The 115,815-nt window shown below is 43.2% G+C and overlaps 1 protein-coding gene across 2 annotated transcripts; it reads left to right on the top strand.

The window, feature by feature from the left end:
• Window positions 1-17,052: 17,052 nt before the first annotated feature.
• col11a1a (collagen, type XI, alpha 1a) lies at window positions 17,053-90,377 on the top strand. Of its 2 annotated transcripts, XM_084566036.1 has the most exons (67): window positions 17,053-17,553; window positions 22,025-22,189; window positions 22,423-22,636; window positions 25,203-25,365; window positions 33,013-33,135; window positions 34,825-34,917; window positions 36,223-36,306; window positions 37,508-37,789; window positions 38,935-38,997; window positions 39,106-39,147; window positions 39,235-39,297; window positions 40,678-40,752; window positions 40,872-40,955; window positions 42,364-42,420; window positions 43,041-43,094; window positions 43,201-43,254; window positions 44,201-44,254; window positions 44,397-44,450; window positions 45,201-45,254; window positions 45,650-45,694; window positions 45,822-45,875; window positions 45,964-46,008; window positions 46,707-46,760; window positions 47,558-47,602; window positions 48,063-48,116; window positions 49,199-49,243; window positions 49,595-49,648; window positions 49,762-49,806; window positions 51,180-51,233; window positions 51,343-51,450; window positions 51,535-51,588; window positions 52,835-52,888; window positions 53,781-53,825; window positions 53,952-54,005; window positions 54,137-54,181; window positions 57,357-57,410; window positions 58,246-58,299; window positions 62,145-62,198; window positions 62,821-62,928; window positions 65,048-65,137; window positions 66,374-66,427; window positions 68,393-68,500; window positions 68,590-68,697; window positions 69,145-69,198; window positions 69,382-69,435; window positions 69,584-69,691; window positions 72,461-72,514; window positions 72,598-72,651; window positions 72,784-72,837; window positions 73,417-73,470; window positions 75,893-76,000; window positions 76,394-76,447; window positions 76,589-76,642; window positions 77,417-77,470; window positions 80,071-80,124; window positions 81,650-81,757; window positions 82,050-82,103; window positions 82,460-82,513; window positions 83,279-83,386; window positions 84,106-84,159; window positions 84,247-84,282; window positions 84,372-84,425; window positions 84,519-84,765; window positions 85,917-86,029; window positions 86,437-86,505; window positions 88,261-88,494; window positions 88,942-90,377. In XM_084566036.1, exons 1-67 carry the CDS (start codon window positions 17,439-17,441, stop codon window positions 89,086-89,088), a joined length of 5,412 nt encoding a protein of 1,803 aa, XP_084422162.1. In that variant the 5' UTR covers window positions 17,053-17,438; the 3' UTR covers window positions 89,089-90,377. The 2 variants fall into 2 exon arrangements, with proteins under 2 accessions (XP_084422162.1, XP_084422163.1); XM_084566037.1 differs by lacking the exon at window positions 37,508-37,789.
• The last annotated feature ends 25,438 nt before the right edge of the window (window positions 90,378-115,815 follow it).

The raw sequence follows: 115,815 nt of genomic DNA, 5'->3' as shown, positions 1-115,815 counted from the left end.
AATTGAAAAGCTCAGGGTCTGAGTATATCATGCCTCCATTGTGCCCGTACAAATATGTCACACACAAGGCTTGGTTTATTTGGCTGGAAAACTGGTTGGGACGTAGCGGGGGTCACGTCTTTCTTTTTTTAGCAAGTTCATTCATCCATTTTTAACAACTGCATCTAAAAAAAGGGTTTTCTGTTCCAGGAGAAGTAATACAGTGTTATTTAGACAGACAGGTCACATCTTATGTAGTCATAAATTGTGGACTATGGTACAACATTTACATTTCAGCATTGTTTCCTGCATTTATACACTTAGTTTATGGGACATGGAGCATGCAGCTAAGTGGTGTTCTGTATGGTCTTCCAGGACCAGGGGTCATCTTCCAGGCTCTCTCTCTTTGCCACGTTTGCATTGAGCAGCCCATATCTTCACCATGCTGTAACAAGGAGCCCCCTCCCCCAAGAGTTTTTGCCATGTCACCAGCCCTTAAGACCAACGTACAAACTCTGAGGATCCATTTTCAATGTTAAAGTGCCCTAAAACTGAACTTCTACAAAATGTTTAAACTTCACAATTTCAGCAAAATCGCTCGGTCAAATGTTTGTGCAACAAGAGGTGTGTATCTCATCTCCTTCAACCTTCGGACACAAACTTATCCATCACCTCTTGCAGACTTGTGGTAATTGCATTTTGGAGTAATGGTTTCGGAGTCATTTAGGTAGCTAAAACTAGCTTCAACAAAACAGTTAGTTAAAGACGTGCAGCTAGACAGATCTTTTTATCTATATCCAATCCCTCTACTAAGCTCCAGCTTCATGTTCCTCATGCAGCTAATAGAGGGTAATTGAACTAAACATACCTCCCAAAATGTCACGCTGACTCCAGCTAGCTTTCATTTTTTTTTTTAGGAGGAGGCAGCTGTTTCCCTTCCTCTTCCTGTCCGTCTGTTTAAAACCGCACAAGTGTGTGTTTGACAAAGGCCATCTCTCGGACTGGTGTGGAATGCCGGTACGTAGCGACCTGGGATTCAAGCCTGTACTTTTCCTACCTCTTAAAGCCCCGTGATCCTTCAGTCTGGGCATTCATGATTACAGAAGTGTACAAGCCAAGCTAATTGTTTGAACAGACTATGTGTATGTTTGCACTTAGTAAGTTGTGACTTTCACGCCGACTTCAGCAAATTCAGAGAACCTCCTGGAGGACGAACCCTTGGGAGGACTGATTTGTATTTGTATTTGTTGCGTCGATGGTTCTGATGTGTAGACATTAACTGAAGGATTAAATTCAAGGAAGTAGATCAAGCATGGAGCTACAGATGATTGATATTAGTGAGGGGTTTGACTGATGCATCACGAAACGTCGCCACATAACATGTCATGTGGCGGCAGTGAAACATCTTGAGTTGATGGGAATGACACTTGTTTTGCAGATAATAAACCAAAAATCAGTTGTTTTTTATCCACATGTCCATGGCAAGTTCCACCAAAGCCTAGGTTCTGGAGGGTCGCATGCGAAGACATGTGTGTATGCAATCCCTCCAGTCCAGACTAGCAAGATCTGACATAGGGTGGATACGAGGGCGGAATTTGAAAGTATTGTCACTGCGCTGTAGGTCCTTGATGGCTTTAAGGGTTTGCGGATGTTATTGCACAATATGCCAACATGTGCACATCTGCGTGCCCCGTTTCCGGCTTTCTTTTCAAACACTTGCTTGGTTTGCCTTTCTTGACAATGGCTAGGTCAACAGGACTCATAACAAGTCACTGAAATCCATTCAGTAGATGGCAAGATATTGCAATCTGTAATCCAAATATGTTTTCATATCTACAATATGGGGTTAATTTGGTGAGTAAAGGGGTTTGTCTCGTAGTCTGTTCAAATATCAGTGCTTTTAAGCCAATTATCATTAATTATTATCAAGCTAATCATTTTAAAGCAACTACTAAGCAATGTGTCGCTTTCCTCCAGTAGATTAAATCACTTTACGCTCATGTCAGACTATACGTATGAATTACAGTCACGACAGGCGCGGCATGCTGTTTGTATTGTGTTGAATTCATGTCAAGATGAATTACATCCAGCCATCCCGATGACAGACATGCTGCACGAGGCCATCTCAAAACTGAAGGCTCATGTGGCATGCAGATGTGCGCTAAATATCAAGTTATCCATTATAATTTATGCAACAGTCGTCTCGTTTTGTCCCCAAGGAAAAGACTGGTTTACGGGTTTAGCATGTCCTCTTTCACATTTGTCATTTAAAAGGGCACCGGGAAGAATAGAAGATCATTTCTGTTTTTGCCTTTCGAACATAAACAGTGCTTAGAGAATGGAGCCGCGCGTTCAGGATAGCACAGGTAGCTAATCATGGCACAGAGTGGATCCCGGGTCTCGAGCTAACCTCTAATTCTCAGGAGTCCCTGCAGCTGATCAGAGTCCGGGCACAGACAGAAATTATATGAACCGTGACCGCCTTTGTTGAATCAGCATTTTCCAACAAGCATTTGATAGATGGTGATGTGGAGGAAATGGCCTAGTTCAGCCCCTTATGATAAGTAGGTTCAGAACCAACTCAAACATTTAATAGATATCCACAACAATATGATGTAGGTGTCTATTAAAACACCTTGTGCAACTGACCTGACATTTGACTTCCCAAAATGATTCAACCAGCAGCTACAGTCACGAGTCTCAAGCTTCATTCCGGTGCTAGAGGTAACTAGTAATCAATGTAAACTGATCCGAAATAGAGAAATGATTTACGATGGAAATGTGAACACACTTTTGCCCTTAACAGCCTCTCTGTGATTAATGATAATTAGAGCCTTCTGTTACTGCAAGCTGAGCTCCCATTGGACAAGCTCAAACCAGTCCCTCGGGTTTGCTTTTCTCTTCCCGGGCCACGCAGGGGAAAGGCTCGGTGGAGAAAGGTAAGAAGTGTGCTGGGATCAAACGCGGTGTCACCCACTGTGGAAGGAGCCTGCCAAGGGTGAGGGGAGGTCAGGAATCCAGGGTTGTGGCAGAATGTGAGGAATGTTGCCTCCAGACCTGAACACTGAGAACCAGTGACCACGGAGAGAGATACCATCTGAGGATTTGCAGAGTAATGGCTCAGGGTCAAAGTTACAGGATGAGGGCCCAAAAGTAAATTTATGACAAATGCATGAAGCTGTTTGAAGGACGGCCACTTTGCACCGAAAAGACGTTCTGAAGTTTATTGCTATGAAGATGAAATGGAAACAAGCTGTCCAACACCGCATGTGATTTTCATCATTCGAGAGTACACACAGACTACTGCTCAGCTAATTGTTATTCCACATTGTGGATGAGAACGTGCAACTCAAATCACATGTGCAGTAGAATGTCAGTTCAAACATCTCCTTCCTACTAACAACTGGCTTTGACACCACTACATGTCCTTTAAGAAACCATAGTGGGCTCAGGCACGGGCCTTGTGGTCTGCAGCTTTATGCTAGCACCAACCAATTGTTGTCACTGTGACTGATACCCTCACTCACTGCCTCAAATATGACATAACTCATACAACTACAGTAGGAACTTGTGAAAAGTGTCAGTCAGCGTTTACATCTTTCTTCTCTGGCAGCTGTATGTTACAAAAACTTTGACCTGATCAATGTACCGATCCAGAACACAAGCTTAATATGAGCTAAATGCCAACAGCAGCATGCTAACACGATTATGTTTTCACCGAAGCACGGCTGAGGTTGATGGGATTGTCAAATTCTGCGGGTGTTTGGTCATAAACTTAAAATTTAGTGTTCGCTCTTTGTGGCGAACCTGCAGAGAGCTACCACCCAAATCTTCAGCTCTTCTTTTTTGTAATGAACTTATTGTATTGATTTGCGTGTTCTCAGTGCTGTCTTAACATCAAGGTAATGTTACACTGAGCAGCTAACCAGATGCTACTATTCATCTTAAAGTGAAATACACCTTTTCTCCTTTCCCTTTACCCAAGCTGGTTAAGGCAGAATGCCGTCCACCGTGAGCCTGGGTCTGTCTCTAAATGCCAGCTCAAGGGGTAGAAAACTGGGATAAAACCTGCCATTGCTCCCATATTTCATGTGGCATTCTTGTTCCCTTCCGCTGTCTGTGCGCTTCTGTCAAAATCTCCTTGAGTGTATGAAGCGGCAAGAAGCTAACCCCAAGCTAACATTGCTAACATTCAAATGTCAAGTTTTGAAGAAGACCTGGATCATGCAACAAGCCAGGACTGCTTGGTTCACTATGTGACTGGTTGTAAAGATCTACAAGTTTGCAGCATGTTCTTGCATGTTCTATTTTCTGATAGCCTACGACAATTGTCAGTCAGAGTTTACATCTTTTTTTGTTCACAGCCACATGTTCCCATAACCTGACCAATAAACCGATCCACAGCGCAATCGGATAGTAAATTTGTTCAATAGCCACATACAGCTTGCAAATCGTCCAAAGGCGCCAAGTCTAGTCTACTGATGATCAAACATAGAGACATACTGCAGGACTTTTTTTATTAAAAAGCTATTTTAATAGCAGCACTTGCATCCCAGTGTGCAAATGTTTCACAGTCAATAGTTCATGTCTGCACCCACACTTCTAGCTGATCAGGAATCATCTGAGTTTATAACTATTTTCTGAAAAGATGAAGCTATAACATATAAATGACTGTATGTGCTGCGTGTACAGTATACAGTCAGCTGTTACCCAAAAGCAAGACCAAACACAACTGTCATTTAAACTGCAGCAGCATCCAACTTCTAATCGAGAGCTGTAATTTCTTCACGAAAACCAAAATGAATACCGGGGCACAACTGTTCTATTTCAGCCTCAGAGATCCCTTGTTCATAATTTTACTCTCGTACCCTGTATTCTGCTTTGCCATCCTGTTTGATATTCCGTTTCCGGGCATCATCCCGCTCCACCGGTTCAGCTAGACTGCCCTGAACAAACTGCTAATTATCCCTCTGATGCAAGGGCACCTCCCTGAGCATGACTGGACCACACGGTGAATGAAGGGCCCACAGCTGGCTCACAGCAGACATCTTCCAGTTTTTCTTCAGCAGAAATTACACTTGCTGGGGACATTTTAGATCCTTTGAAGGCTGTTTTACCAAGAGAGGACTTAATGGCAGCAGCTGTATGCATGTAACATTTCTAGGGTTTTTTGGGGGTTTTTTTGGCAGTCACAGCTGTTTCTTTGCTCTGTGTGAGAACTTTCTCTGTTAGGTTTGTTTTTATATTTACTGCATTCTGACATTAAAACAAAAGCTTTCCATAAACATGCCAACACCTAAAACTAGCCAACATTCCCATTCCTTCAGTGTTATTTTTCAAACTGAATCTCAAATTGAAGATCTCAGTAAAAACACACCCAAAAATAAAATAAATGATCCACATGCTTATACCAACTGGGAGTGCAATGGCATTGTTAGCAAAAGACTGCACATACGGAGTCCATTCACAGCTCTAATGTGTTCCAGACAAAGCCTTGCATCTCTGCTCGAAACCACTCTTGCAGATCATGCACAAATTCAGCCGTGGTACACTGAGCATATTTTCTTCTAAAGTGATTATGTCAGGCTTTGGGCTTTTAGACTAAATCGAGTTTCGAGCTGTCAGATTAATTAGCTCCTTTCATATGACCTTTTACTGCAGCCACATGTGGCCTAGTGACATCCACGGTCCACCAAGTGTTAATGTAATGTGGAAGAGGTTAACAGATGTTTAAAGTCAAGGGGCTATTTAAGTACAGTCAGCATGTGGGAAGGATGCAAGAATCTTACATTAAGATTCCCACGACTTTTCATGTCTCGACTGCTAGTCTCCACCACCTCCCTTTGGCTGGCTGCAGTTCGTTAATTACAGAAGGCCTGCCTCAGAGGCCACGCAAGGTGGCTTCAGAATTAAATCAGACAACTAATCAGGGACTCATAAATGGCTTCAAGTAGGAGTTCTGATTTGGCATTAGGATAACTTTTTTTTTTACATTTTAGCATTCTGCAAGTCATGCCAGATAAGCTGGCCAATTAGCTTCAATACTCAATTAAGCATCCATTAAGTGCAGCTCTTTGTGAAATAGGTGCTTGACCCAGACAGTATGTAAGAAGTGAATCAAAAAAACAACAACAACAACACAACAGTCTGCAACAGTGTTGCTTGATTGATTTAAATTATGAGAAAGCACTTCTCTAAGCTAATGTTCTCCATTTCTACTTTATTTTGACCAAAAACCTGCTAACTTCCTGTTGGGCCAGGCTAGCTTCTCCAAAATTAGCTAAATGCTAACAGCCAGTGAAGCTAGTCAAACCATGGCGCAGTCAAACCATAGCCTACTGTTCTGTGGCGCAATGGCGTACTAGGCAATACCCTGGATGAAACGTGGAACTAGTTAGAGGGGACCGTGGTTCCAAAAGTAGGCAAAGACAAGGTCCAAAAATAACGAGGGAAAAACGTTACAAGAGCTGAAGAGCTGGCGGTGACACTGGATAATTCTGACGTCAGTGTTAGCATGTGTAAAACTTTGCTGCAGATGCTAAGAAAGAACTCTCAATTAGATTTGCTAGGAATACCAGGAATTCTGTGGAATGGAGCTAGGGATTCTAATGTTGGACATTTTGACCCAGCAGGAAATGCTGTGTTTTTACTAAATTTAACAATGACTCTGTTGCATTTAGTTGGTAAGTGCAACAGGTACGCTAGCATGTACAGGGTGCGTTATCTATGGGAGAGTCTTTTTTTTTTTTTTTTTTTTTACTTGAATGAAGAAACCAGTGTATGCGCACCCACGGCCAATTCAGAATCACTAATTAACCTAACAAGCATGTCTTTGGACGGTGGGAGGAAGCCGGAGTATCCGGAGAGAACCCACGCAGACACAGGGAGAACATGCAAACTCCACACAGAAAGGCCCCAGTCGGGCTGGATTCGAACCCGTAACCTTCTTGTTGTGAGGCATCAGTGCCGCCTCAATAATATTAATTAATAGCTATATTCTATATACTGTATATGCTCCAGGGTTTAGGCCTTGTGCATATTTTCTTTTATATACATTACTGGGATTTAAATATAATCAGCAATAATTACAAATATTTGATATGCCGCTGCTTTTTCTGCATTCACAAGTTAAAGGCCCTATGTGTAACATTTAGTGGCCTCTAGTGGTAAGGTTGCACATTGCAGCCAAGTAAATACCCCTGCGCCTCACAAAGGAAAACAAGGAGAATCTATGTGGCAGTTAAAATTGCAAAAAACTTGCAAGGCCTTGTCTAGAGACTGTTTTGTTTGTCCATTCAAGGCTACTGTATCAACATGGCAGTGCACCACGGTGGATCTGCTCCCCATGTAGAACTGAAGGGTGCTTTTAGGTGCTTATACACTAAACTAAACATATTTATGAAAATGATATTTTTTTGATGCAAATAGATCCCACTAAATCCTACACACAGGACATTTAAAATGTCATACCTCATGAAAGTTTGCAGTCAACTCCCCCCACCCTCGTAATTCTTCCAACTTGTTTTCCGCAGCATACCTGAACACCAAGGGGCTGTACTGGCAGCTCGCCTGGGGGGGGCTTGTGTTGGATAACTTTCTACAGCCTGATGCGGTAAAATAATGAAGGCACTGGCAGCTCTGACTCGAGATGAGGTCTACATGACCTGTCTTGAGCTAAGTTGTGAGCTCTTCACCAAACTCCCCCAGGGGTCAAAGGTTAAAAAGGGCAGCTGCAGACAAAAGCGGCACGAAACCTTATCCTTTTTCATTCACTTTCCTGACAGTGAGTTAATGAGTTTGCTGGCCCAGCTCCGAACCGATCACGCAACGGGGATTTTATAATGAAATTTTCTTTCAGTTGATGAATCAAGGTGATAAAAAGCACAATAGCAACTCATGACCGTTAAATTGGCTTGTGAGATTTGATGTAATTAAACACACTCAGCTGGGCAAAGACATTAAGTTCTCCGGGGGAATGAATTTCTGCCAAATACTGTAAAGAGACACAGGATTATTGGAGCCTTGTAAATTCTTCTTACATGGCTTCTTGCAGGTTTGGTGTTACTTGTCCAAATCTCATGGTTTCACACCCAACTGGGCGGTTTTGGAGTTTATTTTGCAGGGAAAATTAGAGTTCGAGCTGGTTTGTGAGCATATTGGTGCTTTTTCTAATAGCTTTTTATTGCTGATTTGAGTTGAGTGCATTTACTCCTTCCAAGACTGAAACATCTTGCTGTCCTGAATCATGCAGACTGCTGCAGATAGCATAGCCTGTCCTGCAAATGTAGGATCTCACAAATTCTGCTATGCTAGTAGCAGTAGTTTGCAGCTGGCTGCTCCAGTATGATTTTGTTTCCTTCAGCTGCACTGCTTTTTTATCATACTCTACACTAGAGTAACCAATCTGCATGGAAACCATTATTTTTATCTGGCAACACTCTCCTTGTGTCACTTTAGAAAATCCAGGGAAGATTTATTTTCACTTTCTGGTGACACAAGAAGAAATGTAGAAGGGGTTAGAGGTTGGTTTTAAGGTTAAAATAGAAGAAGAAACCCATTAAATGCACAAGTAAATGTTTGAATCGCTCAGATAGCTTGTTTAAAAAGGATTCCCGCACACTCTTCATATATTTAAGCGCAGTTAATATTTATCGTTCAATATAAGTCAAGGTTATTTTGCAGCCACCATTTCTGAATGTCACCGTATTTATATCCTAAATATGCTCCTTTTCTAAACTTTAGTTAGACCGACTGATCCCATTCAGCCAGTAGATGGTTCCAGTGAATGACGGCGTGGTATGAGCACCAACTTGCAGAAACATGTGAGGTGCATGACCTACAGTAGGTAATCCACCACAGTGAAATACTCACTCACTCTCATATTTACGTTTTTTTTTCTGTGCGTGTGTCATCCCAGAAATGCTTGATGCCTTCAAGGGCTTCTGGTAATTTGAACATTTTCAGACTCTAGAGTCAGTAAATAAACCACAGCCATTTAATTTCTTCCGTTTAAGTCCTTGCCAAATCAATACAATCCTCTTTGTGATTTTTTTATTATTATTATTCATTGTCTTTTATGTTTTTCAAAAGCATGAAGAAGAGGTGAGTCAGATTTGTGAAGTTAAAATGAGTTAATCAATCCCAAGAGAGGTTCAGTCTGTCAGAACATTTTCAGGCATGTCTAATATACAGTACACAGTCTATATTCTTTTCCTTTCGGTTGTTCACACCAACTACCTCTTCATGTCCTCCTTCACTACATCCATGAACGTCCTCTTTGGTCTTCCTCTAGGCCTCCTGCCTGGCAGCTCTAACCTCGGCATCCTTCCACCAGTACGTCAACTATCCCTCCTCTGAACGTGTCCAAACCATCTCAACCTGGCCTCTCTAACTTTATCACTGAAACCTCTATCATGAGCCGTCCTTCTAGTAATGGACTCATTCCCGGTCCTATCCATCCTGGTCATGCCCAGAGAAAACCTCAACATCTTCAGGTCACAGTATCCAGTGCACATATACTGTTTATTCACTTGCCATTAAATTAGGCATACTAGTGAACATGAATGACCATACAATTGAATTACAAGCTTTCTGAGGCTGTGCAGGAGTGGTATCTCAAAATACCAGCATGTCAGTGCATATCAGTGGGTACACCAGTCTTCTTGTACTGCATTTCAAGATAGTCCAGTCAGCAAAAAAAAAAAAAAAAGACTTTGCACCACCAAACATATTCAAAGAGTACAGTAGTAGGAGTATTTTGCATCCTGCTGCTTTGCACGTATACACATCTGCATTTGGAAGCATTATATGTAATGATGGTTTGAGTTATAAATGTCGTATATAAACACAGGGTTTTGGGCTCTTTTTAGTCCAGACTGCTTCATAAATAACTCTATGATTCAGGTGCTGTTGAATATGATACGGCACAAATCGGTTAGCCATGTAGAATAAAAGATATTAACTGAACTGGACAGGGCATGTAAGGGCACAGGGACAAGGACCTTAATAAGAAAAAAAAAAGAAGTTTGGTAAGGTTAATACAGTCCCTTAAAATCGTAAACCACTGCCACAGACACTCTGACTGAAACAACTCCGCCGCACCAAATGCAGCAACACACACACACGCACACACACCCTGTCATTTTCTTATATGAAGCATGAAACACAGTTCACCTCTTACAGTGCATCACTCAGCGAGTCTCCCCGCTCTACGGGCTTCCATTTAGAGGTATTTCAGTGCCGCCCCTGTGGGTGCACACTGCGTGCCGTTACAGGACGGTTCTCAACAACCCGGTCGCGGGGTGGGAGGAGAGAGGCGCATGAAAAGAAGCTCTATGAATGATACTCCATTCTGACTGCCCACAGAGCAAACCAGGAAATGTGAGAGAAAATATTTTAGCCGGTGCCTGTTAAGAAGAGCAAACCTCTGCTCTATATTGGTAACACATGTGTTGCTCGGGCACTGGGTAGATATAAGATATGATAAGTCGTCTCACGTATGGAAAGTTTTTTGAGGAAATGAATGAAACAAGTGTGAAAGTTGTTCTAATGCTACCAAGTTCCTCGACGCTTATGGTGACACATTGTCTTTACAATTATGCTAATCTGCACACATCCCAGCCATTTCCCTTCTTAATTACGTGTCTTTTTAAAGGTTTAATGATTTCAGTGTGTGTTTGGGATTCTTTTCTAATTCGTGTTTCAGACTGTGTTGAGCAGATGTGCTTGTGTTGAGTACCCCAGCTAGTCCGTGGAAGGCCACCCACCCTCTCTTCACAGCAGCCCCTTCATCTTCCCATTCGGACACGGTGATTCCCTGTTTCGTCACCCCTGCCGCAGTGACCAGCAAAGCTAATGTTTGCCATGACCTTCACTAAACCTGTCCAACGATGCCAAATCAAGGTCACAACAGACTTGGACCTTTATCTTTCACTTTGCTACTTGTAGGAATCATGGTGTGGAGTCTGTTTGCTGCGGGATATGCATCTGTCTCACATATACCAAGTTCATGCACCTCTTTAAACTCTACATTTTCTCCTGAGGGCTGAAAGGAAAGCTGCACAGCAGGTGATAAAACGTTTGATTAAGAAATGGAAATTGGTGGCGCACTTGACCTGTCCATGAAACTCATTAACTTACTGTTACGGTTAAAACATTGTCACACTGAAACAGGATTTAATTAACAAACAAGAAAGTATTAAACCAGACGGCACAACCAAAAAGTGAAGACTGCAGTTTGCCTCAGAGATCTGGATGTTATTATTCCACAACGCGGCACTCTGGAGGGATCACCCAGCTCAGATCATCATCAGGAACGTCGGAGGAGCCTTGAAAGTTTCACTTTCATCAGCTGGAGCCATCACTTTAGATGCCTCTCAGCTACAGTGTGCTCAGACAGAGGGACATTCCTGACTCTCTGAGACATATAAAAGGCTCGTTGCATGTCTGCCTGCATGATTGCTGCTCTCTTTCTCTTGTGTTCTGTAGCATCAGGCTGCTTCCCATTACGGACACCTGTAGTCCAGACCATGCTGACTTCAGATCATTTTTGAGACAGACTTGCACCGATCAGGAATAACAATATGACCACCTTCCTAATATTGCGTAGGTCTCCCTTGTGCCTCCAAAACTGTTGTGACTGATCAGGGAATGAACATGGGCCTCCTGTGGTGTCTGGCAACAGAATGTTGTTAGTGGGGGGCTTTGAGGGGACGGGCCTCTGTGGATCATCCCACAGATACTTGATCAGTTTAGGATCTAGTGAATTTGGAGGCCAGGTCAACACCTTGTGCTGTTCTTCATGTTTTTTTGTGTTGTTTTTAAAGCGTTTTTGTGTGTGTGAATCCCGCTGGGGATGGCTGCTGCCACCAAGGAGTGTCATTGCTATGGGGTGGGGGTGCCTGGTCTGGTCTAGGTGGGTGCTACATGTCTAAGTAACATCCACATGAATGAATGCCAGGTCCGAAAGTTTCCCAACAGAACAATGAATTATCACAAGATAGTCAATGTTATTTACTTCTCCTATCAGTGGTTTTAATGTTCTGGCTCTTATGTTATGGCAATTACACATAGATTTAGATTTGAGGGATGACTCATTGTGTCAAAATTGTGCACCTTTTGTTGTGTTTAAGCACAAATATAAACAAGAAACTGATGCAAAGAGCATTGATGTCAAATGTTTTCTGTGCCTCAGTCTTGCAAATAGAATAAGCATCAAATCCCATATCAGTAGATAGCTTAAATCCTCTGAAAATATGGAAAACCTTTAGCCAGATGCTAACTATGGTACGCTACATAGCGGAAATTTATCAACCCAGAAAAACATAAATCTTTATATAAATAAAGCCCTGGCTTTCCACGGATTAGCCTTCTAATAAAAGCTTTTCAATCCCGTGCTAACTAAACCCACCGACTGATACAAGATTATTGGGTGTATTTATTCCTATGAACTACGGTGGCAGCCAAAGCTAATGTTAGTGAAGTGAGGGAAAATTTTCTTGCTGGTATTTGACTAGAGTGAGTGTGGAGAAAGAGCTCTTTATACTCTGCTCTGCACGGAGTGTAAACAGTGACAGACAGCGGCCGGTGGCTGGCTCAAGTTTGCCTGTGAAAAGTGCTTGTGTTTCAGTTCCATGTCAGGTTTTAGGTGCTCATCGCCGCTAAAAGAACTGTTGTCATTTTAACATTTCTGCTTAAAAGCTGTGCTTCATTGTCCCTTTTTCTGAAACAAATGCCTTGTGTGCCGTTTCTTTTTACCAACTAGCAACCATGGCTTCATCAGTAAAATCTGACTACTTTCAGGTCTTTAAACTAGAGTATCAGTGATTTTTATTCCACTTCCACCAACGATAACACTGTGTGTAGTCTCTCTAATGTTTGTTCAGTCCTCTACTCATCCTTGTACCAGATCTATTTCGGTTCTTGGTTCTTTAAATAAAGTATCCAGTCTAAACCTACATGCATTTGAACTGCTGTCCATCTTATTTACCTGGTCTCATTCTTGATCTTGCCATATATTCTGCATAATCAGTGCCCTAGTAACTGTCAAAACATTGAGGCATTAAACCCCTTCTAATCTGTTTGAGGGTTTGCATTCCTCTGTAAAAGCTGCTTTCCCTGAGTTTTCATTCATAAAGAAAGCACCTCCAAATAGGACTAATAAATAACCCCGACCGACATAGGCTGTGGTCCAGTACAAGGTGATTGCAGACAAGAAGAGATATGTCGCAAAAAAGGGTCAACATGCAAATTTTTCAGCTGAACAGAATATTAATCGTTAGCTGTAATATCGGTGTTAGCGTCTACAATTACCTAATGTGCTAGCAGCTTAATGTAGAAAATGCAATGTCCTAAGATTAATGCTCTAAACGATATAAGATTTAATTACATTATCTTCTCACACAGTTTTTGGAAATGTCAGAAAACGTCCTCTTACAAGGTTGTGAGTGCCATAAGAGGGCGCTGCTCATATGGACTTTTCTCATGAGAATGATTCTGAAGGCAGTAATTGTCTGGTCTGGTCATTTTTATGAAGTGTCTAAGGTAACGGTGCCTTTCAGTGCTAGTCAAAGCTCCAGCTAACAGCTAGTAAATGGGAACTAACTGTAGCTAGTATAGGAGAAGCAGTGGGATAAATTTTAAGATTTCCATATTGTATCATTCCGTATCGTATCGTATCGTATCGTATCGTATCGTGTTGTATCGTATTGTATCATATCGTATTGTTCTGTCTCGTACCGTATTGTATCGCATCACATCGTGTTGTATCGTATCATATTATTCCGTATCGTATCGTATCGTATCGTTTCGTATCTTATCATATCGTATCTTATCGTATTGTATCGTATCACACTGTATTGTGTTTTATTGTATTGCATTGTACTGTATGGTAGCGTATCGCATCACATCACATCACATCACATCACATCACATCATGTTGTATCGTATTGTATCATATCACATAGTGTTATATTGTATCGTATTGTATCGTATTGTATCATATTGCATCATGTTGTATCGTAGTTTATTGTATTCTATCATGTCATATTGCATCACATCATGTTGTAGTGTATTGTATCGTATTGTTCCGTATCGTATCGTATCGTATCGTATCGTATCGTATCGTATCGTATCGTATGGCACACATTGTTACTTGCCTAAGAAAGTGCTAAAGATGGCTGCACCATATTGGGACATTGGGGACTTAGGGGACTTTGAGGAAGCCCTGTATTTGTGCGCACTAATTAATTTAAATTTTTGCCTTTTGTGCCTCACACCAGTGGGTTGTGGTTCATGCCTCCCATCCCATTTTTCTGCGGGACAATACCAAGCATCTAGAGCAACCTAAAGTCTTCATACACGGCTCAGAGCGACAGGTTTAAACTATGCAAATCATTTACTTGACACTGTGAAAAATCACTTATCATACCTTCTACAACAACGAGCGAGCAGACCACGCTGTCAGACTGATTACCCTTCACTTCTCTGGCAGCAGCTAGCTGGCTTGGTTATTTGTTAATTTTAGAGCCGTCTCATTAGTGGAGACAGTAACAAGTTCGAACAAAGGCCGATTGTCATTAGAATCACAGCTGATAACAATTTATACGCATCCCGGCAGTAATCATGGGAGAATCTCTGAGGGAGACTACCTGTATGTGTTTGACTCACTTTTACTTTTGTTCATGGAATAGTTTACAACTCTGAGGTTGGCAACTACTGTGAACTACATATAAGAATATCCAACTGTATATGTCTTATATCCTATCAGTTTGCATCCTACTACTGAGGCAAAAAGTGTTGCAAAGTCTGCAAGTACTACACCTATAACTGCCATTGTTACTAGTAGTAAAAATATTGCACTTACATTAGGCTAACTCAGCAAAATTGGTCTGCAACATAGCACATATCTCACACCAGAAAGCTTTGTGAGGAATCATGGTTTATTTGTGTGCGAGTCCTGCCAATTTTTCTCGAACAAAGGAAGAATGGAGCTTTACTCATCCTCCAAATTTTCCCAGTCCGACGGGAAATCAAATGTCCAGGCATAGGCGAGCCTGTCCGTCCCCGAGGCTACCATCTGCTGCTGTCACCCTAGCCTCTTTCAGTTTCATCACTTGCTGCTGACTGACTCGCCACAGATAATATCTCCCTTGAAGTCTGCTGCCAAAGCAAAGTTGGGAATCATTTTGTGAATCATGCACAGGAGATAACAATAAAAAGAGACGAAGTAGAAGCCGACTGATAAAAAAAATAACCGATATAGGCTGTGGTCCAGCATTGGGTGGTTGCTGACAAGACATTACATGTTGTGAGTGACGTGTTTATTTCTCAGCTGTAAAATGTCCTGCTTGTTTCTTGGCTGCAAAGGGTGCAAATAAAAATCAAGCCAGCAAACGTCCAGGCATAGGCGAGCCTCCGTCCCCGAGGTTATGTCTGATGCTGTCAGCCTAGCTTCTTTCAGTTGCATCAGTTTTTGCTGACTGACTCGCCACAGATAATGTCTACCTTGAAGTGTGCTCCTAAAGCAAAGTCAGGAACCAATTTATGAATCAAACACAGGAGAAAACAATAAAAGAGATGAAGTTCAGAGAGATTCAAAGAAGAAGCCCTTGTTATTTCTAAGTTCGGAAGATTTATTTGCAAACTGCACTTTATTTGCGACATCTTTTATAAATTTTACTCTGAACTATTTGGACTTCCCCCATAACTTTGTGAATGACTGCCCCTGATTTATGAACCATGCTCGGATGAGATGTAGCATGAAACCTTCTTTGCCCAGGCATCCATTCTTCCCAGAGAAATGGCTCTGCTTTCTGCCACCGGGCATCCAGGAGCAGCATCTGACACCGTTTGGCTGGAAAAACGGACTGAGTCTGGCTGGCTGGGAAAGGATGAGCTGGCTGACAGACGGAGCCTGGTCAGGGTCCATGTCTTCACAAGAGTGCGCCGAGAGATGTAAGAATCTGACCCCTGCTTCTAGAATAAAACCCATTAGATGAGGAACTCTGGAATCATTCGACTCCCTGCAATCACGTTTTGGGGTTTATCCAAAAAGTACCCAGCCTGCCTTATTGTGTCCTGTTTCGGGACATTCGTGAAGTCAATGGGAACAGGTTCTGTTATCTCACACTGTTGGCACATGATTGCAGTTGTTAGTGCAGGTAGCTTTTAAAAGCATAATGGCCTATTCACTATATATAAAGACACAGTAATATGCTGTATTAAAGGCATTTAAATGAGGAATTACCTCTTAAAATAAATGTTTTCAGGGATTCGAGGAGGATATTTATGATGTATTTGATTATACAGGGTAAAAATATGTGTGCATAGTATAGATTTACAACACTCCATGCAATAAAAATTGAAATATAGTCCCACAGTTGGTGTTCTTTAGTGATAGTCTAAAATCTTTTGTAGGTTTATTAAAAGTGATGGCCATGAGTTACTAATTTACTCACGGTTTCAGACCGGATTATGTAAAGTGTCTTGAGACAATTTGTATTGTTATTGATGCTATAAAAAATAAATAAAACTGAATTATATTGACATAGTGTTCATAACTCAAAACATGCCCTGAAAAGAGGCGTCCGCATTCAGTATTATTTTCTCCAGTGGTTCAGTCCGGTGCTTTCTTTAATTCCTCACCCATGAGACCTTGCAAGATCAGAAGACTATTTAATTCCTAGCAGATGTCAACCAACTAAAAACCCTTTTCCAGTGTCCGGTACACCACTGAACTATGGGCTTAACCAGTTTACTTCACAGTAATTTCATTTTAATTCAGCTCAACATTATGCTTTTTATTTTATATGATTGCTGCATGCTCATTTATGTGTGACTAGTTTGTGAATTCAATTACTGGCCACTATAGATTTTAATGCTTTATATTGTTACAGTGTGTGTATGTTGTTGTTTTTTTTAAGATTCTAGGCTAGATGTCATCAGTGCAAAAGGAACATCGTGCATTCACAGTTGTGTCACTTCTTCATCATTCCCATGTCTTAATCAACTCTGTCAGGCTTTTATTTATTTATTTCCTCTCTCCTTTCCTCAGATGCACTCCGAGGAGACCTGGGGCCGCATTACAAAGCTAATGGGTGGACCCTGTGGAGAATTTCCAGCCCCGTGATTTGCTAATCGGGGGCTGGTTCCCTTGTCAGTTCCCTGTAATCGTGGCTCTGGTTTGTGGAGCTTGCCCAGCCCTCCTGTCCGCGGACGCACCAAGTGTACCGACTGCACCCTGTGCGTTTTGGTTAAAGCCCGACTACCTTCACTGTGAAGGCTGGGCGCTGGGAAGGAGGATCGGGGCCTCGTTGCGGCTGAGAGAAGAGCCTTTTAACTCCTCACATATGGCTTTTTTGTAGGACAGTTTCCATCATTATTCGGGATTGTGGAAGGGACGTCATTTACAAATCACCTGCAGTCGCCCAGAAGTTTTACTCACTTGTGGGCGCCCGATCATGGAGATGCAAAGGTGGTCCACAAGGTGGAAAACGAAAAGGTGGCTTATGGATTCCACTGTAACCGCATTCATCACTTTAACCCTGGTTCTACAGGCTGCTAATGTCAGAGCAGGTAAGAATATTAGGGACCAAATGTCTCCAATGAACTTTGTTTGGCCAAAAAGGGGACGGAGCGGCGACCGGATGGGAAAACTCTGTAACTGATGATGGAGATTGCTGCGTAACATACTTACCTGGACACGGCAGTTTTAATCAGATGTTTTATACCCGTTCCACAACCAGAATAGTCACATAAGGCGAAATATACCCGTGTGATCGAGCTGATCACTTCTGGAAGCCACCAAACACGAATCTTGTGCAAAACCGTTCCCTGCGCGATTTAAAAACCTTAAAAACTTACGACAGTCCGTGCGCTCAGAACATTAATTAAAGCGCAGTTTACCGCGGGCTACTTTTACGCATGAATGGAAGTCATCTGCCCCGAAGATGAAACACCTCGCCTAATTAAATTCATCCTAATCCGCTGGTATGTGCTTAGAAAGATCAGGAAACGGGGCAGAATTCCCCTTTTGCTTTTTTGAGATTCACTTGCTGAAAGAAACCTCTTTGTTTGCTGTGTGGTCCGCTAGGTGGATGAGAACACGGTTAGCAGGGTGGATTTCCTCAGCCAGTGGACACTGGACAAATGTCGGACACAATTTACTTGTACCTGGCACTGAAACAACCATTGCCACTCTTAAACGCGCAGCCTAATCTGATATTGCGTGACAGGCTGAAGTGTTAAATAGTGGAGTGGTGGAGTTGTATACTGTATTCGGTGATCAGGTTGTCAGTGCGCATATCCAAATGGCATGTCTTCACGAATTAATGCAGTGGACCTAATCCTATCATGTGAAGGAGGGCATGGAGACAACAGGATAGGTGATTAATTGATGGCCATCAATGTGTCAGTAAATATGAAGTGGTGACCCCTTGCAAAACTCTCAGTTGATCCCAGACCTGTCAGTGCAGAGCGCAAAGCCCCCCTGTCTGCCCGGGGTCTAAAAGTGGTCAGGCAGGTTCACCCTATCTCCACACTGCCCTGGTCCACACCAAAGCCCAAAAGCTGGCTTGTGCAAACCCCCTCCCTCCCTCCCTACCTCACCCCACCACCACCTACCTCGCTTGCCACCCCCCAAACTTTGCACTTCCAACTTTGCACTTAGATGTTTGGTCGGCTGCGGGACAAGGCTGTGCTGTGTGAGCGGTGGGAATGCTTCCCCTCTAAGTACTGAGCAGTTATTTGATAATGGTCCTTGTTGCACTTCCCTATGATTTCAGAGCCTTCAAAGAGCAGGCCTGCGTATGGGCCTAGCCTGCAGCCATAATGGTCACAAGTCACAGGGTTCAGGATTACATGGGCCTTACATATTGGCGTATACACAACTCTGTAAGGACTTATGGAGATTTCGCATGTTTATGATCTGTGATGACATTTTTCCGGCAGCCGTTCTTTCAGATACGCTGGAATAATGGTTACCTATGCAGCTGGTTTTGGAAAGCTGTTGTAATACTTAGCTAAAGTCATTATAAAGAGTTGCAGATTTAATTCATGCCACACAAAACAGTTGATTTTTGATTCACTTTTTAATGATTTATCCCCTTAACACGGCTGTCATTTGTTGCCTCCCAGTGTTGCAGCCTTCTGGTTTTCGAAGACAGGAATTGTGGTTCAGATTTAGCGTTTCCACCAACCTCCTTATGTAAATGTGAAGCATTCAGCTCCGGGGTCTGTGTTCTTGAGCTCTTTATGGCAGCCGGAGCAGTTTCTGCAGGGTGCCCTCTTCATCTAGCACTGTACAGACACGTTTTCTCAGCCCCCGGGGCGCAGGCTCAGATGTGCATTCCAGCAGACAAAGCTAGCATTTTCAGAGTCCTCTGCCTGATACGCTCAACCGGGAACATCAGCTAATCAGCTCCTTGATGGACCTTTGTTTGCTGGAGCCGTCGCAAAATTCACAGACGCTGCCAAATTCTTCTTCTTATTGTTATTTTTTTTTTGGCTCTGCAGAAAAACAGAACTTGAAAGTTTTGCTGTTACAACCTTCAAGAGACGTCCCCTGTTATAACATGACCTGTCTGGAAAAGGTTTAAACGCTGCTTGTTGACGTGCTCTGATTTTCATATGGAAGCATACAGTAAAAATAGTTACAGAGAGGAAAAGCAAACAGGGGAAGGGAAGTGGGGAAAAAATGCATTGAAAAAAAAACGTGGTAGATCTCAGTAAAGTTTCCTTAGTATGACACCAGCATAAAGCCGTCTTGTTTTCGCCGGCAGCGTGGTGGAAGTGGGTGGAAGGGGGGGTGGGTGGAGGTGGGGGGGTATATAGAGAGAGACACTTTGACTGAAGATGTTATTAGAGTCTCAGGGAGCTGCAGGTGAAAAGGTCCTCCTGGGTTTGCCAGCCAGTTTTACCTCCCTGTGAAGACACGAGGGCCGAAAATGACAAAGGAGTGAGCGGGATTCACGATATTGGAACGGCTCGAGTCTGTTGTGGGATAACGGATGAGCCGAGGCAGACGTTTTGGCCTCGGTCCTGCAAATGCTTTCATGTCATCCCTTGGAACTCGACGCTTTACACCTGTGAACATGACGGAGATGATATCAAGCCACTTAATCTATGGCTCGTGGTCAGGTGTCATGTTGCTCCTCCCATCCTCGCACGCCTCGGCGGTTTGCATAATGATGCATATGAGGAGTGATCTAACAGCCGAGCGTTTAGAGGCTCGGCTTTTGGATCGCTCCTCGAAGCTGTGAGGAGGTCCAAAGTTTCCGCAGCACCTGAGTTCTGCTGCTAGCTAACGGTATGTGGCCTGTTTGCTCAGCACCCCCCCCCCCCCCCCCACCTCCGACCCACGAGGGCAAACACACCAGCTCATCAGATGCACTCTTTAAAAAACCTTCGCACATTCATTTGGCCACCTCGATGGATCGGCAAGTATTGACGTTTTTCTCGGCACCTCTGTGCGAGGGTCGTAGCCTGGCCAGACTGCCACATCTGGAACGTATGAGTCCTGGAGTCTGGACTGAAGGCAGCGCTGCAGGGGCTCACAATGAGGTCCTCAGTTCGCTCTCCAAAATAAGTAGCTGGTTCATCCTCAAAGCTTCAAAAATGGTCACGTTGTTCTTAGTGATTCCATTCATGTGGAATAACAGCCGACTTTGCTCTCAGCTTCACATTTCTCTCTTGTTTTTCATATAGTTTAGCCTATATTCCTGTACATCCCTTACACAATTGACTCTAAAGATGCTCGTTTATATTTTCCAAGCTGAGGAACATGATCGCTTTTAAGAGAAAGGACTTGGATGATGGTTGTGAAACAGCCTCCTGGGTCATCTGGTGTTTACTTTTTGGGCTGAAGTTTCGCATTATGAATTGGTACAGACCAGCTCTCATTGCCTGCATGGTGAAAGGCATCTGTTCCGCTGCTGGGGTTGTTTTTAATAAATGCAAAAATAAAGTAACAAGAAAATTTTGTTTGTGCGTGCCTCACATTAAAATGAAACCGCTGAGTGGCGGAAACCCATGCAGCTGGAAGAATTTTTCTCGACATGGTCTGAATAACGTCCTCAAACGTAAGCTTTACCTGACCTGGTGATCCTGCGTAAACCACCTTTACATTCAGCAGGAATGGATTCATGTTAAAACGGGAACATTGTCCCCAAAACACGTGCTTTCCTGAACGGAATAGCTCTTTAATTTTCTTTGCCAAAGCTGAAATGTTGACCAGAAAATGCGAAGATGGACATCATGCATATTTGTGAATCACTACACCTAACAGTCTGCCATTGTGTTGTTAATTTTATCCAGATATTGCTGCACTGTTCAGTGAAGTGACGTTTGAACGGAGCTTTATTTACGGCGCCTTTTTACTATTCTTTCAATTAACATTGCAAAGCGAATGTGAAATGTGCATGAATGCATTTTTCTTTTTATCAGACCTTGCACATCGAAGCATCTCCCAGATACTAATTGCCACAAAAGGGACAATATATTGCTGCTCTCCTTTCGAGCTAACGTTTTATACCGAGGAGTTTTTCCAGAGGCTCTTAGAAGGCATAATTATAATCCTTTCCCATGGGCCTCTGTGGGTGCCCACACAGGCTCCTTTATGTAAAGTGCATCAGATTGGAGAGCCTTATCAAAGGTAAACCTATCCAGGTGTCACAGAACTTGAGCGCTGACGGCACATTGTTCCTTGGAATGCCTTGACATGGACATTTCCTGTCAAGTGAGCCTGCAGAGCCCGGGCCAAGGCGGCATTTGCTAGCTTAACTGTTTAGACACGTGAGAAATCCTGCACGTCTCCGCATTTGATCAAGAAAGATTAGCTTTCTGTTACATTACATATTAAACTGAACGTAATACGAATCGTGCCGACGGTGTTTATTTACCCTGCGCGGGATCCAGATACCGTCATGCATTTCCAATTTTGAAAAGCTACCATATAATCGGCTGGGAATAAACACCCACTCATCTCATGTTGGAAACGAGGGTCTCTGCTAACCAATGTTTTCATTTTTTTTGTTATTTCTCTGAACAGAGGAGCCAGTGGATGTCCTAAAAGTATTAGAATTTCAAAATTACCCCGAAGGAGTGACGAAAACATCAGGATTCTGTGCAAACCGAAGAGCATCGAAGCCAGACTCAGCTTACAGAGTTGCCAAGCAGTTCCAGATCAGTGCCCCCACCACGCAGTTATTCCCTGGTAAGATACAACTCTCTGACTCTGACCTTCAGCTGCAGTTTGAGTAGTTTATAAAAAGTTTTTTTGACACAACATTTGCAGTTTTCTTGTGCTAGTAATCCTTTAAATACAACACCGACCAAAGTAAATGTGATTCAAACTTAAATATTTCATCCTAGATAGTGTAACATTGGAAGTGTCCCGAGTCCAACCCATTCACATGTCTTCTCCCCTCGTCTTCTTTTTCCCTGCAGGTGGTGTTTTCCCTGAGGACTTCTCCATCCTGACCACGCTGCGCCCCAAATCTGGCCTCCAGTCCTTCTTGCTGTCCATTTACAATGAGCAGGGAGTCCAGCAGCTGGGCGTGGAGGTGGGACGCTCACCTGTCTTCCTGTACGAGGATCAGACCGGCAAGCCGGCCCCAGAGGACTACCCCCTGTACCGCACTCTCAACCTCGCTGACGGAAAGTATGTCAGACGTAAAAAAGAAAAACCATCAGCACTCACGTACTCAGACACACCAAAGAAGCTGATTCAGGAGGGATGGGTGTAGCATGCAAGGAGGGGAAGACTGGGACTGAGGGTCCTGGTCAAAGACACATAGTAGTTTGAGGCCTCAGTCATTTAGCTAAATGGGGTTGATGCAGTTTGGCTCTAATTTTAGCTGCAAGACAGATCATCTGAAACCAGTTTGCCTCTTATTTTCCTTTTATTTGGAGTGACCTATTCTCGACAAGACGTTTTTTTTTAGCTCCCCCGTCTAAATCCACTCTACGTGAACATGAATCCTTAGAGAATTTGATGACCCTAAAATCCCCGATTCCCACTGACCTGTTCTTCTCGTAAAAGCAAGAAAACAACCCCGATCTTACCCCTCGTTGCACCGCAGGTGCTCATCACCGGATTATCCGTCTCCTCGGGGGTCTGCGGGCACAGAGACAGGTCAGAGACGGGGAGACACTGGATTATTGGGGCGCAGCAGGGCTGCCATGGGCAACCTGACCTCATCCATGAACTCACTGCCTCTGTTATTTTAGAGAGGGGGCGGGAAAGGAAAGGAAAGAGGGGATAGCGACGGTCCTAAACGTCCCTTTTAGACTCTTGGATTAAATCTGATTATCTGCTCCCGGGTTCAGAGATCCCAGAATTCTCCCTCAGAGCTTTGGTGTACTTGCTGACAAGAGCCAATTTGTAGAGCAGAATAAATAAATAGGCTGCCGGGAAGATGCGTGATCTGACACAATATTTTGGGACTTAAGATGAGATCTAGTGTGTGCATGATAGAAGGAAGCAAGGGGAAGCGTTCACAGGGCTCATGTCAGCGATAACTCTGCAGCTATGAAGTTTTGTGTCGGTCTCGTAGGCTGTTTTTTTTTTTTGTGGCCTGCTGTCTAAAGGAACAATGCAACACTTCTCAGTCTTTATACATTCCAGCTCCAATCCTTGTCTAAATCTCGAGTGACTGTAGCCGAGTCTGTGTACGTTCTGCAGTCCCCGTGGATGCATTCATCGCTGCTAAGACGCCTCGGCATGAAAAGAGAAGCACAGTGGCGATGCTGAGGAGGTGAAAAGGAGAATTATCCCTTTCACTGGAAAGCGAACGCAACACGAGGGTCTAGCTCGGGCCGTTACATCGTACAGTACACATCAGCCTGATCTGCGTTAAGCTTCTCAAACACGCGTCACAAAAGACTACGTTTCCATTTGTCATTTCAAACACTTCAACTCTACTGTTTTGCTTTTATTGTGCGCTTCAAACTTTTGAGTTGCTCAAACCCAGCGGAGTCAACTTTTGCTTGTCTGCCATTTGAGTTGATAAGTAATTCTTTGTGCTGCGGTGCTAAGCCCAGAGACTGCTGCACGTTTATTTTCTCCCCTAAGCTCTATTGCCTGCCGTGGAATGTGTCCTTATGATCAAGCTGCGTTCCAAGACTTTTCTCGTAAGATGATTTTTCCTTACGGGTTGATTAATATATCATATCATAAACATTACAAACGGTTCCCATATTGACATCTCGAGCCTCAGTGTTGAACGGGTCTCATCTTCCACCTCGGAACAATGTTTTGACTGTGTGTCTCCTGCTCCGGCGAGGCAGGCCTTCCTGGATCTTGACACACACTTTCCACAATGTTCACCATGTCTGTCATGCCGAGTAACCCAGAAGGAGGATTAAGTTTGGAGTTTAATGAGTGTAATCCTGTGTTAAACAGGGCCAAAGTGTGGGGGCAAGAATGTGGTCCACTGCTGCCTGGTATGCAATAGCCTTTAAGTGCGGTGGCAAATGGTCCAGAGGCGAGGGAGGTGTCAGACTCACGTGTGACCCCATTTAACCCTTTGCGTCTATGGCGGTTATCGATTAAAACATGTCACCCACAGCCCGGTTATTCAAGACTCTTGGAGCATTTAAGTCTTGTGAGGTACTGAAAGTAGATTATAATCCTGTTAAAGTGCTGATAATGTTTTCTTCAAACAGCAGAAAAAACGCTGTCAGTAATAAACCGATCAGCCACAACATTAAAACCACTGACAGGAGAAGTGACATTGACCATCTTGTGACGATTCAGTGTTCTGCTGGGAAACTTTTGGACCTGGCATTCATTCATGTGGATGTTGCCTAGATATGTAGCACCCACCTAGACCAGACCGGGCACCCCCGCCCCCATAGCAATGACACTCATCCCCAGCAGGATGCAGCCTGACCCAGACACACACACAAAAACGCTTTAGGAACAACTAAAAAATTCAAATTCCAAATTCACTAGCTCTCAAACTGATCAAGTATCTGTGGGATGATCCACAGAGGCCCCTCCCCTCAAAGGCTCCCACTAACAACATTCTGTTGTCAGACACCACAGGACACCCTCAGAAGGCCCATGTCCATTCTCTGATAAGTCACAACTGTTTTGGAGGCACAAGAAGGAGACCTACACAATATTAGGACACATTAGTCATAATCTCATGCCTGATCTGTGTAAACTCGAGCTTGCTTTCTTTCTTTCGTTGCTAATCATTTCCTTTTGCGTCCTGCACCAGGTGGCACCGCGTGGCCATCAGCGTGGAGAAGCAGACGGCCACTATCATCGTGGACTGTAAGAAGAAGATCACCAAGCCTCTCCTCAGGAGCGACCACGCCTCCATCAGCACCGACGGCATCACCGTGTTCGGCACCAGGCTTCTGGATGAGGAGGTTTTCCAGGTAAAGATGTCACTGTGAGCGTCGTGATTGAGTTGTGTTGTGTTGGCTTCAGCTCGCACGAGTGTGATGGCGCGTCGAACTAAAGCGATGCAGCAGCCATGTACGACTAAAAGCGTAGTTGTTTGTTCATTTTTTAACAGTGTTTCCTGTGTTTCCTGTGCCTTCCCTGAGAAGGTTTGGTTTAAGGTTCATTCACAGCTCCGGACATCTTTGATTCTGCAAAAAAAAAGAGGAATGTGGAGCTAATAGAAACCAGGGCAGAGGGAGAGCTCTTCAGTTCTTTTGATTTCATAAGAAATTTCAAACATATATCATACTGTACATCTACATCAAAAGCTACTTCTACTATGGTGTAGTTTGACAGTGAAGATCAGTTTGAGCAGAGGTTTTCTGTTGTGTTGAGCACAAGATACTCAGATTATAGGCGGTGGTCAGCCTTTAACAGAATTTCTGAATCCCAGCAGAATGTGAATACAAATACAGTCATTTCCTCTCTTGTAAATACTGTGGTTCAGAATATTAGAATCCCGCTTTTGCAGACTAATTGTGAGGTTAAGGCTTCCGACAACATGTTCCGACAAGCTGTCTGTTTACTGTTATTCCTGGAGAGCTGGAGCTAGTTACCCGCTAACTCTTCCCCTAATTATGTGATGAACTATGAAATGAGTCTTAATGCACTGGTCTCGTCGTGGTTTGGCCAGTTGTTGCCTGCTGCGGTGCTTTGAAGGAGTTTTATCACGAGTCAAATAGCAGACGTGGTCCATGTGTTGCCGGGGACGTCCGGTATTTGAGGATATGCTGCATGTGTTTCTTTAGATTCAAAATGTAAATGTTAGAGTCGTTTTTAGACACAGTTCATCCAGAGGCTGACGCTGCCACTGGGTCAGGACGATGTAAACAATGACAGACAATGACTCAATTGCCGTGACATTCGTGGTCGTCTCTGGTGTAAAGTTCACTCAAAGGCTATACGGGAGCTGCGTTTGCTCGTGAGAGAGGAGCGCCGTTTTGTTTTAAGTGCTGCAGGAATGACTGGTCATTATTCTGCTGTCATGTTTGAATGATTGATGCCACCACTCTGGTCTTAAAGCCTTATTTTCTGGGGCAAGCCTAGCCATCGCCACGGGGACACAGGGTGCCGTGCATGCAGAGAATAATTAAAGCATTTAGCTGCATTTAGCGATCATGCTTAACATTACAACCACCTTCTTGAGGGTGTCTTCTGTGGTGTCTGGCAACAGAATGTTGTTAGTGGGGGGCCTTTGGGTCCTATGGGTTAAGGGGAGGGGTCTCTGTGGATCATCCCACAGATACTTGATCAGTTTGGGATGTAGTGAATTTGGAGGCCAGATGAACACCTTGTGCTGTTCTTCATGTTTTTTTGAGTTGTTCCTAAAGTGTGTGTGTGCCTGTGTCAGGCTGCATCCTGCTGTTTGGAGTGTCATTGCTATGGGGTGGGGGTGCCTGGTCTGGTCTAGGTGGGTGATGCATGTCTAAGTAACATCCACATGAATGAATGAATGCAATCCAAAAGTTTCCCAGCAGAACATTGAATCGTCACAAGATGGTCAGTGTTATTTACTTCTCCTGTCAGTGGTTTTAATGTTCTGGCTGACTGGTGGAGATGACCTTGTGCTAGATTATGATATTCCTGTGTGTTTAGAGGTGTATGACATAGCTTATTCTCTGTCCATATTGCAAAAACAAAAGAATAATTTGCAGTACGGGGGTTTTCAGGAAAGAAGATCGTGGTGCTTTCTTTTTTCGCGCAAAGTCTTATAAGCAGATCTGATTTCACATCACCCGTCAGCTCCGATTAGATTTATGAGCGCCCACTGAAGCCAGCATTTTGTATCAAACAGTGTGTCTTAGTCAGAGGCCCGGCCGGTGGAAGGGCTGAAAATAGGAGGCATAAGTCACCCAACAGGGTCTTCTCTGTGTCGTTTTTGGAACAGGTCTCTTGTCTGTTCTCTGTCCCCGCTCTCCTCAGAGATCCACGGGGCCCATTGCATGCTGGGATATACAGTACACGGGGGGAAGGAAATACCTTTTTGGCTTGTGCATTGAATTCAGTGGCTATAATAAGAGACAATATCAAGACTTCTTCTTGAAATGCAATATGGCACAAACCTCCCTTTCCCAGCCTCCCTGATTTCTCAGTTTCCATCAAAGCTGAGTTTTAGCGCCCCTTTTAAACCGCTATGGTAGGTGAGGTTTTGACTTTCGGTGGTAGGCGAAGATAAAACGCTGCCACCATTTGCAGTTTTAGTCAAACTCTGGTATTTGTTTTCACAACCTGACCCGCATTTTTCATAAACGTCTATTCATGCCATACCTGCCTCAGGTTGGAGGCGACCACCGCCGCTAAGGGATCTGGCTCAGATGAATGGGAGTCTTTCATTGCCCCCGTCAGGCTTTGCCTTATTTCCTCATCTCCCTCCCCTCTCCGCATACCCTGCCCCGCCCCCCTGCCGCCCCCTCCTCCCTCGGCGCCCTCCCCACCTCGAGGCCTCCCGACCGTGCCAGAGCCATGAGACTGTCTATTCATGCCCGGTGGACATTACCTGTCTGAATTGGGTGCACACACATAGCGCTCACCTGCACCTATCCCCCTGTCCTCCTGGGCAGATAAACAGTCTTTGGTGCTGAGGGATTAGTGTCGTACACCGTGGTGCCTGCACCACAAGTATTCATCTCGTTTAAAAAAAAAAAGCTGTGGTGGAGATTGTTTATGGAGTCTGGATTGCAAACGGCGAAATACTGGGTCTTTATACTGTCAGTCGCATGTGGGAGATAGCAGCCTATGAGACAGTTTAAGTTCTTTTTTATAAATTCTAATTGGCTTATGCAAACAATTCTGCCTACATTTTAACTTCCTTACTCATTTATGTTAACCCTTTATAGGGCACTCATTGAAATACTTCAAACTTTCACTGTAGGGCATAAGAAAGTGTTAATTTTTAGGTAGAAAATCAAGGTCAGTTAAGTTCCCCTATGCAGTTCATTGCCCTTAAGTGGTAAACACATGTAAATAGTATTTAAAATTAGAATGTAAGTGCTGATTCAGGCACTTGTCAACATACGCATTATCACATTAGACAACATTAGGCCACTTCTTCTCCGTGGTACCTAATAAAGCAGCTGTGCTCAGCGTTCATGCAGAGGTGGACCTTGCAGATTTGACCACATCTGACCTTAGAACGTCGCCTTCTCTGATTGGCTGAGTGAAGACCTCACGCTTCTAAACCTCACTGAGAGGCACAGGGACGCAATTTGAAATGTGTGCCGAAGTTAACCAAATATGGTTCCTTGCCCCACAAAGGGTCAGTGTGTCTTCATTTCTGGTGTTTGCCAGCTTTAATAACCACATTGAGTTGGTTATAGAACTTCTAAGCATGTATGTTGATCTTCCACCTATTTCAGTGGCGAAGCTTTGACCTTTTCTTGGCTTCTTGGTCTTTTAGGGCGACTGTCCTCTCTTGACTTTCAGGGAGTTGCTGCAGCATTGTTGTAACCGTTGTGCGAGGCTGTCTAATTACAGTCGACTGTGCTCAGACCAAAGGTATGTTGCCCCCGGGCAGAGGTCTGTCAAAGAGCCCCGTGCTGACGACTACTTGGTTTTGATTTGGTTAGTGATGCCCTGCAGTCATCCTGTAATTAGACCACGCAATAAGACTTAGGTGAGGACGCGAGAGCTACAGCGTCTGCCACGGCTAAACCAACATCGCTGCGTACTGGTGATTGAAAACATTTCACGCAGCTACTCTGTGGAAATCCAACACTTACTATGCACTGCTGCAACCTTTGACCTCTTCCGTGTGTATTTATAACTCATGGTGCCTTCTGGTCAGTATGAGGTCATTGTGGCATCATGAACCCTGTCCTGTTAACAAATCCCATTATTTCTCTGCTTATATTTCTGTGATATCTCCCCAAGTTGGTTTGCAATAGATCTCAAAGCAACGTTTGAAAAATATTACCTTAAACTGAGACCTAAAAGTTATAGGCTCTCCTAATCGATGCAGTTTGGTTGTGCTCGAGTGTGCAGGATCACATAATTCATTTCACTCCTGTCCCGTACAGGGGTAATGAAAAGAAGCACGTTCAGTCTTTAGCTAACTCTGCAGTCAAACTGTGAGAGCGTCATTTCGTATCAAACCACTACTTTTTACTTTGTTGTATGACTTGTTTTACTCCTCGATTTCAAACTCTGACAGCACATGAGAGTGTCATCTTTATCAAATATCAATCGTGCATTTGTAAAGCAGTGGTTATGAATTGATTTCTGACCCTCAGCTGTTAATCTTGACCCCACTTCCCTCTTTCAGCCTCTCTCTTTTCTCACTGACCTCTGACTCTCCAGCCATTAACATGCAACCTCTTGGTTTTTGCTTCTGTGTCGCACCGCCGCCGTAGCCAGGAGGGACTTTTTTTTTTGCAGCTTTGGCTTTGTTCCAGGTTGCCAGGGGCTTTTAAGCAGCCCACAATGGGAAGACAGGCCCAGAGCCTCGGCGTAACTCTCCCCAGGTGTTTCCCAACACAAAACAGCTTTTACCATCCCAGCTGCTCTCTTTAAATCCTTATGTGTCTCTGGAAGGCTCTCGGTATTCCCTCGGTTTTTGCGAGTTAGCTCCGAGAGTTTGTTAGGGCGGTTGTATTTTCCTGTCGGACTCGGAGACGAGTTAATGAACGGTCAGATGAAGACACCTGTCTGCAGGAGAGCCAGTACAGCGACGGTTGTCTTGTTTCATATACAGTAGATGTTCTTCACCTTACAGTATATCAGCCTGCCAGGCCTCTAAATCAAACGTGTCTCTTAAATCTTCAGCTTTGAGATGATCTCCGCAGGTGGAATGTGGTCATTTTGCCGCCCTGTCTGGTTCCCATTTCTTTCAACGTGTCTGTAACATTCCTCAGCCCAAAGTTTTGTAATTGTGCTGATCTGTTTAATTTTTTTCGGGCTTGAACACCACGTCCTTGCGTTCTGTTTGCGTGTACACGGGTGGCTCTCAGACGTGGACTAATTAGAGCCGACTGGAGGCAGGGTTCAAGCATTCACTGTTGGTCTTAGGGTGACACATGAGGTAATACGTGTCAGCTTGACTCAGGGCAAGGCTTGATCTCTCTGTTTCTGTTGAGCCTCCCCAAACACGCAGGGACGCAGAGACACACACACGTCGCTGTCCGGATCTGGTTTGAAGTTGTCCCATAAACATTTGGCAGGAAGATTTTGTCTTTCTGTGAACAGTTTGACAGACATTTGCAGTGATAAGGCAGAAATTACTTGGTGTTATACACCGACCAGACATAACATTATGACCACTGACAGGAGAAGTAAATAAAATCGACCATCTTGTTACAATTCAGTGTTCTGCTGGGAAACTTTTGGACCTGGCATTCATTCATGTGGATGTTACTTCGACATGTAGCACCCACCTAGACCAGACCAGGCACCTCCACCCCATAGCAATGACACTCCTTGATGGCAGCAGCCATCCCTAAAAGGATGCAACCACAAAAACCGTTTAGGAACAACTCAAAAAAACATGAAGAACATCACAAGGTGTTGACCTGGCCTCCTAATTCACTAGATCCCAAACTGATCAAGTATCTGTGAGGCCCCTCCCCTCAACCCATAGCACCCAAAGACCCCAGAATATACAATATTAGGAAGCTGGTCATAATGTTACGCCTGATTAGAGTTTGCACAGATCACATTTTGACTCATCTGCTTAAATTTTCATTGTGAAAAATGTCATTTAGGAGTTGTTTAGTGTAGATGTGTTGCAGCTGGATCTGGCTTTAATGTATTTTTTCTTTGTCATATTTCAAACTTTAACATATTAGAGTTATTAACTGAAAGGGTTCAGGCAGTAGAAGTGAGATGATGTGCTGCTCTATCAAAGAATGTAGCTACTGAAATTATAATACCTGCAGCAGGACTGCTTGGTACTGGTGTTAAAATTAGACATGTTTGATCAGATCAGAGAAATTGGTCAAATGCAGTAGCCTCTAAAATCACTGAAGTCCATTTAAAAAAGAAATCCCTCTTTAACGTGCTGTTCCACCCACCCAGAGACGCACTGGGAGGAATCTCTGAACTGTCAAACTGAATATGAGCAACAGGATGTTGATGGATGGTTACACGGAGAGACTTTCAAGGACCTTGTTTTCTCCTGGGACAAGCCTTAGCACATGGATGTTTATACAGAGGCGCATGTTAAGGATCCATAGATCTTTTTTTTTTTTTTTTTTTGACTTCACAGACACACATGCACACACATTCTGCTGGCAAGTCGCAGCGTGCTCGTTCTCTCTCCTGTTTCGCCGCCTGTTCTCCATTCAGCTCTTCGATGTATAGTCTCCGTGCCGACGAAAGTGCAGCAAGATTTTTTTATTTTTTTTTACCTTTAGGCTCAGGCACCTCAGTGTGCTCGCCTGCCAAACATCCCCAACCAAAGACGTGCCCCCCTCGCTCTGCCGCCTCGGAGCACCCCTCAGCTGTCTTTGCAATGTGTGTGAAGGCACAAAAAGCCAGCCTGCAGGAACTCAGTTTGAGCAATTACAGACTCCTGGAAAAAAGAAAAAAAAAAGAAAAATCCAGATGCTTTCGCTAGTTATGTTCACTCTCTTGCAGAGATGTGGCTGTAGGACTGATAACAAGGTGAGACGGCGCTGGAATGGCGTCAAGCGCTGTGGTGGCCTGTCCTAACAACAAAAATACTGTGATTTGAGTGACTTTCCCAAACCATGTCTGGCATTATTACTCTTTCCTCTGTGCTGTTTTCATGGATTTCATATAAAACCATTGGGTTTTGCTCAACAAGTGTCATTTTTGTGACATTTTTAAATGTTTATAGCTTCATATTACGCCTTTAAATTGATAATAAAAGCCACAGATGATTGAGTTTCAGCCAGATCTTGACCGATTGTGTAACCGCTCTGTTATTTGAGTTTTAAACTTGTGAAGAAGTTGTTCATTTTTAGCGTGAACGCAATGACTGTCAGTCAGTTGCATGCAGAAATAATAATGCAAGAGGTATCTGACTCCAAATTAAATAATAACTACATAATACATGGTGCATATACCGTATATGTGATAATAACAAACATACAACAACAATCTGGCCTTGTCAACATGTCCTCACATCCTCCATTGGTCATTGATGCTGTTGTTAGTAATATGAGCATAGTCCTTAATGGATACTGTAGAACACACGGCTGTGCCAGGTGTGGCTTGCATCTTTACGATACGTGTTTATTTGATTTCCTGGGGTACAACCCAGCTCTGATAACAATAATTTTCCCAGCAGCTGAACTCAGTTTCCTCCCTGCTCCGTGTTTCAAGCTGTTTCAATCTGCCAGACTCCTATAAGTGTATGAGACCTAAGCGATCCCGTCTGTAATTTAAGATTTTAATTATGCCACTACACTCCCGTTAGTGTGTGTGTATGTGTGCAGCTTTGCTTTGCAGGTTGCTAATGATCTGCTTTCATGAGCCTTTAGCTAGTAGTCGTAGTATGCATCCTCAAATAATCGGTACTAATAATTCATTTCCATATATTTCTAAACTGACGAGGAGAAACTTTATTTGCTGCTGCACGAAGACAGTTCTGACACACTCTTTTGACACTCTCTTTCCTGCAGGGTGACATCCAGCAGCTCCTGATTGTGGCTGATCCCAAGGCGGCGTACGACTACTGCGAACATTACAGCCCGGACTGTGACAGGCCCCACGGTGATTCCCTGCAGGCCCAGGAACCGGAGGAGGTCAGCCAACCAGGGAGGGTGGTGGGTGGAGGTGGAGATGGGGGTGGGGGGTCTCTACAAGGCACTAATCGAGGGCCGTGATTAACGGCAGGTATCTTTGTATGTGTTTCCTCTAAAGGAAGGTCTTACTTATTTTACTCTAGTGTGGCGCGTGTTTTAACGTGCAGTAATTCACACTGATGTGCACAGATATGAAAACACAGATGCAGGCGTCAACAGTTGCAGAAACAATTACATTTACTTTGCAGATTTATCTGAAATGCACAAATAGCGGCGTTCCAGCTTTCAGTTTATTCTGGGAATGACGCCGTGTACGCCGTTCTACTGGCGCGGGCCCCTCACGGGTAAATACGCAATAAATCAGCGGTCGAAATGTCAGAAACCCGGTGCACGTCTGGCCACTCCCTGCCAGCGATACGATGGCAGGTGTTTTCCATCAGCTGTCAAAGGTAAAAGGCCTGCAGTGGTGTCCTTGATTGAAGTAATGTGGACAGATGCGCACTCTGCTTGAAAAGTCTGGATTCTTTGAGGGCAGCGCAGCAGGTGCTGAATTACTAATTTTAGTGCTGAGGAATTCTGATCACGTGCAGATTTTTAGAAGTTCTATTGACGGCAGCAGAGAGGGCTACCTGGTCTCTATTTCTAATCTCTTCCTTTGCCCCTATTATTATTTATTTATTTATTTATTGCAGACTTAAGGATGTAATATAAAAGTCTATTAACCCCAAAAGTGTTTATGCTTATTTATGTGAGTAAACAGCAGTCAATTAAAGACAAATGATCCGGTTTAGCTGCTCACATATTTAAGCATCTCCGCATCAGATGCACACAGATCATCATAAAGATGATCACGAGGGGCGAGTGAAACAGTCTTGAACCAGCAGTTCCTTTGTTTAAAGTACATTTCACCGCCCTGATCGGTTTAGTGATTGGTAATATGCATTCTAACAAATGCAGCAACCAATCATTTTAGCAGGATCTTGCTTTGCTTTTACGCGCAAGCTGCAGCATGAATAGACAGGAGTTTTCCCCCATGCACCTATTATGAGTATTTTGCTGTAGAGTATATTTAATTGTGACTATTTTATAAGAACTATATGACTCATAGAAGGTGTGCGTTTTCTCTATATGCCAGCCAGTCCTGAAGCATGTAATTTACATGCTTTCGGTGAGAAAAGTTCCATTACGATATCCCCAAAAACGCAGCTGGTGATTTGGTCTTTTGAAGCTCCTCTGTTGTTTTCCTTTGTTTTACGGGCCTTTTTAAACGGCCCATCTGCTCGCATGTTTGTAGCTTAGGACCCGCATAGCAAGCTTTTGGCAACTCGTTCGTACGCCACAATAAGAGCCGACTAGTAAAAAAGAAAATAAATAAATAAAACGTAGTAACCCTGTAGTGCTTTGATTATTTGCAGATAATGGTGACTATTGATAAAAGATGTCATCTATTATAATACATTATAGCATTACACACCGCATCCTGTAAAAATTTGAAACGATTATATGTGTAATGTTGATAATGAACATCTTTATTTGGCTTTTTTTTACTGTGCAAGAGTGTGTTTAGTAGCTGAAGATGATATGTCCTGTATGCATCATCTTCTGTCCACATCCTTGATGCTGCTGCTTTCACTAAAACCTCCCACTCTCTCCCTCTCTCTCTCTTCCCCTCTCTCTCAACCTCTCCAGTACACTACTGACGATTTAGATTACTCTCAGTTCTATGATTACTCTGAAGGAGCAACAGACACCAATCCGACCGATGATTACTCAGAGCCACAGGTAAATGGGAAAAAAGGATAGTAAGAAAATAAATATGTCTGTGAATTACCCACCCCCGCCCCTCAGTTCGTGTCCGTGTGTGTTGTGTCTCTGCGGCTCGGTGTTATGTTTGCGTGCACATCGACGCTCCAGTAACCGGGTGCAATCATGATAAAATTTCCTCCTCCGAAAGTTTGAAGCAAGGAGCCAAAGGTTTGATTCGGCCCTCCACATTTAAAGATCAGTTACGTCCCAGCGGTCCCCGCATGGTTCGGCCTACCCTGATTATCACCTTGCAGTCCGAGAGCAGGGGTGGAAATGTGCACGTGAACATACTCAGTCCTTCGTGTGTTTGTTTTATGCGTCTGCTGCCAGCTGCTTTCAGTGTGTTTTTGCATTCTAGCATATCTTTAAAACTATTGAATGCATGCATGGAATATTAGCAGTATACCTTTATTGAGGGGGAAATCAGGCTACCTCCACATTATTTGATGAGTACAATAGCTGTAAAGAGGTGCTGGAAGGCAAATCTCGTGTTTTTTTTGTTTGTTTGTGCCAGATTTATATGTGTATATGTCCCAAAACCCCCTCCTGTGTGTCACATGAACTCCTTAAATGTTGTACAGAACCATTCGCGCCCAACTGTCTCATAATCCTAAAGTACGCGATCAGCATATGCCACCGGAGGGAAGCCCCTGTAGTTGATGTGCATGGACAGTATATTAAAGGATACCATGCAGACCAACTACCGTGTGTGGGCTGCTACCGGGAAGCGGGTTTAGTGGGACGGTTGTGTTTGAAAGGAGCCTGTACACCGCTTAACGGAGCGTGCTTTGAAAATCATTTCCACTTTTTTTTGGATGTCCCATGTTTGTCTTGGTGTTTCTTTGTCGCCACCGCCTCTTCCAGAGAAAGAAACGTAGTGTCTCCATGAAAAAGAAGAGGACCAGAAAGTCCCTCAGTAGGTCTAAGAGCAAGCCCCTAAAGTTGTCGGCTGCCAAAAAATCGCCAGCCAAAAAGTTTGCCTATAAGAAGAAGCGACAGACGCCTGGCTACCAGGCCACAGCGCCGGCACGACCCAGAGGCAATTTTAGGGTAAAAGATTATCTAAGGAAAAGACCTGATCCCATCAAGATCTTCCTTCCTGCCCCGAATTCTGAAGGGGAAAATCTGTGATGGCAGACGTAGAACTCCCTAACCTCTCCCCGGTAGAAGTAGCAGAGTCTGTAGTCAGCTTGAGAGAGCGCCTAGCGAATAACCTCTGGACTTTTTTTTTTTTTTTCCGTTAACCCTTATTCTTCTTTCCTTTTTTTCAACATGACTCAGATAAACAATGTAGAAGATTACAATACAGACATTGACTACGGTACTCAAACTCAGTCCCCCTTTGCCACCGGTGGACCCAACGAGGTAATTTTCTCTTTCGTTCTACTTTTAAAAACCCTGTCTTAGTTGTTTTGGGGGGAAAACTGAGCCGGGAAGATTTTTACCCAAGGAAGTACCTGGTATGAGACAACAAAGACACAGTCATTCAGATGAATCAGTGTGTCTTTTGACTTGCTAAACTGATGGACAGCGGGCAATTTTGAGACGCTCAAAAGCCATAATCCGCTTCCCTCTGTGCAGATTCTGGGAATGCATTGCATTCTCAGAAAATAATGCAGCAGAGAGCGTGGAGGCCATTTAAATCTATATATTGTGACATTCAATTTTGACTAAAGATGCAGATTTGAATATCTCTGTGCACATACTACAGTGGATGCTGCTCTAAAATCACGTGGCTCTAATAGTAATTCTGGTCTAAATATAGAGCCCTTTTCGTGAAGTAACCACACGCTCATTTTCAACGAGCCAAAATTATGTTTTTCAATATTTAAGGACGGCAGCGTCTTCAGACTAACTTGTCCGGCCACACCGAGAGCGGAGCATTGACTAGACCCGCAGCCTCACCCCGGATTATGCCCCCGCTGTCCATCACATCCTAAGCTTAGTTTTGATCACTAGTTCCGCTAATTACCCCGCAAGGAGCTATGATCAACGAGGCTGAAACCTCCTCGACAGCCGCCTGTGATCCTGTCTGCCGCAGTGTTCGACAAAGTGCATGCGATTACGCCTTTTTCTTTATATAATTTGGGCAGATGGAGTCCTTCCAATACAAACCGTGTAATTGCATCCACTTTGTCATTATCCAAAGCTAAATCCACCTTTTGGCAAGAGATAGAGAAAAAAAAACTTGATTGCGGTTGTAGTAGTTGTGTCAAACATGGCGTTCACCAGAGAAATTGACTGGTGACTCAAAGCATAATCATCCAAACGGATTTTTGAACTTTGAACTTGATGCACAGCTACTACAATCTGATGATAGTATCAACTCAGACATTTATTTCAGCCTGTCTTTACTATGATGAGATAGAAAAGAAGGCTGAGGTAACATCTAGTCTCGTGTTTCAGTTGATATCTTACATTTATTTTCTGCAAACCGTGCTAAACCCAATGCTTTAATAACATCTACAAGTAGAATATTTGCCTTCGTTGCTTTAACATTCCTGTTTGCTTGGTTGCTCACCATTGCTCCCCCCTTCCCCCTCTTCGCTTGGATAACACCTGTAAGGCTGTGGAGGAGGATTTATTCGGTGCGTATGACACCGAGGCCTCTCCCGTTGCTCCGGAGCCCAGCCTTGTCCCGGAAGCGGCGGACCCCTCGAACGCCGGCGCGGAAGCATACGACTTTAAGGAATACGACCTAAAGGAGTATGACTTGGGCGAGGTTGACAACAGGTTGTATGATTATGGGGCGTATGATGAGTATGGCACGGCCCCGCCCAAGCCCGCGACGACCTACGAGGATGAGGTGGGGCCTGGGGTTGCCGCCGAAACCGACACCGACAGCACTGTGAGTATCGCACCCCGACCTGGACGACTGACGGGCGCGTGCATGAGCGGGACACGTTAGGGACTCACTCTGTCTTCCAGTGCACGTCTTCCTAGTTGGTTTCTCGGCATGGGAAATATGTCATTGGCATGATGAGTGTGGGATTAGCAAATGAATTTGTCTCACTGGTGTGAGATTGGTGATTTCGGTGACCGTCGTTCGGGACAGTGCATGCACCTGTGTTTTGTCACTTCTCATTTAAGTAGAGGCCAGCCGCACCGTGCACACAGCAACAGGAAACGTCCTCAATCACTTCATCTATCCACACACAGACTTCCATCAGTGTATGTAGGCCCGTCCCACGCCCTGCCCAGAAGTACCCGACTGCTCCTCCCCACACGCTCATCTTTCAGCAGCTGGATCCGACCCCTCCCTCCCCTCTCCTCCTCTGCTATTTTAACAAGCAGCCTGTCTGTGACATATACCTCCCTGTGTGTGCACTACAATTAGCCAATAAATCATAGGGGGCTGTCTGTCTGCATAGTGCACACACACACACACACATTGTAAAGAAGATGTTAAGGATCCATTCGTTTCCCTTTCTGCCCAGACTTTCAGGTATTGTTAGGATACGTGAGGACATTTTTAGTGCCACTAGCACTAGCTCACAAGCCCCTCCCACCTCCTTCTCCAGGCAACTCACTACTCCTAACAAAACCACTGATACTTGGTCGTTTACAATGCTGCACAGCTGCTCTGAAGCAGTTTTGTTTATTTGGTCATTTGGTCGCCATTAATTTAGCCACACTGCTCAATGGCAATGCAATGACGGCGCTGCTCCCTTCCGAGCTCGTAGAGTAGTAGAGGTTCGTCCTTGCTCATTAGGACTAACATCGTTCTGCCTGTTTCGTTCCATAATGTCGCCTCACTTTGTGTTTTAACCCGTGATTCGCTCTCTGCCTCTGACATAGCAGTAGCCGCAACTGAGTGTGTGACTCTGATTGACTTGAAAAAAAAAGACAAAAAAAAAAAAAACAACTGCTCAAGCATCTACACACATGCTTCCCCTGGGTGAACTTCCTCCTCAGTCATCGTTGCTCACCAGTGTTCGGGTGTGTAACCGCTCCGTGAGGAACGTCACCTCCTTTCTCGTTTTGTGACTGCAGGTCGCCGGTGCAGGAGCCTTCGCCCAGAAGGGAGAGAAGGGCGAGCCGGCTGTGATTGAACCTGTAAGGTCCCAAATACCGATCTGAATGTGTCTGTAGTATTGTTTTTTTGGTTGTTGTTGTTGCACAGGGTAATATCTGTGGTATAAAACAATGTGTTTGTTGTTTAAGGGTATGCTGATCGAAGGACCACCAGGACCACCCGGCCCAGCTGTGAGTATATAATTATACACCTTTGTAGTTTGAATTTAATGAGCTAACGTAGAATATCAGTGGTCTAACTCAGTTTTATGTTTTCAGGGTCTTCCAGGACCCTCTGGCCTTCAAGGACCCCCGGGTTCTTCTGGAGATCCCGGTGATAGGGTGAGTTGTCGTTTAGGTCTCCAAAACCGACCGCAATCGTTTGTTATCCTGTAAATTCAGTTGTGTTCATACTTGTTACAAAACAGAAGGCTGACTTGGACGCCTAAAGAACTAAGTCAAGTACTTCTGCAGGTGAAACGAGCGTGTCTTCGGTTAATTCACGCCAGTAAATGTTGCACATGTGAAGAAGAAATCGAGATATTTAAACTTTACAGGACAGCACAGATCTATTGGTCTGACATAGGCTGTTATCCCCCAAGAGTTAGACCCTAGTGTAGGTGGAAGCCGATCGACTCGTCGTGTTAAGATGGTCACGTGAATGATATAGAAGAAGCTGACAAATCTCCTACACAAAAATCCCTTAGCTGCATCATCATGCAGTGAGATCATGAGATCATGCCAATAATGCAACTTATTTCCAAATGTTAGTATACAAGACTGCAGGTAATGATAGAATACATATTACTGGATGGTCGGTTGCTGTAGACATATAAAATGTAAATTTGTGATTTACAGACACCAGTTAAAATTGGGTATCTTAGGATTAATCCACCATCTTTCATTATGAATCAGCCGTGAATGTTGTAAAACTGGACCGCGATTGGTTGAAGCCAATTTCAAATAATTCATCTTGACATAGCAAAGAACAATAATGGACTCCAAGGTGTTTCAATAGAACAATGGCGGCATGACCTTCATTACCGTAATACAATGATTAGGTCATTTGTTATTAGTTGGTTAAGTATTTGCACCACAACACTTTGCTTTTTGAACCGTCTTTCATTCTCGCAGTCATGCAACACACGCTCTCACTCGCAAATAAACATGCGCATCACAGTGGCTGAAAGAGGATGTTGGTTTTGGACGGCAGACGCTAGCGTGGCTCTCAGATGGGACAGGCCTAGTCCACAGTACGTGCGCCAGAAAAGGAGGAGCACGTGTTAATCGAACTAACAAATAGCACGCCGCTGGCAGTGGCGTCGCCATCTGCGTGTCTGCCCATTTGCGATATGTTACTACGATATTACTGTGAACGGCATGAGGAAAAAAGCACAGCAATATCATGGGACACACGTGTTTGTATATTTCGACTACAGGATTTTGTCTGATGGTACTTTTCAGTGATCTACGCCGTCACAAATTCTTAAAATTCAACCCAGATGTAAATGTTGTTGCCATAAAACCACAAAAAGAAGGAGATTGCCCACAGAAAGGATCAGGTTGCTATGCAGCTTTTACTTAAACCACATGCAAATAAAGCGTTTCCTGTCTTCTAAAGTTCAGATATGATATCAAACACATTATGTACATATAGTCAGTTATCAGAATTTTATTTTTTATGATCAATAAGAAGGAGTCTGTGTCTCCTCTGTATCACAGGGTCCTCCGGGTCGCGCTGGTCTGCCTGGTGCTGACGGTTTGCCCGGCCCCCCTGGTACCATGCTGATGCTGCCGGTAAGTGCTCACACCACCCACCATTTTTTTTATCGTGTAATTCAACAGCCGGGTTCATTTTTACTGAATAGTGACGACAAACCAAATAAACCATCTGTCTGCGTGTGTGTGTTAAACAGTTCCGTTTCGGCGGGGATGGCGAGAAGGGTCCTGTGGTGTCGGCCCAAGAAGCCCAAGCGCAGGCCATCCTTTCCCAAGCCAGAGTAAGTAGAAAGGACTCTGGGAAGCTGCCCCCTACCCCCGTTCTGCACTCCACACACAGCTGTAGGGGGAAAAGGAGAGGACAGAAACAGTATTTCTGTGGGGAGGAGGAGGAGGAGGAGGAGGAGGAGGGGTGGTGCACTGCGTTTCGTTGGCCTTGCAAGGCTAAAAGGAGACACATCGAGCAGGCCGGAGAGAGCAACAACATAAAAAGGCCACTTTGAACAGATGGACAGACGGGAGAGACTGTTAAAAATACTTACGGCTCTCGGTCTGCGGGTGGGCTAAACCAACAGGTGTAGGAAAAGTCTTTGTGTGTTTGTGCGTGAGGGCAGACGGGGCAGTTAAGGAGGGAAAAGAGAATATCTGGTCCTGTTGGATTCTGCTCCGTATCTCACATCAATTACACACTTTAGTCACCACATTGAACCGGGCGATGAAAAAGTGGAAATATATTTTATATTTGGGATTAATACGACAATGATGTTGCAATTACTTAGCACAATAGAGCAAAACAAGATAACAGCAAGAGAATGATGCAGGATGTGTTGAATAAATAGCAAAAGTAAATCAAGTGCAGAATAGGAAGGAGCGTAATTATAAGAAATGGTCATGCACACCTTCCTTTGTGGAAGATATCAGTTAGAATCAAGAATACATTTCATTTTTTTTTTTGGTGCGCTCAGTTTAAAGCTGTAAACTCAAAATGCAAACTGAAGAATAGGAAGAGGAGCACCATACAGGTCAGAGGTCTGCAGCCAAGATAACGCATGTATTCCTCGTATGTATGTTTGTGCACGTTCAATACGTACCTAGGAACCTTTTGCAAGCACTAGTTTCTTGTAGGACCGGTCGAGGTGGGAACTACACCCGCTTAATGAAAGCTAACGAATCGGACAAATTAACGTTTTAAAGTTCAAAAGTTCTAAGTGAAAAGCTCGAGCTCTGTTTCAAATTGCATTATAATAGCTGGTGTTATAGCGTATAGTGTGTAATTTGACATTGTAATGCATTTGTACATGTCGATTTTGTAATTTCAATAAATGTTTTACCATTTTTACCATTTGCATCATGCCTAAAATTATATCTACACCGTGTGCTATAGACAAATGAACAATCTCCACTTGATTTAGCATCGGATTGAAAGCAAGAACACAAATAATACATTTTTTTATATAATTGTAAATCAATTCAGGCATCAGGCACAAACTACAAACACCAGGTAACATTAACAAGGTGTTACGTATGAAACTGGGCATGGGATGAAAACAATCAATGCTGAGACAAACGTACAAACTCTTACATGTAACCTGCTTCTGCATATTGGGGCATGCAAAAGTGGGTGCGCGGTGCATCTTTTTTAACGGAGTGGAATTTGACCTCGGTCTTGTCTGTGTTTCTGCCCTGCAGCTGGCTATGAGGGGACCCCCTGGGCCAATGGGTTTGACAGGAAGATCGGGACCAGTGGTGAGTCTTTGAAGGAACTTCCCTGTTTAGATTTGGGCAAACTCCCTTTTGTTGCGTATGCATATATATATAATTTAAAGCGCTATATCTATCTGCATCAGTCACTTTATGCTTTACACTAACCCTGCAGAAAATGCAAAACAGTATCTGCCAAAACCTGATTGCTTGTTTTGAATCGTTGCTCAGTGGACACACTGCCTTGTCTGTTAGGCATCACCATCTGCCAAGAAAATCTGATTCTGTTGTTGCCCCTGTTTTTTTTAGTTTTTTTTCTTTTCCTGAGCTTGTTGATACACGATCCACTACTTATCTCCGTGGAAAGACCCTACGAAGAATTGCCCTCTGTTAAATCTCCTCTTCTTGGGCTAAAGGCCAAACATAATGATCTGAAATGATATGGCAATAAGTAGGTACAAAGAACAGTGGAGGAGATAAGGAATCTGTGGCTTTTAGTTGCTAATCCTTTTTTTCTTCTGCAGAAGAAAAGACGTGCACTGTCCATACATATATATATATAAGGCTAAATATCGCCATCTGCTGTTTACATTATGTTAATGCAGCCTCTCCTGCAGCAAACAGTCTGTACATGCTTCTCTCTCTCTCTCTCTCTCTCTCTGTAGGGTCAGCCTGGTGGTACTGGACTGAAAGGTGAAAGTGGAGACCCTGGTCCTCAGGTGAGTGAGAAGCAGTGGTTGTCACAACCCTCGACAGCAACATCTCAGTTTACTGAGTCCCTCTGCTCACTATCTATGTGCCCCTTGTGTGTGTGTTTGCGAACAGGGTCCCCGTGGCATCCAAGGGCCTCCGGGACAAACTGGCAAATCTGGCAAGAGGGTGAGTGAACTCAATCACCTCCAGCACACACACACCGTGCTGTGTGTGTGTTTGTTGTTGTTGTGCGGCTGTACTTGTAGTCGCTCCTCAAACGCTGAGAGGCTTATTTCCACTCCAGTACACAATTGCTTGATACGCGCTTAAGGGCCCCTTGCGCTCCCTCCGGCAAGTCCTCGCGTCGACAGCCAGGCAAGTTAATCTGTCTGAAAATGCCCCGAATGGGAAAAACTGATCGTGGATGTGGGGCAACAAGAGCAGCCGCTCTCTGCATCTTGACCTAATTGGATGCTAATAAACCTAAACCAGTGACTGGCAAATTAGTGATGCGAGCTCAGGTAAATGGCAAGCATATAGCGGATCACAACGCCGCAAAATGGGATAAAACGATCGCCCTAGCTCTCGTGTTACTGTCACTAAAGATGTTTTTGAAAATGGTAATAATGCAGCTGAGGAGAAGAGATCAGTTCCAGTCTTATTTTCTGTTCTCTATTTAATGGAGTTAACCGATGACAGGCTTTATTGACAGTTTCCAGACATCCACAGCTCCACCTCTTGATTCATATTTTCAATATTGTTGCTTCTTTGTGATAGTCAGCACTATTTTATTTTGTATACTGCCACCAGCTCATCATTGCTAACACAGTTTGCCACAGTTCATGCAGCGTACTCAGTTGATCTGATTTAAAAATACACCTATACAATAAACCACCCTGTCCCCGGGAAGAATAGCTGTTGGTCTGGTTTCCCAATTGGAACAGAAACATGCAAACACATCCGCTGAGGTTACAATATCACTGTTTGGAGTAATGTCCACGGTAAAGCTTCCTTAATAAGCGGACATTGGTTTACAGCAAGATAATATGACGTGCAGAAGAAACAAAAGACATTTAACGTAAAACTACAGAGTATGAATGATGCACACGTGACATCTTCCTTCCGTTCGCAGGGCCGCGCCGGAGCCGACGGTGCCCGCGGGATGCCCGGAGAGCCCGGCTCCAAGGTACGCATGGCAGCGCGCAACCTTTTTAATGTCCCCGCCAACCCAGAGCACGCAAATGGGCGACGAGCGGAAGTCAGAGCCGTAATGAGTGTTTGGTGTGTGGTCTGACGGCGTCCGACGCTTGTGTGTGCGTTCATTACAGGGCGACAGAGGCTTTGATGGACTTCCCGGGCTTCCTGGCGAAAAGGGACACAGGGTGAGTGGGAGATGTTGAGTTTGGTTAAAATCAGAAAATGTGTGTTTGGGATGTTCTCAGACGGCAGGTTTTTAGTCTGATCCAGTGAGTATTGTGTTCCTTAGAAATAACTCCTCTAGATATTGGAGTTCACGAACAAAACAAAGTTTCCTAAATTAAAATGAAATCCCCTATTACTGAGGATTTGTCTTCTTAGATTACCGTGATATTACCAAACTGGTCGGATACCTTTTAGGTGCCAAAAAATTGCATTTAAATATGTTTGGCTGCAGTCGCCGGGTTGCAGTATCTGCAGTAAAAATCATGTTGAGTAATCTCCTTAAATTCCAGCGCGATGAGTGAATAACTGCAGCGCCGTGGAGGGGGTAATTGAATAAGAAGTTGTAATTTGTTTCACGTCCTCCGCTAATGTACCTGCATTAATCAGAGCGCACGGGCGGATTTAATGACGGCGGCGGTGCGCTGGAGTCAAGTAATTGGTTTGTGGAATGAAGAAATTACTTCAGTGTGGAAAGGAAAGAAAAAAAATCTGATGGCACTTAACCTGGTTATTCAATATCTGTGGTATGATTTCATGTAGCTTAACCCAGTTTAATGCTTAATGCTGTAGCAGGCACATACTTTTTTTAAGGATTTTTAAATTGCTTTTTAATTAAAATAAGCAACATTTAAAAACACATTTAAAAAAATGCTGAGCTCTTAAAATTATGCATCAACCCGAACTGTTTTCTCCCTCTCTCTCTGTCTCAGGGAGAGCTGGGGCCGATGGGACCAACGGGAGCCCCCGGAGAGGATGGACAGAGAGTAAGTGCATCATGTTTTATCGCCACACTCTTAAAAAACCGCTCTCGGTCGAGGTGACTCAACCCACATGCTCGTTCAGATCAGCTGTGCTCCACCAGCTCTGCCCTCGGGCGGCCGCAGCTGGGTGGAGATTATGAACTGTGGAGGAGGCGGAGGAGGAGAGATTGTGTTTAACCTTTCCTCCTCGTGAAACTAACCACCCCTGCCTCCCCCTGCCTCCACCAGCTCCAGGCTACGTTCAGCAATGTTTGGTTAGGTTGGGATTAAGCCCCTCACTGATACAGGCTTATGAGAGTTTATGATTATAGGTGTTGATAGTTAATGTTGCATACACGAAGCCAGTGTTCACTTATTTGATATGATGCTCATTTTATGCTGTTTTATTCTTCCTCTAGGGCGAGGATGGAGAGATCGGACCCAGAGGACTGGCCGGCGAGAGTGTAAGGCTAATCTGCTGCTGATGATGTTATTGCATCCTAAACAAGATCTTCTTTAAGCTATATAGCTAAACTAGCGGAAGCATCCAGGTAAATCTGATTCCTTCGCCCTCTTTTTAATTTTTCACAGGGTCCTAGAGGTTTGCTGGGACCCCGTGGTCCTCCCGGACCCCCCGGAGCACCTGTATGTACCGCGACTTCTATCCCTTCCTCTGATGTCACTTCCTGTGACTGACACGACGTATCATGTTTCTGATCTGTTCTTTTTGCAGGGTGTTGCTGGAGTTGACGGACCTGCAGGGCCCAAAGGAAACATGGTAGGTACAAACTTCCTCTCAGTAGCTGTCACCTTCTTTCTGGGTGCTGGTTCAAATGCGCCAAAGTTTTTCATTTAGGTTTTTATTGTGTTGGATAGGCGGGTAAAATCTCTTTAGGATGCCCAGGTGTGTTAAAGCTCTCAGTCATTCCTTTGAGGAGCCATTTAAAGAAGTAAAAGAGTGCCCTCAAGCACTGAAACACAGTCAACAACTGCTTCTATTAATGAGTTCTGTGCTTATGAAGTAATTAGCATCTATTTTGCTCTGATTTGCAATGATCTGATTCAAATTCAGAAAACTTAATTTGACCCCGCGGGGCAATATAAGGCGCATGTGAGGCACAATACACGGTGTATACAAAAAACTACGCCATATGTGTTTGAAACTGGTAAAGACACATTATAGATTCATGCAGTTCAACCTTAGCCCTCTAAGAAGAACCCAGTTTAAAGCCACTACGATGTTTTCGTGCATTATTTCTTGCACTCTGCTAGCATAACCCGAATGGTGGAGTACTTTAGATTCAGTTAAAAGGCGATCTAAGAGGAATTCTCTGTCTTATTTCACATTATTTCTATTATTTAAACATTTGGATGCTTTTAAATTTAACTTACTTCTTACAAAATAGAATAAAACTTATCTTAAGGCCGTAGTACGTTGTTATATTTCCTCTCCTTTTTTCTTTTTTTCCCCCCCAGGGACCACAAGGAGAGCCGGGCCCACCCGGTCAGCAGGGAATCCCTGGAACGCAGGTGAGCTAATCAGTCACACACACCACTTCACTAGACATGACAGAGACGAGGTGCAGTGTAGAGGCATGCTCCGAGAGGCCATAGAAACACTTATTTTAGTCTGTCACCACAAACCCCTCATGCAAAAAATAAACAAATAAATAAATAACTGATTTAATTTGGATTCTGTTCTGGTCAGTGATTAATCTGAATATGAAAACGTAACCGTCTAATTCTCATCCTATGTTTTGAGAGTTTTCTGACGTTGTTTCCAACAGTAAAAGACAACATTAAAAGGCTTTTAGTGTTAAATTCGATGCACAGAATCTGCACTCTCCATTCACCTCTCCTCTGCTCCTCCTTCCCTCTTCACCTGGACAAAAAACAAACCAAACACACACATCTTCCTCAGATCAGGGCTTTATCTTGTGAGAGAGGAAACGTTTCAGGGGATTGATCCGTCTCAAAGCGTCATATTCATGTTGGTAGAATTCCTGCAAAGCTTGCGCCACAGATGTTTGCGGGGCAGTTCCTCGAACCACCCTGCGACACACACACAAACAGGACTGGTAGCCACTCTGAAACGCATATATAAAGAACACACGAGCAAACATTTGCCTGCATGCAGCTCCGCAAACATGCTAGATGCTAATACGGCCACTGACAACAAACACACGAGGTTAACATTCCTCGACCAGCTCGGCTATTTACGGCCCCAGCGAACTCTTCTCCGTTTATCCAGCTTGTGCCTGGGCTCCTTGTCGCTATGGCAACGGGCAAACTCATTTTTTTTTTTTTATCTATCTTGCCCCTCACAGGGTCTTCCTGGTCCCCAAGGCCCCATTGGACCACCTGGAGAAAAAGTAGGTCCCTTTTTTTCACCAATAATTATCGAACAGATGTGAAGAAATATTATTAAGCATATGTTAGATTTAGGATGGCAACATTTTTGATATAAGAATCATCATACTTTTCCTAATTTAGTGTCTGCAGGTTCACAAAAAGTCAAAAACTAAGTGATTTTAAATTTAAAAACATGTTTCTTTACTGGATGTCTTTGCCTGATGAGTAAATCAAAAGTTAAGAAAATTATACTATTCATTCTGTTGATTGTCATCTATTTCACCACTTATTTCCTTCCCTTTGTCTTAAAATTAGCCTCTGCGGTTTAATTTTACTTTAATCCGCAACAATAAATCCTGGTGTAGGTCAAAAAGTTTCTGTACGCTTGACTTTGTGGAACCTGCAGATGATTTTTGAATCAACAGAAGCTTTCTTGCGACTCCTGATCTTTGACCTTTCGCCATCTTTTAATCTTTACAGGGACCTCAGGGCAGGTCGGGGTTGCCTGGATTACCTGGAGCTGATGGGCCTCCTGTGCGTGCTCTTATCACCTATATACAGTACATAAGTATTACGCACATATGCACGCGCTAAGAGGAACAGAATATCGCTTTACTCCTGCAGCGTCCACTCAAACCAAACTCGTATACATGTGGCTTTATTTATTCATTAATTTATTATTTCACCACACATTACACACTTAAGTTCCTGCAGCTGCAGCTCTATGGAGTTGTTGGTGGGACGTTTACACAGTGCATGGCAGTAGGATGCAGTCAGTTAGTGCATCATTGTTTATTTTATAGCCAGAAACAGAGCTGTGTTGTGCAAGGCCTTTTTTTAAACTCGTGTTATCCTTGAGTAACACCAGAAACATAAAAATCCCCAAATAAATGTTGTGACACTAGTGCATTGCTTGCAATTGTCACGCAAGGTGTACCCTTGCATCCCTGCAACATGATAGATTTCAACCTTCTTCTGAAATATGTCAGAACGGCAGCTCAGGAGTCACTTTAGGCGTTTTCCATCAGCAGATATACAGTAAAGGGCCCTCGGGATTTGTTATTCCAGACCGGTTGTCGCTCATGTCATACCTCCTCCTCCTCCTCCTCCCTCTTCGCCCTCACCGGGAGAGGTGTGTAAGTTCACGAGGCAGGCAGCCCTTAGCTGCCCTCGGGCCACGCAGCCTGGTGATTTACAGCCCTCTGCCTCGGTCTCACACCTCAAAAGCAGAAGTGCCAGGTGCACGCAGCTAAAGGTTTCTATATGTGTGAGGGCTGTGACAGTTCGTAATGGGCCTGTCTGCTTGTACCCTCGCCCTGACACCGCCACACAAGCAGCTGTAACTATTCCTGTCAGTATTAGTTTTAGTATTATTAGCGTTTATATCACTATATATCACTGAGATTAATTCAAAGAACCGAATTTATTTTAAATGCAGGTTTGAGCAGAAACTCCATTTACCGTGTTTTTTCTTTGCCGTGCATCTGTAGCAGCTATATGAAGTTGTGTCAAAATTACAAAAGCTTGCATCAGGTCTCTGAATAACGTCTCACCGTCCGTTTAAAACAACGTTGCAACAATCACTGTTAACCGTTTCCTGACATCTGATTTTTCAGGGTCATCCCGGTAAAGAGGGTCCACCTGGAGAGAAAGGAGGCCAAGTAAGTCTCTCTCTCTCTCTCTCGGTCATTTGGTCGTCACATTTGTTTGTATACGCTGTTGTCCAAAGATGTCAAGGTGCCTGACCGGAACCGGATAGACGTGATTTTTTATGCATGCCAAAAACAGTCCTAGACATTTAAAGCCAAAAAGAAAACAGCTTAATATTACGTGTTTGTTAACAACTTGCTTGACGAATACAGCCAGAATTATTCATTTGTTCTCATTCGTATTATGAAATGTGTCCCCTATTAAAGTTCTGTCACAGATAAATGAAAACATGTGATATGAGAACCTAGAACATAATTACGACTTATTTACTAAACTAATCATGTGCCGTTTTCTTTGCCCAGGGTCCAGCCGGTCCACAGGGTCCCATTGGTTATCCTGGCCCTCGTGGTGTCAAGGTACGATTTGGTGACTTTATTATTCCTCACCAGCTAGAAGGGTTGTTCCTCCTTGTTCTGGTGAACATTGGAATATTGCGATCTAACTAATCCCTGATGCTTTTTTTCGACAGGGTGCTGACGGTGTCCGTGGTCTGAAGGGTTCAAAGGGAGAGAAGGTACGCATTTCTACAAGTTTCACCAACCAAGTCACAGCCTTTTACCGTCTGAAACAGGCCGGGAATATGTTGCACATACAAGGAAGATTTCTGCTTAAAAAAGACTAAACCCAGTTAATAGTCTGACCCATAATGGCACTGGCAACAAATTCTTTCAAATATTAGCTTTTCTTTCTACTAAAGATCACCGTTAATAAATAAACAAATTGCCAAACTCAACAGACTCATCCAGGATTCTTGGTATGAAATTAACTTTGCGCTGAAGGTGAGGACAGGACGGGAGAATAAAGTTTGGGAACAGCCCGCACACATATTCATGTCACAGATTCTGTCTGTAACCGAGGCCGTCTATCCACCTGCGGCTTTTTCTCTTTTGAGCCGTGTATTGGACGTCTGCTGCTGCTGCTGCGGCCTGACCTCCGCGCGCTACGTTCAGGACGGTGGTCTTTTTTTATTTATTTTTTTCTTTCCAGTGGAGACAGAATTTCTTGAAGTGACCCTCGATCCACTGTTGCGAGCAAAGCTGTCATGCTCAAGGCTTTTTGGTTTTCAAAGAACGCTGCAATCAATCTCAAGCGCTTTTGAAGTGTTGGGATACGTGTGTCACCGTGCAGCACCATTTATTTATTTATTTTATTAATATGCATGGCATTTATTTAAGATCACTACAGCTGGGCTGTTGTTTAAAACCCATTATCCCACTGAGGGGTGTTGTTCTCACTACAGTGACAGGTATTCATAACATTTTTATTGAATTATTTATAGGGGAGAGATACACAAGCCAAAACCTTGAGGAGAAAGGGATTGTTATGAATAAAGGATGTGCTTTTACTTCAGGTGTGTGTATCTGCGCGCGCGTTTGTGTGTGTGGTCTTGGTGATGAAGGCAATGGGCACGCTCAGAGCTGCATTATGCATCAGAAAAGGGGTTGAAAAAAACACGGACAAAGAGACAGACCAGACCAGGAGGACTGAAGTGTCGAACGGATGCGCTGAAATGAATGGCGTCCTTCGGTATCCGCTTACGGATGTCAGTTACGGATTTCACAAAAGCGATATTGTCTCGCCCTGCATGCATTCTGGTTCCTTTTGAGAGAAAAAGTGCGATGCAACCTTGAGTTTATTACATGAGATTATCATAAATAAAATCATTTGGTGGGGGGGGGCTCAAGTTCCTTCAACGTGCTATTCCCCAATGTGGCCAGCAGATGGCAGCATTAATCCTGTGATCCACAGAGTGAACCTAAGAAGGAGGAATTTATAATAGATGCTCCTTAAAAACTTAAGAAATTCCCTAGAGAAATGAATAGTCAGTTACAGATGTTTGATTTAAATACTTTAAATAACTTTTTTATACTTTTTGTTTCCCTCTAGGGTGAAGATGGTTTCCCAGGTTTCAAGGGTGACATGGGAATCAAAGGAGACCGGGTGAGAAGCTCTCTCGCACTTAACCTTATAAGTCTATACGTCCAAGACTGTCTTCACACAAAGACAATTACAATCCTTGTGACATTCTGTGTATGTGTTTGGGTTCTAGGGTGAGCTCGGTATGGCCGGACCCCGAGGAGAAGACGGCCCCGAGGGTCCCAAGGGCAGGGCTGGCCCTAACGGTGAATCGGGTCCTCTCGGCCCGGCTGGAGAAAAGGTAAAACCTTTTTTTCTTAACCTCACACTCTGTTTGTGTTAAATTTGTGTTGCTGCACTCACTTGCGTTCTTAATATCTTTCAGGGGAAGCTCGGTGTCCCAGGATTGCCAGGTTATCCCGGAAGACAGGGGCCTAAGGTGAGTTGCTCTCGCTCTCAACACAACAGCAGACGGTTTTGAAGGTTCATCCTGCCCTAATGTTATCTTTAAAGCTGGCAACTTTAGAAATTTCACCACCATTTCATCAAGACAGTTCAAGGTTAGACTCTTTTACAGAGTGAGCGTCTTCTTCTTATTATTATTATTAGATGTAGGGCATCAAACATAACCAAATATGGATAGCTGACAGTTGAAAGAAGAGATTTGTCACTGATTCGTTTTTTGTCGAATGTCCCCAATGCAACATGTGGTGAGGTTCTGCAGAATAGGTAGGTAAGCTGCTTTTTAAACTCCTGTTCACATGAAAAAAAAATGTCACCTTGTCTAGTGTTTATAGGTGTCCTGTGCTTGTCGTAAAATCATCTTCTCATTGTGTGTGTGTTTGTGAAAGTGTTCCCCCGCACAAGTATTTATTACAGGCTCAGGGATTTCCTCCTTACTTTGCAGGCTTAATGAACAATATTCACAGATCAGCCACAACATTATGACCACTGACAGGAGAAGTGAATAACATTGACCATCTTGTGACAATACAATGTTCTGCTGAGAAACTTTTGGACCTGGCATTCATTGGTGTGGATGTTACTTAGACATGTAGCACCCACCTAGACCAGACCAGGCGCCCCCACCCCATAGCAATGACCCTCCTAGATGGCAGCAGCCATCCCCAGCAGAATGCAGCCTGACACAGACACAAAACAGTTAAGGAACAACTAAAAAAAACATGAAGAACAGCACAAGGTGTTGACCTGGCCTCCAAATTCACTAGATCCCAAACTGATCAAGTATCTGAGGGATGATCCACAGAGGCCCCTCCCCTCAAAGGTCCCCGCTAACAACATTGTCTTAGTGGGCCACCACAGCACACCCTCAGAAGGCCCATGTCCGTTCTCTGATAAGTCACAACTGTTTTGGAGACACAAGTTAGACCTACACAATATTAGGAAGGTGGTCATAATATATGACGTTATTTCTATGAAAAGCTTTATTTCAGTATAGCAACAAAAAGTGCTATTGAACTATGGTGATAGTAAACCATGCAAAGAACAACGGTCATGAAAGTGTTTAGTTTTATATTTTTAACTCGTGTTAGATTCATGTAGTATTTCATAAGGTCCATGATGTTAACTGAGTGGAAGTAAATCTCCAACCGAAGTGCAGATAGATGCAGCGTGGGTATTATTATCTCATACCCCATCATGATATTTAACTCTCTCATCGACAGGGCTCAAGTGGTTTCCCCGGGTTCCCTGGTGCCAACGGCGAGAAAGGAGCCAGGGTAAGAAACCGCACACACACACACTTGTTGAGTACGCACACACGCGCCACAGTTGTGTATGAAAACCACCACGCCGTCATATCCCAGCACAAAAGGAAAATTGATTCCTACGAGACTTGGCACGAATTCTGCACGGTGACTTGGCAGAAAAATAACAGCAGCCAGATCAGCGTTGGACGGAGAACAAAAGATGTGGGAATGATTGTGTTTCCGTTGAGCCCGTTGCCTCATTTTGATGCTTGAAGAAAAAAATAATTAATAATAATGTGAGCTTGTCAGAACTGGAAAAAAAATAAAATAAAATATTCCCAGCTCAACTCGATTCCACTTTGAAACACTTAATTCATGGAGGCAATGACAGAAAGGGTATCCATTCACAGGATCTTCAGTGTATGAACCGGTTGAAAGAAATGAGCTCTTTCCTTTGTTAAACACATCAGGCTTTTTTCTTTCTTTTTTTTTTGATGGACACTTTAAAGTATACTATATTACTCATTCCAGGCTACCTGCCAAAGTCAAACACTAATTTTTCATAAAATAAAATTACCTTGCCATACAGAAAGCCGTTGTGGAGCTATTGTAGAGTTTTCACTGCATTTGTTGGCAGGCTGTTTCTCCTGCTGCGGTCAGCCAGACGCTGGAAGTAATTACTTAACAAATGGCTTTTGCTGTCATTCAGAAAGTGCATGTTGTGTCAGTGAAGTTTTTTTTTTTTTTTTCATTGTGATTTTTACTTGCATCTTTTTGGCTTTGTCTCAATGTGGTGCTTTAAAGCATAAAGGAAATGTTATTTCAACACGGCTAAATACCGTTTTCTGCTGGATCCCTATAGAATGTGGTATATTAATGTAAAACAATGGCTTTTACATTTTTGTCTTTGGTTAACTAACAGGGCATTGCTGGTAAAGCTGGTCCAAGAGGGCAAAGAGGTCCTACGGTATGTACTCTGTGGTTAACGGACTAGTTAAATAGAGTCAAATCACTTTAATAAACATTATATCCGTTGTTCGGGTACTGCTGGGTTTTGTGTCTGACTCTAGCGTTGCGTTCTCTCTCTGTTCAGGGCCCTCGTGGAGCTCGAGGAGCCAGAGGTCCAACAGGAAAACCCGGTCCCAAGGTAAGAGAAAATTAAGTTTACGAATGTATGCTAGCATAAGTAAGCTAGCTACCTGCATCAAACACAGTATGCATAGTGGGAAGACAAAGCTGAATATGAAATGATTGTGACTTGTTGTTGTTGTGTTGCAGGGCACAGCAGGAAATGATGGTCCTCCGGGCCCACCTGGTGAGAGAGTAAGTCTATAACACACTACTCTCAGATCGCTATTATGCATGTGTATACAGATAAAGATGAAGCATTAGAGACACACCCAGACCGTTAGGTGTCTTCTACATCCTCTATAAAGACAAAGTTAGAATCAGGTACATTAGTGTTAACTCACCTGGCTAACACGATTGGCTCAGATTTCACAGGGCAGCAAAACAAACTATTTTTTTTGGGAATTAAGATGTCGGGTATTAATTGGAGCTTTCCATCATTCCGTGAGCAACGCGTCAAACTGCACCTGGCGTGAGTCTGCAAACCGCAGGGCGCAGTGAGACGCTGGAAGTGTGCAGCTTATTGCCTGCAGTTTTTCATCTGCAGCTCGCCGTGGCTGCTCGTTCTTCTTCCACCAGTCTCCGAGATATTACAATATAAGTGTTCTGCAGTCCAAAATACAAAATAAAAACAGAGAGGCAAAACGATTACCTGTTTCTGAAGAACAAGTGCAGCGAGCGCAAAGCTCACTGACACACATTGCATTTCCAGTGTCAAAATCACACTTTGCAACATCGCCTCTTGCACGTAGAGCCGAATAGAGATATGAAGAGTTGCTGTGTTGCTAGAAAAACTTTTAATTTCACATAAAGACACACATGAATATTAAAAGATTCTCCGTTCAACAAAGCTTCCCTTGTCCCACAACAAGTTAATGAGGTAATTAGTCCGGGCCGCTACAATAACTGTACCACGGTGTCTGTCGCTCGGCACTCTGCTTTAATCTTAATGTTCCCGTTCCTACAAACAGCAGCACTACTTCAGTTATTCTCCTTCCCCTTTTGGTGCCCAGCTCTCCAATAAAGTCCATTTCTCCTTTGCACCATTTTAAACTGACCCTCCAACAGAACGGACAGGGAGTCGGTCCAAATCTAGATTTTCTGCCGCATGCGGCCAACTCAGCAGGAAAGTTAACAATCTCTGCAGCTGCTGCACAATGAAAGTCTCCCGGCAGTGACACCTTATGCAATAACTTTCATTAGATTTCCAATTATGTCTTAAGTGCGGTTTGATTTTGCTGCGGAACAGAGGAATGCGAAGCGCCGGCTCGAATCTGCTCGAGTCCAAATAAACCATGAAACAAGAGAAGGGCTTTAAGTGTTAAGCAGCTGCAGTGACTGTTCTGTTTGCATTAGCGTTTAAATACACTACAGGAGGGAAAAAGGTCTTTATTACAACATGAATTTGGGTTCATCAGTAAAACTGTGCTACTCTTCTGCTAAATGAAGGCAAAAACTAAAAGTGGAAGAGAGAAACCAAGCTCTGTAAAGGCGCCTATTGCTATTACATCAGTTTATCTGGCAGGTACAATGACTTGCTAATCATGTCTCATTAAAGTAGTCAGTGTTTCCAACATCAGAGGCCAGTGGGAAAAAAAAAACATATGCCCAATTTAACGACTTGGGGCGGTGCTCCTATTTAGACTGTAATTTATATACTATAATAATATCCTAGAAGCACTGTAAAGCAAACAACAGCATTTTGTAGATTTAGTTTAAGTGTTGAACACTGGCTTAAATGCCTGCCCTCAGTCCTTCAGTGCAGTTTTCCCGAACACTCGATGCCATATTAAAACCTTCAGCCTTTAAACTTTAACACCATTTCTGGGTGGAGGTCCATCCTGAGGTTCTGAGATTCAAAACTGCGATACGTCCGCCGGCCAAACTGTCGTGGTCAAATGTCGTGAACTCTGCAGCCTCACGCTACTTTGAATGAGATTTTTATTTTTATTTTTAAATAAAAACATCTGATGAAAATGCCTGAGACAAGTGAGGTGAAATAAATTCAAAGCTGATGAATAAAAAAATGATTTAAAGATGAGGTGAAAGGACCAAGTCAGGGTAGTAAAACATTAAATCAGATATTTTATATGTAAAAAATAAAACCTCATGAGTTTACATTACAGATAGATAGATAGATGAATAGATGAATAGAATAGAATAGAATGCCTTTATTGCCACTTTACACATGTACAATGAGATTAAAGCCGTCACCAGTAACAGTGCAAAAAAACCAAAAATACACTATAGAAAGATGTATGAAAATATATACAGTATAAACATAGAGGTATGGTGAATATACAGCATTTAAGTATAAATATATATTGCACATAATGTAGATAGATAGATAGATAGATAGATAGCTAGATAGATAGATAGATAGATAGATATTGCAATCCATGCAATATGGATATAGGATATGTGGTAATATAGATATATAGATATTGCGTACAGTATATAGTGAGATATAAAAGATATGTAGTTTTAAGTTGCATAAGAACATAAATATATAATGCTGTATAACAAAATACAGTAATAATACAGTTTACTTCTGCGTACAACTCTTCAATGTGACCAGCTCCAGCTCAGTGGCTTACTGACCTTCCTTTTATTTCAATTTAATTAATTTAAATTCAATTCCGTTTCATTTATATAGCGCCAGAGACAATCTAAATGGTCTCAAGACGCTCCAACACTAAACCCCCAGAGCGTGCTCTAACGCAGTGGTGGAAGGGATGAACTTCATTTTACCAACCTTGAGATGAGCCCAGTAGAAGTACCGCATACCGCGTAGTACCGCACGTGCAGTTAACGTGTTGACATGACGCATGTACTGTATGTGCAAGATCGATGGGGGATGAAATGGGAGAGATGGCAGGCTCTGAGGTATTAATTACAGACTAGTTTATGATGAGATTACTGTTACGAGGATAAGCAGGAGCAGAAAGCCGTGTCATTGAGTCTGCTTGTTTATATTCCAGGTTAGTAGGCTCAGATAAAGTTTACGATGGGAAATTATGCACACAGTGCAGTATATTCACTTAATATTGAGGGTACATGCATTTGATAAAACATGTGGATATTTATTTAAAAATAGAAACAATATGTTCGGATATAATCTAGTTTCTTCTGGGTTGTTTCATTGAAAACTGGCTAATAAACCTTATTTCCATGGTTATCCCAGTGATACTGACTTAGATTTAACAGGATTTAATGCCAACCAACTTTCCAAATGACCTTATTTTACCAAGCAGTGCCAGGAATGTTCCCTTTCACTGAAGTATTAGTGATAATTTAGTTTTTCCATCAGAAAGTCAGATCATTCCTTGTACGTCTCTAATCAGCCTCACCATCTGTTTATTGACTGCAGGGACCTCAAGGACCACAGGGACCAGTTGGCTTCCCCGGACCGAAGGGCCCCCCTGTGAGTATTTCTCCATCTGCACACTACATCCGTACGTGTAGTTTGCAGCTACTTCACAAGCCTCACTTCCTCTTCCTCTTCCTCTTCCTACAGTCTCGATAGCGAATTAGCCTTGTTTGCAAACATTATACGTCACGATTGATTCAATCTGAGGAATTCGCGGGGTGCGGGAACACGTAGCAATATGCCCGATTCTGTGCAGAGATCATTAGTCTAACTGTTATTGAGGCAGAACCCATTTTCTCACTCTGCAGTCTAGGCAGGAGACAAGTGGTAATTTCCACCTATTGATTCCAGCGAGATTCATAGCCCTCAGCCAGGGATTTTGTTCCTTTCTCACAAACACACACACACACAAACAAAAAAAAAAAGGGAGAGAAACTGTTATTTTTTCATTAGTGCTCTTGTAGTCCACACCGGCGATGACTTCTCCTTTCTAAATATTACGTTCAGACGGTATGTTGTGCCCACGAAGCATTCACACAACACTGACATAATAAAAACAACAACTTTTATTCAATTCAGTTTCTATTCTGCTTTCAATTCAGATATTATTGTAAATGGTCTCTGTAAATTGGTCGTGTATTTATATAGTGCGTTTCTGCCTTTTGGTACCGAGAGTGCTATACACATAAAAACACACTTTACACATATACTCACTTGCTCAAACACACACACACTCACACACATTCTGGGTTCAATGTCGAGCTCGAGGACACTTAAATTGTGGGTCCGTGTAGCGGGGGTTGAACCGCTAACCCTCTGAGCCTCAGTCGCAAATAATGGATGTCCTTGGTCACCTGAGTGAGTGCATGTCTTTGTTTCTACCGAACAGGGACCACCTGGAAAGGATGGACTGCCCGGACACCCTGGCCAGCGCGGAGAGACGGTGAGTCCTTGAGATTAAATATCCTGTTTGTGCCGTCAGTCACCTGTGTCGCTCTCTTCATAAGGCCCAGGCTCTGACTTCCTGCTGAAGCTCAATATGACTATAATGCGTGGTTTATGCTTCTGAGTCAATTTGACGCCATAGGTTGACGTGCAGAACTGCAAGAGCTGTGATTGACCTTCTTGGTAGTAGCTTTAGTGTTTCCGGCTCTGTAATTTTCAAATTGATTGTTTTGGATCAGGGCGGCACAGACTGGTGGGGTGGTTAACACTGATGCCTCACAGCAAGAAGGTTCTGGGTTTGAATCCATCGGCCGACTTGGGCCTTTCTGTGTGGAGTTTGCTTGTTCTCCCTGTATCTGCGCGGGTTCTCTACGGGTACCACGGCTTCTTCCCACCGTCCAAAGACAAGACATTAGGTTAATTGGTGATTCTAAATTGGCCGTAGGCGTGAGTGTGAACGGTTGCCATGTGTACCTCGCCTCCCGCCCAGCGACAACTGGGATAGGCTCCAGCCCCCCCTCCAGAGGACAAGTAGTTAGAGAAAATTAATGAATGAATAAAAGTTTTGGATCAACAAATAAAGATTTAACACATCGAAGAATGGTTAACTGAGGAGTTTCGGAGACATAAGACTCGTCTTGGGTGAGATTTCTGCAAAAATTGTTCGCCTTTGTTCAAAGTAAAACAGGAAGTAGAAACAAAAATTAACCCGATTGGCAAAAAAGACACAGCGCTTAAGTGTGACAGATCCTAACTTTTTTTTTCAGTTTATCTAGATTTAAAAGTCTATCCTAGTTTCAGATCTCATGAGAGCTATGAGCCTATGCTTGGTAGTCTGCGTACTCACCGCCGTTTGGGTAAAAGTTGCCTATGAAAGCTTTTTAGCTCTCATTCTTCAAATTGCCTCTCAGTTGCAGGACAGATCTGATCCTCCCCATTCAGTAAGCTGCACTTCAATTGAATCCCAACCCCCCCCCCCACCACCACCCCCATCCATTCTCCTTCACCTCCACATCTTATCTCTGCTCTTCTTGTATGCAGGAGATAGCAATCGGTGATACATGTCTTGTGAGGTAAAATGCTAAATAACAAACCTCTTGTGAACATTGTCTACGCCGGCTTGTCTCGTGGCCAGTGCATGTACACACACACACGCACGCACTGCATTCTGTCTGTGTAAATCCAGGCAGCTCAGACCTTTGCCTAATAGAGATGGACACTGGTGAGCTTTTATCTTGTTATATGACATGTTTGCAGATATCCAGTGAAAGGATGCTAGACTCAGAACATCCAGTTAAACTGACATATACTGGTGTAGCACTGCCTTCTCTATAGCACTAACAGCAGAGCGCTAACTAAATAAAAGAAAAAAAAAAAAAACCCAAATGATTTGTTGCTGCAATGCGCAACTGAGGTTCATGTACTTTTTTTTTCACGAGCTTAATGACAAATGTCTGTACTAAATGTGAACCGAAGATGCACTGCCACGGAGACGTCGTGTTCCTCGGCACATATAAGATTTACCTCACAGGACAAAAACAAACAAAGCAAAGTTTGATTCGATCACACTTGGCTGCAATCACCTCCCCTCAGCTTTCGATTCCCCCGCACTTGGTATGCAACGGTGCGCCTCGCTTTGACGAGGCTCAGAGGGCGATAAATTCCACTAAAAGCTTGACAGATTATCGCCTCCATCATTAAAGCTTCCCTTTCCCGCCCGCCTTCCTTCCTATAGATAATGTAATACACCACACGCGAGCGCTCCCCTGCCTTCCGCCGCTACTCGAGTGACAACGATACAGTCTTCATTAAGGTGTTTATGGCTGCAGATTTATGTGCCAATGAACAGGGCCCCACGAGCATCCGATATGAGAATGGATAACGGCAATAAAGACGCTCGCAGCCCCGGCGACACAAGTTCCTTTTGAGGAAGTGCAAATAAAGATTTGAGCCGGTGTCTCTGAGTCAGGGCCGGTTCTGCAACAGCACGGCCCGAGGACTTGCTTTGAATAATGCATCACCATAAGTCACAACGCATAGTGATCGATAAGCCTGTGGTCATAAGTCAGACAGGATTGGCTTTCTAAGAGTATGGATTTGAAACTTTTTTTCGGTTTCTGGTTGCAAATCAAATGAGTCAAGATTGCAATACCATAGGGAAAATTGGTTATGGATGGAGTTTGATGACTGGGGGATTGAAAGATCAAATGGAAAAGTCAAAGTCAGAATGCAAAGTCATTGCATTTGCCAACACTATTCCTGCAGTGGGACGGGTTCGCTTTAATCTTATCTCAGTAACTCTCCGCTTAATCGAGTTTTACAGTGTTTGCTCGTGTCATCCCGTTGGACGGCTGCTAAATACTGGTGCACTGTCAGACACTGTTCTTCATCCACACACGCTCCTTCCGCTCTAATTCACTTAATAGCTGACCTCTACGCATCGATACTAGGTTCCTATTTGTGCAATATACTGCCGAGCACTTGGAAGGAGACCCGAGTCAATGTAGATTGGATTGTTCCTCCACCTGAAGGCACAAGTTCATCCGACTTCTGCCGCAGTTAATGCTTGAGATTTTGAACTTGCGTCTTATTTCGGCTCGTCCCGCCCCGGTGTTTAAACCTGCTGGAGCGCGTCCATAGGAAGAGCCGCGATGCAAATGAGCCACACGCTGTGAATGCAATTCAACAAGTTTACCACAACGAAAGGGTCCTTTATTCCCCCCCGAGGAAACACTGTGTTCTGACTATAATTTAGTCAAGACTTAAAGCTGCGTGCAGTAGTTGTGGAACAGGTATGCCATAACACCGCCGGCTTTGAAGTGATGCACAGCCTAGTTACACATTCAGCGCGCATAGAGCATCATTATCACCTCAATGGAGCCCCGTTTCTTGCTGCAGTTTCTTGTTGAACATTTAAAAGTTCTGAAAACTTCGGAATTCAGAAGTTTCCCCCACCTCTAGCCAGAGAAGAGCAAGGACGACAAGAGAAAGTTGGCAACAGCATAACCCGACACTGTTGAAACTTTGATGGAAAACTGCGTTATTCATGTGGGAACCTATTATACCCAACAAGGGAAAGGAAAATATGTTTTCAGGGCCGTTAAAGATGATGATAATTAACAGATATATGCCATGAAATGTTTACCTTGACAACGACATGTCAAATGTCCTTTTGTTGCCTGCGGTCTGTGCAAATCTTAATTACAGCGCGCAGTGCGATACTTTACCTGTTTACAGTAGCTGCCAGATAAATGGAAGTTATATTTCTTGGGATGTATTAGTATAAATAAAATGAAAGAAGTTCTAAAAGCAGTTCAGTTCAGTTCATAGCATTTTTTCTAATACTTTTAGCTACTGCACCTTAAGTTATAAATCTGCTTTATGCAAAGTATTTATCCATCAAGTATTGCCTTTGTGCAGGTCCGTGGATTTCGTTATAAGACAGAAACCTTTGCGAACTGTTGCTCCTCGTTCATGAATTCTTTTAGTCTAATTCCGACTGTCTCAACATCTAGTTAAATAGGTGTATAGAGTACATCAACAACACATTTCCCTACAGTTACTTGTGAGTATAGTACTGCTTTATGAAAACAAGGCCACAGCCAGCAGTGCAGTGTAATATAACCCCTCGCAGACTGTGAAGAGAACATGAAAAGCCCTTGTTCCTACGTAAAGAAAATGCCAAGTGAAAATCTAAATCTCTTCTTATCAGCGCGGGTGAAAGTCACTACGGTTTCTGTACTTTGGGTTTTCACAGATAAGCTGTGACTTTCCGTCGTTGTTGTTGTTGCTGTTGTTGTACAACGTACAAATAAGTCTTTGTAATCTTTTTTTTTTTTTCAGGGTTTCCAAGGAAAAACTGGTCCACCAGGCCCGGGAGGCGTTGTCGGACCCCAGGTAAGAGACAAAAGCTCTAACTCGAGCATTCTGACAGGCACTGGTAAAATTATAAATGATATATGTAAAACCAACAATGTTTTATTGATAGAGCTCGATATAAAATAAGGTCCTTTACGAACTGTGCAGTACGGGGTTGGAATAATCCTCAGGAAGTGAAACAAAGAGCGGATCCCTAAGAGATGTTGTGCATACAGAATAGTGCAACATAGTTAGGGTGACATTTAAACAAAATAAAGAAATGCAAGTGGGTATTATGAGCCTTTAAAGTAAATGTGGTAGCGCTGACGTAGGTCTGTCCATAGCTGCTCTAACTTGAGTTGTAAGTGAAATAATCATAATGACGTTTACGTGCGTCACCGTTCTTAAGAAGCTTACAGATGTTTCAGCTTGAAGTTACAAGACAAAAAGCAGGATAGAAATCTAATTAAAATCCAAGAATAGAGGGAATGTCATATAAAGATGTATAAAAGCATAAAATACCCTCTAATAAAATCCTTCTTGGTCCCTTTTTAGTTTAGTTTGCTTATAATTGCACATTTTATAGACAGGATGACCTTGTTTCTTTGTGTTTTTGCCACATTAACTGCAAATAAAATCCAAATATTTGACGGCGTGTTAGGGACCAACTGGAGAGACAGGACCCGTTGGTGAGAGAGGCCACCCCGGACCTCCTGGGCCACCCGGAGAGCAAGGTCTTCCAGGTGCCGCCGGCAAGGAGGGAGCCAAGGTATGTGTCTCGTATATTATTTAATGCTCCTGTTAATTATTCTTCTCAAATGAATGCCGTTTAGATTTTATAGCGTTTCTACCGCAGGCCAAACGGTGGTTAGATACACTCAGTGCGGTAACCTGTGCATAAAAGTGGCCTTGAATCTCTTGTATTGAGTATGTCTCCAAAGAGAGGATGGCAGGAAGGTAGATAGATGAAGAGATCCACTGCAGCTCGCGTAATAGCAATTATCGTGCACGATTGGATTCCGTGAGCGAGCCCCGCCGCATTCACGAACGAGTAGCTATTTTTCTGGAGGGCATGCAAAGCTCGATGGACTAACTGGACGGCTTGAATAACTCCGCGAGGAAAGCAGAAATAAATCGATAACAATAATTTAGCCAGGAACACACCCCATCAATCGCCGGGGCCTCGCCATTACTCTCCGCGTTATACGAGATTCCAGCAAGTGTCTGCAGAAGACGCAGTGGCTGAGACGTCTAGAGTGTCCGGCTGCGTTCTCTCGGCCTCGGCCCTCCCTGCACGGCAATTGAGCGCCCATTAGGAGCAGACAGCGACCATTTTGTAGAAGTATGGGCTGCTCCGAACCAACCCCTTGATTTCCAGTACCACTAAGCACCACCCCCACCCAACACACACACACACACACACACACGTCTTCTCCTTTTCATTTTCTCCCTGTCTTCCCTAAGCAGACAGTTTAATCATGTCTGTCGGCTAACTCCAAACCCTCCGCCACTCGCGCCCCGCCGCTCCGCTCAGACCTGTGCATCAGTATGCCACACTTCGTGGAGGTTCTGGCAGCGGATCCCAAATCCTCTTACACCTCTCAAGCCCACTCCTCGGTGCAGATGAAGTCAGGACAAAAGAACAGGGCCAGAAGTAACTTTTTCTTTAAGTCAAAAGTCCCTGTTTTATAAATGTGTGCAGAATCGAGAAGGAGTGAATGAATCTCCTCCTGCAATTATCGTTCTTTTCTTGTGGATCGGATACAGAAGTACATAGTGTCCGAGGCGAACAGAAGAACCGCTGTTGCTTTTTATACCCTGACTGCTCCTTTCTCGGCGTCTAGCCTTTAATTATTCCACCATTAACTTGCATTATTTAACCTTTCAACAAAAAAAATAAACAATTAAATCTCGTTAAAATCTCCCCGATTTAAATAGTTGCCGATTAAGGCCCATTGATTCTGAGTAGAGTGGAGGCTTATTGATCGACTGCGTGGTGACGGCGCTCATGAATCCACTGAAAACGTACTGTACATGTGCATGACTCAAACCAACCGTGACTATCAGTCCACTGAATGGCCCTCGCGGGGGATGCACAAAGCCGTTGGTGTTTGCTTGTCAGCGGCTTTCCAATCTGTGCTCAACTTTCCCGGGAATTTAGGGTTCTCTCTTTCGTCGTTTCTCGCCCGCGCTCAATGTGCAACCCTTTTATTTTAATGCATACACGTCTAAACTTATAGCACAGAGGGCGCAGCGTGGGTATCTAGGTTGGTAGGGACTGTGAATACGGAAGTGCAGCACATTTTCCACATTGCATTAGAAATTGTGTATGCTCTTAACTCAAATTTAGATTAAAAACACAGTAAAAGCAACCTAAAATAGTACTATAGCAGTATTTTGCAAGTTCTCAGTTTGCTTTTGCAATAACTGCACGAAAGACAACCTGGGTCTGTTTCACCAGGAGGTCATTTGCTCTCATTCATCACTTTGCAGCAACGAATAAAGACTAAAGTCCTTTTTTTTTAGGTTGACACAGTATGAGAAGAAAAGCCGAAGCTTAAGTGAAATAATTTTCCGTTGGTTTTCTTCGTCTTAATCCTTTGCTCGGTGGTCTTATTATTCTTTCCTTTGCCCAGAAACCCTCTTACTTTAGAAATGCTATTTTATTTTTCTCTCCTCTTCTAGAGTGTGTTCCCACATCTTTCAAGTATTCATTTGTCATTTAAAGACACTTTTCCAGACTTAAACCTTGAAGTGAAAACTGTATGTGAGATGTAACTTGTCCTTGGCTGGTGTTTTGGCCCTTCTAGCTGCAGATACTATGTGTAAAATAATCTTTACAACATTAGAATTAAGTCAAAATAAACCTGTGTGTTTTCTGTGTATAGGGCGATCCTGGACCACAAGGATCCTCCGGTAAGGACGGTCCCCCTGGCCTCCGCGGCTTCCCCGGAGAGAGGGGTCTACCTGGCGCCACGGTAAGAGCCCCATTCCACCCGCGCTCCATTCATCATAGTTCTCCTTTCCACCGCGTTCGCTAGTAGAAAGTGACAGAACATCGCTACGTAACAAATGAACCGCCGTCCATCCAGAGCTAGTCACTTCATTAGAGGGGAGGCACCGGCCCTGGAATTCACTCCTAGCAATCAGCCCGGTGCAGAGGAAATCCAAAGCGACGTCTTACAAATGAACAGGCGTGCCCGTGCATCGCTCCGCCGCCCGCTGACACCACTGTTTTAACCGACACAATGCATCATGGGCATCTGTTGCAGAGTTTGGGGATTGTTGGTGAGGGACTAATTTGTGCAGTCTTTCCCCAGTTTAACTCAAGGGACTTGAATTGGTTCATATATTTCAATGCCAGGGCAACCAAGTTATGTTTGTTTCTATATGCATTATTTACTTAATAAATTATTAAGTGACAAATGTTGGCTATAATGGGGCGCCTGTGAAGGGATATACTGCAAGGAGAGGAAGTGTTCTTCCTACATCCTCAAGGTCAGCCAGACTCTGCAGGACAGCGGCGCTGATTGTTTTCCGCCATTGTAATTTACTCCAGCACACAGCCAGAGCCGGGGAAAACTCATTACCCATACTGCCATGTGCTCTTTTGTGGCCCACTGGGGAGCTTCACAGACACACACACACACACTTGGACACTGTCAAACATACAAGAAAGCGCAAATCCATACAACATATTACGCACACCGCTGCATGTTCGATACTAAATTCGCGAGCTTCCCTATGCAGAACGAGATAGGGAAAATTGCATACGCCCACGTGCACGGTCCTCGCAGCCAATGCATCCATATGTGAAATGTAAAATCCCATCTCTCTGCAGCTCGCAGTATCCACAAGAGCACATTTATGAAGGGAGTGATATATATGTTTTAGACATCTCATCTATTTTAAGTCACTTATCTATTATAGATGTTGGTATTTTTCTCGAATACTGTATTTCTGACGCCGAATACGTGCTGGTGGTCTACCAGAATGGAAATGTCAGTAGCCAGGGTGTTGCTTGGAGTAGTGCTCAGAGGTTAAGTGCTCTCCAAGCGCATTTCTAGTCATGTTTGGCAGAAGTGACAAACCAGCAAACACGGGGGTCGGTTTGACTGGCATGTAACACTGTAGATGACATACGCAGTGTGAGGTTTGTCAATGAAGTACTTACGTGTGTTTTTTTTCTCTCTCTCTCTCTGTCTTAACTTTAGGGCCCTGCAGGTCTGAAGGGAGGAGAGGGACCCCAAGGTCCACCTGGTCCTGTTGTAAGTACACCGTTATCTGACGGTAAAGTGCTCGTAGGAAGGTCATTAAAATGAGAAAACGATTTCCTTACTCTCCAGCTTTGCTGTATCGATTTGTGCGGAGGCATATGAAGTCTTACCGAGGCATATGCAGAACACCTGAGGGCTCGTTATATCATCTGAACAGGAAAAAAAAAACTTTGAAGTGACTCCAGTTTACCTTAGTTAACTACTAGACCTTATTATCCTTATATTTCATTTCCTCCTGACATCACCGCCAGAGAGGCTCTCATGACTGAAGATAGACCGGTGGTGCGCTCTTTAGAATCATTCACACATTTATGCACGCTCATACATCTATCTGTCCAATGTGTATGATTGGTTAAAATGAGCTGTAGCTGCAGGGGATAAGAAAAGAAGACATGTTAATGGGACACATGAGAGGAAATCAAATATGTGAATTTGAAGCGAAGCCGTCACGGAAATGGCATATGTTGTTGTTATTTTCACAGTTAAAAAGCATCAGCGGGTCGCATCTCATTGCACTCCACATGGTGGGTTTTTCTGGGAGTAGCTGATATCAAGACTATGAGCTCCCCGATGCAAACTTAAACAAATGCACACAACAAAACTGCAGGAGAGCATCCACAGCTGAATCACATTGTTAGTGTTCCTACTACATGCACCGCCCTCATTAGTCCTAGAGATTGCATCCTGGCACTTTAGCGTCCTTTCTTGATGAAATATGAATTTTTTTAGTGTTTTTCATTTTGCACCCAAAGCAAATATGTCTTTAATAGGCCGTCTAATTCTAATATAATAATCTAATAACATAGTTTATCCTACGCATTGCTGAAGATGTGTTATTACTTGCAGTAAAAGGTCAGATTTGCATGTATGTTCAGATTAAAAGTGCTGAAAATAATGTTGCAGCAATATGGCTCCACCACATTAACTGATAAATGAGCACGTTCACAACCTCCTGTTGGAATTTTACACATTAAAATGTCAATTTAGTTTTTCTGCACCCAAATGAACTATTTGCATATATTATACGAGCCGCAGACCGGCGCTGTTAAACGCGGTCTTCGTGGAATCTTAGAAATCCTGTTGAAGATGTTGGAGATGTTGTGTGTTCAGGTGATGTCCGCCAGCAGTATCTGCTTTCCGTGTCTTTTTTCTGAGATGATAATGCAGATTAAAAAAAAAATATATCCTTGTGTAGATTCATAGAGTGCCGACTGTACCTGGATTAACGCCGCAGACAATAGGAGAAGAGTTTGATTCCCACCACCATGTCATTCTTACCTGAAACGACAGCAGTGTGGTTCACATCATAAATGACAGAAGATACTGTACATCCCAGCCTGTACATGAAGAATTCACCCAGTCAGGCCCTGTGTTGACGATTTTATGCCACGACCGAGTATTTCTGGGAACGTAAAGATAGTGTGTATGTAGGTAAACAGGAGCTGCATTCAGTTCAGCAGAGATATATATATAAAAAAATAGCTGAGTATCATTCACTATCATGTTTTATGGATTCGGGTGAGTTCCTGTATCTAAGCACTGATACCCAACAGCAGCCTGTTCATTCAGAAATGCCCTGTCAGCAGCAGGAGAGCGGTGCTCAGAGCTCAGAGAACCGCCGAGGAGACGTCAGCGTCCTGACGGCAGATAATGCTGACTGCTTCTAAGTAGCGGCAGAGCTTTATTAGAACCTAAAAGCCACCTGTTACCGCGGTGCTTCTGCTGCTTTTCTCGGTTTTCCTCTTGTGTGTGAAGCGGTGCATGTACGCATTGATCCATTAGCAGCAGCAGCAGGGTCGTACTTTGTCGGTGTCTTAATGGCGGGGTTTGTTGTTCAGTGCGCTCTTGAGATATTTATGGAGAGGCTAAAGAAAAAACGGTGAAATCCGACAACAAATAACCTCCTCTGCCTTTTATTTGCGTCTTATCCTGTTTGTGTCTTTCTCACTCTCACAGGGATCACCTGGAGAGAGAGGTTCTGCTGGTCCGGCAGGTCCAATTGGCCAGTCCGGTAGACCTGGCCCTCAGGGACCCCCAGGTCCTGCTGGAGAGAAGGGAGCACCTGTATGTATATTATAGTTTCTTTTGTCTCATCCTTCTGTTGACTTCTACCTCCCAAAATATGATTAAAACTAATACGTTTGTTCTTCTAGGGCGAGAAAGGACCTCAAGGCCCGGCCGGTCGTGATGGCGTCCAAGGTCCCGTCGGCCTGCCCGGGCCTGCTGGACCCCAGGGCCCACCCGGTGAGGATGGTGACAAGGTCAGTCAACCACACTCGTCGTCCTCCCTTCTCCATTCCAAAAATGGAAACCTTTGAGAGCGACTAAAAGTGACAATCAATATTCCTCCCCATGTTCACACTCCAGGCCATCTGCGTCAAAAGCATCTCTCTTTCCCTAACTGCCGCCGTTTCATCTTCATAACCAAATGTGACAGGAAATGCAATTAGAGGAGATACCGTTGCTCATTTTCTTCTCCCGCCATGATTACGCCCCTTAAGGTTGCCATCGGGGATTCTGTCGAGCTGCCAAACATTTGTCGCCGCGAGAAGTTTGCCGCTGCCACGAATTAGAGAAATGTCCATATTTGTACATCCACACCGAGATTAAAGCCGCGGGGATAATCGCTGTTTGTGTTAAGATTTTCAGTGTTTCCGTTGAAGAGACAAAACTGATCTGAGACTTTGTGTGTGATTGTCTTTTGACAGGGAGAGGTTGGAGAGCCCGGTCAGAAAGGAAGCAAAGCTGACAAAGGAGAGCAGGTAGGTTGTAAAAACCAAATGCGTCCGGATCCATTAGTCACGTGTTATATGTTGCATATGTTCCTCCTTACAGAATAATACACACTTACAACCCATCACAATAAGAATGGTCTGCATTCTGTTTAGTTTAGTGATATATCTTGTTGCATTTTGATTGCAACTTTTCTCTTTGCTTGGTTTCAGGGTCCTCCTGGCCCAGCTGGTCTCCAAGGTCCCATTGGTGCTCCAGGTCCTGCTGTAAGTACAACTGTGCCAACTGGATAGGGCATTACTAAGACGGACAGGAAGCAGACACACAAACTAGGAAGACTGAATCTACCTATGAATTCAGCAGTGCTTCACATGCAGAAAGTCACAAATTAAATGTTGTAATTTTTTTTTTTAGGGGGCCGATGGAGAGCCTGGTCCCAGAGGACAGCAGGGTATGTTCGGACAGAAGGGAGACGAAGGTTCCAGAGGTTTCCCTGGACCCCCTGGTCCCATTGGTCTGCAGGTGTGTACCCTAACCAACCATGGTTAGAAACAGTAAGACACATTACAGAGGTTGTTTTAAGATGACCATTTAAAGCGCACATATAAAGCCATACTTGAATTTCGGTTGCACAGTTTGCATGTGCAGTAATGGATGACAAATGAACACCAGTGCAGAGATCAAGCCTGCCTCTGTGAGATCTCTGTTCACATTACACACCAGCTGTGCTCTGCCCTCACCAGGCTCAGCTGTGCTTCTGCTACACGCACCGCAACAGACTCACTCAGGCTTTAAGATGTTCTCCATTACACTGATAAAAGATCTGCCCTCAAGGTTTGCCAATGCACCTTGTTTTCTACTACCATTGTTAATAATGTAAAGGAGGACAAAACGCCACATTAAGTCATTAGTTTAAACGTTGGGGATATGGCACACATCAAAACAGCCACAAAACAATTATTTTCTGTATAAAGTATGCTGGCGAGGCTCACAGTGGCCCGAGTGAACGTCCCCGACCCCTGTGACCAAATATGCTGGCATCATATTTTCCAGCTTGTTTTGAGGAGTGTCAGGTCTCTAGGTTTTCTTTTTTCTTTTTCGGACTTGGTTCCACTATATCGCCACTACACCTCGACACTTCCGCTCCTCTGTCGTCTTGTTGCTGTCACGCTCGTAGTCAGGGTATAAAAATATCCAGTCCTCCATGAGCCGCAGTCGGGGGATTCATAAAGATAATATTAAAAAAAAAGGCATTTTCTGTTGACCCATGTACAGCTGGAGAGACTGACTCCTCAAATGAGGAATAGCGTGAAAACTGAAACTTCTAAATTCAGTTGATTTGTTTTATATTGTGATCCATGCTCTGCCATGTGTGCCATCGGGTTAAGAGAGTATGCACGAGTAAGTTTAATTAACTGCTTACGAATGCAATACTCTATCTTGGTCATACACCGATCAGCCACACCATTAAAACCATTCACAGGAGAAATAAATAACATTGAAGATCTTGTGACAATTCAATGTTCTGCTGGGAAACTTTTGGACCTTAGACATGTAGCACCCACCTAGACCGGGCTAGGCCCCCCCACCCCATAGCAATGACACTCCTTGATGGCAGCAGCCACCCCCAGCAGGATCCACAAGCCATACGACCTTCATGTCACTCCGTGCTTCAGTGGAAACAGTTAGAGACACAACGCTCACACACTTGTCCGTGTGCTTTAATTGGATCCGTGGCGTATGGCTTAGTGACCCGGCTTTGACCTGCGATGATTACAGCTCTCACCTCCACGCGCTCACAACATCATCGCAAACCACCTGTTTGCTGCTGCGCGCTGCCTTCACTGCCCCGCAGAGACCGACAAGAAAACAAACATAACACGCAAAAAGGCATTAGCGTCAGTGCTTCATTTTTCTTTTTTGATTTGCAGCATATTTTTTATTGGTTTTCATAGGTGAGTAGCGCTCATCCAAGGACGTAGCTGCGTCTAGGCTGAGCGCTTTAGGGCCATTTAAAAAGCAGACCAGCTTGAAACTACAATAAACCACATTACAACTAGCCTTAATGGTGTTTTCGCCGTGCCGTGGTAATAACCAAACAAAGCAGGCCCCCTTTCCCGCGGCCCATTTGTTTGTAATTATCAGTGTATTAGCGATCAGCTTCTTAAGCTAAACACGTTAAAAGCTTACCGGGGAGATCGGGGTCATTGTCTTGATGGAATCACACAGACCGCTGCTCATCATTTAGAGGTGCTGTCCCATCTCTGCGGGGTTGTACACAATGGACTTTTAATTGGGCGTAATTCACTTCCCGTCGCGATGCCATTAATTGCGCGGTCTGCTTCTCATGGAGCACATTGACCATGCCGCAGTAGCACCGCTAACGACCCTGGTCTAGAGGAGACCTTTTACACAGATGATGTTTCTCTGGATACAGCTACACATGCATTTTACCGTTCGGCGTCCGAACACACGTTTAGATGCGGGGCATTGCACGCCACAGTCAGCAGAGTCTTTCTTGGGAGTATTTTAGGCTTAGCACGTGTCGAGGAATGAATTCTTTGATCTCCTCCCTTTACAACCTCACACCGATGATAAACTGCCTCCAAATCGAAAACGGACACACATGCACACAGAGGGAAGGCAAAGCAGGCGGTTTAATCGCGGCAATTACCAGTAGAAATGTCAGGGATCAAACACACACCAGGTCTTGACCGCGCCGCTCATTTAACATGCATGAGTGAGCTGGGCTGATGCCCAGAAGTCCCCCGACTGCACGAGGGAAAGCAAACCGAGGACGAGCATTGTCTTAAATGTTTGCCGAGCGGGGGACTGAATTGTGGCGCTGCGTCATCGCGGTTTCACCTGAGTATTCATGAGGAGGCTCAAAGCCCCCGCTGTGCTCGCACGAGTGCGGAGATATCTGATTGAGTTCCTCATCAGAAACTGTAGGCAAATCAAAGCTTTCCAATGCGGCAGACTTATTATTGACCTCGCTCTGGCAGACAGTCACTGAATATTTCATTGAACAGATAATAGGACTAGGTGGCAGCTAAATGGCGGATTCAAGTCATTCATTTATGCACGTTCCGGCTCCCAGATATATTTAATATTTTAGTGTATCACTACAATGTATTCTAGCAGTGAAATCAAATCACATTATCACTGCACAAACAAATTTTAAATAATTAAGAGCACCGTTGCTTAGTCATGCAGCAGCGCCTTGTATTTGTAACATGATTATTTGCTCTGGTAATAGTATAACTGTTCATTCTTTGTCTTTGTGCACAGGGGCTTCCTGGACCTCCAGGTGAAAAGGGGGAGAATGGTGATGTTGGGCCCATGGTACGAGACACGCTCATGCTTTTTGGAAGCACTATTCCAGTACTTTTAATACATAGTTTAATAACACTAACTGTTTTCTACAGGGCCCTCCTGGTCCCCCTGGTCCCAGAGGTCCTCAAGGTCCTAGTGGAGCTGATGTAAGTATAACTTACATATATTTGAATGCAACTTAAGTAGCTTTAACTCATCTATCTTACAATGCAAGCCCTGAACATCATAACTAGTCCTTTCCCAATGTGATGGATAACTTAATATATCTCCTGCTGCAGGGTCCTCAAGGTCCTCCAGGTGGTGTGGGACCCGTGGGATCTGTGGGTGAGAAGGTAAGAGTCAGAACGTCCCAGAGTGTTCTTCCTGGCTGGTACGATGTTGGGCACAGGGACTGAAATACTGCTTCCTTACACCTTCCTGTCCACCTCAGCTGCCCCTTTTGTTATCTCCTCCAGTCCAGTCATTTCTTATGCCCAGACGTTTTTTTTTTTAGTTTTTTTTGTCTGACTTAGTGCTTTGACACTATTAATGTCTGTTTTACAACGCTTCCGACAAGATTCTTCCATTTTACTGCCATTTGGCAGATGGCTGCACTATAAATACTTAATGCTATACCACGGCTGTTAAAATGACCCTGAAAAAAAAAAAAAAGAAATACGAACGGCTACAAAGTCTTGATATACAGTGATTTTTAACACCCTAGTAATAAAGTACAATTATAGACTTAGTGGAGTTAATTGGGTTTTGTTGGTAATAACATCATTATGTGTTATTATTGTTATTATGTGAACATTAATAATGGGTGTGGCTTATTTTTTTTTCTTTTCAAATGCTTTTTCTGAATTTGGAAACTCTCCATGTGTCGTGTTGAAGGTTTATCTGTCCAGACACTGACATTTATCTGCCCACAGGGTGAGCAAGGTGAGGCCGGAAACCCAGGATCACCAGGAGAGCCCGGAACTGGGGTAAGTAACCACTGCGTCAGCCTAAATATGTGTCCCAGACACTTCCTACACTGATCAGCCACAACATTATGACCGGATATGAGAAGTGAATAACGTTGACCATCTTGTGACAGTTCAGTGTTCTGCTGGGAAACTTTTAGACCTGGCATTCATTTGTGTGGATGTTACTTAGACATGTAGCACCCACCTAGACCAGACCAGACAGCCCCACCCCATAGCAATGACACTCCTTGATGGCAGCAACCACAGTTTAGGAACAAATCAAAAAACATGAAGAACAGCACAAGGTGTTGACCTGGCCTCCAAATTCACTAGATCCCAAACTGATCAAGTATCTGAGGGATGATCCACAGAGGCCCCTCCCCTTAAAAGGTCCCCCACTAACAACATTCTGTTGCCAGACACCACAGGACACCCTCAGAAGGCCCACGTCCATTCTCTGATGAGTCACAACTGGTTTGGAGGCACAAGAGAGACCTATACAATATTAGGAAGGTGGTCATAATGTTATGCCTGATTGATGTAGATTTGTCTTTATGTATGTTTGTGCAACCATGTTCAAGCCTTTATTTACCATAGGACCCAGCCTTACCATGAATATTTTCAAGAAGTATCTAATCTCAGTGAACTTCACTACTGCTGGCATTAATAGCATCAATGATGTACTAGTATGGCAAGTATGTATGCCATCTACATTAATGGCCAGCTTTAAGTATATACAGAACAAATTTCAGTATAATGAGATTTTTTTTTTTTTCTATCATTAGACTGACGCTGTATATTCATCACAGTGAAAGTAATTGCTCCTTACATTTTAGGCTGGTAGTTGATCTCAGCGGGGCTCCTCTGCTCCGCACCCCATGTCCACATGGCCTGCCAAATTGAGTCTCTTCCCAGACTCTTAAGACATAATTACCAGGAGGATATGCCTGGTGCTTCTGTCCTAAAGAACAATGATTGGAGGCACCGTGAAGCAAGCTGGCATCAAAACACCAGACGGCCCCTTGGCTGGCTCCAGTTTGAGCTGCGATTTGCCCTTTTTTTTTTTGTTTGAGAGCTGCAATGAGGCCATAGGATTAGGAGTACGCACTTCAGTAAGGGCTCCTCAATGTCATGGAGTTAATTTTGAAAGAGATGGCACGCTCATTTGTGCGCGCTCATGTTGTTGCCAGACAGACATTTGTTCCTTTTTTCGTTCTTTTACCAAAACACCCACCACTGAAAGCTTTATTATCTCTGATGCTTCATTTATCATAACTGAAGTACAACCGCAGATTGAAACAATGGCCTGTTTCCAGTGGGAGTGGCAGAGGAGTGTGATTACAAGCATTCATCGTGTCCCCTACTAGTTCTCCGTGTAATTGCCGGTGTCATTGACATTTCCAAAGTCGGCGTGCGGCTTAAGTTTCCGTCATCCCATCACAAGCTTCAGTGTCTTTTTGTTTGGTTACGTGTTATGTCTACTACGCACTATATTTTCGTGACTAAAATCTGGTTCTAGTTCTTAGTCTCTTGGCGAGTCATATCTGAAAACAATCCTGATAATACACAGATTTTCTAAGAATAATAAAGTATTAGATGTTACAAAAACAAGAAGTTAAATGTATAATCAGGGATTAAAATGTTGCCATAGCCAGATGTTTTAGGATTAAAGCTATACAGTGGATGGAATCAGATGATATTTGTCATCTGGTAGAGAGCTCCACTGAATCGTGGCTTCAAACGGAACAGCTGATTAAAAAAAAAAGAAGAATCTGACGCAGGAATCAAGGACATTCTGGACAATTTGTTATTCAAATCTTAAGCACATGTCCTCCCAAAGCACAGTTCAGAGTGTGTGCTTAATCCTTCCTGCCAAAAAGGAAAGGGCTCTAGCATATACACAGATCAGCCACAACAATAAAACCACTGACAGGAGCAGTAAAACCCATAGGACCCAAAGACCCCCAACTAGCATTCTGTTGCCAGACATCACAGGACACCCTCAGAAGGCCCATGTCCATTCTCTGATGAGTCACAACAGTTTTGGAGGCACAAGGATGACCTACACAATATTAGGAAGACAGTCATAATGTTATGCCTGATCGGTGTAAGATAGAAGTTTGTATTTGACAGGTTTAAAAACCAAGTCCAGCATATTAGAGAATAGATTTTCTGTCTTAAAAATGTGGCACGTTGCACCTTTTGAGATAAATTTTCCTCTTTGTATCTTGACTTATGACTTAGTATCTAAAAGCACATGGAGCTTAAAACACTTGAAGATCATCCCTGGATCTAGTTTTAGCCTGGTTCTCAGCAGCCTCTGAGACGTGCAGTCTGTTTTTATCTCCCATTTCAGTCGAGTGTGAAAAAGCTTCTCTTGTGGTACTGATATAATGAATGCCCTCCCCTCCCCCCTACTACTACTATTCCGTCACTATAGGGACCTAAAGGTGAGAGAGGAGAGAAAGGAGAAGCTGGCCCCCCTGGAGCTGCTGGACCTGCCGGTGCCAAAGGACCCCCTGGAGACGATGGTCCAAAGGGCAACCCTGTAAGTCTAACAAATACTCTCAAACTCTGGAAGAAAGGTTTTTATAGTGAGCAGGCTAAAAAAAAAAATCTCCTACAGCCCTGAAGCAGGCAATTGTATCCTAGAACATATTCAAGAGCTTAAAAAAAGCCTTTTTTATTGAAGGACAATTTATTTTATGTCTGCATGGTAATGGGATGGAGGGACGACTTTTCTCATGGATTTGCAAAATTTACCATCAAATTAACTTCAGAGGTTGTAACCAGGTACCCCAGGACTAAATCACTGTCTAAATCACAAACCTTTAATACCTGCATCCAGGGAAATGATGTCTCCTCAGCAGTGTATCTGGGTTCTTTTTTATTTTTTATTTTTATTTTTTTCCCTGATGAATCTCATTTCTCTCTCTTAAAGGGCCCCGTTGGATTCCCCGGAGACCCCGGTCCTCCTGGAGAGCCAGGCGTTGCTGTAAGTATGAAGCATTAACCCCATTTCACAGTAGGTCTTTTCTGGTGCATCAAGTCAAAGCCATGCATTTAACAGTATGGTAATTATAGTATGGGACAGGTATTCACCGTCACACCTGTCTAACCTCTCTCTCCTCTGCAGGGCACTGATGGAGAACCAGGAGAGAAGGGAGAGGACGGCGAGTCCGGTCAACCAGTAAGTAGACAGCGTACAGTATGCAGCGTACAGTCCATTGAAGACCATTATGCACATATTATAATCAAATGATCTCAACAGTCAGCTACTTTGTTACTGCCGAGGATGAGCCTTTTCATTTAATGCTGAAGTTCACCACGGGTTCGCCTCCAGTAAAAGCTGTAATTATATTTACAGATTAAATAATTCACACTGCATCTTTTTAATTCGTGATATTCACTTCATACTCTTGGGTGTAGTCTGAATGGACTTATCTTATTTGTGGAATCATTACGTTTTATTAGAAATAAAAGCCAAACAGTAACATGCCAGCCCTGTGTAATGAATCATCATATTTATGGATGTAACCAAGCCTTTATCATCGGCGAAGAAAGAAAAACACAGAAAATCTTTAGTTTTAATCCTAAATCCTACGGTGAAACATGGTGTTCAGAAGGTACATATGTGTGACTTTGCAGCCTCTGAATAACTTTGCAGAACTATGAATATTCACCGGTGCAAATGAGAAAAGATTGCTCTGATTGCTAGCAATTAACTCTAAAATAATTGGATGGAAGTGTCTCAGGGAGCTCAGTGTGTATCAGTGTAAGCAGAGCAGTCCCTCATTTAACTTTTTCTTTTTCTTTCTAAATGTCAGTATCCTCTCCGTGTTGTCAAATTTAGCAAAGATTTGCTGAACCACGCTGTGCTGTCATCAGAATTCAGATGAGAGCGGACTCATTTGTCAATACAAACTATTTTATTGTTGTTTTTTTTGTCCTTGCTTGTTTTCAGGGACCTCCAGGTCCATCAGGAGAAGCCGGCCCACCTGGACCACCTGGCAAGAGAGTAAGTCTGTAGCCACTGAAACTAATTTCACTGCTGTAATTGCGTGTGTTTCCTGCAATAATCCAAGACTGACCAGGATGACGGTCGCAACGTCGGCGTCTCATCATCCTGAATTCTCCTGAGCTTCCGTCAGTGTTGAATTCATGACTCAACGCGTCCGTATGAAATTACTCAGCCGACCCAATTTTAAAATAGTTGGAGTGTGTGTGTTGCACACCATCCCAGTAGTCAATGGACCAGCGCTCCGCCTCCGCCTCGTAACAACTCCTCCTCAGCAGCTCAATTTTGGCAGCAAAGCTGGAGAGATTCATTTTCATTAAAGGCAGAGTGGGGAAAACAAAGTGGGAGATTTAAGGGGTCGAGGCGTTACGCCGTCCGCCACGAAAAGCCGCCTCAAAGCCTGCTGCGAAATGAACGTCAGGATGTGAAAATCATGAATCAATTTTTTTTTTTCTTAGCAAGAAATTGAAAAAGGCTTACGAAAAAAATGGCTCGGTGAAAAAAAAAAAGGTGCCAGACTCATTTATGTCCTTGTGGCAGTGGGAAGAAAGCAAGAGATATATAGCAAGTCTGACACCCTATTGATCCGCTGGTGCTTGACTGACAGCCGCGGCAAAACAAAAACATAACATGGATGTGGTGAAGTTGTTAAGGGGTTATGAGAAGAGAAGGGCTGGCTCGCGGTGGAAAATGAAACAGAACGTCTTTATTTTTATTTTAATCAAGCACAGTGATCAGGAAAATGTCTGTAAATGAGTGAGGGAGGCTCTGCAGGCTAGTTTTCATCCGCTCCCGCAGAAGAGCAAACTGAATTTAGAATAAAATGACTTGCCACAATCGACACGTACAGATTTCAGCTAAAATCTTGGCAACAGGACCAATTTTAGGGACCTCAAGATTAAAAATCAGAGGCGATAAAATCCATTTTACCGCATTAGAATCCGAGTCCTTCATTTTCACTCTATCCAAAACAGATGTCCTTTAAGATATACTTCACGACGCCGAGATATCTGATGTGAAATATCAAAGCCCGCAGACTGCTTATCGAATGCACACGTCACAGACGGAGCATTAACATATTTCCAATACGACGCAAAGTCCGCGTGAGAATGAGCAGCTATTCTCCTGAATTTGGAAGAAAAAGAAAAAGTCGACAATCTCAAGTGACTCCCTGCATTTCAAAGAAAGGCACCACAGCTCAATCCGATTGGTGTGTGTTGGGGAGCGGGGACATGTCATGCATTTTTAAACCGGGGTTGATTGCTTTTCTAATGTGCCGGGTGAAATTTATATTCTGACTATTTAGCATGGTATCAGAATATGCTGAACCTAAACGGCCTTGGGGATTACAGTGAGGAAAAGGGGGCTATTTTATCACACGCGGGTCTTAAAGGCGGCTAGAAATAAATGGGAGCCTAAGATGATCCTTGGCGCTCCCTGACAGCTCGTCGCTCTGAATATAAAATTCCCCCGGCTCTTTTTTTTTGTGGTTTCTCTGTCTTGAAATTTTAAAAACAATCCGAAAATTCAGTTTCCTCCTGATTCCCAATGAGTCGATTTAGCGCGGCCGCACGTTTAGTTTCATCTGATTCGGCTTAATCCTGAAAATGTATTCAACTCTGCTTCTTAAAAGAATAAATATGTAATAAGTTATTAACCTTATCTGGATTTAATTCTTTTTATTCAGGTTCAGGTCAGAGCTTAGCTTATTTAGCCTTTCATCTCAGCTGTTTTGTCCAGTTAGGATCTATAATAATCATCAGCGTTTCAAACACACACAAGGCCGCAGGTCCAGATCCAACAAAAAGGTGCTTCGGCAACCTGGATGAGAAGCATCGACTCCGGCCACTGTACCGTACGTACACCGCGCCGCAATTCTTTGCGCTGATCAAGAGCCTTCACCACCAGTAAGAGGCACACATCAGGAGAAGATGAAAGATCCAAGACGGGAGGCGAGCTCACATTATAGGCTCTCAGTCAATAGCACTCAGGCTGCAGTCGGCCAGATCAGAGTGGAGTCTGGATGGAGAGCGGTTTTGAAGAGGCAGACTCGAGGGTGGAGTTGAAAGAAATCGTTGCGGGCCTCTGAGAGCCTCGGGAGAAATAAAAGATGACCTACCAACTGTTGGTATGACTGAAGGAGCATGCATGCATGTGTGTGCGCCCTCCATGTGACTCTTTACATGAGATGCTGCATGATTGCGTTTGCCTGCGAGACAAAAGCCGAGTCACTCAAATAGACCTTGACATAACTGAAGTAGCGCAACTGATGGCATTGGATTATCCGCCCCCGTTTCGGAGTCAGTGCCCGCCACGTGTTTATCAAGAAAGACACATGTTCGATATGAATCTAATAAAAGCAAAATACCAAGAGGCTGGCGGCGGAGACGACCTGACAAGATCATTTCCAAAAAAAAGAAAAATGAACCCGCGGATGACACGCGCGGGCTATTTTTGCTCACTTTGTGCAAGTCTGCGAGACGCCGCGAAAGGTCAGCGATGAACAGCGACGTGTCCGCGCGGCCCTGTTGTACAGTTAGCAGCGTGTGTTGATGATGCCATGTTGAAATGCTGAAGCGCTGTCCTGTCATCCTCCTCAGGGACCTCCGGGGGCTGCTGGTGCAGAGGGCAGGCAAGGAGAGAAGGGCGCTAAGGTAAGAAAATCAATTCATCCTCGACGCGGCAGAGCCATCTCAGCAAGTCCCTCGACTGCCCCACCCCTTCCCCCTCCCCCTCCCCCTCCCCCATCGCTGCACCCACACTGTAGAATTAAAAGCACAGAAGTAATTGAATTTTCATCCTAGATTAGATGGAAATTTATGGACGCAGCCTATTTGAGTAAAGCTAAGATTCACTTGTTTCTCGCCTTGTTCCGTGGCGAGAGAAGTCAACGCTATTTATGTCTAGCCCTCAGGTATCGCCGTGTTTTTCTGTGTGGATCAGAGCTCAGTGAAATCTGTCTCAACTCTAAATCTCGACATATGTTCTGCCGCTTTGTGGGTAGGCAGAATAAATTACCATCAGCTGGTGCGTGCAGCAGGATTTACCCCCTTTTCACTGATTTTGCTCCGGTTACCTGCAAAACCATATTTTTCAAGCCAATATTATTATATTTTTTACTTGCAGCAATATTTTTTTTTAAATAATCTCGTTACGTGACAATCACTTTTCTGTAGTGTTCTCTAAAGGCGTCTTTGACCTTAATTAAATGGATCTTAAGCGTCTAGTAGAAAGCATTGCTGCTGTAAGTTCAGTAAATTACTTCTTAGAGCTCTGCAGTACACCTGTAATCTGTAAGTACCTTGCAGCTCAGGGTTGACATCTTGTTTCCATGTGCTCGGTGGGTCATGTGTTTAACTGTAGATTAAGGTGACCTCCTGGTTTTAAGTAAAGGCATAAGGAGGATTTTTTGAAGCTCTTTTGAAGCTCTTTTGAAGGACGGGAACATGTTTACTTGTCCCCGTTTAGCCCGGTCTGCTCACTTGCATAGTGTCTGGGAGTAATTTAAAAAAAACCTAAAGCACACTCCAGCAGAGTCTTGATGAAAATACTCAGAGGTGCCAAAAGGCTCCAAAGAAAGAAGCTCAGCGGCGAGATGTTTATGAAGGCTGTTTATGTGCTGCAGGTTTTTGAAGATGTCGCACATTCAGATTTTTATACCCGTACCACTATATTCTATGCCATCATTGCACATAAATAGCTCTAAATAGAAGAGTTCTTTTACTTACTTTTACTGTTAAAAGTTACCTGAATTTTTTTTTTAAATAAAAAAAGAAAGGATTTAGTTGATTTATTTTAGTAATTTAGTAATGATTTATTTATGCTGAATTTTTTGCAATGACGTTTTTTTTTTAACGTGTTTGACCATGTTTAAATATTAATATTTTAATAATTAAATTTAATTGAATTCATATTTGTCACCTTATTATTTATTCTACCTTTATGTATATTTTTTGTAGATTTGTACTAATGTAAATCTTGTATATTTTTTACTAATACTATTGTATTTTATTCATTTTATTTTTTATTTTTATCTATCTTACACCTATTTTTCTTTTTACTAGAGTTTTTTTTTTTTTATGTTTCTAAAGCTACTGTGACCAAGCACTTTTCCCTTGTGGATCAATAAAGTCTATTTCACATTAAATGCATTCACAAGACTTGTATACCCCCATACAGGGTGAGGCAGGTGCTGAGGGTCCAGCAGGTAAAACAGGACCGGTCGGCCCCCAGGGACCTCCAGGAAAACCCGGTCCAGAGGGTCTGCGTGGAATCCCTGGCCCAGTCGTAAGTCTGAAAGACCCTTCCTTCCTGTGCATACATAGTGTACATTCATCTCAAATAAACATGCATGCTCAAGCTAAGAAAAAAAAAAGTACTGGTAAGGCATAATCATAGACTTCATGGAATAATCAATACTCCCATTTGGCTTATACTTTAGTTTCACTTGTTTATTCCAGCACACTTTTCTTCCCTGTTTGGGCTATTAATCATCGTGCTGGGCACAGAAAATCAATGGCAGACCAGAGAAAAATACAGCAGCCTATAATGCTCACTGCAACCGAATGGTTTTTCACAGGGTGAACAAGGACTGCCCGGCTCCCCAGGACAGGACGGTCCACCAGGTCCAATGGTTAGTATGCACAATGTGTCCTCTCTCTCTCTCTCTCGCCACCAGTATTTATCTATCCAACTGGAATTGGATTTGCTGGAAGTAGTATTTTTCCCGCTTTTGACAGAGCTACTGGAGCTAAGTAGTTTCCCCCTGCTTTCAGTCTTTAAGTTTAGTCATGCAGAACTTATTCCAAAGTAAAAAGCTGCTATTAAAGAGTATTTGTTTGTTGATTTGCCTGTTTACCAAAAGTTTGTCCCCATAAGTGATATCTGTAATCCATGGATGGTATTTTCAATTTCTGTCCTGGGTTTGTCTTTTTTGCCTTTTCGTGAGATTGAGTTTTAACTTCAGCTGTTGTTGTTGTTGTTGTTCAGGGTCCTCCCGGTCTTCCCGGTCTGAAAGGTGACCCTGGCTCCAAGGGCGAAAAGGTGAGTGCAGCTTTATTTTCCGCCCCCTTCGTCCGACAGCAAGCTGAGTTCATTCCTCGGCTTCGGAATAGAAAGATGACCCTGCGAGCGGCGAAAGAAACCACGGGGCAGCGGTTTCGGTTCAGGTTCCAGTCAAGGCTACAGCTTGCACGTGCCTTCTGGGACTGTGCAAATAATCAAAAGCTACCAATCTTAGAATTGCAAAGCAGTGTCGACACGCGAGATGTTTTCTCTTACTGCAGCTAAGACAAAAGAAAAAGCTCATAACGAGGCTGAATCCCTCAAATCTTTTCTTTGCCGCCGCTGTCAAGACTTTCTGCTGAAATATAACTGTAAAAGGATATCAGGACAGCACACATTACTCTGTCACACATTAAACTGCCTCCCACACGCTGACATGATAGCTTGGAGAAGAACAATTTAAAAAAAAAATTTAAAAAACACACACAACAAAGCTCTGTGTCGTGTGTTGAGCGTTTCTAATACTGTCAAATCGTTGGGTCTGGTTAGAAGTCGCCTGCTTCAAAGTCTCTGTGTCGTGAAATGGTTCTCTTTGCTTCTTTTGTACATTTTGGAGGAGAGACATTTGAGTTTTAATCCCCGAGGATTTGCACTGTAATGAAACTTCACCGTTCAAGGCCTCCCGTGGGAATTGATGGAAATACCGTTGCCCTTGTCAGACATGTACGCCTTAAAGTTTGACTACATAAAGCGACGCTGCCGTTATCCTTAACTTTTCTTTGCACGTTTGTTTCCGTCCCGCAGGGTCACCCGGGTTTGATTGGTCTGATCGGACCCCCCGGAGAGCAAGGAGAGAAGGGAGACCGAGGTTTGCCTGGGCCTCAGGGTTCGCCTGGAGGCAAGGGCGACGGTGTAAGTGATTGATGACTCCATTCCCGAACTGGTCCGCGGGCCATTCACCTTCCACCTCTTGTCATTTTCAGTCCATTTGCCCTTCTACTGTGGCTACAGGTGTCGCCCCCATCATTTGCTGTTGACTAAAGCCAGTGGAAAACGGCTTTTCAGTACACATCTCTTCACCTGCTGTAGGATTCTAGCATTTTTGACTGCTCATATGAGTTTTTGAAGAGCCTCGAGAGCGGCTACAACTTCGTTTAGTTAAGTTTTGTCCGGTGAGAGCCTCTATCAGCAACGTGAAAGAGTAGCAGCTATTCATCTAGCAGCCACAGTGTGGGCGTCTTCGTTTTCTGAGCATCCTGAATACGAAGAGGTACTGAAGGAAGGTACATAAGCTTGAGTACTGATAAAAAACTGACGGCGGCCTTCATCCATTTTTAAATAAACACAGCAGAATGACTTGAAAAGTCTACTCTGTGCCGTTCCATCCTGCTGTGGACCTCAGCTTGCCCTGACTTTGTGATTTAAGGTGATGTGTTCCATGTAGATTGAGCCCAATGAATTTTTAACGTCCCCCCTTTTGTCAGATCTCAAGAACTTCAGAAGTTTTCACACAGTTTACTAGTTCAGGGTTTGAAAATAGGCCTCACAGTGTTTGGCTTGATTTCTAGTCCAGTCTCCATTGTTTCTTTACTTCAGTATTTGACTTTTGCTTTAATCTCATCTTGTTACAGGGTGTCAGTGGAGGTGCTGGTCCTCTTGGTCCACCGGGTCCCCCTGGTCTGCCTGTAAGTATTTGACTTATTCCATCAGTCGTTTAGATTCTACTCACATCGTAGAAACTTTACTAAAGGGATATGTCTTGTGTTTTTCAGGGTCCTCAAGGTCCCAAAGGAGCCAAGGGTTCATCTGTGAGTACATGCTTTCTGTTTGTGTTTAAAGGTGTGATTGTAACTTAAATCCAGATTGGGTAACACGTTTCTATTCATGCATCACCCAGGGTCCTGCTGGTGCAAAAGGAGACACTGGTTCAATTGGTCCCCCTGGTCCTCCTGTGAGTACTTTTAGACCACTCCTATATATCGTCTGTGTCAGTTTTCTTTCATGAAATCTAAAACCATTTTTTGTCCCCCACCACATCCTGCAGGGCCCACCTGGTGAGGTTATCCAACCCCTTCCCATCCAGTCGCCCAAGAAGACCAAGCGCTCCAGTGACATCCAGTCCGACGTAGCCGGAACCATCATGGATTATGGCGAAGGCATGGAGGACATCTTCGGCTCACTCAACAACCTCAAACAGGACATTGAGCGCATGAAGTACCCCATGGGCACGCAGAACAACCCCGCCAGAACGTGCAAAGATCTCCAGCTCAGCCACCCAGAGTTCCCTGATGGTAAGCCGAAGCCCCACGTGATAAAGGAACGCTGAGATTTTTGATATATACCTGTCAGCCGTAACATTAAGACCACTGACAGGAGAAGTAAGTAACATTGACCATCTTGTGACAATTAAATGTTCAGGCACACACACACAAAAACAACTGGACCTGGCCTCCAAATTCACTAGATCCCAAACTGATCAAGTGTCTGTGGGATGATCCACAGAGGACCCTCCCCTCAAACATAACATTGTGTTGCAAGACACCACAGGACACCCTCAGAAGGCCCATGTCCATTCTCTGCTGAGACACAACTGTTTTGGAGGCACAAGGGAGATCTACACAATATTAGGAAGGTGGTCATAATGTTATGCCTCCTCCAGAGCTTCAAACCTCTGTTGGAAATAAAACAGAAGTAGTGTCTCTGTGGCATATCCACAAAGACAAAGCTGAATCAGGGACAACTGGACTTGTTGGGTTCCTTTTAGATGTTTCATCACTCATCCAAGTTGCTTCTCCAGTTCCAAAAGGCTGCCGGGGAGTCAGGGTTTTAATAAGAACATGTGTGGGTGGTGCACACATGTTCACACAGGTATATTTCTGTAGTTGGAGGAATTTGTTTTGATCCTGTTTTCTTTTCCTGATGAATGGTACTCTAATGGGCCATTAATGGTCAGGTCCTCGAGTCTCAAGGTGAGAACATTTTGGAGGCAGGTGTTTAGACTGTGTTGTAAATTAATGGCAGAGTATAATATATCTCAGTCCACTTTCCCCGTTCAAAAAACTCCTCTCTTACAGGTCCACAGGTTCAGTCCACCTCCCCTGCTTAAAGGTCTTCTTTAAATCTGTCTGTAACCATTTATAGCTCTTTGGAATATAATTGATATCTCCTGCCCGAGGTGATCAGCATGCAAAGTGGAGCAGTTAGCCTGATAGAGAAAGTTGACACTGCACTACGGATTGTTGGTTTAAGTTAATCAAAGCTGTACCTTGTTTTAGACATAATAACATCATTTTATCCAGCCGTGTATGAGCCCTTGAAATGAAACTACTTTAAGCAGACTTTCACAGAAGATCAAGAAATCCGGCACACTCGAATTTGAAATGGAGCTTTACGCCATTTTTCCGTGGACGTCAGTTGAATAGTTGTTCTTGGTTCTCCTCAGGCGAGTACTGGATTGATCCGAACCAAGGCTGCTCAGGGGACTCCTTCAAAGTCTACTGCAATTTTACAGCTGGGGGCGAAACCTGCATCCATCCCGATAAGAAGTCCAATGGAGTAAGTGGCTTTGGATTTACACTCTCAAGACACATGACTTGTAATCATCATTTGTCATCAAATATTAAGACATCATGTTAAACAGCACGTCAGCACGCTGCTGCAGTGTCTCCTGTACTTGGAAGGAAGCTGTTAAATTTGCTTCAGGACTAAACTGGTACAGATTTGATATTGACTTTTGTGCGAGCACAAACACCACAGCGAGGCGGATTGCACAGAACGATTTGACTTTAGGGAAGATGATATTTCAGAAGATATTCGAATTACAAACAAGTTCATCTTCTGCTGCTGGATGATAAACTTTGGCGCTACCCTTGAGGCTGTGTCTTATCCTGCTGCAAACTTTTTTCCATACCAAATTAGAATTTTGACGATTAACATGCTTTGTCTGGTTATGTTCTCTACAGGTCAGGATATCTTCATGGCCCAAGGAAAATCCAGGGTCATGGTTCAGCGAATTCAAGCGCGGTAAAATAGTAAGTCTTGTTTATGTCTTTCTTTCATCCACCACCTCCAGCTCTCGCAACTCCTCCAGTCAGTGCTTCATCTCTACTATGTTTCCCAGCGTTCTTCTACGTTTCTGTCCGCTTAGAGACTCCGACAAGACGGTGCAAATAAATAAGCAGCACCCCCCGAAGTGGCTCCCCATTGACAAACCAAAACCTGCCAAATGGTTTGAGTGTGTTTTATATCATAGACGATGCCAGAGAAGAGGGAAATTCAAAGTGCAAGGCTCTAATAATCTACATCCATATGAATTACAGCTTCATTTTTTTAGTTTTTGTCAAAACACCAAAGATTTTAGAGTCTGTCTATTAATATGGTTTACCAGTACTTATTTTTGCTTTTTTTAGGGAAAACTACTTTTTAGTTATTTTACATTTGCTAAATTTCCTGGCAAATGCAACGAAACACAAGATTTAAAAAAAAAAATAAATAAATAAAAAAAACATGCAACATAAAACACTCATTAATATCATATAGCTAATCTGGTTTATGATATTTTATGCTTTTAAGTAGTTTTTAAGTAGATGAAATATATATAATTAGTATACAGTAATACTAGTATAGTAATATAATTAATATACAGTAATTATGATGATTTAATAGTGGAAATACTACTGTTTCATTGATTCTAATTACTCTACAACACCTCCCTGTGAAGAATATACTGTATATATATTTTTTTTTACACAGCATTATATATTTATATTATTATATAACTTAAATATCTTTCATATCTGTTTCTATGTGATGCTACTGGACTTCAAATTCCCCTTGGGATGAATGAAGTATCTATCTACATTATGTTATATTATATTATAACATAATGACTCACAATTTCAAGCATCACAGTAGCTTCAATACTGCTGAAGGTCTTCCTCCTCCTGTTTCGGTTCCTAAGTCTTGGACACGAGGCATCATATCATACAAAAGAACAAATCAATAAAACATCACAGAGAATTCAAGCACAATTCAAGCCTTCCAGTTCTCCCCGCTTCGCCCTTGAGCAGGGAGAAATCTCGCTGCTAACGTCAGCTATTTCTCGCAGTCAGAAATGAAAGAAAACGTGTCTGTCCCGTTTCATCAGGCCGGTGTCATTCTGTAGGTATTACCACGGAAAACTGTGACAGGACATCAGGCGGCTTTGAGGGATTAAAACTGCAACACGGCTCGAGACACTGAGCTGACAGACAAGGTTCAGACAAAGTTGGTTTCCAGTCAGAATCATGTGCTGTCTGTAGATTTCTTGTTTCTCTAAGAGAAATGACAAATGTTATGAAGTTTGTATTTTATAACCACACTAAACAGTGCAATGACGTAAGGAGTCCAAATTAGCTCTTCAGAAACTTTTAAGTGCTTTTGTTTCCAAGTTCAATCTAAATTTAAGGAAATTATTGACCTTAAAGTACCTCAAAATACCTCATTAATAAATCCTTCTGGAGCAGCTGACTCTGAAACAGCGTTGTTTCGTGCATGTTGCATGAATCCATCTGTGCAGTTTGGAGCGACTGAGAAACTGACTTTTTTGAACAGTGTGAATTTAGGTGATGTGCCATCTCTTCTGGTCTAATCCATGTTGAACAAACTGGTTATTTTCACCAGTAGAAATCATTATATGTATATTTTATACATTTCCTTTACATATTTTTCATGTTTAGAAACAACTAAACAAATGACTATGTGAATAGTTGCCTCTAACCTCTGCAACATCTCTGCGCCCCCAACAGTTTTCCTACGTTGACGCAGACGGAAACTCAATAAACATGGTGCAGATGACCTTCCTCAGACTACTGACCGCCTCAGCCAGGCAAAACTTCACCTACAGCTGCCACCAGTCTGTGGCGTGGCACGATGCCTCCAGCGACAGCTATGACAAGGCGCTGCGCTTCTTGGGCGCCAACGACGAGGAGATGTCCTACGACAACAACCCGTACATCAAGGCCATCTCGGACGGATGCACGGTGAGCGCTCTACGCAGCTACTTTTTTTTTTATAAATGAGCCTAATTTGAAATAAATGAGTGTAAATGGTGTCTGTGACTAAAAAAGGTACATTTTAATGCACTTTTTGCACTAAAATATCCCTCTTATGTTAATTTATTTTGCTTTATTAAAGCTCAATGGTGTTATTTTCCACCAAAAATGAACCATGTTTCTTGGCACATTTACTCCTGTAGTAACTGCAGATTTTTGTCCATTTTGCACTTGTTTAACAATAGAACCAAAAGCCCAACTCTTAGCCACATATTATCAAAGTTTCCACCGTAGCTCAGGACCTAATGATCAGCTTGCGTGCAGTGGAAACCAACAATAAAAGGTTATATATAGAAATAATGTGTTCATTTGTCTGATATTTGATCTGTCTAACTGTTCCTCTTTGCTTCTGTGTCCATCTCTCTGTCGTTGCAGACAAGGAAGGGCTACGGAAAGACTGTGTTGGAGATTAATACTCCCAAAATCGATCAGGTTCCAATCATCGATGTCATGTTGACTGACTTTGGGGACCCCAACCAGAAGTTCGGGTTTGAAGTCGGGCCCGTCTGCTTCCTTGGCTAGATAAAAGAAAAAGCAAAAAAATACACACAAAAACAAAAAAAAGGACTTGATGGGGCCAGCAAAGCAAGACAAGTTGAGACGTTCTGGGTACCACCAAACCCCATTTATAGCCCCCCACCCTTTTCTATGCCACATGCAAGTTTTGAATAAGAGATGGTGTAGCAAACATGTCTGTCCATGTATGTACGTGTAAACCAGGAAAATACTTGTTGCCCTTGTAGGGCTCGAACCACATGACTTAACCACGTTATGGAGCAAAGGTGAAGGACATTTGAACGCGTGGCAGAGAAGGGTGAATCGGAGGAAACCAAGAGAGGGGGTCAGAAGTCGACGGCGAGGGGGGTGGGACACGGATCCCCTCTCTGGATTCTCCAGGTGCTGTATGAAAACGACTACAATGGTGCTTGTTCAAAACACACAAAAAAAGTATAAAGAGGTGCTAAGAAAGAAGGTGTATTTTGATAATTATAAAAAAAACTGTAATTATTATTTTGTACAATACTGTTATTTCTGAATCCACTTTCAAAACTTGCATGTGTATCAGATTCTGCTTATTTTATTTTATTTTATTTTTTGGCTCTTTAAATTTCAATGCTGGTTCAAAGATATACAGTGTAAGTTAAAGATGTCATTAAAATCAAATAAATTTATAATTCTGCTTTTTATTTTTCTTCCTCCTCTTCAACACATAACTGTGTACATGCCGTGACGCAAATAAAAAGTGAGCATTCAACCGATTCTCTATCGCTAAATTAGACGGTACGCCCTTTGTATATACTGACAGTCCGAAGCTTGAGGTTATTTGCTGTTTTGCCCTTCTGACCGTAGTAGGTGAAGCAACTGGAAGTGTCACACCAGAACGTATGAGGCAACGTCTCCCACTAATGTTGTGATCCTGTGCTAGTAGGAAGCAATCATGGCATTCATTTTTTTTCCTTTATTTAATTCTATTTGTCTTTTTTTTGTTTCGTTTTCTGACAGGCTTTTATTTTGGTTGTATACCTCAAACTTTCTTGATAACCTTCTAAGATGCAAGGATGCTATGCCCTGTATATACCTTGGTTAAGCAATTAAGTTTATATATTTGGGTGGGGATTCTTTTTTTTTTTTGTTTGTTTAAGGAGAGAAATACATTAACTGTTAGACATCCACTGTTCAAACCCTTCTGTGAATGCAATGAGAAGCCCTTTCGGTGACCCGTTTTTGTAACTAAAATGAGAAAAAAATGTTTTAATGTGCTTTTTATAGTTCATTTAAATATTAAAAACTGGATTCTAAACAACAGTGAACCGAATGTCTCAATGGTTTTGTGTGAAGGCGGCTCTAGCCGGAGCACCGCTACCTACTGTACATGTCAAATGCTTTAAATCAAGAAAATGTTAATTCAACTAAAACTCTGGGCTGGTGCAATTCCATCTCTCTTGAAACCAATAAAGCATCATTACAGTCATTTCCTTTCATTTTGAGTGCACGATGAAAAAAAAAAATGTCTCCGTTTATTTTCCACAAGACAGAAATGACCCACTTACTTTCACATTTTAATGTATTTGCTGCTTATTTATGTGTGTTTGAGAGGAATTAGCTGTGGCTATAATTTCACCATGAACAGTAAGTGTGTGCCTGTTCTAGAAGCACACGCACTTGTGTAGACACGGAAAAGCTTTCATTGAGATGAAGAGAAAACATCAAGGTTTATTATAGGGAAAGGATGTAAATCTATATCATATCTGAAGCATTTTATGAGTTGAGACTTCCTGTTTTTACTGATCCAATCCATATTGTGGTTATACCGTAACATGCAACACCACAATCACATCTCCAGTGCATCTGATAACCTGTTAGTGAGGAGCAGCTTTGGCACCGTAAGGCCACAGGTTTGCATCCCCCTATGTGCATCGCTAAGATGCCTCAAGAAGGCACCTAGCCCCCAAACCACTCTTTGGGTGCCGTGTGAACAAATCAATGGGTTTAAACGCAGAGAAAGAGTTTCTCTGGAGGCACCAGTAAAGGAATTATTTAATTTTTAAATGTAGCTGGAGCCAGTAGCTGGCTAGCTTAGCATGAACGCTGGAAACGCATAATTAGTAACCGGGGCTCTTGCTATTTTTAGCTCGCTAACATGCGATCACGACATAGAGCGGCCACAAAATGCTTGGTGCTAAAGGTGCAGCATCGGCTGTAATTTTGAGGACACAGCTGCTAGGCAACTGTTAAGAAGGCCGACAATTAAGCAAGGTAACAGTCAGTTAATGTAAGGTAGTAAACACAAAATGAAAAGATGAGGCCATTGGACATGTCTGTAGTTTCATCACTGTAAAGTTACGAGGACAATGTCCACTTTTGAGGTCGTGAATACCACAAAACAAGTTCATGTTAACACCTACACAGTAAACATGACTCTATTTGAAGGCTCAACAGAACAAAATCCACCCAACAATAATCTGCTTTGAGTAATATGCATATTTTGCTTCTTTAATCCATACAAAACAAGGTTAAAGAAAAGTGATAGAAAAAAGTTAACGCAGGGTTTAGCCGTGTTTAGCTTAGCAAATGGCTTGCCTGGATCAGCTGAGTCCAAAGGTAACAAAATACATTTTAGGTGCATCTCTAAAGCTCACTAATGAACATAATGTGTAGTAATCTGTATAAAAATATAAAACATTTTTGTTGGAGTTATGTTCCAGATAATTTCTTGGCCAGGAGCAGTTACTTCCTGGAGGCTCTGCTGGCTGCACGATGTTCCAAGCCAAGAAATAAATCCAGATATTTATTTGTCCCCCACCTTTCTCTGGGCTGAGGAATTAACTAAAATATGCTGTAATCAGTGAACTTTGTGCGGTGCTTGTAGACAAATGTTGGTACCTCAGCTGTTTCCAGTCTTTATTACAAGCTGGGCAGCTGCTGATTGCCACTCAGTTTTATTTTCTCATCAAACTCTTAAAGAAAGCAAATGTATTGTAATGTAATGTAATATCCATGCTACTTTTTATTTTTATACTAATACTACCGCAGAGGTTGTTGCAGCCAAACCACCGCAGACTTGCAACTCCTCTTCTTTTTATAGCGGGAGAGAAAGAAAAGAAAAATAACTAATTAGTATTCGGTCCTCCCGCGCCTCCTTGAAACAAATGTTAGCAATGGCCTGTGTCACTTCAAAGGATTGACCACCAGTAAACCTTTTATTTTCTCCCTGAGAGGTGCAAAAGAAATCCACGTAATAACTACTGACACGTCGGCGCGGAGCCGCAGAAGAAATGGACTTTGTATTTTCTTTCATCTTTCTTTCTTTGGAGGGTGGCTCTTTGTAGGGAAGCGACCAAAGAGAATACTCATGTGGAACTGAACACACATGGAAAACAATCAAGGAATGTTCCTTATGGCTTCAGAAGACAATTCAGCTACACAATTTACACTACGCTTGTGTTCGGGTGCCTTAACAAAGAGCACGCTTGTCTCGGGAGATTACATGCATCCTAAAATAGGTGGTTTTATTTTTATTTTTATTTACATACCCCACATTCAAGGCACGGTTTATTCCAATGAAGCAATCAGACTTCTTTGACGCGTTGTGAAAGATCATCGTAGTAACATTAACATATAAATGTCACTTTTGCCACGTTTGCCTGTTGTGAATGCTGCGCGGTAGGTTGTCCGCGGAATAAAACTTTCCAAAGGCTGCCGCCTCACAAGGTTAGATCAATGGACAAAACATCCAGCGTCCGCTGCGCTGCATGACGGATGGGTGATTACTGGAGCAGAAATACCACTAGCCACAGCCTGTCAGCAACAAAAAGAAGATACAGTGCGGCACTGGGATTTAGGTCACATTATTAAATCTCGGGTTTATATCAATTAATGGCTAACATATTGACCGCAGTGACCAGTTATACAGTTGTGATGAATCAGAACTGTAAACGGCAACTGTTTTCTTTGGTTGGATCTATACAGAAGTTAGATAATTGCAGGGATATCGCTGTCAGGGACCATTTAGTCTTCAGCTGGGAGATAAAAGCACTAGTGGCAGCCCAAATTGCACCTCAAAATCCTCTGGATCAGTGGATATGAAAAGATTAGGCAGCACCCCACGGATCACACTGACACCTCGCCGTCACAGCAGGCTTTAAGTGTAGCTGAGATTCTCATCTGAGACCAAGAAAGCTGCAATTCTCAACCAAACTCACTTTAGATCACCCTGAGCCGTAGCATGAAAGACCTTTTTAGTAAAAAAAAAAAAAAAAAAAGTCACAGCTCAAGGGTTGATTTGCCGAATAAATAGGTGAAAATATGCCTTATTTTGTGGTTGGAGAATGGGGATCAAAGCTGGTTCATATCATTTTTGGAGAATTGCTTGTATGTGCGTTGTATGTGCTGCTCAAACGCAGCAATAAAGATTCCTAGTCTGAGTCATTCATATACTGATAAGGAGCAAATTATATAAGACTAAATTCTTATCTGAATTTGAGTCCGGTAACACGCCAGATTAATGTTTTCAGGGTGTGGGGAACTTCGGGTTGGCTTTCAGACCTTTGTCAGGCTTACAGCGAGCCGTAAATGCAGCTTCCAGCATGCTAACACAATGGTCTTTAAATAATGATCACTATACTGCCAAAAGTATTCACTCACCCATCCAAATAACTGAACTGAGGTGTTCCAATCACTTCCATGGCCACAGGTGTATAAAACCAAGCACCTAGGCATGCAGACTGCTTTTACAAACATTTGTGAAAGAATGGTTCGCTCTCAGGAGCTCAGTGGATTCCAGCGTGGTACTGTGATAGGATGCCACCTGTGCAACAAGTCCAGTCGTGAAATTTCCTCGCTACTAAATATTCCACAGTCAGCTCTCAGTGGTATTATAACAAAGTCGATTGCGACTAAGCCACGAAGTAGCAGGCTACGTAAAATGACAGAGCGGGGTCAGTGGATGCTGAGGGCCATAATGCGCAGAGTCAATCACTACAGACCTCCAAACTTCATGTGGCCTTCAGATTAACTCAAGAACAGTGAGTAGAGAGCTTCATTGAATGGGTTTCCATGGCCGAGCAGCTGCATCCAAGCCATACCTCACCAAGTGCAATGCAGTGGTGTAAAGCACGCCTCCACTGGACTCTAGAGCAGTGGAGACACTTTCTCTGGAGTGCTTCTCCATCTGGCAATCTGATGGACGCATCTGGGTTTTGTGGTTGACGGGAGAACAGTACTTGTCTGACTGCATTGTGCCAAGTGTGAAGTTTGGTGGAGGGGGGATTATGGTGTGGGGTTGTTTTTCAGGAGCTGGTCTTGGGTGAATGGAACTATGAATACTTCAGCATACAAAGAGATTTGTGCCTGTGTCAGGCTGCATTCTGCTGAGGATGGCTGCTGCCATCAAGGAGTGTCATTGCTATGGGGTGGGGGTGCCTGGTCTGGTCTAGGTGGGTGCTACATGTCTAAGTAACATCCAAATGAATTCAGAACACTGAATTGTTGTCACAAAATGGTCAGTGTTATTTGCTTCTCCTGCTAGTGGTTTTAATGTTGTGGCTGATCGGTGTATAACTGTTGCAGTTGTGAGCCCTTGAACAGTCTTCATCTTATTGTTTTGGGTATAATTTCCCATCTTTGTTGAGCATAGTTCTGCATTTTTACTGGATTATGTGGTTTAATAACATTCTTCAGCAAAGAACAGCCACTGTCACGCTGTCGGCAGTAAGATCAGTAATCCCTTTTCCACCTCATCCTGTTAACTATACAGTGACTCAAACAAGATTATTCTGCGATGTTAGGACCTTCTTCTATTACCATATTTGCAAATGTTATTTGTGGCCATTAGCATTTACTGATAAATAGGAGCCGAAATGTCAGCAGCAAATACGCACAGCCCCGACGCCTTAATGTTGGGGGTTGATGTCTTACTGAGTCACATCATGTTTTGTATTAGTCAATTATCATAATTTTGTTTTCAAGTATAACTAGAGTAATGGTCTTCATGATGTTGCACGGATAAACGCAGTTTAGTTAAAGAGGCTTTAATTGAATAGAATTCGCAGCAGCAACTCCTCTGGTTTAAATGAGGTAAACAAGCTTTAATAGTTTAGTGGGAATCAGGACTGGTGTTAACTTGAAGCGCTGCAAACCAGAGCATGAAAGATTTTGGCTGCGGATGTTTGGTACAGTGCAATGAACGCCGACACTGGAAGATTTTAACTCCCGCAATGGAGTCAAAGCCGACCCGTTCCCTTTCCTATTCCTCCGATTCAAAAATAAAATAAATGAAAATTTCAAGTAGTTCTTGTACACATCAAGGATAGATTTCTCTTGACGTTACTGTACCGCATATACAGCTGGGAACATCTCTGCAAGACGGATGGGCTTATCGGCAGATGTACACTTCATTTTTACTATTCCTATATGACTCGCTAACCCAACGCGGTGCATTACACATGCAGGCAGAGTGCACGGTCAGCAAGAATAGGAAGTGAGCGGCAATCATTTTAAAGCTCCTCTCCACGCAGCCTGCAGAATAGAAGCTGGGATATTTACACAACGCACCGACTGGATGAGAAGCACGACGAGTGAACGATCTGGCTTTTTGACTCCAACCCGTCACCATCAGCTTTCACACTTAGACAACTTGGATGTACAGTTATACGCTCCGAGCTGTTTTTATGATTCAGTTAATTAGCTGCCCCACTGGTCTGACGTACCGTATGCATGCTTCTGACACGATGATGGGAGGCAGACAGCAAATTACTAATCATAACTTTATGTTTATATGTCACACGTCTTCACAGAATCTCAGCTTTTCAGGCTTTTTAGTCGAGGCCTTCACCCGTGTACGAGCTCGGCTCTAATCAGGCCTGTAGTTATTTATGCGTCATTTAAAAAGAAAAAGTCAAAAACTTCTGCAAAGAGAAATAAAAAAAGGCAAAAATACTTTCTTGTCGTCTCCGTATTCTCATCACATTTTATATCAGCAGCTGAACTGTGAATGAAAGTCTGTCGAGCACGAAGCCATTTGGGATTTTCAAAGGATTTAAAATATGTCTTTGCAAAAAAAAAAATTCCTGTCTGAAAAACCAAGCATCTGATATGTAATAAGGTGATGTTTTGTTTTACATGAAAAAATAAATCCTGAGCTCAAACCACCACAAAGGTTTGGCTTTATACCAATTAACTTGTTTTCCATGAAGAAGTGGAGATGACAAACACCAACAATCAAGTGATGTTTTGCACAGACGTTAATGTTAATATGCATGAGACCATTTGTTTGATTGTAAGCAGTGATTGCGTGCACATACATTAAAAGTTATTGACTGTCATCTATGTGAATCCACTAGATCAGGTTCATGAGGTCTTGTCTTTCCCTGAGTATTTCAGAAGTGGTGCATTTCATTTAGCGAAAATCTCCTGGTGATCAGCCGTGCAAATGCGAAGCTGCGTGATCCACAGTCCTCATGTTTAGAAGATCTTATCAATGGAAACTAAAAAGGATCCTGTGAACCTTAAAGCTCCTAGGTGGGTACATATACATCTTCTGGTTTTCTGATATGTGCAGTCACCTTAAACATGCCCAGATATGGGCTGAGTGTGTGTCAGGGGTGTTTGGGGGGCCACATACAGCCCAATTGGATCTCAAGCGGGCAGAATAATAATTTCCAAGTAAGGCAACTCCAGACTCTTTCCATTTGTTTCAATGCAAAGAAGAACAAGTAAATTAGGAGAATGTTTACATTTAATACACTACCCTTTAAAAATATAATGCAATTTGGGCACATTGCTGTCTGTTTAGCCCTGAGTCTCAGTGTTGTGTTCTGTCTACTTCTCTTTCTAAAACAGTGGACAAATTAGGAATAGAAGTAATTTTCATTGAAAAATTGCAGTCTTCTACGTAACTTTCGCACTTTGCAAGTTCGTGCTAGATTAGGCTCTCTAGCAGGGGCGCTCTTGACCCGCGGGCCGTATGTTTAACACCTGTGGGCTAATGGATGAAGTAACGATATAAACTAATCTTGAACAAAAGGAGCAGAGAAACAGAAAGTCCTGTCTAGTCATACGCAGAATCAACTCAGAAAACATCAAGCCAACAAATGGTCCCAAAACAATGTCAACATAAAGCACAACAAAAGAACAGCACAGCTCTCAGTAGTAAAGACAGAAGCAACTCCTAACCCTTCCCAAAATGTTTGCAAGTGCCTTCTCTCACATTTTTATGCTCTCTTCCCTTAATGAGCAAGTGGCATCAGGTGCACCCATCACCTGCTGCAGCATTGGGGGGGGAGGGCAGCACCTGAAATCACACAAGACTGTGCAAAAACATTCACGGTGTAAAAGCCTCGATTTATGTGCGTTTTTTATGTGCGCCGAAACAAGCGAATGAAATTCAAGGTGTTATCTGGTGAAACTTAGAGATTTTATTCTGAAACAGCCAAGTGTTTTTCTTCAGTCTGCCTGCAGCTTCACATGTTACAGATGAAGGAGACTTTTACTGATCTTCCCGTGCAACTTTTGGAAAGAAATGTGTCTGTGTCCCTGCAGCATGCTGAAGAAGTCCTCTAAGAAGAAAGCCTGCAGGCATACGTGTAACTATACTCATACTAATGGCTCCCTGATTGTCAATCAGTGGTATCCAGCTCTACCTGCTGTACATCGTCAGGTAGTTATATTAATACCTCAGGGCCTGCAGAGGTAATCATGTGATAGATGTGACTGCCGAGAGAGAGAGAGAGAGAGAGATGCGGAGGAGTTTTCTGCGTCCGGTGTTGCAGCCGGAGTGGACGGCAGGTATCAGTCACAAAAAACCTATTATGATTCAGTGGGCAAAAAGACACTCTCATTGCAGCCCCTGAACCAGCAGCTAGTGAGTTTGGTCATAGTCTATGTTTGCCTTTTAAAACCCTCAAGTGGACTTCAAGGTCACAATTAAAAGGGGAGATAAAGAAGCAGAGGGAGTGATCAGAGAGGCACACCAAGTGATTGTGAATAAGCCCTACGGCGCATGCCAAGGCTCCCCTTGTTAGGAAACCTGAGAGACTGTCAACAGCACATCCTCTGGGACCAATAACAAAGCTCACCCCGTGAAACGCTTCAAAGACACGCTCTCATTTGAATAAGTTCAGATGAGCCCTGCTCCGCGCTCTCTCATCATGTGCGCGGGGTATCGCAGCCGGTGCGTGGCCATGAATCTCGAGCAGGACAACAGGCTCTCTGACCTCCCAGCCAATAAATTTTACTGCATCTCCTGGGAAGTAGTGTGCTGATGGGCTCTTAAATAGCAGGTAAGGGACAAACGCGGAGATTGTGTTTACCCGCCAAGGACAAGGAAGGCAAATCTCCCAGGGTGGGGAAGACGGGGCCGAATAGATCTTGGCAGCACTTGTTAAAACATTTAGCAGGTAGCTTTTTCAGAAGCCTTGAGAGGATAAGAATAGAGCAAGAAAATGAAAGAAGAGGAGGATGAAGAGGCAAGGCAGAGAATAGGAATAGGGGATAGGTATCTGCGTTCATGTTAAATTGATAAAGTAGATGCATCTTACTTAAAAACCTTAAAATAGATGTCTTAACGGACACCTATACAGTGTGAGAGTATTTTAAGTGTGAGTGAATGCTGTTGTGGACCTCTCTTTGTTTGAGTGACAGCACAATTGACACAACTGAATAACAAACTCTCTAAAAATGTCAAGTGTAGCAACACGCAGTGCAGTATGAGCACCCAGATGGTGCACTCATAACGGTCGAAAAGTTGAGTGTGAAACTGTGGATTTTACACCCTCAACGGACGCCATCTTGGCTACATAAAGGTCCACAGTGGTTAATCTTCACTAGGGACTGTACTGTTGTCAGATATGGGGTTCATTGAGCAGTCTGCGATGATTTAGACTACAGCAAAATGTGGCTGCTAATTTTAGCTTGGTTGATGTAAATGCACGTGCTAAATGCAAGTATACGAGTTGTGCACGTGTTGCATGTTCCTTACAATCTGTAATGGGAATCTCCTTCCCTCCACATTTCTTTTCATGAAAGTTTCTTCTCATCTTGAAGAAACTGCGCCAGGCAACCCTGATAGAAGTAGGACGGCATCCTCAAAAAACATGACAAAATGCATCTGATGACAAATTAAAGGTGTTCCTAACAATTTTGTCACGTTTCAGATGCCTTCCCCTTTAAACCTTTGGGTATTTTGGTTTTGCATGTTTTACAAGTTTAACTAAAAGAAAAGTTGGTGAAGGGTGGCGGGGGGTGGCTGGAGCCTATCCCAGCTGTCATCGGGCGAGAGGTGGGGTACACCCTGGACAGGTCTCCGGTCTACCACAGGGCTAACACAGAGAGACAGACAACCATTCACACTCGTACCTACGGCCAATTTAGAATCACCAATGAACCTAACGAGCATGTCTTTGGACGGTGGGAGGAAGACACAGGGAGAACAAGCAAACTCCACGCAGAAAGGCTCCAGTCGGCCGATGGATTTGAACCCAGAGCCTTCTTGCTGTGAGGCATCAGTGCTAAAGATCGGACAAGAGTCAGAAAAAGAAGTTTGTGTAGCAGAGCTTTTCTTTTTCTTTCCTTACTAAAGCACTGTCCACTTATAAAGCTATACGCTTGTCGCCCAGTGCTCGGTAGCTGCAGCTGGTTGCTAATGGGCATTCTGGGTTCTGGTTGCCTAGGTAACACTGTTGCATATTTCAATTCAAATTTCAATTCAATTTTATTCATATAGCGTCAGTAACAATACAGATTGTCACCCAGGGCAAGCTTGAAGGCGACGGAGGCAAGGAATAACAGGAAGAAACCTTGAGCAGGACCTTAAGCTAGATAGATACATGCATCTGATTACAAGCGTACCTGTAGAATCTGATGATGATACAAACACCACGACCACAACGACATCCTTGGTTATATTATGGATAGATACAGTAGGTCTTCTTCTTTCCGCCACCGCTCAGTGTTTGAAAAGAAAAGACAGTTGACGATGACTGTACTTCCATCTGGTTTCACCTGACGCTCCAATAATTGTCGCCCCAACCGTAGAAAAATAGATGTTAGGAACAGAAGTCTTGGATGGAGTTTCCCTTCAGTGAATGTTTGGGGAACAGCAATCAGCTGATTCAGTTGCTCTCATTGGTCGTCACCTCAGCTGATTGATTTGTTTGGTTGATTTTGGTTGATTTTGATTGGTCTGCTGACCACCAACCAAAAGGGCTCCTCCCATTTGTCAAGTCCTATGTTTCCATGTCCTATGTTAGACAAACAATAGCAATGTGGGGGTCCAAATAGGAGCCGATCAGAAGACCAACAAAGGGTCGATTGCTTTGCTTCAAAGCTGAGATTAGTTCAACTTGGTTCCCGCCCAACTTTGTTTCATCACTACATCAATAGCTGCACTTAATTAACATTCAACATTCATATTTCTTATTTTTTACAGCGTGGTGTTGGTACTTTTGCTGAATAGTTTTCCAGATATTGTTTGTCATCCTTTGTTTCCTCTGAAAAAGGATCCTCATAAGTCTACACGAGTGAGAATGCTCTGTACAAGGTCACACACAGCCTCCTGGCTCTGATGGATTTGATATTTAGCTCACATCTCCTCCACAGCCCTATTCTCAGACCGACCATTTGAAGTCCTGTCACACCAGATAGTTTCCCTGAAAGATTGACATTTTCATCTGGAAATAAACTATATGTCGCCAAAGTGCTGGCGGAGGCAGCGCCTTTTTCATTTTTCAATGCTGTTGCGAATGATTTGCATTTCTGGTTCCCATTACCGCTTTGTGGCCACTACTACGAGGAAAATAGTGTGGAAAATGTTTCAATCAAATACTGAAATTATAACATGATCAATAATACATCCTTGGAACGACCCCACGTTCATCTGGCACTCATTAAAAATTCATTTTAAATCCACAGATTCGCGCAAAACAATACCGGCATCAGACTTGGAGGCGGTTGTTATGCACATCTATTTGACCAGGTAATGGAATTTTTATTTGAGCTAAATCCCTTATTTGAGCTGAAAATTGATGATGTCACACATCAGTGGTCTAATCCGGCGAGTTGAAAAAGCCCTCAGAGGCGGCACAGTGTGGACTGTATCACACGCAGCCTGATTGTACATTACCCCTAATGTATATGTGAAGTCTGCAGGCTGCTTTAAGTTTAGGAGCCTGTCCCATGTGAGCTGCTGCACTGTTGAATTGATCACATGAAAAAAAAAAATCATGTTCATTTGAAATGTCAACTAGGCATAATTCATTGGCATAATCAGTAACTTTATACACTGATCAGCCACAACATTATGACCACCGATCGGAGAAGTAAATAACATTTACAATTCAATGTTCTGCTGGGAAATTTTTGGACCTGGCATTCGTGTGACATGTAGCACCCACCTAGACCAGACCAGGCACCCCCCCCACCCCATAGCAATGACACTCCTTGATGGTAGCAGCCATGCCCAGCAGTACGCAGCCACAAAAACGCTTTAGGAACAATTAAAAAAAAGTTCAAGAACAGCACAATGTGTTGACCTGGCCTCCAAATTCACTAGATCCCAAACTGATCAAGAATCTGTGGGATGATCCACAGAGGCCCCTCCCCTCAAAGGCCCCCCACTAATAACTTACTGCTGCCAGACAGCACAGGACACCCTCAGAAGGCCCATGTCCATTCTCTGATGAGTCACAACTGTTTTGGAGGCACAAGATCTAATCTACTATCAGCGTCATTCCCTCACATAAGCAACAAGTTATCCAGGCTACACAGCTAGCTGTTTGTCTGATGAGAAAACATCAACTCAACCTTGAGTTTAGAGGACATTCATTTTCTTGGATATGGAAACATTTTTGTGCTCAGAGAATCTCTTCTCATTTTACATCCGCCCAAAGTTCAAAAGTGAATACATCAACCCTCTTCACACATAGTGAATTTCATTTAACAGAGTAATCTCTTCAAGTTATGTTGATTAAAGACGGCTGTAAAGAGATGACAGAGCTCTCTACCTCTGACTATAACCGTATTTATCGACAATAAATTCCAGTAAATGAAGACATGCGGGTCGGGAACGAAGAAGAATATCCCTGCATTCAAATTCGATAAACTTGGGAGACATTTTTCCCATCAAGGCTGGAAATTAAAACGCTCAGGGAAGGCGGGAAATTGAAATTCAACTGCGGAGAGGTAAATTGATTATTATTGAGCATTTGACCACGGGACAGCCGCGCTGACATTTTAATGACACGTTTCCAGGGTAATTTCACATCTGTGTGGCTTCCTCTGAGAGGGAGTCACAGCTCTTCTCTCCTCGGGGGCGTCTGGGACAATGAACCGAGCGTAACCTTATCCACACGTGTGCACACACACACACAGTCGAGATAATTAAGATATGACAGGGATGGCGGTCTCTATTCTCCAGAACCAAGTTTGCAATGTCTGTAATACTAGGGGCCGCTGAAAAGGAGCAGAAACAAGGAGGTGATGGGGCGATGATGATGATGACGCCGATGAGTCAACATCCAGGGCATCAGGGAGGGTAGGAGTAGGGCCATCCAATTTTAACAACACAAACAAAATATGATTCACTCTCCTTCTCCGAAAATTAAATTACTAGTCTTTTCAATCTGATCTGGTGCTGGTATTTGTTTGTTGTACTCTTATTGTGACACAGTTTCAGTGTCTGTGCCATTGCAGAATCTTCTTTGAAGATTATAAACGGCACGTACGGAAAGGAAGACGTATGTAAGCTGGGAAACCTCTGGGAAGTATCAAAGAAATAGAGCACCGAGGTCCGTCCTGCTAGAATCTGGATCTCAGCTACAAGGAGGAGAAAAATACTCTGGGAATGCAAATCAGCTGGAATTACATCCCACACTTGAGTGCATTCCCCAGTGAGTCGGTATATAGTATTATTAGCGTGGGATGTTATGTTCCAGTGTTATGGTCAGTATTTGACCATTAACTGCTGCTAGTGAGTGTCAGTGAAAGCCAAACGTGACTTCGACACAAATAAAAGCACAGACTGCACATAAAATCTGAACTTCTGCCGGATTCTCATGTGCGCACGCAACCAGGACGCAGCGGTGCGGTTCAGCATGAGCAAGCTGACATTTCCCCCAAGTCTTCTCACTCGAGCAGGAAGGTAGTGAGATTGCTTGTCCTGACACCTCAGGAGCATGCAGCATTTCACGTCAAACCGAAGGAAAAAAACAAAAAAACAACTGTGTTATGGAGAGATCTGTCCACTGGAAAACGCCTCGTAGTGGTTGCCGCGAGGATCCGAGCCATTATGAATCATGCGGGGCCACTGCTGAGCCAATCAGTGGAGTGATTCACCCTCGTCATCAGATGTAGTGTGAGTGTTCTTCTCTAGGCGTGATATTAAACTTGAGATTCCTGGTTGGCTTGAAAATGGGACAGCAGAGTCTCGCGCCGGGACACGAGTCTTCACCAGTATTTTTGTCTGGTGTTATACAGATTTTAGTGTTTTGTCAGCAATATGTCTTGTTCTTTCTATTTTTTTTTTTTTCCACCTTAAAACCCAAGGGTTGTGCATTATGTGTTCCAAACAGAGAGGCTGTGCTTAGCTCCCCCAAGGATTCAAGGAGTTTTTATTGTCATTACACACATGTTGGTACATGAGGTGGAACGAAATTAGTTACCCTGGTCCCGGTGCAAGCCAAGCAGAAACATGAAAGGTAGAAGTATAAAAATAGAATAATATTAACTAACTAAGTATAGAGTAATATAAATATAGGCAATAGAAAACGCAACAATATACAGTGGACTAGCAATATACAGCAGAATTAAAGTGACTGTGCACTACTGGAGTCTGTGCAAAACGACTGCATTCAGTGCAAAATGTATCTGTGGTTGGTTGTCGGGGGCCAGGGGCTACAGGGGTCCTCCAGCGTTCAGCAGTCTCACACCCTCCGGGAAGAAGCTGTTCCTCAGTCTGGTGGTCCTGCTCTTGATGCTCCGCAGCCTCCTGCCTGAAGGGAGAGGGGCAAACAGTGTGTGTGCGGGGTGGGTGGTGTCTCTCATGATGCAGGTGTAGATGTCCTAGGTGGTGGATAGACTGCGTCCCACAGTCTCCTGTGCAGCTTTTGCCACCCTCTGCAGAGCCTTCTTCTCTGCCGCAGAGCAGCTGCCGTGCCACACGGTGATGCAGGAGCACAGGACGCTCTCCACCACACACCTGTAGAATGATGTCAGGACTGAGCTCCCAAGTCCGACGCACCTCAGCCTCCTGAGAAAATAGAGGCGCTGGTGTGCCTTCCTAATCAGGCAGGAAGTGTTGGTGCTCCAGGTGAGGTCGTCAGTGATGTGGACGCCCAGGTACCTGTAGCTGGAGACCACTTCCACCGCTGTCCCTCAGATGTGCAGGGGAGGGGGGAGGTGTCTGCCCCTTCTAAAGTCCACGATCATCTCCTTGGTTTTCTTCACGTTGATGCAGAGGTTGTTTTCTCTGCACCAACCCTCCAGGTGTTCCACCTCCTTCCTGTAGTTGGACTCATCATTGTTAGTGATGCGTCCAACCACAGCTGTATCATCCGCAAACTTCCAACGAAGGAAATGTCGTAAGGGCGTCGATGCATCGGGTATTTGGTAAAAAAAATAAAATAAAGTAAAATGCCATACTTCTCTGACTCTCTACTCTTGAGTACCACTGCAATTATCATATTATCCTTTGTGTGTCGAGATCATGAGACGTTTTTAGTGGCGTAGCGAAAAAAACTAGGTCACCTGGAGCGCTGCTGTCAACTTCACTCAAAAGTGCGGTTTGAATCTCTCTCCCGGTTTTTGTTTGACGTTGATATAACAAAACGGAGGTATGATAGTTCCTCTTTGATTACAGTAAAAGTATTAATCAGGGCGTAAAAGTCTGTGCGTGAAAGCGGCAAGAGATGGGACGGGACGGGCAGGTTTCGCGTTTCCTTCGATATAGTCGTCCTATTTTGTCATTTTGCAAAACGGGAAAAGGTGGTTGAATCCGCTGATATTACTCTACGTGATGAATATGCCCCTGAGGTCTGACGTGGATAAAATAAAGTAGGTTAAAGGAAAATTACCGTTTTTTTACAACCTGGACCTTATTTCTGGCATAAAATACGATCATTAGAGGCTCTGTTTCAGTGCCCCGATCACTCCCACTATATGGATATACGCGGCCCTCCACTGGATCTTGTGCTGAAAAGATACCAAACATGGGTATGGTAAAGATTTTATTTAATGTGGTGAATATAAAGGTAAAATCAAAAGTATTCAGAAACGACCAACATAGGCTAAGATCCCCAACGGTTAGAGTGGTAAACCCAGTTTTGCTATTTGAATGTACAATTTCTGCACATGAACACTGTGAATGAATTTAAGCCAACAAAACTTCTATGGGAAGGCTCCCCCTTATGTTCACTGAGGTTCAGGTGACAATCTCAAACAACACTGCACTGGTGGTGACAGCAAATTTGGCTTGACTCTAGGGGTAGCAAAGCAAAGTATTGTTGTCAGTCTCAAATTTTATGCTGTACACGGCATGAGGCTGCAGCTCTTCATCTAGTAGCACAGTGTTGCTTCTCCTTCTTGTTCCATTACTCCCTGAAATATTATTGCAGAACTTTCCACTTTTAAAAACCTTTCTTTGCAGCATTTTTGTTCAACACCACACATTGCAGTCCCCTTGATTACTTCCCAATAAAAGTCATGTTTTGCAGCTTAAGAGTTGCAGTGGTTTGCATTAGCAGCGAAACCACTGCTTATAGTCTAATTATCCCGATATATGTAAGCCATAACTTAATTATTAATTTCGTATTATTATTATTATTGATTTAATTGCATGTTTGGTCATGCAGCTTAGATCCATCAACAATACACGTAAAAAGATTTCACAGCAAATTTCGAAGCTGAAGAAACTGAATACCTGATTTATAATAGTTTTCGTTTAAGCAGCTGCACATTATTTCAATTACGTGTATACATACAGCACTGCATATGTTTCCCTTCATCTTCTGTAGCAGAAATTTATGCACACTATTTTGCACTACAGAACTTTATTTCTAGTAAATCCTGCGTTTAATTTCAGACATACAAACACATTCATTACGGTAGCTTAAAGTAGAAAGCAGAACTAAAATTTATTTCCTTCTGATGTGCTTTTCAGTTAATTGCCCTAATCCTTTGTCTGAATTAGCATAATCTCGTTAAGTGTCAGACGCAAAAGCATGCAAGGATACATTATATTCCCCAGTCAGATCTTTAATTTCTTAAATATCAAACGTGACTAATAAGCAAAAGTGTGTTTTATTATGGAGAATAATGAAAAGATCTATATTTGGTTCATACAAAGGAGGAGTCCCACTCAAGAGGCCACTTAGCTTCTGGCACACAAGAGCCAATTATATGGTATAAGCTAATTAGCCATTGCACGGTGGGACCGATGTGTTGTTGCTGAAAGTTCTCGGGCTTCATTTGAAGAGGCAACACTGTGTCAAGGAGTCAGTTTTATTTCCCACAATGATCATGAAGATATCCAAACTCAAGATAGCCAAACGGAACCATTAAAATCTCCACTAAGGAGATTGTCAGTGCTACAGGTATTAACATAGGTAAACTATAAACTGCACCATGGGGAACAAAACTACTCAGTGATTGGATGCTTCCTCTTCATTAAAACAGTGTTATGACAAATGCTCCCTATTCATAGCATCATGATTAAAATCAATGGCTTATTGTCATCAGCGTGCATAATAATAGGACCATCAATCCAGAGCTCCAGATCATTTATTATTGTACTTTTCACCTGTGACAGTCAGAATAAAAAGCCTCTCCTGTATTTGTCATTTCCATCATTCATCCACAGCACACCTCCACTGGTGACTTTTGTTATTTTAGCCGATTCGACACTTTTCAGGGCTGCGTGGGCATGCAGAGACAGCTCTCGACTGACATTCAGCGTTAGCTTCTTTCCTCCGTACAGTATATAGAAAGCCTGTATGATGCTGATAATCTAACTGCAGGAGACGTTCTGCACTCCTTCCTGATTGTGTGCGCGTGTCTGACAGAGACGGCTGCATTGTACCTTTTCCGAGTGTCCACACTAGTCCTTGTTCATCACGGATCAGGGTCATTACACATTAAGTGTAATGTGGGAGGCAATCAGTGAGCGTCTGTGGCGCCGGGACCTCTGGTACAGGTTGGACATCAGCAGAAAGAGCCTGTCTCTAATTAGCTGTTCAGCTTGAGCTGGGGACACACTACACAACGTTCACAGTCTTTACAGATTTTGAAAAGCCTAGGAGTGCACACTAACACACTGGCTTCAGCAGATTTCGGTATGTCACACACTTAACACCAACATTATATAGACACTCGTGCTCCTGCAACAACTCGATTAATCTCGCCTCCATTTTTGTGGTACAGGTCTGTTTTGGCGCCACTCTATTCTTGCTACTTCCTGTCATCTTCAGACGCTATTTCCCGTCTCCCGCCCTCTCTCTTTTTCATTGGCTGTTGTCAACACGTGCTTGCAGTTTGGTCGGTGATCGGTTCACACCTCCCGATTGCGTTCAGATTCGGTTCGAAGACTTCAAACACTGACTGCGACTGAGGTCGGGTTGGGTCTGTTCCCCTCACGCACTCGCAGATTTTTGTGCCAATTACCCATGCCGCAGTCCACAACTAGTGCTGACTGGTGCTGACTTTCCCCAACTGGAAATCGTGGGCAAAATCTTTCAAAAAATCTTTATAGAGTAATAGATAGTATAGATAGTAGAGATACTGAATTCATGAAGGTAAGATGTTTTTCCTTTTCATCTCATCTGAATATGCAAATATTTTCACAACGGCATGATCAACTGTAGAGAAACTGTCAACCAAGTGATTAGCATGATTCAGGAGGGGCCAACTCATGTACACTCAGACCTAGCTCTTCCCTTTTTGAGTGACAAATACAGACTATTGTCACTCAATAAGTTTTCAGCACAAGGACAGACAACATGAGGCCACATGACGTCAGAGTTGGCCTAGTTCTTTAATGTCACTTTGTTATGTCTGGGCTGGATTGATGTTGGATTGATTAAGTAATGTTGGTTGTTGGTGCACATGTGTATTGATGTGGCTCAGTTTCATTGAGTGTCCCAGAAATTCACAACAATGAACCTGTATGAAAAAAGCCAGACCTAAACTATAACTGGACAAATCAAGACGACAATCTGTTGTGAAAAAGACCTTACACACATGCCTGCCTCATGTATAACATTTTGGCTAACCTACTTTGAATGTTTTTCTTTTTTTCACACATGCTTTCTCTTTAATAATGCTCTCCCACCTCTACAACAGATTACTGCCACAAGCTGCCCATTACTGACACCAGTTCTAAGAAACCTGCAGTCACAGTGTGCTGTTAAGTCCCTGCATAATAGAATGAAAGTTTCGACATATCAGCTCTAGTGCACCACACATGTTTAAAAATCCCACGGGGTAAAATTAATTAGCACTTTATTGAAATTGTAAGCAGCAAATAGTTTAATCGCTAAGTGACAGCCTGAGCAGAGGTCCAATCAAAGCTTTTCAAAGCCACCTGCTCTGCAGAATGACAAAAGACCCCTCACACTGAATGTGCTGTTACTACAGCACTATTTTTTTTTTTTCTCACAAACAAATACCACTTGATGTTGCTGAGCAACTAATGCCAGAAAAGAGCAAAGGAGCGACTGAAAAAGGAATAACACAGCCGAGGGAATGGCAGCGGAAGGACGGCACAGCAGCAGCATATAATGTAGATAAGTACGGCAGAGGTGCAGTTCAGGAACAATATGTGAAGAATACAGAGACAAGCAGAAACCTGGTACAGAGTAAGAAGCAATGGAACGATTTCTAATAAAAATTGGATATTGCTCTGTCAATGTTGTCGAGCTCTGACATTAAAAACATGACACACATACAAACGTAATGAGTTCTGGATGGAAAACAACTGTTCGTCAGACTTTTTATAGTAGAAGAAGAACTGGTTAGAAAAGCTGGACTATGTGCATAAGAAGAAAAACATTTGTAGTGACAGCCAATGCTTTTTCTTACTAAAATATTACAAATGGCATACAGGACACACCCACAAGCAAGCTATAGACACTCACTTGCCAGTTCGTTAGGTACACCAGTGAAAATGGATGCATTAGATATAGTTAACCCAAAATGAATAACATAAACTGAACATTATAACAGTCATGAAGGGGGAATTAGTGCAGGACTGTTAAAACCTATTAAAATGCATCCATTTTCACTAGTGTACCTAATGAACTGGCAAGTTAGTGAACACCAAAGCAGTTATGACTCATCAGAGAATGGACATGGGCCTTCTGAGGGTGTCCTGTGGTGTCTGGCAACAGGATGTTGTTAGTGGGGTCCTTTGGGTCCCATGGGTTGAGGGGAGGGGCCTCTGTGGATCACATTTGTTCCAGTGCATCCCACAGATAATTGATAATTTTGGGATCTAGTGAGTTTGGAGGCCAGGTTGTTTTGCGTTTTTGTGTGTGTGTCTGTGTCAGGCTGCATTTTGCTGGGGATGGCTGCTGCCACCAAGGAGTGTCATTACAATGGGGTGGGGGGTGCCTGGTCTGGTCTAGGTGGGTGCTACATGTCTAAGTATCATCCACATGAATGAATGCCAGGTCTAAAAGTTACCGTACTGTTGTGTGTAAAAACTGTGGTGGGATTACATTTGCATATGGAATATTAAAGAATATTAAAGTTTCTTGCACTTTTCGCCCTGATTGCAGATGTGAATCTTGGGATATGTTGTATGTATGTGTGAGTTATTGCCTCATTTCACAGAAGGGCACTTGGTCGACTCAAGTGCAAAACCTCAAATTGCCCCCACCTCAAAGTCCGAGTGCCCTTGAGCGTGTTTCTCTGGTGCCTCACATGTCTTTCTGGTTTGGACAAGTGCTGCTCTGGTGTGGCCTTTCTCCAGAAAGTTTCACAAGATCTTTCCTTTTTGCACCAAAGGGCATTCTGAATGAGCTCTCAACACACGTTTCACTTCTGCCTTAATGTCATGAGGAACATGTTTTTCCCACTAAAGGGTCAATTGAATTAGCTTGCTGGTGTCAGTGCATACTGTGCAAGTATGTATATTAGCATGCCCTAAACTAAGCTTTCCTATGGTTTATATTTGTTGGTGTGTATTTCTCTGTGTACATTTTCCACTTTTGCCCATTGCCTTAAAGAAGACACTATGGTTTGGGTCTATGTTTTTGTTTTATATGTTACTGAACACTTTTTCACTGTCAATTTTTTTATTTATTTTTTTATATTTCCTGGTTAGTTTTTCTTTAGATTCCCAGGAACAATGTACAGTGCATCTGTGACAGGCTATTGCTTTCAATTTAATAGTAGGACGTCAGGTTGTTAACATTTTTTATATTTTCCTACTCCTGTGGTACTACAAGTTATTTATTATTTCACTAACAAAGACCACGCCTTCATTGATGTAAATAAGTACTGGTATACATGGATGAAGGGATGAGAAGGGCCGAAGGAAATGGGATGAAAAGCAGTCGAGGGGATGGGATGAAAGGGGGTGAAAAGGGTGAAAAGGGTTGAGGAGGTGGATGAAAAGGGTCGGACAGGATGGGATGAAAAGGGTCGGAGAGGATGGGATGAAAAGGGGTCGAGGGGATGGGATGAAAGGGGATGAAAAGCAATCGAGGGGATGGGATGAAAAGGGTGAAAAGGGTTGAAGAGATGGATGAAAAGGGTCGGAGAGGATGGGATGAAAAGGGGTCGAGGGGATGGGATGAAAGGGGATAAAAAGCAGTTGAAGGGATGGGATGAAAAGGGAGAAAAGGGTTGAGGAGATGGATGATAAGGGTCGGAGAGGATGGGATGAAAAGGGGTCGAGGGGATGTGATGGAAAGGGGGCAGAATGTATAGACGGGTACTGGTAGAGGCATGAAACAAACAGAGAGAGAGAGAGAGGTGAGGACACACTTTAATAGGTAAGCACGGGAAATAGAACGATATAGGGGATGGTCTGGTCCTGAACCTAAGTTATAATAACTTCATTAGCTGCAGTGTTGGGGAGTAACTAGTTACACGGAAAAAGGTTTATGTAATTTGATTAAACTTTAAAACGTCAGCTATAACACCTGTTCATTCTGTTGTGTTGCCTCATTTTGCAGTGCAGAAATGCTTTTCTTTTGATATATTTCCAGGAAACACGGGCCAGCACCGTCAAGGTAGGATTGCTTACAAGGAGCCGACACTGCTTCTAGACAGACTCCATTCATTTGGGAATATGAACAAAGAATATGACCATTGCTTTTGATAGAGTCTCTGCTTTGGACATTGTGAAATGTTTGACGGTTTAACTTCATGTTTTTGGAACTGTACTGCACTGCCCAGATTAAAGTAGTTAATAGAAAAGTCATCAAATGCAACACGTTCCATTTGCATAAACAGGGTAATTACTAATCTGTTATTATTTCCATTTTAAAAGTAACATTTCCCAACACTGATTGTTTAGTACCTGGTCCCTGATAGTGAAGACTGGCTTCATCTTAACCATAATTTGATTGTGATGGGTGAACTCTGGTGAAATCCTCAGTTATTGTTTCTGACTGAGCTCAGTAAGTCATGTTGCCCATTGCTCTTGTCCCCGCAGGTTGGTGGGTATCAGAGCGATGCCTCTCAGTTATGTTTGTTCAGTATTTGTCACAGTCAGTTGTAGACTCCCTTGAAATTCAGCATTCTGAAACAATAAACTGAGAAAAATACACTTAAAAGGGGAGGCGCCGAGCTGAAAAAGAGCGAATAATGAAACAAATAGGGAACATGATGAAGAGCAGTGGAGCTAGAAACCTCGCCAGTGCTTCAGTGCGGTAAATAAGTGCAAATTGGAGCCTTGTGGTGTGCGGTTTGTTCCTCGGTTATTTAGGTCAGGAATAAAAGCAATATGTAGGATAACTTTTAGATAAAGATTTCATTTGTGGGCCGTAAATGTTTAAAGACAAATATGAAAAAATATGACAATTGAAGTGTCTTTCACCCCGCGCCCCGATGTAGAGGAGTGTAAACCATCTTATTGCTGGAGTTCCAGGCAGCAGATAAGAAAAAATCATTTCAGTGGGCTTTGTGAAGACTTCCTGTAATACCAGAATGATGCCTGCCTTAATGGTCAGCCTTAGCAGCCTTCACTGCTGCATTTGACAGAGTTACAGGAGAGTCCTACTGCTACTGCAGTACTGCCATAACCACAGATGCACAAAATTCATAATTTGGAGGTCTATTTTTGTCTGTGAACCATTATAGACCGTAAACGTTGAGGCAGCCTCACCATGAACAAGATAAATACAAATGTTAACTGTTCAAATGCACAGACAACAGCAGTTTCTTGGCCACGTTTACTGTTAGCCTCATTTAAATATCTGGAGGCTTTTACAGACGGCTCCCCCAGGAGAAATGTAAAGAGATGTCACGCAGCTCTTTACAATAAACAAAGTGTTGAAGTGGAAACACAATGAAGGTGTAATGATACATGTTAGCCCTTCAGGCAGTTTGTCAAAGCTACAGGGAGTTCAGTTTGGATCAAACACCGTGGCTAGTATTGGTGAGTCTGACTGTCCACCATGAAGCTTTCCCCTCCCCACGCTACTCATTAGTTTCCCTCGGGGGGGAAAGTAATGCAGATGTACTTTCACATGCTGCACACATGCACAGTTTTATCCCTCAGCTCTGCATTGACCTTTAACCTTAGTTACAGAGACATATGTACGGACATTTCAGCAGCATGTGAAAAGAATTTGGTGTAGGGGTTGCACGACTTCAGAATTTTAGAGTCGACTGTTATGTGATGAAAATTAAGTTGACACCGACTGGTCTCTGATGACTTCCCTGATAAAAACCCAGTAGAATGTAATGCTCTGCAACAGTGAAATCTATATTCTAGACCTGAATACATATGCTGAGAACAGACGGCTCATGTGCTACACACTGTGAGTTGCAGATATGTATAGCCTGTATAAAAACAGGCAGCACCTCAGCACCATCAGTAGCATTTAATAGTATGTTGTGAGATGGGATAGTGTAGCTGCCTTCTCTCTGTTACCGTATGTTATTTGGTGAAGTAGTTAATCGACTGCTGTCCACAGGATTTAGACCGTTCATCTGCTAGCGTTAGCGTATGCCTTTTCACGCTACCCCTAACCCTTACCCTTACCCCTACCCCTAACCCTAATTTGGTGCTGTTTAATACACCACTTGAAAGACTTAAGCAATATAGACTCCCCAGTTCTGGTGTATTTCACAGGTCCAGATTAGACTAAATAAAAAAAAAAAAGGTAGACAAAAAAATAAAGAGAGTCTGGGAATTTAAGTTGTTAAAGAACAGAGATGAGATGGACCCCTTGAATTAGTAAAACAAATAGCGCTGCCTGTTAAATGCCCTGTCACGGAGTGGTGAATAATGCAGAAGTATTATAAACAGATATGTGTTAACAGCATTACTCACGGACAAATATCAGAGCCTGGAGTTCCCAAACACGATCTCCAAAAAGAACAAAGAAATAAGTCCTGGTCTCCTAGCAGTAGCAGGTCTGTTTAACTTTAATTACTCTAACTTAACCGTCTGAACTAGCTCTATTAAAACCTGCTCCATTAGGACTCCATTAAACCGGTGTGAATAGGCACTGCAGCAGTGACGGATTGTTTTCTTTTTCTAATCTATTGCACAGATAGGATTTAATTAATTTAACCGTTTCACCCCAACAAAAAAAAACTAGAGCTTGCAGTTTTCTAATTAAGATACCAACACGTATGGAAGGAGACTTTCTATTCAGCGTTTTGTGTCTTTTTCTCAATAGTGAGACTCATTGGAGCTCACTGGTAAGCAGTGCTTTATGTAGTGTGCAGAAATGCAGCTTCGTTCCCTGTTGCTTCAAACTACGACGGGAAGTTTCTCGCTGCTTTGGAGGGAATACTGTTGCAGTCTGAACACAGTGGGTACTGCTCAAACCATAACAGATAAACTTCTTGGAATCAGAACCAAAATATTAAGCTCCAAACTTTTGGCCATGAATGAAAATGGAGCGCAGGTCTATTATATATATTCCCTGCATGTACAGTTTGGATTACTTATCGTTAGCCATGAAGAATATTAAAAACCCAAGTTTCACAAAGTACAGTAAAAGTAGGCCTTCTTTTTATTATACTTTGTGAAAGTTGAGTCTTAAATATTTTCCATTTCTTGCTATTCCCAGAACAACCTTGGGTGTTTGAGAAATGAACCAGACAAAAGTGGATTGTCCCAGGTGAGGCTAGTGTTTCACACCTCCAATGGACAACCTAAGGAGGAATTGTCTTCTCTTCAATTTCATAAATTTGACTCGCCGTGGGTCAGTTCAAATAACCATGTTAGTCATGCCATCGTTAACAAAATGACAACCCTGGAACAGGCTCAACTGAATGAGAACTGCATAGCATCTGGCTTGACTCACAAAATAAGTGCTTGACTGAAAAATAAGTTGTACTGAAAGAGATTTTCAACAAATAAACCAAAAATGTTGGCATTTTCAAGCGTCTCTCTTGCAGATTCAGCAGTTTAATAGGCAGTTTAGACTTCTGCAGACTGATGAGCGCACAACTATAAATGGCTCGCACCGGCCGCAGGCTACGTACTCAAGTTATGGCGTCTAGTCCCGCCGTACTCTAAAAGAGTCCACAGCCATGCCAGTGGCCCAGAGTGTCGTTATGAGAATGAGACCGAGCATGATATATCATCAGGGACTACTGGCATATCTCTCCATGATTAACAATTCAAAAATATCTGCTCATTTATATACTTCTGTCCTTTTGTCTGGCACCTCAGTTCAGTCTCTATCAGAAACCGATTACTTAGCTCCACTTTTTAAGGCTCTTCCTTATCATGCTCTGTTCTGAACTGGCCAACTTCCAGGAGCTCCTCTTTTGCAGACTTCGGCTACGTCCAGAGGCCATGAATCACTTTTGTTCTCATTCTTTACTCAAAATGTCAATTTCTTGAATATATCCATAAATGTGCTGGGCCCGAGTTACTATCTGAAATGTATGTAGGGCCGATGCCAGCACAACTACAAAACAACATTATCAGCAATCTGAGCGACAAAGGCTAAGGGATGGATAGCTGTTAATCATCTGATGTCAGTGACAGGAAAGTAGACGACATAACTTTCCAGAGTCAGAGCAGACTGGAACATGGGCGTTTGACTACATGTCAGTGTTCTTGCTCTTTAAACACACGTGACTACTCAGAGCCTTCTGTTAATGACAAAAACATGTTGGATGTCTTATTTAACCAAGTATTATATCATTGCTTACCATCCTTATTCACTGTTTTAGACAGTTTCTAATAAGCTATTTTTGCAGACTGATGTAAATGGCATTAGGTTTTAACCCGACACGCCAGATGGTTTGTTACATGGGTGTATCTGGAAAGTCCTTCTTGCAGTTCAAAACAACTGTGGCAATACGATTGGATGAACCATCCATCTACTACGAGAGAGCAGCAAAGAGAAAAGACAATAAGACCTAAGTATGAGGTGCTATAAAAGTTATGAAGCAGTCAGTATGGCTGGCTATGTAGCATGTAGAGTAACTGTCGTCATTCCCAAACAGACCCATAGCTGCCAGTAGTTCCTCACAGGACGCTGATTGGTCTGTACCACTGTTTTTACATTTCGACATGATGGTGCCAGCTGAACAGACAAGAGATCACAAATTGGTAGAGAT

This window comes from Chelon labrosus (assembly GCF_963514085.1).
Source record: "Chelon labrosus genome assembly, chromosome: 18".
Classification (NCBI taxonomy): Eukaryota; Metazoa; Chordata; class Actinopteri; order Mugiliformes; family Mugilidae; genus Chelon; species Chelon labrosus.
The sequence above is the reverse complement of the archived record's forward strand: the minus strand, read 5'-3'. Positions and strand labels throughout refer to the sequence as shown.

What these genes read in the sequence shown, in the direction of transcription:
- col11a1a (XM_084566036.1), top strand. Translation starts at nt 17,439, where the DNA reads ATGGAGATGCAAAGGTGGTCCACAAGGTGGAAAACGAAAAGGTGGCTT. An exon ending in CACCACGCAGTTATTCCCTG is followed by an intron (nt 22,190 to 22,422) that starts GTAAGATACAAC and finishes TTTTCCCTGCAG; the next exon opens with GTGGTGTTTTCCCTGAGGAC. An exon ending in CAGGAGAGCCCGGAACTGGG is followed by an intron (nt 73,471 to 75,892) that starts GTAAGTAACCAC and finishes CCGTCACTATAG; the next exon opens with GGACCTAAAGGTGAGAGAGG.